This window comes from Panulirus ornatus, chromosome 68 (genome assembly GCF_036320965.1).
Source record: "Panulirus ornatus isolate Po-2019 chromosome 68, ASM3632096v1, whole genome shotgun sequence".
NCBI lineage: Eukaryota > Metazoa > Arthropoda > Malacostraca > Decapoda > Palinuridae > Panulirus > Panulirus ornatus.
Window position 1 is genome coordinate 6,340,350 of NC_092291.1, and position 144,179 is coordinate 6,484,528.

The 144,179-nt window shown below is 39.8% G+C and overlaps 3 protein-coding genes across 8 annotated transcripts; 1 reads left to right on the forward strand and 2 right to left on the reverse strand.

Moving 5' to 3' along the window:
• Positions 1-16,039: 16,039 nt before the first annotated feature.
• On the reverse strand, positions 16,040-78,178 carry l(1)G0020 (RNA cytidine acetyltransferase l(1)G0020). 4 transcript variants are annotated; one of them, XM_071659654.1, is made up of 19 exons: positions 78,110-78,178; positions 74,866-75,012; positions 72,206-72,466; positions 69,941-70,125; positions 68,670-68,892; positions 66,619-66,733; positions 64,217-64,428; positions 60,230-60,502; positions 59,050-59,220; positions 57,156-57,332; positions 53,044-53,220; positions 47,262-47,387; positions 45,303-45,472; positions 40,367-40,581; positions 35,475-35,647; positions 29,348-29,473; positions 23,811-23,924; positions 21,739-21,842; positions 16,040-16,143 (listed from the first exon to the last, which is right to left on the reverse strand). In XM_071659654.1, the coding sequence occupies exons 2-19, from the start codon at positions 74,971-74,973 to the stop codon at positions 16,092-16,094; spliced, it is 2,982 nt and encodes a 993-aa protein (XP_071515755.1). In that variant the 5' UTR covers positions 74,974-75,012; positions 78,110-78,178; the 3' UTR covers positions 16,040-16,091. The 4 variants fall into 4 exon arrangements, with proteins under 4 accessions (XP_071515755.1, XP_071515754.1, XP_071515757.1 ...); XM_071659653.1 differs by having other exon boundaries at positions 77,928-78,123; XM_071659656.1 differs by lacking the exon at positions 53,044-53,220 and having other exon boundaries at positions 77,928-78,123.
• Positions 78,179-78,371: 193 nt separating this feature from the next.
• Positions 78,372-118,893, forward strand: Tcs3 (Probable tRNA N6-adenosine threonylcarbamoyltransferase Tcs3). 2 transcript variants are annotated; one of them, XM_071659808.1, is made up of 3 exons: positions 78,372-78,472; positions 104,312-104,468; positions 107,353-118,893. In XM_071659808.1, exons 2-3 carry the CDS (start codon positions 104,319-104,321, stop codon positions 108,208-108,210), a joined length of 1,008 nt encoding a protein of 335 aa, XP_071515909.1. In that variant the 5' UTR covers positions 78,372-78,472; positions 104,312-104,318; the 3' UTR covers positions 108,211-118,893. The 2 variants fall into 2 exon arrangements, with proteins under 2 accessions (XP_071515909.1, XP_071515910.1); XM_071659809.1 differs by lacking the exon at positions 78,372-78,472 and adding an exon at positions 78,602-78,719.
• Positions 118,894-124,252: 5,359 nt separating this feature from the next.
• LOC139747436 (S-phase kinase-associated protein 1) lies at positions 124,253-140,508 on the reverse strand. Of its 2 annotated transcripts, none has more exons than XM_071659784.1 (4): positions 140,375-140,508; positions 137,550-137,652; positions 127,564-127,739; positions 124,253-125,344 (listed from the first exon to the last, which is right to left on the reverse strand). In XM_071659784.1, exons 2-4 carry the CDS (start codon positions 137,650-137,652, stop codon positions 125,135-125,137), a joined length of 489 nt encoding a protein of 162 aa, XP_071515885.1. In that variant the 5' UTR covers positions 140,375-140,508; the 3' UTR covers positions 124,253-125,134. The 2 variants fall into 2 exon arrangements, with proteins under 2 accessions (XP_071515885.1, XP_071515887.1); XM_071659786.1 differs by lacking the exon at positions 140,375-140,508 and adding an exon at positions 140,228-140,339.
• Between the last annotated feature and the right edge of the window lie 3,671 nt (positions 140,509-144,179).

Here is a 144,179-nt window from a genome sequence, read left to right on the forward strand (position 1 = left end):
GATACGTATAGTTACAGGTTGAGCTATCAAGTAAATCGCATCTGTAGATATACCTACAAGTAAGTTGAGACGCATATGCAGCAGGGAGAAATCACCCAGAAATGACAATGTCGATACAGACCACAGAACTATACCACAACAATCGGTACGCTTCAGGCCAATACATATCATCCAGTGTTGCCAGCTTATATCTGGAAAAGTCGCTAGATTCATGTCCCCAAAAAACTAAACGTCACTAAAAATATGAAATAGCATACATAGTGAGTCATAAGCTACATGGCATTTACATTTAAGTAATCAGTAAATACAAACACTATGAGTACAAGTATGAATCTTAATCTTAATAGATATTACTGAAGATCAAATGTCCGACTTCGAATGCGACGAAGTTAGCTTTGTAAGCGCTGAGTGGTCACAATGCGGGAGACTATGTCCCTTAGCGGGAGAACTCAGCTGACCGCTTGAGTCTCCGGTCCGATGCGTCTTCAATCTTGGCATGTCGGCGCTGTGGGTCAATCAGCATTTTACTGATTGATAATTTTCTATTTTCACTTTATTGCTAAAGTCATCGACTTTTCATACAGATAAAAAGTTTTAGCAAATATTCAGATTCATACAAATATCACTTCCGAGGGTGAGAGGGTTAGGGAAAATGATTTGGTAACAGAGAAGAGGTAGTAAAAGCTTTGCGGAAGATTAAAGCCGGCACGCCAGCAGGTTTGGGTGGTATTGCAGTGGAATTTATTAAAAAAGGGGGTGACTGTATTGTTGACTGGTTGGTGAGGTTATTTAATGTATGTATGATTCATGGTGAGGTGCCTGAGGATTGGCGGAATGCTTGCTTAGTGCAATTGTACAAAGGCAAAGGGGATAAGAGTGAGTGCTCAAATTACAGAGGTATAAGTTTGTTGAGTATTCCTGGTAAATTATATGGGAGGGTATTGATTGAGAGGGTGAAGGCATGTACAGAGCATCAGATTGGGGAAGAGCAGTGTGGTTTCAGAAGTGGTAGAGGATGTGTGGATCAGGTGTTTGCTTTGAGGAATGTATGTGAGAAATACTTAGAAAAGCAAATGGATTTGTATGTAGCATTTATGGATCTGGAGAAGGCATATGACAGAGTTGATTGAGATGCTCTGTGGAAGGTACTAAGAATATATGGTGTGGGAGGCAAGTTGTTAGAAGCAGTGAAAAGTTTTTATCGAGGATGTAAGGCATGTGTACGTGTAGGAAGAGAGGAAAGTGATTGGTTCTCAGTGAATGTAGGTTTGAGGCAGGGGTGCGTGATGTCTCCATGGTTGTTTAATTTGTTTATGGATGGGGTTGTTAGGGAGGTGAATGCAAGAGTTTTGGAAAGAGGGGCAAGTATGAAGTCCCAGGCAAACTTTAAGTCGTTGAGAGGACCGCCACTAACTTAGTCACGGGTTGGTTGATAATCTGATAGTGAGTGATATAACTTTTTTTTAATCAAACTTGTTTGTAGCAATCATGCCTTAAGATGGGGGAGAAGGAGCGATACACACGTAGCTCCTAAATGTTATAGAAAGAAACTTGTAGGGCGTGGGAGCTGAAAGGTCTGGAAATCCTCAACTACCCTATCATTGCTTTCCAAAAGAAATTCTAAAAGCTGCCAAGCAAGTATCATTCCCCAATGGCTCAGGTGAGAAATAACGAACTGATAGAAAAGAAGAGAAAGCAGGAAAAGAATACATATGGAAGAAATGAAAAAAGTTTATAGGAGCACAACTGTTGGGCGTCAACAGCAGAAAAAAACATTTCAAAAACGAAAATGATTACTGACAGTATTGAAAAAAAATATTTCATACAATTCATCCAGATAATCCTCTACATTCTGACAGTACTGCTGGCATGAAAACTAGTTTTTCAATAATTATCAGCGTAAACATGCAAGAATGGTATTCGAATGTCAACCAGATGATTATCTTTTTTTGGTCAACCATCACTTCAAATGATTTTGTGGAACTAAATATTGTGACAGCATTCTGGGAAGCCACTTGCAACGTAACCATTATATTCAAGAAGTATATCATACAGCAATTATGAATATAAAAATGTCACCCGTACCTGGTTGATTCCGGGAAAACGAGCTAGTTTGTAGATGCCCCAAATGACCAGCTACAAGCTTTGAATACCAACAGTCACCCATCCGGCCAGCCGACCGGCCCACCTCACCTGCTGATGCTGCTTCTCCACCATCACTCTATCAACGGAGTTTTTTTTACTTCAACCAAAACTGAATAAGATAAAAACGATAATCTAAAGAATTTCACGTAAAAAAAAATAATCGACGATAAGTAACTATTAATGGTTAATGGTAACAATCTACAAAACTGCTTAATAACAGTAGCAACACGGATATCAATACTGATACTACTGAGAAATACTAAAAAGGACCAAGAGAAAGAACAGGAAGTCTTAAAGAATAGCTTAACATGGCGGCCAGCGCAGCGGATGACGGGTGCGGAAGTTTTCATTTAGCTCGACCTCCAGACTTGCCACAGATGGAGATATAGATACCATGTGACAGCACCTTCAAATGAGGCTGACCATTGCGGCACTCGGGTGCGACGGATTCCACGCCTGCCCTCCAGCCTTGCATGGCACTTCATGCACAAATGAGTACTTTCATGTTTTTGCGCGTTAATATAAGCAGCGACGGTTCCAATTTCATTAATTTATGTAAACAGTTTTATGTTCCCGTATGTATGATTATATCATTAACAACAGAATATGTCACAGACGTTGAAATACTTTCATAGGGATGAAAATACATGTAAGAGAAATCCCTTACTTGAATTACGGAACTGGCAAAACTCGAATCAAACTATATCTCATCTTGAGATAGGACTGCATCACATGCTCGAGGAACTGTCTGAGAGAGAGAGAGAGAGAGAGAGAGAGAGAGAGAGAGAGAGAGAGAGAGAGAGAGAGAGAGAGAGAGAGCGTGTGTACCAATAGGTTAATCTCGGGCAGCGAGCGGTGACCAGACTAAACTGTTGGTGTTCCTGGAAGTGTGTTTGGGGGAGAGGTAGGAGGGTCCTCCGGAGGGGAGAGTTAAGTAATGAATCCTTGGAGTCTGCTGGCTCTCACTGCCCCAGCTGGTCCTCCAGGAACCCACCTAACATCAGGGTATCCAGTAGTTAAGGCAAGAAAAAGATAAACAAAGAAAATTTCGGAACTAACAAAAGCCACGACTATATTCCATATAAATGAAAAAAGAAATCAGTTTCTACTTATAGTTCGTGCCTGAACCCAACCCCGTCTGCCAGAATTATAGCTAACTGAAACTATCGCTCGCTCATTGGTTCATCTCTTCCTGTTTTATGGATATGAATAGAAACATTTGCATGAAACTGAAAGATTACTGATTCATCCGTCTAAAAAAAGGAATCACTCCCATGTGTCTTTGCTACTACAGGAAAATATAATGATAGGAAATATTTCTTGTAGTTTAGATTAAACATTTTTGTACGAGTGCTGGGCTGCAGTTTTCAGATTTTGACCAGACGGCCATACAACAGCCGGAAAATAAGGCAACTAACCTTTCCTAACGATAAGCGAACTTATCCAAATGTTCTTATGCCAAGCGGTCTTCACCAAACCTCCTTACCTCTCAATACAGGTATTACTCAAAAAAGGTGCAGATAAGGGGGATGCAACTCAATCCTCGGTCTTTCACACACCAGCTGTCATCAGCACGTAACACACTGGTCCTCCATATTTTTCCAACCATCATCTAGACCTCATCCAACTGTTCGCAAGAGGTTACTGCACAATCCTCGCCGTATACAAGACCCTTCGTCCTTGAGCTGCAGTTCGGCGCCATTATATCAAGCCTAATCGAGTTCGTACAGACGGAGCACTACTACAAGGACAACCTCTTTCAATCAGCTATCATCAGTAATCAGCAGGCTCTACCGCAGTATTTGTGTGAAGAGTTCTCTGTTTGACCCCAATTTTTTAATACTCACCGTATATATAGCGTGCATTTTCTTTCTGCATATTCAGCCTTTGGCTGACGTTAACTCAAGTTATCATTATTATTGTTGTTATTATCATTATCATTATCATAATTATTATTATTATCATTATTATTATCAAATCAATTTTTCTTTTTTTTTTACATCTACCCTAACCATATGCAACCCTGTTTATTTTAGGAGAAATAGTTAACGGTCATATATTAATATTATACGGGAAATAGTTCCATCACACGCAGAGCGAAGGGCCTCAGTATGAGTTTTAGCTGGAAACTTGAGCAGACTCTGCCTCTTCAGTCAAGGCAGTAACTTGTCGCTATTCTCCTCTTCTGAAAATAAAAAGGCAATATTTTTCGCTTATCATCACACTTTTCATTATCCAAAATGTCTGTCTGTTATCTTGGTAATGTTTCTTCCGTCATCGTGTGAATTTCTCTTACCATGGCAGTGTTCCATCAGTTACAATAGCACTTTCATCAGTTATTACATATTTCATGAGGTACCACGGTAAATTCCTCAGTTACCACGGAAGTTTCATATCATCAGTAGTTGTAACAGTTGCCGAGGCATCTCATCGCTTACCACAACAGTTTCATGTTAACGAGGCAGTTTCATAATTTACTTCGTACGTTCCATCAGTTACCTTAGTAAGCAACGTTTCATCAGTTACCATTGCAGTTTCGAAAGGTAACGCGGTAGGTTCATGTTTCCACAAGTTTTGTAACTTATCAGTTACCATTATCATGAGTCATCCCATTAGTTTTATCAGTTAACATGGGTTTCTTCATTTACGAGAAGTTTCATCAATCATTTTGGTAGTATCATCAGTTATCACGGAATTTCATCAGTTATCAAAGCAGTTTCATTACCTACTAAAACAATGCTTTACCCAAGATGTCAGAATTTCATTCTTTTTTCTTGGGAGTTTCACCAGTGATAATGTTTCGTTATAAAAATTTATCATATCTGTCATGCCACTCATATCATTTTTCATGCCTTTCAGGTCATTTGTCATACCTTTAACAAATTATATTTCGTTAACTTTTTTTCTCTTGTTAGTCATGAGACAAGTCTTTTCTCGACTATAATGTCAAATTCCATCCTCAAGACAGACATGGTCACCTTAAAGAGAATAATACCAACTACCGTACTATGATGACACACAGGGATGTATGTCGTAGGCTGTGACTAAGAGTGGTGGGAGTAGGGGGTTAGAAATCCTCCCTTTCTGTATTACTTTCCAAAAGAAGTAACAGAAAAGAGCCAAAAAAAAAAAGATTTTTCCCTATAAGGCTGTCATCTGCTCTTCACGCTACCTCGTGCACACAGGAAATGGCGAATATGTTAAAGTAAAAAAAAAAAAAAAAAAAAAAAAAGCTGCACACCATCTAAACTTGCCATTCACATCATTCACCGTTATTGATCTACTTCAAACATAAGTGAACAATCCTTTTTAATAACAATCATCCTTGTAATGCTACTTTTCTTAATGTTAAAAGAATTACCCACATTCTTCACTTCTTGCAACAGTTTGATGAACTTCAGGACATGATCTATATCCTTAATATGTCCTCCAGTACAAATCATCGAATGTAGAATTAAATATCCCTAACCTACAAATCAGAAACATTGTATATACATATTGCTTGCAGCAAATTGACGGACTTCAAAAAGTCGTATTTTCTTGATATATCAGCCACTGGCATTTACAAATTATTGAATGCGGGAAACTTGAATATCCCGTACCAGCTCCATAAATATCCGAAAAATCTAAGGACATATCCAAGCTTATTTCATTTGATCAGTATACCCGTCAGTCACCTTCCTATGGGGAGAAACAGTCTCCATGGGACCTACAACAACAGTATACAGTTTATCGCTTGGTATACACTGAAAACCTAAAAACTAGCACTAAAACTTTCTAATAAAAAGGTCATTAATACATATTTTCTTGTTATACAATAATTTGTGATCCCATGACCTCTTAATTTGTTTATGGATGGGGTGGTCATTAAATTATACATAATCGCCATTTTCCATGTTAGCAAGGTAACATTCAAAGAACAAATAACAAAGCCTTAAAGGGAACACTCCAAACCTGGCCATCTTCTCTGCTCCTGCTTTTCAAAAAGTAAAACTTGAGGGAAGGATTTCCAGCCCCTAGCTCCCAGTCCTTTTAGTCGCCCTCTATGACACAAAGGGAATACATGGTATTCTTTCTACCAATTCCTATTCTTTCTTCCCTATATATATATATATATCTTTTTTTTTTCTGCTTTGTCGCTGTCTCCCACATTTGCGAGGTAGCGCAAGGAAACAGACGAAAAGAAATGGCCCAACCCACCCCCATACACATGTATATACATACGTCCACACACGCAAATATACATACCTACACAGCTTTCCATGGTTTACCCCAGACGCTTCACATGCCCTGATTCAATCCACTGACAGCACGTCAACCCTGGTATACCACATCGATCCAATTCACTCTATTCCTTGCCCTCCTTTCACCCTCCTGCATGTTCAGGCCCCGATCACACAAAATCTTTTTCACTCCATCTTTCCACCTCCAATTTGGTCTCCCACTTCCTCTTGTTCCCTCCACCTCCAACACATATATCCTCTTGGTCAATCTTTCCTCACTCATTCTCTCAATGTGCCCAAACCATTTCAAAACACCCTCTTCTGCTCTCTCAACCACGCTCTTTTATTTCCACACATCTCTCTTACCCTTACGTTACTTACTCGATCAAACCACCTCACACCACACATTGTCCTCAAACATCTGATTTCCAGCACATCCACCCTCCTGCGCACAACTCTATCCATAGCCCACGCCTCGCAACCATACAACATTGTTGGAACCACTATTCCTTCAAACATACCCATTTTTGCTTTCCGAGATAATGTTCTCGACTTCCACACATTCTTCAAGGCTCCCAGGATTTTCGCCCCCTCCCCCACCCTATGATCCACTTCCGCTTCCATGGTTCCATCTGCTGCCAGATCCACTCCCAGATATCTAAAACACTTTACTTCCTCCAGTTTTGCTCCATTCAAACTTACCTCCCAATTGACTTGACCCTCAACCCTACTGTACCTAATAACCTTGCTCTTATTCACATTTACTCTTAACTTTCTTCTTTCACACATTTTACCAAACTCAGTCACCAGCTTCTGCAGTTTCTTACATGAATCAGCCACCAGCGCTGTATCATCAGCGAACAACAACTGACTAACTTCCCAAGCTCTCTCATCCACAACAGACTTCATACTTGCCCCTCTTTCCAAAACTCTTGCATTTACCTCCCTAACAACCCCATCCATTAACAAATTAAACAACCATGGAGACATCACACACCCCTGCCGCAAACCTACATTCACTGAGAACCAATCACTTTCCTCTCTTCCTACACGTACACATGCCTTACATCCTCGATAAAAACTTTTCACTACTTCTAACAACTTGCCTCCCACACCATATATTCTTAATACCTTCCACAGAGCATCTCTATCAACTCTATCATATGCCTTCTCCAGATCCATAAATGCTACATACAAATCCATTTGCTTTTCTAAGTATTTCTCACATACATTTTTCAAAGCAAACACCTGATCCACACATCCTCTACCACTTCTGAAACCACACTGCTCTCTCTCTCTCTCTCTCTATATATATATATACATATATATATATATATATATATATATATATATATATATATATATACATTATATATATAAAATTTATCTATTCTATCTTATTTTACTTTGTCGGTCTCCCGCGTTAGCGAGGTAGCGCAAGGAAACAGACGAAAGAATGGCCCAACCCACCCACATACACATGTATATACATACACGTCCACACACGCAAATATACATACCTATACATCTCAACGTATACACATATATACTCACACAGACATATACATATATACGCATGTACATAATTCATACTTGCTGCCTTTATTCATTCCCATCGCCACCCCGCCACACATGATATAACAACCCCCTCCCCCTAAATGTGTGCGAGATAGCGCTAGGAAAAGACAACAAAGGCCACATTCGTTCACTCATAGGAATATCTTGATCAAGTGCAAAATTGTGATCCTTTCCAGCATACAAATATATATATATATATATATATATATATATATATTATCCCTGGGGATAAGGGATTAAGAATACTTCCCACGTATTCCCTGCGTGTCGTAGAAGGCGACGAAAAGGGGAGGGAGCGGGGGGCTGGAAATCCTCCCCTCTCGTTTTTTTTTTTTTAATTTTCCAAAAGAAGGAACAGAGGGGGCCAGGTGAGGATATTCCAAAAAAAGGCCCAGTCCTCTGTTCGTAACGCTACCTCGCTAACGCGGGAAATGGCGAATAGTTTGAAAAAAAAAAAAAAATATATATATATATATATATATATATATATATATATATATATGTATATATATGTATGTGTGTGTGTGTGTGTATGTGCATGTGTGTGTGTGTGTGTGTGTGTGAGTATACGTATATATATATGTATATTATCCCTGGGGATAGGGGTGAAAGAATACTTCCCACGTATTCCTCGCGTGTCGTAGAAAGCGACTAGAGGGGACGGGAGCGGGGGGCCGGAAATCCTCCCCTCCTTGTATTAACTTTCTAAAATGGGAAACAGAAGAAGGAGTCACGCGGGGAGTGATCATCCTCCTCGAAGGCTCAGAGTGGGGTGCCTAAATGTGTGTGGATGCAACCAAGATGTGAAAAAAGGAGAGATAGGTAGTATGTTTGAGGAAAGGAACCTGGATGTTTTGGCTCTGAGTGAAACGAAGCTCAAGGGTAAAGGGGAAGAGTGGTTTGGAAATGTCTGGGGAGTGAAGTCAGGGGTTAGTGAGAGGACAAGAGCAAGGGAAGGAGTAGCAATACTCATGAAACAGGAGTTGTGGGAGTATGTGATAGAATGTAAGAAAGTAAATTCTCGATTAATATGGGTAAAATTGAAAGTTGATGGAGAGAGGTGGGTGATTATTGGTGCATATGCACCTGGGCATGAGAAGAAAGATCATGAGAGGCAAGTGTTTTGGGAGCAGCTAAATGGGTGTGTTAGCGGTTTTGATGCACGAGACCGGGTTATAGTGATGGGTGATTTGAATGCGAAGGTGAGTAATGTGGCAGTTGAGGGAATAATTGGTATGCATGGGGTGTTCAGTGTTGTAAATGGAAATGGTGAAGAGCTTGTAGATTTATGTGCTGAAAAAGGACTGATGATTGGGAATACCTGGTTTAAAAAGCGAGATATACATAAGTATACTTATGTAAGTAGGAGAGATGGCCAGAGAGCGTTATTGGATTACGTGTTAATTGACAGGCGTGCGAAAGAGAGACTTTTGGATGTTAATGTGCTGAGAGGTGCAACTGGAGGGATGTCTGATCATTATCTTGTGGAGGCTAAGGTGAAGATTAGTATGGGTTTTCAGAAAAGAGGAGTGAATGTTGGGGTGAAGAAGGTGGTGAGAGTAAGTGAGCTTGGGAAGGAGACCTGTGTGGGGAAGTACCAGGAGAGACTGTGTACAGAATGGAAAAAGGTGAGAACAATGGAAGTAAGGGGAGTGGGGGATGAATGGGATGTATTTAGGGAATCAGTGATGGATTGCGCAAAAGATGCTTGTGGCATGAGAAGAGTGGGAGGTGGGCTGTTTAGAAAGGGTAGTGAGTGGTGGGATGAAGAAGTAAGAGTATTAGTGAAAGAGAAGAGAGAGGCATTTGGACGATTTTTGCAGGGAAAAAATGCATTTGAGTGGGAGAAGTATAAAAGAAAGAGACAGGAGGTCAAGAGAAAGGTGCAAGAGGTGAAAAAAAGGGCAAATGAGAGTTGGGGTGAGAGACTATCAGTAAATTTTAGGGAGAATAAAAAGATGTTCTGGAAGGAGGTAAATAGGGTGCGTAAGACAAGGGAGCAAATGGGAACTTCAGTGAAGGGCGTAAATGGGGAGGTGATAACAAGTAGCGGTGATGTGAGAAGGAGATGGAATGAGTATTTTGAAGGTTTGTTGAATGTGTCTGATGACAGAGTGGCAGATATAGGGTGTTTTGGTCGAGGTGGTGTGCAAAGTGAGAGGGTTAGGGAAAATGATTTGGTAAACAGAGAAGAGGTAGTAAAAGCTTTGCGGAAGATGAAAGCCGGCAAGGCAGCAGGTTTGGATGGCATTGCAGTGGAATTTATTAAGAAAGGGGGTGACTGTATTGTTGACTGGTTGGTAAGGTTATTTAATGTATGTATGACTCATGGTGAGGTGCCTGAGGATTGGCGGAATGCGTGCATAGTGCCATTGTACAAAGGCAAAGGGGATAAGAGTGAGTGCTCAAATTACAGAGGTATAAGTTTGTTGAGTATTCCTGGTAAATTGTATGGGAGGGTATTGATTGAGAGGGTGAAGGCATGTACAGAGCATCAGATTGGGGAAGAGCAGTGCGGTTTCAGAAGTGGTAGAGGATGTGTGGATCAGGTGTTTGCTTTGAAGAATGTATGTGAGAAATACTTAGAAAAGCAAATGGATTTGTATGTAGCATTTATGGATCTGGAGAAGGCATATGATAGAGTTGATAGAGATGCTCTGTGGAAGGTATTAAGAATATATGGTGTGGGAGGCAAGTTGTTAGAAGCAGTGAAAAGTTTTTATCGAGGATGTAAGGCATGTGTACGTGTAGGAAGAGAGGAAAGTGATTGGTTCTCAGTGAATGTAGGTTTGCGGCAGGGGTGTGTGATGTCTCCATGGTTGTTTAATTTGTTTATGGATGGGGTTGTAAGGGAGGTAAATGCAAGAGTCCTGGAAAGAGGGGCAAGTATGAAGTCTGTTGGGGATGAGAGAGCTTGGGAAGTGAGTCAGTTGTTGTTCGCTGATGATACAGCGCTGGTGGCTGATTCATGTGAGAAACTGCAGAAGCTGGTGACTGAGTTTGGTAAAGTGTGTGGAAGAAGAAAGTTGAGAGTAAATGTGAATAAGAGCAAGGTTATTAGGTACAGTAGGGGTGAGGGTCAAGTCAATTGGGAGGTGAGTTTGAATGGAGAAAAACTGCAGGAAGTGAAGTGTTTTAGATATCTGGGAGTGGATCTGTCAGCGGATGGAACCATGGAAGCGGAAGTGGATCATAGGGTGGGGGAGGGGGCGAAAATTTTGGGAGCCTTGAAAAATGTGTGGAAGTCGAGAACATTATCTCGGAAAGCAAAAATGGGTATGTTTGAGGGAATAGTGGTTCCAACAATGTTGTATGGTTGCGAGGCGTGGGCTATGGATAGAGATGTGCGCAGGAGGATGGATGTGCTGGAAATGAGATGTTTGAGGACAATGTGTGGTGTGAGGTGGTTTGATCGAGTAAGTAACGTAAGGGTAAGAGAGAGGTGTGGAAATAAAAAGAGCGTGGTTGAGAGAGCAGAAGAGGGTGTTTTGAAATGGTTTGGGCACATGGAGAGAATGAGTGAGGAGAGATTGACCAAGAGGATATATGTGTCGGAGGTGGAGGGAACGAGGAGAAGAGGGAGACCAAATTGGAGGTGGAAAGATGGAGTGAAAAAGATTTTGTGTGATCGGGGCCTGAACATGCAGGAGGGTGAAAGGAGGGCAAGAAATAGAGTGAATTGGAGTCATGTGGTATACAGGGGTTGACGTGCTGTCAGTGGATTGAAGCAAGGCATGTGAAGCGTCTGGGGTAAACCATGGAAAGCTGTGTAGGTATGTATATTTGCGTGTGTGGACGTGTGTATGTACATGTGTATGGGGGGGGGGGGTTGGGCCATTTCTTTCGTCTGTTTCCTTGCGCTACCTCGCAAACGCGGGAGACAGCGACAAAGTATAAAAAAAAAAAAAAAAAAAAAAAAAAAAATATATATATATATATATATATATATATATATATATATGTATATATATATATATACGTTGTTTATGGATGGGGTGGTTAGGGAGGTGAATGCAAGAGTTTTGGAAAGAGGGGCAAGTATGAAGTCTGTTGGGGATGAGAGAGCTTGGGAAGTGAGTCAGTTGTTGTTCGCTGATGATACAGCGCTGGTGGCTGATTCATGTGAGAAACTGCAGAAGCTGGTGACTGAGTTTGGTAAAGTGTGTGAAAGAAGAAAGTTAAGAGTAAATGTGAATAAGAGCAAGGTTATTAGGTACAGTAGGGTTGAGGGTCAAGTCAATTGGGAGGTGAGTTTGAATGGAGAAAAACTGGAGGAAGTGAAGTGTTTTAGATATCTGGGAGTGGATCTGGCAGCGGATGGAACCATGGAAGCGGAAGTGGATCATAGGGTAGGGGAGGGGGCGAAAATTCTGGGAGCCTTGAAGAATGTGTGGAAGTCGAGAACATTATCTCGGAAAGCAAAAATGGGTATGTATGAAGGAATAGTGGTTCCAACAATGTTGTATGGTTGCGAGGCATGGGCTATGGATAGAGTTGTGCGCAGGAGGATGGATGTGCTGGAAATGAGATGTTTGAGGACAATGTGTGGTGTGAGGTGGTTTGATCGAGTAAGTAACGTAAGGGTAAAAGAGATGTGTGGAAATAAAAAGAGCGTGGTTGAGAGAGCAGAAGAGGGTGTTTTGAAATGGTTTGGGCACATGGAGAGAATGAGTGAGGAAAGATTGACCAAGAGGATATATGTGTCGGAGGTGGAGGGAACGAGGAGAAGAGGGAGACCAAATTGGAGGTGGAAAGATGGAGTGAAAAAGATTTTGTGTGATCGGGGCCTGAACATGCAGGAGGGTGAAAGGAGGGCAAGGAATAGAGTGAATTGGAGCGATGTGGTATACCGGGGTTGACATGCTGTCAGTGGATTGAATCAAGGCATGTGAAGCGTCTGGGGTAAACCATGGAAAGCTGTGTAGGTATGTATATTTGCGTGTGTGGACGTATGTATATACATGTGTATGGGGGTGGGTTGGGCCATTTCTTTCGTCTGTTTCCTTTCGCTACCTCGCAAACGCGGGAGACAGCGACAAAGCAAAAAAAAAAATATATATATATATATTTATCCCTGGGGATAGGGGAGAAAGAATACTTCCCACGTATTCCCTGCGTGTCGTAGAAGGCAACTAAAAGGGGAGGGAGTGGGTGGCTGGAAATCCTCCCCTCTCGTTTTTTTTTTAATTTTCCAAAAGAAGGAACAGAGAAGGGGGCCAGGTGAGGATATTCCCTCAAAGGCCCAGTCCTCTGTTCTTAATGCTATCTCGCTAACGCGGGAAATGGCGAATAGTATGAAAGAAAAGATATATATATATATATATTATACTTGATCACCATTTCCCGCGTTAGTGAGGTAGGGCCAGGAAACAAATGAAAAAAACTAGAAAAATTCATATACACATACATACATGCTCATATGGATACATATACATACATATATACAAGTACATATTCGTACTTGCTCACCTTTATCCATTCCTGGTCCCACCCAGCCCCACTAGAAACTTCATTGCAACCCCATGTCAGGGAGGTAGCACCAGGAAACATGAATAACGGCTACATCCACTCATGCTCTCTCTCAAGCTGTCATGAGTAATGCACCAAAACCACAGCTCAATAACCACATCCAGGCCCCACAGACCTTTCCATGGTTATACAGCAGTATTGAGAATAATGATTTTGGGCAATTCATCCAATACCTTGGTTTTCAAGACATAACTGAAATCAATCCCACAAGTGAAAGTATTACTAACACTTGCATGTACCATCTTAGAAAAAAAGTAGGTTCCGCAGGATAAAAATCCATTTCTCTTACCACAGTGTCTGCAAAAAGCCTTGTCCTCCCATAATTTTTTTCAAAGGCGATATTTTTTTATCTTATTTAGCTTTGTCGCTGTCTCCCGCGTTAGCGAGGTAGCGCAAGGAAACAGATGAAAGAATGGCCCAACCCACCCACATACACATGTATACACATACACGTCCACACCCACAAATATACATACCCATACATCTCAATGTATACATATATATATACACATATATACATATATACACATGTACATAATTCATAGTCTGCCTTTACTTATTCCCATCGCCACACATGGAATAACAACCCCCTTCCCCTTCATGTGTGCGAGGTAGCGCTAGGAAAAGACACCAAAGGCCCCATTCGTTCACACTCAGTCTCTAGTTGTCATGTAATAATGCACCGAAACCACTGCTCCCTTTCCACATCCAGGCCCCACAGAACTTTCCATGGTTTACCCTAGACGCTTCCCATGCCCTGGTTCAATCCATTGACAGCACGTCAACCCCGGTATACCACATCGTTCCAATTCACTCTATTCCTTGCCGCCTTTCACCCTCCTGCATGTTCAGGCCCCAATCACTCAAAATCTTTTTCACTCCATCTTTCCACCTCCAATTTGGTCTCCCACTTCTCGTTCCCTCCACCTCTGACACATATATCCTCTTGGTCAATCTTTCCTCACTCATTCTCTCCTTGTGCCCAAACCATTTCAAAACACCCTCTTCTGCTCTCTCAACCACACTCTTTTTATTTCCACACACCTCTCTTACCCTTACATTACTTACTCAATCAAACCACCTCACACCACATATTGTCCTCAAGCATCTCATTTCCAACACATCCACCCTCCTGCGCACAACTCTATCCATAGCCCACGCCTCGCAACCATACAACATTGTTGGAACCACTATCATTTCAAACATACCCATTTTTGCTTTCCAATATATGGCTAAGATTTATTGCGGGTAAAATTATATGACACTCTTGGTGTGAAATCGTACATCTGGTTGCTGAGACTAGTGTTTCTAAGTGTGAGCACCACCAACCTGCCTCAATTTCCCTTAGGCTATCTATACTCTTCTAGGATGCCATTTCATTCTGGTAATTTCTTTTCTGAGTGCTGTTTTTCTTCTCCCTGGGCTTTAAGATGGTTGGTCCTTGCCTAAAAATGAGAAAATATGGGTACACATGAGATTTATTAATGAACAAGACGCTCAGAATGCATGATCAGGCCGCTGTTTCCTAAAACACCTCATCAGTGCCTCACTTCATTCTTGATATCAAGACCCTATGGATCCAAAATATGGACCTAGAATACTTCAGGAATCTTGCCAATTTCATGCCTAAATGTCTGCAGATTGTAATCATGGCCAAAGGAGAGATGACATTACCTTAGAAAATGTATGGGGGAAGAAATCAAGGGCTTTAGTTAACACTGTAGGTAATGCCCTATGAGCATCTTTGAAACCACTTGTCTGGTGTTGGGATATGATTCACCTCCTTTAACCATCATAAAATATGAGACTGGCTGATGCTCTTTCACTGGACTCATCAACCCAACAGAAACCTAATGAGGTCTGCAGTATGCTCTTACAAAAGAGGTGAAATGGCACCAAGCCATTGTGCAGTTTCATTCACTGACTAACTGCTGGTGTTTGTGTCTTAAGTCTCTTGCTCTCAGGAATCAAGATATGTTTTTGAAAAAAAAATCAGTTAAGAAAACAATATGAAAATACATACTCTTTAAAAGGTTCTGTCTGCAGAAAGGAAAAGGGTTTTCCTTTGTCCATAATGAAATAAATTTTTCAGTTCCAGATATATAGCCTTATTAAGCTTGTGAGTATCCACAAGGAAGGACTTATAGAAAAAAAAAAAAAGGTAACTACCCTTGCTGACAGTCAACACCTAGTTTAGAATATAACCTTCTGATAATACAAGGAAAGTAAAAAATCTAAAATGGGATACTGGCAAACAAAAGGTGTCAGACAAATGCCAAAAAACATCTCCTAATCTCACTGACAGATTTGATAAAGCAGCGAAGTTAGAAACCACTAACAGGCACATAATTTTTGACAAGCTATGGAAGAAAAAGTGAAAGAAAAGTGAAGTTAAAGATGCTGATCTACTGACATAATAAAGCAATATTCATAAAATCGATAGAAAAATTACAAATGATGTGAGGATAATGGTGGCTATTGTATACAAAAACCATAAATGAAAAACAACAGGAAAATATGAAAACCTTTGTTCAAAAAAGCATGAGGATAATAAAACATACATAACATAAAGCATCAAATTTCTTATACAAATATAATCTTACAATTTTCCAGTCATTACTGAAGTTTAATTTTCTTCTTCTCCTTTACCAATATGTTCCTCTTGTTACTGTAAAGAAAAGAAAAACATAAGATGAAAATAATGAATGAACCAAAATAATTTCATTCACTTGCCACAATGAAAGTTTAGGCTGAGTTTCATATTAATGATTGTGTCTTCAGTTACAGATGTGGCATTTCTCACATTATGGTTAACTTATTATGTATGCAGCTGTAAAACTCTGATTCTTGTTATGAGCAGTTAGCAATTACTTAATACTCCTCCTATGGATATAAAAATTAACACTTTCAAGTCAGTAATTCCATCTGATAAATTCTTAAGTCAAACATACCATTCAGTTTAATATGAAAATAAGACCCGAAGCTCTTTAAAAAAAAATGATTTGCTGTCTTTACAATCTTCCCCTCAATCAATAATTGTAAAATCAATCCTTGCAAAACAAATGTACTACATATGTTACACTAAACATACCATTACCCAAAACACACAGGTAACTTTGCTTAGGCAATGCTGTGTTCTGGGTTTAGTATACTTATGCCTTACCATTACAACAGTACTATATATCTCTTTTTTCTGATCTTACTGGTAATTTTCTGTTATACATTATCTCATTTCATTATTCTGATTTTTTACTCCAAACACTCATGTGTAAAGAAATGATAAAACAGTGATTATAAAACTATATATCAGCTTAGAGAATAGGCAAAAATTTATATGAATTCAATAACCAACTGAAATTATATTTCATACAGCTGTCGACATGACACCTCCACCATATAGATTTTGCCAGATTAGTTCATCACTAAGTATCTAGCTCCTCATTTTTCCACTTTGCCTCACTTTTGGCTTTACTCTATATCGAACTTCACTCAAATACATCATTTTTAATCATTCTCTCTCTACCTGTATCTTTCAACATTTCCATCCAACTCTGACTCCTCTTCTCACTTCACACTTATCTCCATCTAGCTTCCCCACTCTTCACTCAATTCTTTATTTTTTCTAAATATACCTACACGAAAATCCATCTAAATCTTATCTTTCAACTGTTACAAGTTCTGCTGCAGAAGCATAAAGAAGTCTGTGGTGCACTACTCCAAACAACTTTGCTTTACTTGATAAATCATATTTCATTCACATTATGCCCCTTAAAGCTCTTGCAGTTTACTTACTTTTCAGAAATGTTTCTTATAATTCCACTCCATCATATTTACCTCCTCTTGCTCTTTACACTGTACATCATACATACTTTTCCAATTATCACAGCACGGTGAAACAGGCCAAATTTTCCTCAATCATACTGATTGCCGACCACTTCCATCAAGTGTCATCAAAGTCCCAGCCACAATGCTCATATAATAGGCCACAGGATTGTCCATTATATTTTGACCATCAGGTGAGTGAAGTAACATTTCTTTACTTGTAATCAAGTAAATGAATGTAAAATGAAGGAGTGTGCCTTAGCACAAACACATAAAGGAAGGAAAAAGCAGGGATACATAGAGAAAAAAAGCTAAGGTAAAGAGATGCAATAAGAAACACAAGAATGGAATAATACCACTGCTAAAAGAGCAGTGCTTCAGACCATAAGTGGTAATGCACTGAATGAATGCAAAGATAAGAACCAACACTAGGAGGGAAAGCAAGCCATTAACTTATCTCTAGTTTTGCTTCCATAAATGACTAAGCTAAACAGTCTTCCACAATGTTGCAACTTAACATTCTACTGTTACCATTAAATCATCATTTCATAACAAGAACTCCAATTCCCAATCCTTCTTAGTATCCCCAACTTCCAAATTAGTCTTAGTAATCTTGCAGCTCTATTAATATCATATCTATTATTTTATTTGCTTTGTCGCTGTCTCCTGCGTTAGCGAGATAGCGCAAGGAAACAGACGAAAGAATGGCCCAACCCACCCACATACACATGTATATACATACACGTCCACACACGCAAATATACATACCCATACATCTCAATGTATACATATATATACACACACAGACATGTACATATATACACATGTACATAATTCATACTGTCTGCCTTTATTCATTTCCATCACCACCATGCCACACATGAAATAACAACCCCCTCCCCAAGCATGTGCGCGAGATAGCGCTAGGAAATGACAACAAAGGCCACATTCGTTCACACTCAGTCTCTAGCTGTCATGTATAATATTTATCATACATAATCTCTGTTTCCCGCGAGAGTGAGGTAGTGCCAGGAAACAGACATAGAATGGCCCATCCACTCATATACACATATATATACATAAATGGTCTATGTATATATACTTTGCAACATCCATGTCTAATTTCTACACCAGTTTTTGAAGCCATTATCACTTCTACCAAATGAGCAACTTTTATAGGAAAAATTCCACATTACCATGGTAAAAATCTCCCAGTTAAATGTGGATGGTTGGATTCCCAAATTATGCACAGATGACAGGGTGTTATTTGCTATGGAATGCTTTGGTTTGGGTCAATGCCTCTGTCAAGCTATACAGGGATACAAACTTTCCTCTTTGCCTAGGTAACATATACATCACACAGACATATGTCCACAACATGTCTCCAGGGGAAGATTTCATAAACATAAATTGAAATTTTGTGTGATCGGGGCCTGAACATGCAGGAGGGTGAAAGGCGGGCAAGGAACAGAGTGAATTGGAGCGATGTGGTATACCGGGGCTGACGTGCTGTCAGTGGATTGAATCAAGGCATGTGAAGCGTCTGGGGTAAACCATGGAAAGCTGTGTAGGTATGTATATTTGCGTGTGTGGACGTATGTATATACATGTGTATGGGGGGGGTTGGGCCATTTCTTTCGTCTGTTTCCTTGCGCTACCTCGCAAACGCGGGAGACAGCGACAAAGTAAAAAAAAAAAAAAAAAAAAAAAAAAAAAAAAAAAATTGAAAGGGAATATAAAACTACCAAGCAAAATAAGTACTCCCTCCTCAATCTAGCTACAGAGAGCTTATCAATCATGCTTTGAGCCAACGAGCATCCTTCACTCTGGAGACACATTACCATACGTAGCTAATACTTACAGGTGGTAGCTTGTTTTGCTGAAGGTACCAGATCAGCTGGCTCATTAGTTAAATATATATATATATATATATATATATATATATATTGTAAAAAAAAAGCTAAGTAGTGGTGATGTGAGAAGGAGATGGAGTGAGTATTTTGAAGGTTTGTTGAATGTGTTTGATGATAGAGTGGCAGATATAGGGTGTTTTGGTCGAGGTGGTGTGCAGAGTGAGAGGGTTAGGGAAAATGATTTGGTAAACAGAGAAGAGGTAGTAAAAGCTTTGCGGAAGATGAAAGCCGACAAGGCAGCAGGTTTGGATGGTATTGCAGTGGAATTTATTAAAAAAGGGGGTGACTGTATTACTGACTGGTTGGTAAGGTTATTTAATGTATGTATGACTCATGGTGAGGTGCCTGAGGATTGGCAGAATGCGTGCATAGTGCCATTGTACAAAGGCAAAGGGGATAAGAGTGAGTGCTCAAATTACAGAGGTATAAGTTTGTTGAGTATTCCTGGTAAATTATACGGGAGGGTATTGATTGAGAGGGTGAAGGCATGTACAGAGCATCAGATTGGGGAAGAGCAGTGTGGTTTCAGAAGTGGTAGAGGATGTGTGGATCAGGTGTTTGCTTTGAAGAATGTATGTGAGAAATACTTAGAAAAGCAAATGGATTTGTATGTAGCATTTATGGATCTGGAGAAGGCATATGATAGAGTTGATAGAGATGCTCTGTGGAAGGTATTAAGAATATATGGTGTGGGAGGCAAGTTGTTAGAAGCAGTGAAAAGTTTTTATCGAGGATGTAAGGCATGTGTACGTGTAGGAAGAGAGGAAAGTGATTGGTTCTCAGTGAATGTAGGTTTGCGGCAAGGGTGTGTGATGTCTCCATGGTTGTTTAATTTGTTTACGGATGGGGTTGTTAGGGAGGTGAATGCAAGAGTTTTGGAAAGAGGGGCAAGTATGAAGTCTGTTGTGGATGAGAGAGCTTGGGAAGTGAGTCAGTTGTTGTTCGCTGATGATACAGCGCTGGTGGCTGATTCATGTGAGAAACTGCAGAAGCTGGTGACTGAGTTTGGTAAAGTGTGTGAAAGAAGAAAGTTAAGAGTAAATGTGAATAAGAGCAAGGTTATTAGGTACAGTAGGGTTAAGGGTTAAGTCAATTGGGAGGTAAGTTTGAATGGAGAAAAACTGGAGGAAGTAAAGTGTTTTAGATATCTGGGAGTGGATCTGGCAGCGGATGGAACCATGGAAGCGGAAGTGGATCATAGGGTGGGGGAGGAGGCGAAAATCCTGGGAGCCTTGAAGAATGTGTGGAAGTCGAGAACATTATCTCGGAAAGCAAAAATGGGTATGTTTGAAGGAATAGTGGTTCCTACAATGTTGTATGGTTGCGAGGCGTGGGCTATGGATAGCGTTGTGCGCAGGAGGATGGATGTGCTGGAAATGAGATGTTTGAGGACAATGTGTGGTGTGAGGTGGTTTGATCGAGTAAGTAACGTAAGGGTAAGAGAGATGTGTGGAAATAAAAAGAGCGTGGTTGAGAGAGCAGAAGAGGGTGTTTTGAAATGGTTTGGGCACATGGAGAGAATGAGTGAGGAAAGATTGACCAAGAGGATATATGTGTCGGAGGTGGAGGGAACGAGGAGAAGTGGGAGACCAAATTGGAGGTGGAAAGATGGAGTGAAAAAGATTTTGTGTGATCAGGGCCTGAACATGCAGGAGGGTGAAAGGAGGGCAAGGAATAGAGTGAACTGGATCGATGTGGTATACCGGGGTTGACATGCTGTCAGTGGATTGAATCAGGGCATGTGAAGCATCTGGGGTAAACCATGGAAAGCTGTGTAGGTATGTATATTTGCGTGTGTGGACGTATGTATATACATGTGTATGGGGGTGGGTTGGGCCATTTCTTTCGTCTGTTTCCTTGCGCTACCTCGCAAACGCGGGAGACAGCGGAAAAAAAAAAAAAACTGACAACAGGGGTGAGTGGGCTGGTATGTCTATTAAGATTTGTTTGTTGTGTGAGTTGAAGTACTCAGATGCATTCAAAAACATTTTCTTACTTGACAATGAACTGTAGAGGTGTGTGCCTTTTATTACAGAGTAAGCCTGTCTAAAAGGAGCGAAGCAATCAATAATTTGTTTTCTTGCCCATGCACTTAAGTCTCAAATTCACTAAAAGCTTATTTACACATTATACTGATGCCATCCAGTCACTGGTTATCAATCAGTCACATAAAATATATTAGGGCTTCTTAGAAGTATATACACAATCTACAAAAGAGGACCTAGCTTTTTTATTTCCATTACTGTAAATGATGCTGTACTGTTAAAACAAATGGACATTAAGCTGATTTGTGTGTGTGGCAGTTGATCTTGGGGGTTACAGATTAGATCTGGGAGAAAAATAAAACAATCAAAAAAGCTAAAATTCAACTGTGAGAAATAAAAGGATTATATCTCTTGATACTGATAACAAAGATGAGTACGCAATCTTGCACAGGATATGTATGTGATCCACCTCACTGAAACAGGAATGACGTAATGATATTTAGACACCCAAATTACTTGATACTTAAGTAATCTCTTTCTTACCTGTCTTTCACACTTTCCTGTTCTTTAGTCTTGATCCCAAACCGAGTAACATCAATAAGCTGAGTAACCTTTTCTCTGTCATATGCTTCCCTGGCTTTCATTTTCTAACACCAGAAAAGCAGTCAAGATAAAAAGCATCAGTATACACAATTCAGAACTTCAATTCTTTGTCCATATATTACATTTGCAAAGAAATATCTAACTTTAGTTATAAAGAATACTCTAATAATATAAAATCTGCAGCAAAATATATATAGTTTTGGTTACTATCTAAGATGAATCTAAAGAAATTGATACAAATTATGGGTTAGTTTGAAAATCATAAAATAAACTGAACATATTTAATCAAAAAGAAACAAAAACACGATAAAAATCACTACAAGAGGATAAGGTTAATAATTGAAAGCAAACAATTATCTAATGAGAAAAAAAAAAGACTGATGGATCTCTTACCCTACTATAGCTCTCCATTATTCTCAAGAATGAAGCAGGAAGACACTACCATGAATGTTGAAAAGGTGAAAAACAGAAAAATTATGTGATGCAAACAATCTTGAGTGGTAGTGGTAAAGCTGGCAAGGTGATAACAAGTGTGAAGGAATTCAAAGGACTATGTGAAGCAGACAGTTATGTCCTTCTCAGGAAACTGGGAGTCCTTGCCCTATGGACTTTGGGTTGGAATTTGTTCCACAAAATCAATACCTAAAGAAGCTGCATGCCTGTGTATGTTTGATCCACTCTATGCAATGATGTAATGGAAGAGGAGCTAATAATAAAAGATGGATAAAATGAAAAGAAAAAGACCTAAAATGCTGATATATAAGATAACCCTTTGGTCTTTTAGTGAAAAGTTAGCAAGACTGCAAAATGTAGTTTGAATATTGACATGGAGACAATAAAAAGGGTCATCTATCTATTCATTGTAGTAAGGATAATGAAATATGGATGAATCAAAAGAAAGACTTCTGATACGTAGAAGATCTGTAGGTGCTCCATGGGCAGTATTAGACAATCTGAAAATATGGCTAAATCAACAGAAAAACTTCTGAGGCAGATCTGTGGTGCTCCATACATAGTATCAGAAAATCTGAGTTTGTAAGTTTGAATAAGAATAGCCTTATCACATGTATGCAAATGAAACAAGAGATGTGGTTTTGAATATGAATTGTCATGAAGGCTACTAAAACTGGATCTGTGTGATTTAGACACAATAAGAAGGGGTTTCTAAAGTAAAACGAACTAGAAATAAAGAATTATAAGAAAAAAGATGGTGCCTAAATACAGACGTGTGTATGATAGTAATTCCCTTAAAACAGTGATCTACCTAAACTGGAAACGAATACACTATAAGCATGAAAATAATGATGATGTAGAATGGTGAAGTCATCCTGTTTGTATGAGTAAGAAAATGATGCCTCTAAACAGGATGAAACTTTGAAATCAGCTTTTGAGCAAACATGAATAAAATCTTATTAGGATGAAGAAAAATGCTTGGAAGATATATTTTTGTCAAATCTGGAAATAAAACAAACAACTCTTAAAAAGAAAAAATTATGGAAGTTTTTGTACAAAATGACAGTAAAATAGTGAGAGGGAAATGGCCAAAGTCTTGTAACTAACAAATAAGCAGAACAAACAGATTTGAAAAAATCTGAAAATGCACACAAACATTAAAAACAGGTCAGAGAAAAAAAAGACACTAATCAAAAAGAAAAATTCTTGTCCTTTCTAAAAATAAAGCAACATCAAACAAAACTAGAGGCAAAGAATGATAATAACATGTAAACTCTCATTAAGTCAATGCATTCAAAATAACATCAAAATGTATATTTTTTTGTGTATAATCTTTGTACTACTTATAAAACAAGTTTAATAAAAACACTTATGTGCAGGAAAATATGCAATGAAATAAATTCTGCTAATGAAGAACCTAAATGTGTTCCACTTCCTTGCAAAAAAAAAGAAACACATCATTTCACAGTTAAATCGTAAACTTTTTGTTAACATAAAAAATGACTTCAAGGGGATGATTCTACATCTTCTAAATCTATAATGGGTATTCATATACTTACCTCAGCACTCTCCTTCATACTCAGTGTAAGGTCTTCCATGACATTCTTATCCAAAGTATGGTCTTCCTTACTATTCACCATGTTTCTTGATTCAGCAATGTCCCACACTTTTCTCTGTTAAGTCATTCAATTTTAGTTTAAGCCACTATTTATTTATTTACTATATTTAGTCACTGTCTCCCACATAAGTGAGGTAGCGCAAGGAAACAAGCAAAAGAATGGCCCAACAAATCCACATACATATGTATAAACATAAATGCCCATACACGGACATATACATGCCTATATATTTCAAAATATACATGCACAGATATATATATATATATATATATATATATATATATATATATATATATATATATATATATACATTATTTTTTCTTGCTTTGTCGCTGTCTCCCGCGGTATATATATATATATTATATATATATATATATATATTTTTTTTTTTTTTTTTTTTTTTTTTATACTTTGTCGCTGTCTCCCGCGTTTGCGAGGTAGCGCAAGGAAACAGACGAAAGAAATGGCCCAACCCCCCCCCCATACACATGTACATACACACGTCCACACACGCAAATATACATACCTACACAGCTTTCCATGGTTTACCCCAGACGCTTCACATGCCTTGATTCACTCCACTGACAGCACGTCAACCCCTGTATACCACATCACTCCAATTCACTCTATTCCTTGCCCTCCTTTCACCCTCCTGCATGTTCAGGCCCCGATCACACAAAATCTTTTTCACTCCATCTTTCCACCTCCAATTTGGTCTCCCTCTTCTCCTCGTTCCCTCCACCTCCGACACATATATCCTCTTGGTCAATCTTTCCTCACTCATTCTCTCCATGTGCCCAAACCATTTCAAAACACCCTCTTCTGCTCTCTCAACCACGCTCTTTTTATTTCCACACATCTCTCCTACCCTTACGTTACTTACTCGATCAAACCACCTCACACCACACATTGTCCTCAAACATCTCATTTCCAGCACATCCATCCTCCTGCGCACAACTCTATCCATAGCCCACGCCTCGCAACCATACAACATTGTTGGAACCACTATTCCTTCAAACATACCCATTTTTGCTTTCCGAGATAATGTTCTCGACTTCCACACATTTTTCAAGGCTCCCAAAATTTTCGCCCCCTCCCCCACCCTATGATCCACTTCCGCTTCCATGGTTCCATCCACTGACAGATCCACTCCCAGATATCTATAAAACACTTCACTTCCTCCAGTTTTTCTCCATTCAAACTCACCTCCCAATTGACTTGACCCTCAACCCTACTGTACCTAATAACCTTGCTCTTATTCACATTTACTCTTAACTTTCTTCTTCCACACACTTTACCAAACTCAGTCACCAGCTTCTGCAGTTTCTCACATGAATCAGCCACCAGCGCTGTATCATCAGCGAACAACTGACTCACTTCCCAAGCTCTCTCATCCACAACAGACTTCATACTTGCCCCTCTTTCCAAAACTCTTGCATTCACCTCCCTAACAACCCCATCCATAAACAAATTAAACAACCATGGAGACATCACACACCCCTGCCGCAAACCTACATTCACTGAGAACCAATCACTTTCCTCTCTTCCTACACATACACATGCCTTACATCCTCGATAAAAACTTTTCACTGCTTCTAACAACTTGCCTCCCACACCATATATTCTTAGTACTTTCCACAGAGCATCTCTATCAACTCTATCATATGCCTTCTCCAGATCCATAAATGTTACATACAAATCCATTTGCTTTTCTAAGTATTTCTCACATACATTCCTCAAAGCAAACACCTGATCCACACTTCCTCTACCACTTCTGAAACTACACTGCTCTTCCCCAATCTGATGCGCTGTACATGCCTTCACCCTCACAATCAATACCCTCCCATATAATTTACCAGGAATACTCAACAAACTTATAACTCTGTAATTTGAGCACTCACTCTTATCCCCTTTGCCTTTGTACAATGGCACTATGCAACCATTCCACCAATCCTCAGGCACCTCACCATGAGTCATACATACATTAAATAACCTTACCAACCAGTCAACAATACAGTCATCCCCTTTTTTAATAAATTCCACTGCAATACCATCCAAACCTGCTGCCTTGCTGGCTTTCATCTTCCGCAAAGCTTTTACTACCTCCTCTCTGTTTACCAAATCATTTTCCCTAACCCTCTCACTTTGCACACCACCTCGACCAAAACACCCTATATCTGCCACTCTATCATCAAACACATTCAACAAACCTTCAAAATACTCACTCCATCTCCTTCTCACATCACCACTACTTGTTATCACCTCCCCATTTGCGCCCTTCACTGAAGTTCCCATTTGCTCCCTTGTCTTACGCACTTTATTTACCTCCTTCCAGAACATCTTTTTATTCTCCCTAAAATTTAATGATACTCTCTCACCCCAACTCTCATTTGCCCTCTTTTTCACCTCTTGCACCTTTCTCTTGACCTCCTGTCTCTTTCTGTTATACATCTCCCACTCAATTGCATTTTTTCCCTGCAAAAATCGTCCAAATGCCTCTCTCTTCTCTTTCACTAATAATCTTACTTCTTCATCTCACCACTCACTACCCTTTCTAATCAACCCACCTCCCACTCGTCTCATGCCACAAGCATCTTTTGCGCAATCCATCACTGATTCTCTAGATACATCCCATTCCTCCCCCACTCCCCTTACTTCCATTGTTCTCACCTTTTTCCATTCTGTACTCAATCTCTCCTGGTACTTCCTCACACAAGTCTCCTTCCCAAGCTCACTTACTCTCACCACCCTCTTCACCCCAACATTCACTCTTCTTTTCTGAAAACCCATACAAATCTTCACCTTAGCCTCCACAAGATAATGATCAGACATCCCTCCAGTTGCACCTCTCAGCACATTAACATCCAAAAGTCTCTCTTTCGCGCGCCTGTCAATTAACATGTAATCCAATAACGCTCTCTGGCCATCTCTCCTACTTACATACGTATACTTATGTATATATCGCTTTTTAAACCAGGTATTCCCAATCACCAGTCCTTTTTCAGCACATAAATCTACAAGCTCTTCACCATTTCCATTTACAACACTGAACACCCCATGTATACCAATTATTCCCTCAACTGCCACATTACTCACCTGACAACAAACATTAGTATAAGAGAATATTCTAAATCCAATTTTTGACATCTGAGATTAAATTCACATTGCTCTTATAGATGCAGACCTGAAAATTGCTAAAATGTCATAGTAATGTGTTAATATGATAATGTTAAGTTACTAAAATATTGGCAATAAGATTCTCTCAATTGTAGCTCTTCTGCTGCTCTTGACATCTTTAAAGGTTACATGTTTAATATTCCATCAAAAATACAATCATAAATCTGACTAAAGGTAAAGAAAATCACTGATGGCAAAATACTTACATACACAAATGATTATCATAAGTCTAACAATAATCAACCTTTATCTAAAAAATGAATATTCTTTAGGTTTGCACCTTGAATTACTGCATTTATGTTTGTTAGAATAGCATCATTATATCCCTTTGCTTACCAGTCCAGTCTATATATTCTATCTATATTTCTGATGCCAGTTCCAAACTGGAACTCCCTCAAGGGGGTGGCCATGGCAATAGTCTCCAAAACTAGTGAACTTCAGTGCTGCTTCTCAACCTTTAATGCCTCACCCTTAACAGGCCACATGTAGAGGGCAATTCTAGTGCAGTATTTGCAAAGGCTCCTAGCTAATGTTCCTAATGACTACTTCTACCTCATGCTCCTTTATAATGTTCCTACCCACTACTTGTACCTAATGCTCCTGCCTAAGTATTCCTACCTTCCACTACTATCTACTGTTCCTACCATTTTGCCAAAAGGCACATAATGCTCACTGCAGGAAAATCTAGTTATAAGTAATGAGTTGTGTGAGTTACGTGTTGTCAAGTGTTTTGTCTGACAAGGGAAGACTGTATGTCTGTGGACAGAATACCTGTAGTCCATGTGTGGGTGAGGGAAAAAGAAAAGACAGCTACCTGAATAAGAGGAGTGCAACGTGACAACCACTGATGCGATGGCTCACTATGCGGATGTCACTAACCCTCAGTACAATGGTGTCCCTCAGAATATTTGCTACACATCATGAAATGTAATTCATGTTGAGCTTCTTACAATAACTCCTTACCTTCAACTGGTGATTTAATGCTTTTGCCAGCACTTAACTTCTTTCCTCACCATGACCTTTTCTATTTGCCCAAATGAATAATCAATTACTTAGCATATACTTTTAAGAATACACACAGGCAATTACTTTTCCATTCATATTATTCAACTAGCTGAGTTTAGTTCAATTTTGTCGGATTGAAAAGCTAAATTACCATGATTATTTAAAAACATGAAGTGATCTCTAAACACTCTAGGAAGAATTACTAGGGTATAATGATACAACACTGGAGGCAGATTCGAGTGAGAATCTGCAGATGTCGGTGACTGAGTTTGGAGGCATGTGTGAAAGGAGGAAGCTAAGAGTAAATGCATATGAAAGCAAGGTTATTTGGTTTAGCAGAGTTGAGAGACAGGTTGGCTGGGATTGGAGGAAGCGAGATGTTTTAGATACCTGGGAGTGGACATGGCAGCAAATGGCACCATGGAAGTAAAAGTGAGTCATAGGGTGAGTAAGGAGAAGGTTCTGAGAGCACTTAATGTGGAAAAAGATCATTATCTGGTAAGGTAAATATGGGTATGCTTGAAGGTATAGTAGCCCCAACATTATTGTACGGATGCAGGGAAAGGGATATAGATAAGACTTTGCAGAGGAGGGTAGGTGTGTTGGAAATCAAATGCCTGAGGACAATGTGTTGAGTGAGGTGGTTTGATTAAGTAGTGAAAATGTAAGAGAGAGGTGTGGTAATAAAAGGAGTATTGTCGAGTAAGCTGAGGAGAAAAAACTGATATGGTTTGGACATATAAAGAAAATGAGTGAGGAAAGGTTGACAAAGAAGATATATGTGTCAGAAGTGGAGGGAACAAGGAGAATGAGGAAACCAAACTAGAGATGGAAGGATGGAGTGAACATGAGTTTAAGCAATTGGGGCTTGAACATGCAGGAAGGTGAAAGGCATGCAAGGGATAGAGTGGACTGGAATGATGTGGTATACAGAGGCTGACATGCTGTCAATGGACTGAACCAGGGCATGTGAAGAATCCGGAGCAAACCATGGAAAGGTCTGTGGGACCTAGTTGTGGATAGGGAGCAGTGAATTAAGTAAATTACAGATGATAGATGGAGAATGGATGTGAGAAGATGTTGCCTTTCTTCATCTGTTCCTGGCATTACGTTGCTAACTCAGGAAATAGCAATCAAGTATGAAAAAATAATGAAAAACATACTATCAATGTTTTCACAGATGGGATGAGGCTTAGGTAGGCTTTAAGCCAAGCTATTTGTCTACACACATGGAATGATATTTACTTGCTGTGATAATCTTCAATAGATAAAAAACCCATACTTTTCATGCTTACCATCTGCTTGGTGAGGTCAGCTAGAAGGCCATATATCTGACCCATAACTAAGCCATGTTCTACTTCAAGCTCAGACGCAAGTGTCAGAACAGCTTTCCTTTGGACACCAATACCACACAAAATAGCCTGTATGTGAGTATTCATGCATATCAGTATCATCAAAATTATAATTCATAGCTGTCTTCTAAAGTCTATCTTATTGCTTACTTATCACAGAGTCAAAAGTTAACAAGAAAATCAACTCTGAACCTTGTTGGGATTCTTTCTCTCTAGAGATTATGATGTCAGTATCTGTCTGATGCTAAAAGTAAGATTGGCAGGCTCAAGAAGGTTGACAAAGATTCACATGGGTATAACAATATGTATGAAGTAAAAATAAAATCCAGATGACCCGGTGTTCTGATGAGTGGGGCCCACGCAAGATATACCCTACATGACCAACTGACATAAGAGGCTCTTTATATAAAAGAAAACTCTATGCTTAATATCAATATTCCTTAAAAAAAAAAAAAAATCCCACCAATCATCTGGCTCATGTTACATACAAGATGGAAAGCTACAAAGGAATTGTAAAATTCTTAAAAAATTTCCTAAGTGCAGCGTTATTTACAGTTTTACTTCAGAACAAAAATGTAGAGAGACAGAGCACTATAAGCAGCTGAGAGACTACTTGTTTGGTGGGGGATTAAAACCACCATTGACCAATGTTCCCTACAAACTGAGGTGTATTCATGAGAAGTTACCCCCTTCAACTCTTAAAAATATGAGATTGGCAAATGCACCTTCACTGGGCTTGATGCACATGCAGTAACATGCCCAGGTCAACAGAAAAAATGTGAACATGAAGTAGTGCTAAGCCACAATGCAATCCTATTCATTTACTGACTACTGGTGTCTGTACATTGAACCAGTTACAGTCAAAAATCAAGATATAGTTTTTATAATAGGAAAGGGGAGAGAGAAGGTAAGGACACTGAATCAATGCTAAGAGGTTTCTGTCTAACATAAAGAAACACTTTTTCACTGCTCAAAATATACAATTCTCACATGCAGATTGAGCCCTAGGAGCATCTGAGTATACTATCAGAAAAAAGAAGGGATTTAAAGAAAAACCTATGGACTAGAAAGGAGCTACCCTAAGTGACAAGTAATCCTCATCTGGACCATCTTTTTTATGAAAGTATCATCCTCAAAGCTACAAAAGGAAGGTCAAACATATCTACATGAGGGTACTGCTAAACAAAGGTATCTGTCAAATGCCAGAGCCCCCATCTGTTGACCCATCCAATGAAAATGGTTCTCTACAAAAGCCAAGGGCTCCACAAAAAAAAATCTGATTGTGAAAGAACCACTTTCCTGATCAAACTCGAAATGGAACTTCCTGATAAATGCTTAGAGAGACCTGGAAGAACAAACAAATGTTCTTCTAAAATTCTTCTGCAAGAACAGGAAAATATTTGAGCTCAAAGGATAAGGTTCCACAGAATTTTTCCAAGATTGGATCAATAGTGAGATGTGTGATATCAAAAGTGTTTAGTCAAATATATAATCTCTGTTCTTTTGTAGGAATCTTACACCTTAACAAATAACTGCAGGCTGAGATGCAAACATCTTAAACAGGCCTCTCGATATTTTTGCATAAACTGATCAGTGTAAGAAAAAAATACATGCTGCAGTGTTGGGCAACAACGTCCGAGATGATACCACAAGCACTGATGTCTTTACATTTCACCTTGTGTAGGGGAAATTCAAGAATTCTGGCAGTGGCTGCAACAGCCACAACGAAGAAAGAAAAATCTTGTGCCATATATGCAACAGCTGAAGCAAATGAGCTTATTTCCATAACCTTATCAGACCCCATTATAACATACAAAATATGCTATTTGCAAATTTTCAAGAGTTCAAGGATTCTTGGAGGTGATTCCTGACTCACTGAACTACTCAGAAGAAATTCTCCTAAAACTGATGGCTCTAGATCGATTGAAAAATACTACTACTACAATGACTACTACCATTACTACTACTACTACTAATAATAATAAAGGGAAATACTTTCCTTTTTTCCCTTACAGGGCTTCTTTCTGAAGAAACAGAGTCCTTAGTCCTAAAAGAATTCCAAAGGGCCCTTGAGAAAAGAACTCAAAATCCTTCCTTAGAAATATTCAAAGATATTTTCTTAGCCTGTTCATAGACAACATTGCCTTTTCTTCCTGAACTTTTAAAACTTTTTTTATTCCAAAACTGTTAACCTGCACAGGCATTTATCTTCTTTAATCGAATGCCTTATAAATTACATCAACTGGGAAGAAAAAATACAGAAAAGCAAAAATTGCAAAAGTCCTAATTGTTCTACCTTTCTAAAAGAAGCTGTAGCTTCTACTCTGTATGTTTGTTTATTGTAAGCTAAGCATAAAAGTTTCCTTACAAGGTACTTGAGGAACAAGTGCAAGACTAAAATCTTTTCCTGTAAGAACAAACATAGCAGTGTTCATGGATGAAATTTGCTTAATTTTGAAAAAGATATCTATAGACACATTCCCACCCAAAAACTACTTAGCCAAGCTTCTCATATCCACTCTCTTGTTCGTTGAGACAGAAAGCCTAATTATAAAATACTCCAGCCCATAGGGCCTTTGACACAATCTTCCACAGGAAGCTGATAATGGAGTGGAATTTCAAAGCAGGTATCAAAAGACCACTACATACGTGGACTGATTGCTATTTAACCAGAGATCATGAATATTATCATGGAAGCCTTCTTAAAATGAGCGCAGGTGACAAGCAGGATCATTTAGGGGTTAATGATAGGAGCCTCATCTCACATATGGACTTTATTAACAGTTCAACCGTGAAATTTTTTAGTGCTGAACTAAAAGCCCTTCAAAAAAATGTTAAGACCTATGATCAGAACTGCATAGGAAACTAAAGCTACCTTCATCTACAAAGTTTTGAAATAAAAGTGGACTAGAAAGCCTCTTTCCCAGTAACAAGCAACCCACATCAGCAACTTGACACAACTCGATCCATTTCCCAGGCCTCAAAATCTTGCTATTAAACAAGAGGTTAAATAAGAAACTGAGCTACTGTGTAGCCATTTTCCAACATGCTCTAAAGCATTCTTAAACTGATCTTGATCAATCAGAGGAAGACTTTGTTGTTAGACTTAAAAGGACCCTCAACAAAGTTAAAAAAGAGAACATGAGGATAAACCACTGACTAAGAAAGAACAAAAGATACCAATACCATGGTGCCTATCTAATGGGGCAGTAATGGCTTCTCTTTTAAAAACATTATGGCTTTCCTCCACACATCTGAAAACCTAGCCAATAAAAGCTGTACTACCTATAACCTTAACAATCTAGTAAAAACAGCCTAAGAGGAAAAATTTAGAATATTTAACACATGATCAACAACATGAGTTAAAGTACTTGTACAGTTCTGAAAATAAGATATACCTTGTCTGCTGCAAGGTTATGCAAACTTGTTTGGGAGCACCAAATGACCCGAAGCCCATTAAAAATTACATCAAAGATGAAACCTGATTATTGGAAAAACATCTATAACAAAATGACTTAGCCTGACACATTGCTATTTCAAATCAGCTATAATTAGAATAACTCTGTGATGTTGGGATTATTATGGGGGGGGGGGTTGGGCCATTTCTTTCGTCTGTTTCCTTGCGCTACCTCGCAAACGCGGGAGACAGCGACAAAGTATGAAAAAAAAAAAAAAAAAAAAAGTCTGGTTGATAAGGCTGAGATTAACTGGATAATAATCTGTGGAGCTATGCTCAGCCTAAAAGGCATCACTCAATTTTCAAGTTTCCTTAAAAACCAAAGCAAAAATCACCAAAGATATTCTACGAGCTCTTTCAAAAATTTTTGAGAAACATTGTGAATGATACCATGACAGCTTTCTGTACTTATAAATGAGGGTAAACTAATGTGTTGCATTTATAGCAATACTTTTTATATTTCTACAACAACCAGGCCCTGTTGAAGCAAATTATATTACAGCTACTGCATTCACAGCTAAGCTGATGGAGTGATGCAGCACCTTTATGGTTCGGAAGATATTCCTTTCCTAAAGCTCATCTGATATTTAAGTGGTCATCTGGTAACTGCCTAGCCAATTTCTTGTTTTTTTTTTTTTAATTTTCCAAAAGAAGGGACAGAGAAGGGGACCAGGTGAGGATATTCCCTTAAAGGTCCAGTCCTCTGTTCTTAACGCTACCTCGCTAACATGGGAGACAGCGACAAAGCAAAATGAATATGATGAATGATATATTCATTTATTTAGCTTTGTCGCTGTCTCCCGTGTTAGCGAGGTAGCGCAAGAAAACAGGCGAAAGAATGGCCCAACCCACCCACATACACATGTATATACATACACATCCACATGCAAATATACATACCTATACATCTCAATGTATAAATATATATACACACACAGACATATACATATATACACATGTACATAAATTCATACTGTCTGCCTTTATTCATTCCCATCGCCACCTCGCCACACGAAATAACAACCCCCTCCCCCCCTCATGTGCGCGAGGTAGCGCTAGGAAAAGACAACAAAGGCCACATTCAGTCTCTAGCTGTTATGTAATTTCTTTTTTTTTTCAAACTATTCGCCATTTCCCGCATCAGCAAGGTAGCGTTAAGAACAGAGGACTGGGCCTCTGAGGGAACATCCTCACCTGGCCCCCTTCTCTGTTCCTTTTTTTGGAAAATTAAAAAAAAAAAAAACAAGAGGGGAGGATGTCCAGCCCCCCGCTCCCTCCCCTTTTAGTCGCCTTCTACGACACGCAAGGAATACGTGGGAAGTATTCTTTCTCCCCTATCCCCAGGGATTTCATGTAATATATAATATATATATATATATATATATATATTTTTTTCCCCTAAAAGAAAGAACAGAGATGGGGGCCAGGTGAGGATAATCCCTAAAAGGCCCAGTCCTCTGTTCTTAACGCTACCTTGCTAATGCGGGGAATGACGAATAGTATGAATATATATATATATATATATATATATATATATATATATATATTTTTTTTTTTTTTTTTTTTTTTTACCGGTCTCCCGCGTTTGCGAGGTAGCGCAAGGAAACAGACGAAAGAAATGGCCCAACCCCCCCCCATACACATGTATATACATACGTCCACACACGCAAATATACATACCTACACAGCTTTCCATGGTTTACCCCAGACGCTTCACATGCCTTGATTCAATCCACTGACAGCACGTCAACCCCGGTATACCACATTGCTCCAATTCACTCTATTCCTTGCCCTCCTTTCACCCTCCTGCATGTTCAGGCCCCGATCACACAAAATCTTTTTCACTCCATCTTTCCACCTCCAATTTGGTCTCCCTCTTCTCCTCGTTCCCTCCACCTCCGACACATATATCCTCTTGGTCAATCTTTCCTCACTCATTCTCTCCATGTGCCCAAACCACTTCAAAAGACCCTCATCTGCTCTCTCAACCACGCTCTTTTTATTTCCACACATCTCTCTTACCCTTACAATACTCACTCGATCAAAACCACCTCACACCACACATTGTCCTCAAACATCTCATTTCCAGCACATCCATCCTCCTGCGCACAACTCTATCCATAGCCCACGCCTCGCAACCATACAACATTATTGGAACCACTATTCCTTCAAACATACCCATTTTTGCTTTCCGAGATAATGTTCTCGACTTCCACACATTCTTCAAGGCCCCCAGAATTTTCGCCCCCTCCCCCACCCTATGAATATATATATGAATATATATATGAATATATGAATATATATATTCTGTCAACCAGCCTGAGCCTACCTAATTGAGGCATGGCATCAACCATTCAACTAAGTGGTAAGTTTCAACATAGAAATAAAAGTATTTTTATTTTTTGTTAAATATCAAATAAAAATGGTGGAGAGAAAAAGGGGGTAGTTATAAAGGCAATAAATGATGCTTGGAATTAATCATTGCAATATATAAAGCATCTGAATTTACTGTTCTTTCTGGAATCCACATGAAAGTAATATATTTCTTGTACAGTATTTATCATGTGATAAAACTGACCAAAAAAAAGATAACTACCCTTTCTGAGCACTTACAGCTTGCAAAGGTTTGAGCTTGAAATCAGGTATCTTCCTGAGGAAGTACAGATGAGAGAGGGCAGGCAGAATGTCAGCAATAAGTGGTAACTCACACTGATGCCGCACAAACTCCTCCAGGCGCTGTAAGTCTCCACGGGTCACATGTAGATTAAGCTCAGCTATGCTTGGTACTGATGGAAAATTAAAGTTACACTGCAAAAATATTACATATTGACCAGATTGACCAAGAGAATATAAGTGTCAGAGGTGGAGGGAACAAGGAGAAGTAGGAGACCAAATTGGAGGTGGAAAGATGGAGTGAAAAAGATTTTAAGTGATCGGGGCCTGAACATGCAGGAGGGTGAAAGGCATGCAAGGAATGGAGTGAATTGGAACGATTTGGTATACTGGGGTCAACGTGCTGTCAATGGATTGAACCAGGGCATGTGAAGCATCTGGGGTAAACCATGGAAGGTTCTGTGGGGCCTGGATGGGGAAAGGGAGCTGTGGTTTCGGTGCATTATCACATGACAACTAGAGACTGAGTGTGAACGAATGTGGCCTTTGTTGTCTTTTCCTAGCGCTACCTCGCACGCATGAGGGGGGAGGGGGTTGTTATTTTCATGTGTGGCGGGGTGGTGATGGGAATGAATAAAGGCAGACAGTATGAATTATGTACACATGTATATATGTATATGTCTGTGTGTGTATATATATGTATACGTTGAGATGTATAGGTACGTATATTTGTGTGTGTGGACGTGTATGTATATACATGTGTATGTGGTTGGGTTGGGCCAATCTTTCGTCTGTTTCCTTGCGCTACCTTGCTAACGTGGGAAACAGCGACAAAGCAAAATAATAAAAAAAACATGGAATAACCACATGAGATACAGATTAACTGAGAGAAGGAGCAGAATTGAAGAATGTAGAGAAATGTAGTGATGAGTCATCAGCATATGAGAACACTTGGTTATCAGTGGAAAAGAGGAGTCATTGATCAACAGAAGAAAAAGTGTAGGGGACAGGAAAAAGCCTTGAGGGAAACCACTGTTGATGGAGAAAAGTGGGGAGGCAGATCCATCCACAACTATGGAGATAGATATGCCAGAGAGGAAGCTGGATATGAGGGAGCAAAGTAAGGGTGGGAAGCCAAAAATGTGAGCTTAGTGATGAGAACCCAATGCCACACCCTGTCAAAAGCTTTGGACATGTTGAGGGGAACTAAACAGGATTCTCCAAAATCTTTCAGGATGATGACTAGACATTAGTAAGATAGGAAAGAATATCACCAGTGGATTTTGCCTCAAGGGAGCCAAACTAGTAATCAGAGAGAAAACTGTGATAGTCAAGATGTCTAAGGATATGAGAGATAAGGAGGGATTCAAAGACTTTGGAAATAGTAGAAGTCAAAGCAATAGGATGATAGTTAAAGGGTTTAAAACGGTCACCCTTCTTGAGGAAGGAGTTATTGATGCAAGCTTCCAAGGAGGTAAAGTTTTGATTTTTAAACAGAAATGCAACAGAGGAGCAAGCAAAGGAGCAAGTTCAGAGGTACACTCATTCAGTAAACAGGGATGGATGCCATAGGACTATAAGCCTTGGTCAAGTCAAGAGAGAGAAGCACTTTTTGAACAATTCAAAAAGAGATTACAGGGAGGGGTGTAGGATCAAGTGAAGGAGCATCAGTGGTGAAGGAATGTTAGAGTCATCCAAGGTGGAGTTAGAGAAGTAGGAACCAAAGAGAGTTGCTTTGTTTTCGAGAGACAGCTATAGTACCATCAGAACAGAAAGGCAAAGGAAAGGTAGAGCTACAGAAGTTGTTTTTGGTGCCTTTTGCTAAAGAGCAGAAAGACCAATCAGTGGATGACGAGGAGAGGTTTTTGCACTTCCTATGAACAAAAAAATGATTGCCTCATGGATAATTTACTTGCAATAATTACAGGCAGATAGATGCTAACTGGGAGTCAAAAGAAGGTGAGTTTTTCCAAGTCCAATATGCCTGATCCTTTATCTGGATGGCCTCAGAACAGCAGTCATAAATATGAGTAGGGTGGGAGACAATTTACTCTAGAGCCCCCAACTATCCATATGGGAGGAATTCAACCATTCCCTAAGATGAATTCTGAAATCCCCTAGATAGAGGATTTTGGTTTGTAGGTGGAAGGATGCCATAGTCTTATGGCATGAATTCTGACAGTCAAAGATAGGTAAAGAAAATTAGAATTAGGACATCAATAAGCAAAACAGAGGATAAGTGTGGTAGTTGGGAGATAGACATTGAAAGGGCAGTTTGCCTTCTTTTTCCCATTCCATCTTGAATTTGACAGTGGGGTGGATGTTATTTAATTCATTAAAGAAACCATCACAATCTTGGGAGGATGCCACAAGGACCACACATCATCCACGTATCTGAATCGGACTTTCGGATGATTACTGATTGAAAATATAATTTCAGTCTCAAAATATTCCATAAATAAGTTACTAAGAATCGGAATAAGAGGGTTTCCCATGGCAAGACCATATTTCTGTATACTAAAATTACCCTCATCATCTTGGAAAACACTATTAGAAACACAAAGCTCAAAAAGTCAATGAAAGTTTTACAGGCAAGGGAAAGTCAAGACTGAGATTGGGCAATTTCCTCCTTAGAAACGTGATGGTTTCACTAATGGGTACTTTAGTGAAATGGGAATTCACATAAAAAATAATGAGTTTATAATCATTAGCTTTATTTATTTATTTTGCTTTGTTGCTGTCTCCCACGTTAGCAAGGTAGCGCAAGGAAACAGACGAAAGAATGGCCCAACCCACCCACATACACATGTATATACATAATGTCCACACACGCAAATATACATACCTATACATCTCAACGTATACAAATACATACAAACACAGACATATGCATATATACACGTACATTATTCATACTGTCTGCCTTTATTCATTCCCATTGCCACCCCACCACACATGAAATAACAACCTCCTCCCCCCTCATGTGCGCGAGGTAGTGCCAGGAAAAGACAACAAAGGCTACATTCGTTCACACTCAGTCTCTAGCTGTCATGTAATAATGCACCAAAACCACAGCTCCCTTTCCACATCCAGGCCCCACAGAACTTTCCATGGTTTACCCCAGACGCTTCACATGTATACACATTTTTTTTTTTTTTTTTTTTTGCTTTGTCGCTGTCTCCCGCGTTTGCGAGGTAGCGCAAGGAAACAGACGAAAGAAAATGGCCCAACCCACCCCCACACACATGCACATACACACGTCCACACACGCAAATATACATACCTACACAGCTTTCCATGGTTTACCCCAGACGCTTCACATGCCCTGATTCAATCCACTGACAGCACGTCAACCCCAGTATACCACATCGCTCCAATTCACTCTATTCCTTGCCCTCCTCTCACCCTCCTGCATGTTCAGGCCCCGATCACACAAAATCTCTCTCACTCCATCTTTCCACCTCCAATTTGGTCTCCCTCTTCTCCTCGTTCCCTCCACCTCCGACACATATATCCTCTTGGTCAATCTTTCCTCACTCATTCTCTCCATGTCCCCAAACCATTTCAAAACACCCTCTTCTGCTCTCTCAACCACACTCTTTATTTCCACACATCTCTCTTACCCTTACGTTACTTACTCGATCAAACCACCTCACACCACACATTGTCCTCAAAACATCTCATTTCCAGCACATCCACCCTCCTGCGCACAACTCTATCCATAGCCCACGCCTCGCAACCATACAACATTGTTGGAACCACTATTCCTTCAAACATACCCATTTTTGCTTTCCGAGATAATGTTCTCGACTTCCACACATTCTTCAAGGCTCCCAGGATTTTCGCCCCCTCCCCCACCCTATGATCCACTTCCGCTTCCATGGTTCCATCCGCTGCCAGATCCACTCCCAGATATCTAAAACACTTTACTTCCTCCAGTTTTTCTCCATTCAAACTTACCTCCCAATTGACTTAACCCATGGTTTGGGCACATGGAGAGAATGAGTGAGGAAAGATTGACCAAGAGGATATATGTGTCGGAGGTGGAAGGAACGAGAAGTGGGAGACCAAATTGGAGGTGGAAAGATGGAGTGAAAAAGATTTTGTGTGATCGGGGCCTGAACATGCAGGAGGGTGAAAGGAGGGCAAGGAATAGAGTGAATTGGATCGATGTGGTATACCGGGGTTGACGTGCTGTCAGTGGATTGAATCAGGGCATGTGAAGCGTCTGGGGTAAACCATGGAAAGCTGTGTAGGTATGTATATTTGCGTGTGTGGACGTATGTATATACATGTGTATGGGGGTGGGTTGGGCCATTTCTTTCGTCTGTTTCCTTGCGCTACCTCACAAACGCGGGAGACAGCGGCAAAAAAAAAAAAAAAAAAAAAGAAAAAAAAAAAAAAAAGTTTATCAAATGGCATCCTAGCTATGCCTCTTCATTGTATATCAACTGACTGTTATGTTCCTCTCCTGTCTCCCCTGATGATGTGATTATTACACGAAAGTGCACTTGGGAACTTATCATGTTTCATTTTCCCTGTGGACTCAGAAATGTATGTATAAGTGCATACGTGGGAATTTATGTATATATATGTGTATTTGAGTGGATGGGCCATTCTTCATCTGTTTCCTGGTGCTACCTTGCGGACACGGGAAACAGCAACTATGTATAATAATAATAGAAAATAATTAATTAATCAACTAGTTACAATTATGACCCCCAGTTCTGTAATACCTCAACTGTATATTTTCAGCTGAATGACTACCTGAATTTAATAAACTATTCTTTATCTAATTGTCTATTCATTTATATTATACACACATAAACAGCACACAAACACACAAGACACACAGACAGATCAACAAAGATAGGCACTATAATTGTACATACCTTCCTTTATTTTCTTGTAGATGTTGTTGGTTAGAACATTAAGAGCAAATTTACAATCATAGCTCTTGAAACAACACCCTAAAAGAGTGATAAGTCTCTTTCTGTAGTCAAACCAGAGATCTGCCAGCCAGGATTCTGCTCGAGCCTCTTTCCCTTCTCCTAAAACTTTCAGCATGATCATTGTGTGTTCTCCAGTCACACTACTGGACACTTGGCTGGTGTAAGCAACAGAGAAAACACGTCATTATAAAATGCTGAAATGCTTTATTCATATCAAGAAGTTCCACAGAGCCACGCTACTGCAGAGACAGAGAAGTAAAGACTACAACAAGCATTCTATTTTTATTTTCACTTGTTTTCTCTATACTTATTTGCTTTATTTACTTTTATCATGGCCCTATACAAGGGTAAGGAGAGCATCTTGAAGTAAATTCAATGCACTCCAGAGTGCAACAAATTTTGGGTGCTTTTATGATATCCTTTTGAGCGCAGGGTCACAATGCGTATATCATACTGATTCCTATGCTTCATACGAAAAACTGATAAACAAGGAACTTGCATTAATTCATCTCACACAAGGCTTTCACCCTCTCTTCTCTTTTCACCTAACTACTCACCATGACTTACTTGCTTCACATACCTCCACAACTTAAACATCCTACATCTGCTTCTCACTCATCTAACATATTCGACAGCCCATTAAAATACTCTCTCCCTTACCCATCACCTCTTCTTTGCCTGTTATCACTTCCCCATCTGCTTCCATTTGTTCTCTTGTTCTCCTGACACTATTCACCTCCTTCTAAAGCATTTTCTTATCTTACCTGAAGTCTGCCAATATTCTCTCACCCCATCTCTCATTTGCCCTCTTTTTCAGTCCCCGAACCTTCCTCCTGACCTGCCACTTCCTTTTATTCAATTCCCACTCACTTGCATGCCATCCCTGAAGGTAACACCCACACAAATCTCTATTCTCTTTCACTAACTACTGAACTTCCTTATCCCACTAAACACTCCTCTCTCACATGCCCACATCCCCACTTCTGCATGTCGAACACTTCTCTTGCACATGAAGGCACTGCTTATCTAAATACCTCACATTCCTTGCCTACTCCCCTAATCACATTTATTTTAACCTTTTGCCATTCTTCACCCTATCTCGCCTGGTATCTCCTCACGCGATCCTCTTTTCTATGCCTACTCACTTTCATCACCCTCTTCCCAACAATTTCTTTTCACTATAGACTTAAAAATTTCAACATCACCTCCACTGGGATGTAACCAAACCTTCCACTACCAACTCCTCTTAGCTGATTTACATCCATAAGTCTCTCTTCTGAAGCATACTAGTTAATTCATAATCTGATAATGTCTGCTGATCATTAACACCCATCACCTTATATATTTTTTTTTTTACACTGGAGGCTCCACTCATGTACAAAACTCCACATCATGGAGGGCCTTAACTGAAATATAGAAAAGTTAATGAAAAGGGAAAAAGAAGAGACAACAGAATGTATTTACAGATTTTAGAGGAAGTGAGAAACCTGCCTTTTAAAATGTCCCAGATCATAGATACTGGAACAGACATGAGAGGATAGAGAGTTCCAAAGCTTCGAGGTGTAGGGAAAGCAACACATAAATAAGTCCTTTTTTTCAAACCTGGTACTCCCAATCACATGTCCTTTTTCAGCACACAACTCCACAAGCAGTTTGTCAATTTCAATCACACAGGGCACCCCATGTCCCCTAGCCATAACCTCAATAGCCACATCATACCAAACTTACATCCAAATATCTTTCACTATTTCTCAATCCCTTGCATCAAAATTGCTAAAGCACATACTAAACTCCCCAAAACACATGTCTCTCTTCCTTACTCCCCTCACTGATGGGTGGATAAGCACTAACAATTACTCCCTTCCATTATCCAAAATCATTTTCACCCACATCAATCTGGATTATCCACATCCATCTTTACACTGTCTCCCACATTCCAAAAGATCTCCTGCACTGGAAGTAACACCACTTCCTTTTGATCATCCCTCAAACTACCCACAAATTCAACCCCTAGGACATTCCCAAACTATTCTTTCCCTTTCCACATATGCTAAGTTTTGCTCAGAGCCAGATCATTCAGGTTCCTCTTCCAAAACATATTACCCATCTCTCTCTTCTTTTTGTCCTGGTTACATCCATGCACATGTGTTCAATTCAGCCTGAGCCTTTGAGAAGGATAAGCACTGCTCTTGCTTGGGTCCTTCAGTTCCATCTTTCAAAAACTGAAATACAAAAGGATGAGGATGGAATGAACTACATAAAATGATGAAAGAAATGAAAGTGGGTATAAGGCATGGAATGCAATGAGAATGAATTGTGGAGTGTTAGAGTGGGTGAAACTTAATACTCTGAAGTGGTTTGGGCACGTGGAAAGAATGCAAGATTGGGAGTTTACAAGGAGAGGTTACAAAGGGGTTCGTGTGAAACAAAGACCGCCTGAAACATGGGACAACAGAATGGAAGAGTACTGGAGGGGGGGAGAAGGGTGAAAGAATGCATGGAATGGTGCATGCAAGGGAGGCACATAAGGACAGGGATAAGTGAAGACTCTTTGCCAAAGCCATCTTCTTGATGGGAGTTCCTGGAGGGAAAAACATCAGAGATACAGATAGATGACAAATAAAACATGAGGATCTATGACCATATGTTTTCACCCCATTTAGTTGCCTTCTATAACATGCAGAATATACAAGGTTTGCACTCTTCCTCCTATGGTTTAATTTGTTTGTGGATGGGGTGGTTAAGGAGGTAAATGCAAGAGTTTTGAAGAGAGGGGCAAGTATGCAGTCTGTTGGGGATGAGAGGGCTTGGGAAGTGAGTCAGTTATTGTTCGCCGATGATACTGTTCTGACAGCTGATTCGAGTGAGAAACTGCAGAAGTTGGTGACTGAGTTTGGAAGAGTGTGTAAAAGGAGAAAGTTGAGAGTAAATGTAAATAAGAGCAAGGTTATTAGGTTCAGTAGGGTTGAGGGACAAATAAATTGGGATGTAAGTCTGAATGGGAAAAAATCAAAGGAAGTGAAGTATTTTAGATATCTGAGAGTGGACTTAGCAGTAATTGGAACCATGGAAGTGGAAGTGAGTCACAGGGTGGGGGAGGGGGCAAAGGTTCTAGGTGCGACGAAGAATGTGGAAGGAGAGGATGTTATCTTGGAGAGCAAAAATGGGTATGTTTGGAGGAATAATAGTTCCAATGATATCATACGGTTGAGAGGCATGGGCTATAAATAGGGTTGTACAGAGAAGGGTGGATGTGTTAGAAATGAAATGTTTGAGGACAATATGAGGTGTGAGGTGGTTTGATCAAGTAAGTAATGAAGGGGTAAGAGAGGTGTATGGAAATAAAAAGAGTATGGTTGAGAGAGCAGAAGAGGGTGTGCTGAAATGGTCTGGATATACAGAGAGAATGAGTGAGGAAAGATTGACAAAAGGGATATATGTGTCAGAGGTAGAAGGAACGAGGAAAAGCAGGAGACCAAACTGGAGGTAGAAAGATGGATTGAAAAAGATTTTGATCGATCAGGGCCTGAACATACAGGAGGGTGAAAGGAATGCAAGGAGTAGAGTGAATTGAAATGACGTAGTATACCAGGGACAACATGCTGTCAATGGATTGAACCAGGGCATGTGAAGTGTCTGGGGTAAACCATGGAAAGTTTTGTGGGGCCTGGATGTGGAAAGGGAGCTGTGGTTTCAGTGCATTACACATGACAGCTAGAGAGTGAGTGTGAACAAATGTGGCCTTTGTTGTCTTTTCCTAGCGCTACCTCGGGCACATGTGGGGGGAGGGAGGTGCCATTTCATGTGTGGCGGGGTGGCAACGGGAATGAATAAAGGCAGCAAGTATGAATTATGTACATGTGTATATAGTGTACATGTCTGTGTATGTATATATATGTATACATTGAAATATATAGGTATGTATATGTGCATGTGTGGACGTTTATGTATATAAATGTGTATGTGGGTGGGTTGGGCCATTCTTTTGTCTGTTTCCTTGTGCTACCTCGCTAATGCGGAAGACAGCGACAGAGTATAATAAAATAAAAATAAAAATAATATATATCTGTACACGTATCAATATATTTGCTTGCCTTTCTCTAATCCTGGTGCCACTGCACCTCACTGGAAACAGCATCACCACCCGCTGCATCAGTGAGGTAGCATCAGGAAACTGACGAAGAAAGGCCACATCTGCTAAATCCATAAAGGAGCTGTCATGTGTAATATCATCCCTAGGGGTAGGAGAGAACGAATACTGCCCACATACTCCCTGTGTGTCATAAAAGGCAATAAAAATGGGTGGGAAAGGTGGAGCTAGGTATCCTTCCCACCTGTTTTACTCTTCCAAAATAAGGAACAGAGAAGGGGGCCAAAAGAGGATTTTTCTTTCTAAGGGTCAGTCATCTGTTCTTGACGCTACCATGTTAACATGGGAAATGGCAGCAATGTACAAAAAAATTATATAGTCTTAATGAGATGACCATGATTAAGGCATTCAGTTGCTAATGCTGTCTCAGCTAATTTAAAACAAAGATGGATGACCATGGATCTTCAAAGCTAAATCATAGATGCAGAATTTTGAAAGAAGGTGCCCATATAGTAGATATCTGCCAGTAGTTAGGAAAGTACACCAAGGTAAGATGTATTTGAGAGAGAGTTTAAGAAAGAATGAGGGGATGCTACTGATACAGGAGAGTGCAGTTACACAAACATTTACAATAGACGTGAAGAAGAGAGCCAGAGAAATGTTTAATAAGTAAGCATTTCATACTGTTTCCCTGATGCATTCATAATTCCAAGGCAATAACATAATACAAAGATAACTCAAAGGTAAGCAACAATGTATGCACACACACAGAATAGCTGTACTCACCTGAGGTACACTGGAGAAAAGCCAGCACGTTTCCAGAATGTAAGAAGTTGTTGGGTTGCACCATAAGACACACCCATGTAGTGCAAAGCCTCAGGGGGTCGCTCTGACAATGATTGAAGCAGAGGCAAGGCATGTACATTTGGCCCTAATTTTTCTTCCAACAGACCAACCTGCATATACATGAAACTTGTCTTATGATTTATTCATCTGCCTACATATGTCATACTCTCTACTACATTACAAGAAATTGGATCTCATGGTTAAAGTTCTGAATAATTTTTTAAACTTGAAGTATAACTCTTAAGAAATTAGTAAACATTACATATCACTGTAACATCACTTAGGTTATAATGCTATTACACCACTATCTACCTACCTGCAAATATCTGACAAGATTTTGTCATGAGGCAGGGCAAGTGCAGAGCTCTCATCATACCTATGCACTGTTTTTGGAGGTCATCCAGCCATGCAGCACATTCTTAGTCCAGGCTACTGAGATAAGATGTCGGACAACTAAGCTGTTGGAGCCTGCAAACCCATGTAACCAACAAAACCAGGTTGGTCTTGTGGACTCTATATATACTTATGGTGCCTTCTTGAAATTCTGCACTGTACACCCCATAATGTTTTTGCTGTGACATACATTAAATAACTGTCAAACCTGGGTCTGTCTGAAACTGCTTTCAATCAAGTTTCTGTACTTGTCTTATGTATGTCTCTACTTGATAGTGCATCAAACAGTCTTTCAATCTTTTTATCTGAACTCTTGTACATTTCTGACATAATTTTGGCAAATTCCATGGTATTAATAGTCTCAGTCTTGCTCAAAGGCTGTTAGGACCTGTATATTGTTCTTTAAACCTCCAACTGCCATACAATGATTATAGTGCACCATCTCCTCTTCTTTCTAGGCTGCAAAATTTGAATTCCTTCAGCATTTCATGATATCTCAAATGTTCCATTCCCTCAAATTTCCTTGTAAAGTGTTTCTGGATCCCAATTTGCCTATTTTTGTTTGTCTAGCTGTTCATCATATGGCACAGCAGTATTCACTTTTGCTTATCTATACTCTGAACATCATTAAAAAAATTGTCTCATGTTGTGAAAGTTTTCAGTACTTAGGTGATTAAAACAATCCATCAGGCATTTCTTTTGACAAATTATAACTTGATTCCTCACAACAGAGGCTTTGCCATGAAGTTAACAGCAATATCAACAAAATCAACTATATTATGTTTGTATATCCAACTGCTTCTCTCATCTTTTTGAGAATGCATCAGGAAGAAATGAACATGGCCTAATTGGCACATATCCTTCTCTAGCTATCATAAGTAATGTAGTGAAACCAGAACATACCATCCCAGATAAGCCACACATGCTATTGCGTGGTTTACCCTCACCAATCCCTATGCCTTGGTTCAGCCCATTAACAGTATGCTGCCTCTCATATGCCAAATCAATCCAATTCATGCTATCCCATGCATGCTCCTCACTCTCCTGGATGTACAGACCCTGATACCCCAAAACCTCCTTTAAGTCATACTTCTATCTCCTTCAAAGTCTCCTTTTCCCCTTTCCTCACTCCACTTTTGACAAGGAAATCCTCTCAGTCAGTCTTTCTCTGCTATCCTTTCCATATGTCCTAACCATATCAGTACACTTTTGTTAGCTTTCTCAACCAGTCTTTGTTTACTACCACACCTTCCATTGTGATTCCTTCTGTGATCACCCTGCCAAACACCACACATCAGCCTTAGGCATTGCATTTCCAATAACTCTAACCTATTCCTTTGTTTTACATTCAAGGCCCAAGACATCTACACAAAACTGGTGCAGAAACTATACCTTCAGACATATACATTTTGCCCTAGTAGACACAGACCTCTCTTCTCAATGTGCCTTAATGCCCCTAGGATATCAACCCACCCTCCAATTCAGACAGCTAAATATATAACTCACCTGGTCATCCTGTACTAAGGAAGAAAGTTTTGCCTCTGGTGTAGGAGTATCTGTGAAGCCTGCATGGGATGCTGCCTGAGCATAGTAGTTGTTTAGCTGTGATAATGCTTGACTCCCATATCCCTTCTGATGAAAAGTAAAGATATAAATCATAAATATCAATTTTTTCCTGTTCTCATATACAGATTCTACCGCCATTTCAAGGTTCATCAATAATCATCAAACTGCATACTACTATTCACAAATGGGTATTGCTTTCATTCATAAAAAAGTGCTGAACATGCATGCTACAGCAAATACAAATCTTAGAAATAACTGTGACCTTTTACTGATTCCAAATACTTCTGATTTACATCTGTCTTTGCTCTACTACTTTGGCTTTAAGTGTTCATTTGCTTAATAACTCCTTAACCCTTCAAGGCAATCTTTTGTTTATAATACTGAATACAGTCCACATTTGCCTCACTTACTTAGATAACAGCCAAAATAAACCAGCAGAACATTCAATCAAAGTAACATTTCTGGAACTGCTTTTTTTTTTCCATCTTAAAGTGAAATCATTGGAGGTATCTATAACTTCTGAAAAATTCTGGATTTACAATCAGCTCTGCATGTGCAAAAACTAAACAAATAAAGAATCTGGGAAGTGATGTACACAAATCTGCATTTTTTTATGCCCTAAGACAATTAGTGGACAACATGACTTGCGATGAGAATATATTAAGACTCGGTTCTCGCTACAAATGAGGATCTTGTCAACAATGCTGAAGTTGGATAATTACTTATGAGTTAACTCTTAAAACTGCCTGTAACCAATAACCACCACAACAGAGCAAATTCTGTAAGTTTGCATGGAGAAACTAAGAGACGTATACGTCAAATGAAATGTCAGTATGAAGTGTATATTGCTGAAAATAACAAAAGAAACTCAAAGGATTTATATGGATATGTTAGAAGCAAGAGGGTCATTACCCAGTCAAATGGTCCACCAATAACTGAAACTGGTGATATGGTTCACAACAAAGAAGACATTGCAAAGCTTTTAAATGATTTTTTGCATCTGTATTTACATCTGTAAATACATCTGTATTAGCATTTATGGATTTGCAGAAGGCATATGATAGAGTTGATAGAGATGCTCTGTGGAAGGTACTAAGGATATATGGTGTGGGAGGCAAGTTGTTAGAAGCAGTGAAAAGTTTTTATCGAGGATGTAAGGCATGTGTACGTGTAGGAAGAGAGGAAAGTGATTGGTTCTCAGTGAATGTAGGTTTGCGGCAGGGGTGTGTGATGTCTCCATGGTTGTTTAATGTGTTTATGGATGGGGTTGTTAGGGAGGTGAATGCAAGAGTTTTTGAAAGAGGGGCAAGTATGAAGTCTGTTGGGGATGAGAGAGCTTGGGAAGTGAGTCAGTTGATGTTCGCTGATGATACAGTGCTGGTGGCTGATTCATGTGAGAAACTGCAGAAGCTGGTGACTGAGTTTGGTAAAGTGTGTGAAAGAAGAAAGTTAAGAGTAAATGTGAATAAGAGCAAGGTTATTAGGTACAGTAGGGTTGAGGGTCAAGTCAATTGGGAGGTAAGTTTGAATGGAGAAAAACTGCAGGAAGTAAAGTGTTTTAGATATCTGGGAGTGGATCTGGCAGCGGATGGAACCATGGAAGCGGTAGTGAATCATAGGGTGGGGGAGGGGGCGAAAATCCTGGGAGCCTTGAAGAATGTGTGGAAGTCGAGAACATTATCTTGGAAAGCAAAAATGGCTATGTTTGAAGGAATAGTGGTTCCAACAATGTTGTATGGTTGTGAGGCGTGGGCTATGGATAGAGTTGTGCGCAGGAGGGTGGATGTGCTGGAAATGAGATGTTTGACGACAATATGTGGTGTGAGGTGGTTTGATCGAGTAAGTAACGTAAGGGTACGAGAGATGTGTGGAAATAAAAAGAGCGTGGTTGAGAGAGCAGAAGAGGGTGTTTTGAAATGGTTTGGGCACATGGAGAGAATGAGTGAGGAAAGATTGACCAAGAGGATATATGTGTCAGAGGTGGAGGGAACGAGGAGAAGTGGGAGACCAAATTGGAGGTGGAAAGATGGAGTGAAAAAGATTTTGTGTGATCGGGGCCTGAACATGCAGGAGGGTGAAAGGCGGGCAAGGAATAGAGTGAATTGGATCGATGTGCTGTCAATGGATTGAATCAGGGCATGTGAAGTGTCTGGGGTAAACCATGGAAAGTTCTGTGGGGCCTGGATGCGGAAAGGGAGCTGTGGTTTCGGGCTTTATTGCATGACAGCTAGAGACTGAGTGTGAACGAATGGGGCCTTTGTTGCCTTTTCCTAGCGCTACCTCGCACACATGCGGGGGAGGGGGATGTATTCCATTTGTGGCGAGGTGGCGACAGGAATGAATAAAGGCAGACAGTGTGAATTGTGTGCATGTGTATATATGTATGTGTCTGTGTGTGTATATATATATGTACATTGAGATGTATAGGTATGCACATTTGCGTGTGTCGACGTGTATGTATATACATGTGTATGGGGGTGGGTTGGGCCATTTCTTTCGTCTGTTTCCTTGCGCTACCTCGCAGACGTGGGAGACAGCGACAAAGCAAAATAAAAATATAATAAATATTTACAACTGAATATACAGATCATATCCAGCATCCAGTTTCAACACTAAGAGAGGAAAAAAATGCTGTGACACTTTGACATAAGAGGTTAAGAAGTAGTACCAAAACTAAATGAAACAAAAATAAATAAAACAGCAGGCCCAGATAAGTTTTATCCGAGGGCAATGAAAGGTGAAAAATTAGATAGTTAAACCCTTGATTGCTATTTTCAATAAGTCACTTGCTATGGGGAAAGTTCCACAGGAATGGAGGCTTGCTAACATAACACCATTTTCAAATAGTCATAAATCACTTTCCCAAAATTATTGTCCAATCAGTTTAACATCTTGAGGGAGCTCCAGAAGGGAAAGGACTTCAGAAAAATAGATAGACAGATAGAATACAGTGTGGTAAATCATCTGGATATAAAAATACATAACTTGCTGAATATCTGTTAGATACCTTTTACTTTAAAAACTGGATATAAATACTAAATTCTTTTTCTATTCTTATGAGTTAGTATTACACTCACTCCTTGTAAATTAGGATGGGTTGCAATGCGAACAATGCGCACCCCAGATAACTGTGGGAAATCATAATTCTGAAACTGATTGCTGATGGTCCATGGGATGAGGTCTCCTGCAGGTTTTTCTCCTTGGGTCATGGCTGACATCACAGATGACTTTGAGATTTTACCCTCCAGTGCCACCTGAAGATACACACATAAAAATAATTCTGTTCTAACTGCTAATACACTAGTACCCCAATAAATGCTACCCCTAAAAATGCTGTTTTGTTTTGGAGCTCTAAGTTTTACTAAAAAAAACAATGAAAACCCATAAAAGAAGCCTAAAGTCATGAGTCCGAACAGTCACAACACATTGAGAGGAACTCTATTTGCTTATACTCACTTGGCCAATCAGGGCCATACACATATGCTCACATACAATCAATGCCGAGAAATCTCCTCTATTAGTATAGTAAAAATTTTACTATGCTCACAATGTGAATGCACCCTTGCTGACTCACCAAGTTTTTGATATTATTGTGCCTATTGTGGTAGAGGATGTGTGGATCAGGTGTTTGCTTTGGAGAATGTATGCGAGAAATACTTAGAAAAGCAAATGGATTTGTATGTAGCATTTATGGATCTGGAGAAGGCATATGATAGAGTTGATAGAGATGCTCTGTGGAGGGTATTAAGAATATATGGTGTGGGAGGCAAGTTGTTAAAAGCAGTGAAAAGTTTTTATCGAGGATGTAAGGCATGTGTACGTGTAGGAAGAGAGGAAAGTGATTGGTTCTCAGTGAATGTAGGTTTGCGGCAGGGGTGTGTGATGTCTCCATGGTTGTTTAATTTGTTTATGGATGGGGTTGTTAGGGAGGTGAATGCAAGAGTTTTGGAAAGAGGGGCAAGTATGAAGTCTGTTGGGGATGAGAGAGCTTGGGAAGTGAGTCAGTTGTTGTTCGCTGATGATACAGCGCTGGTGGCTGATTCATGTGAGAAACTGCAGAAGCTGGTGACTGAGTTTGGTAAAGTGTGTGAAAGAAGAAAGTTAAGAGTAAATGTGAATAAGAGCAAGGTTATTAGGTACAGAAGGGTTGAGGGTCAAGTCAATTGGGAGGTAAGTTTGAATGGAGCAAAACTGGAGGAAGTGTTTTAGATATCTGGGAGTGGATCTGGCAGCGGATGGAACCATGGAAGCGGAAGTGGATCATAGGGTGGGGGAGGGGGCGAAAATCCTGGGAGCCTTGAAGAATGTGTGGAAGTCGAGAACATTATCTCGGAAAGCAAAAATGGGTATGTTTGAAGGAATAGTGGTTCCAACAATGTTGTATGGTTGCGAGGCGTGGGCTATGGATAGAATTGTGCGCAGGAGGATGGATGTGCTGGAAATGAGATGTCCAAGGACAATGTGTGGTGTGAGGTGGTTTGATCGAGTAAGTAACGTAAGGGTAAGAGAGATGTGTGGAAATAAAGAGCGTGGTTGAGAGAGCAGAAGAGGGTGTTTTGAAATGGTTTGGGGACATGGAGAGAATGAGTGAGGAAAGATTGACCAAGAGGATATATGTGTCGGAGGTGGAGGGAACGAGGAGAAGTGGGAGACCAAATTGGAGGTGGAAAGATGGAGTGAAAAAGATTTTGTGTGATCGGGGCCTGAACATGTAGGAGGGTGAAAGGAGGGCAAGGAATAGAGTGAATTGGATCGATGTGCTGTCAATGGATTGAATCAGGGCATGTGAAGTGTCTGGGGTAAACCATGGAAAGTTCTGTGGGGCCTGGATGCAGAAAGGGAGCTGTGGTTTCGGGCTTTATTGCATGACAGCTAGAGACTGAGTGTGAACGAATGGGGCCTTTGTTGCCTTTTCCTAGCGCTACCTCGCACACATGCGGGGGAGGGGGATGTATTCCATTTGTGGCGAGGTGGCGACAGGAATGAATAAAGGCAGACAGTGTGAATTGTGTGCATGTGTATATATGTATGTGTCTGTGTGTGTATATATATATGTACATTGAGATGTATAGGTATGCACATTTGCGTGTGTCGACGTGTATGTATATACATGTGTATGGGGGTGGGTTGGGCCATTTCTTTCGTCTGTTTCCTTGCGCTACCTCGCAGACGTGGGAGACAGCGACAAAGCAAAATAAAAATATAATAAATATTTACAACTGAATATACAGATCATATCCAGCATCCAGTTTCAACACTAAGAGAGGAAAAAAATGCTGTGACACTTTGACATAAGAGGTTAAGAAGTAGTACCAAAACTAAATGAAACAAAAATAAATAAAACAGCAGGCCCAGATAAGTTTTATCCGAGGGCAATGAAAGGTGAAAAATTAGATAGTTAAACCCTTGATTGCTATTTTCAATAAGTCACTTGCTATGGGGAAAGTTCCACAGGAATGGAGGCTTGCTAACATAACACCATTTTCAAATAGTCATAAATCACTTTCCCAAAATTATTGTCCAATCAGTTTAACATCTTGAGGGAGCTCCAGAAGGGAAAGGACTTCAGAAAAATAGATAGACAGATAGAATACAGTGTGGTAAATCATCTGGATATAAAAATACATAACTTGCTGAATATCTGTTAGATACCTTTTACTTTAAAAACTGGATATAAATACTAAATTCTTTTTCTATTCTTATGAGTTAGTATTACACTCACTCCTTGTAAATTAGGATGGGTTGCAATGCGAACAATGCGCACCCCAGATAACTGTGGGAAATCATAATTCTGAAACTGATTGCTGATGGTCCATGGGATGAGGTCTCCTGCAGGTTTTTCTCCTTGGGTCATGGCTGACATCACAGATGACTTTGAGATTTTACCCTCCAGTGCCACCTGAAGATACACACATAAAAATAATTCTGTTCTAACTGCTAATACACTAGTACCCCAATAAATGCTACCCCTAAAAATGCTGTTTTGTTTTGGAGCTCTAAGTTTTACTAAAAAAAACAATGAAAACCCATAAAAGAAGCCTAAAGTCATGAGTCCGAACAGTCACAACACATTGAGAGGAACTCTATTTGCTTATACTCACTTGGCCAATCAGGGCCATACACATATGCTCACATACAATCAATGCCGAGAAATCTCCTCTATTAGTATAGTAAAAATTTTACTATGCTCACAATGTGAATGCACCCTTGCTGACTCACCAAGTTTTTGATATTATTGTGCCTATTGTGGTAGAGGATGTGTGGATCAGGTGTTTGCTTTGGAGAATGTATGCGAGAAATACTTAGAAAAGCAAATGGATTTGTATGTAGCATTTATGGATCTGGAGAAGGCATATGATAGAGTTGATAGAGATGCTCTGTGGAGGGTATTAAGAATATATGGTGTGGGAGGCAAGTTGTTAAAAGCAGTGAAAAGTTTTTATCGAGGATGTAAGGCATGTGTACGTGTAGGAAGAGAGGAAAGTGATTGGTTCTCAGTGAATGTAGGTTTGCGGCAGGGGTGTGTGATGTCTCCATGGTTGTTTAATTTGTTTATGGATGGGGTTGTTAGGGAGGTGAATGCAAGAGTTTTGGAAAGAGGGGCAAGTATGAAGTCTGTTGGGGATGAGAGAGCTTGGGAAGTGAGTCAGTTGTTGTTCGCTGATGATACAGCGCTGGTGGCTGATTCATGTGAGAAACTGCAGAAGCTGGTGACTGAGTTTGGTAAAGTGTGTGAAAGAAGAAAGTTAAGAGTAAATGTGAATAAGAGCAAGGTTATTAGGTACAGAAGGGTTGAGGGTCAAGTCAATTGGGAGGTAAGTTTGAATGGAGCAAAACTGGAGGAAGTGTTTTAGATATCTGGGAGTGGATCTGGCAGCGGATGGAACCATGGAAGCGGAAGTGGATCATAGGGTGGGGGAGGGGGCGAAAATCCTGGGAGCCTTGAAGAATGTGTGGAAGTCGAGAACATTATCTCGGAAAGCAAAAATGGGTATGTTTGAAGGAATAGTGGTTCCAACAATGTTGTATGGTTGCGAGGCGTGGGCTATGGATAGAATTGTGCGCAGGAGGATGGATGTGCTGGAAATGAGATGTCCAAGGACAATGTGTGGTGTGAGGTGGTTTGATCGAGTAAGTAACGTAAGGGTAAGAGAGATGTGTGGAAATAAAGAGCGTGGTTGAGAGAGCAGAAGAGGGTGTTTTGAAATGGTTTGGGGACATGGAGAGAATGAGTGAGGAAAGATTGACCAAGAGGATATATGTGTCGGAGGTGGAGGGAACGAGGAGAAGTGGGAGACCAAATTGGAGGTGGAAAGATGGAGTGAAAAAGATTTTGTGTGATCGGGGCCTGAACATGTAGGAGGGTGAAAGGAGGGCAAGGAATAGAGTGAATTGGATCGATGTGGTATACCGGGGTTGACGTGCTGTCAGTGGATTGAATTAGGGCATGTGAAGCGTCTGGGGTAAACCATGGAAAGCTGTGTAGGTATGTATATTTGCGTGTGTGGACGTATGTATATACATGTGTATGGGGGTGGGTTGGGCCATTTCTTTCGTCTGTTTCCTTGCGCTACCTCGCAAACGCGGGAGACAGCGACAAAGCAAAAAAAAAAAAAAAAAAAAAATCTTTTACCCACCATATCTGGAAAACACTGTGCAAGTTCTAGTGCTGCAAATGCATGTAAAGTACCAAGGTAAAGCTTCTCCAAAAGAATCTCAAGGCATATTTTCTTTAGCACCACAATCATACTCTGTGCTTTCTCTCTCAACTTCCACTTTTTAATACCTTCTATGATCCCTTACAGTGTCCTCCAGTTTTTTGGCTTAATCATTAATCAAGTACAATATTATGCATGCAAAATCACCATTTTCATATTCCTTTCTATCCCTGTACAATTTTTGCTCTACTTCTAACATGACCTCTCTCACAGCTCCATCAGTGAGAATGTCAAAAAGTAACATGGTTATAAGACAATACTGCTTCCACCTTCCTCCATCTGAACTACTTTTTTTTCCATATCTGATTGCCATTTCTCGCTTAGCAAGGTAGCGCCAAGGACAGACAAAGAAAGACTACATCCACACGCATCCATTCTCAAGCTGGCAAGTGCAATGAACCAAATCCACAGCACCCTATCCACAACCTTTCCGTGCTTTGCCCAAGACACTTCACATGCCCTGGTTCAGTCCATTGACAGCAAGTTGACCCCACCATACCACAGAGATCTAACTCACTCCATCCCAGGCAAGCCCTTCACCCTCCCGCATCCTCAGGCTCCAATCATTCAAAATCTCCTTCATCCTTCACTACATCCCCTACCCCTAACTTGGTCTTTCTGTTCTCCTTGCTTCCTTCACTTCCGACACACATATCCTCTTTGTCAGCCTCTCCCTATTCACTCCTTCCACATGTCCATACTACTTCAGCAACCAACCCCCAACCAACAACACAAAACTTATTACCACACATCTCTCTCATCCTTTCATTACTAACTCAATGAAACCATTTCGTGCTAAATACTGTCCTCAAACACTTCACTTCCAACAAATCCAACCTCCTTTGTACAGCCCCATTCACAGCCCATGCCTTACACCCATTTAATATTGTTGGGACCATCATTCCCTCAAACATACCCATTCTTACCCTCCCAGATAACATTCTCTCTTCTCACACATTCATCAGCACTCCCAGAACCCCCATCCCACGAACTGCTTCTGCTTCCATGGGTCCATTCACTCCCAGATATCTAAAACAACTTACTCCCTCTATCCTTTATCCACTTAAACTCACATACAAACCAACCCATCCTTCAACCCTACCAAACCTAATAATCCTGCTCCAACTCACATTCAATTTCAACTCTCTCTTTTACACACTCTTCCAAACTCAGCCAGCAACCTCTACAGCTTTTCACTCAAATCTGCCACTAGTGCTACATCATCAGCAAACAACAACTGACCTACTTATGCATTCCTTTATTGAATATAAAAATATTTTTATCTCAGACACCTTCCTTCTCAATCCATAAATAATGACACCTTCTTTATCAGTCTATAAATACTGAACATATTTCACAGCTTACATCTATAAATCAAAACACACGCCTTTTGCACCTCAAGGCTGTATTCCACCTGGGAGCACAGTAAGGTGGGCTTCTTTGAGTTGGAAAGGTCTTCACTAATGAAGTCCACCAGCAACACATTTACCAATGACTTGAAGTCTACTGATGAGGTTAGGACCACTGGACACAAACCTTCATCAAAAATGGTTTCTTGCCAATGTTTCTGCCACCAGCAGGTGAAATACAGGAACACCAGCTGCTGGATGTGCCTGACTTTTTTTTTCACCGCAGGAACCACATAAAAAGGGTCCTAGGGATGTAAGATTCAAGATCTGCTTTATACACATTTATGTACATTCCATATACAAGTACTGTACACTTTTCCCTTATGTATATTTTCTTTACAATCTCTCAAGTGATAAAAATGTGATCTAAACAAACATCTATCTCTTTCAGATTAACGATAATAGTCCTTTTAATTCCTCCAAACACTGCAGTAACGTGAGACACCTGGCCTTTATATAACGGCACTATCACTGCATCCATCAATACTTGGGTGCCTTATCAAGGTTCCAAGCCTTTAGACATACTGGGAAAAAAATATCCAAATGCAACTTAAGAAACCTATGTTCCATTCTTTTCACAGAAAGGAAAATGGCTTAACAAATACACTACTTCATAGCTTTCACAGTAACAATATAAAAAGAAATTTGCAACTAAGATAAATAATGAACATTTAACATGTACTTTCTGTAAGAAATATTCATCCTACCTGCACAACACTAATAACTGGGGGTAAGCAGTTCCCCTTTGTTTCTTCCTGTGGTGGTAACAAAACAAACAGATGGTGTGCTGGAGCATCAGACAGTGTCTGCATGTCATCTGGAGTATTGCGGTAATGGGATGATACTAGAAGACTCATTAATTGTGCCAAGAATTTTTCTGATACCTGAAATACACATCAAAAAAGCAGCAAAATCTATAGATTAATAATTCTGAATAAAAAACGAAATAATCATTCGATTTATGAATAAACGCTCTCTTTAGCTCTTTTTTTTCTTTCAAACTATCCGCCATTTCCCACGTTAGCGAGGTAGCGTTAAGAACAGAGGACTGGGCCTTTTTTGGAATATCCTCACCTGGCCCCCTCTGTTCCTTCTTTTGGAGAGGAAAAAAAAGAAAAAAAAAGAAAAAAAAAGAAAAAAAAAAGCTCTATGTTAGAGATATCCTTCCAAAATCAGAATCACCACAAGTATATATTACTGCAATTCATCACCCTTCTCATTTCCACTTGGATTTCCCTTGGAATCTGTGGCACTACCTTAACTCTAGTTCTTTCTTTCAGTCAATTTTTCAATACAGTCTTAGCACATGCCCATACCACCTCCATTTCAACATTTGTGTTACCAGTTACTCTAACAATATTGCTTATCTGTGTATACATCAATTCCACATGGGAGCAAAGTAGGGTGGACTCCTTAGAGATGGAAAGGTCTTCAACAATGAAGTCCACCAGCAATACAAATTTATCAGTTTCTATCCCTCTATAGCTATTACTTTGGTTTTTGCTCTTGAGAACTGGGTGCTTGTGCCCCATTACTAGCTAGACCATGCAACCCAGCAAGCTGCTGCATCATATGAATACTACATGGCCATTGGCAACTCAAGGGTGGGCTGTTTTGATAACTGCTTCTTCTCTACATGTTAAAGATTTTGGAACTCTACCTTCTCATGTCTTTCCCAAAAAATGACCTGGCACATTTTAAAAGACTGGTTTTTCACTTCCTCCAAAATTGTAAATATTTTCCCTTGCCTTTTCTTTTTCCCTTTCATAATTCTCTCAATATTTCAATTAGAGCCTGGCCTTGATGTGGACTTCTGTCTGTGCTGTCTGACTGGAGCCTTCAACATAAAAAAAAAAAAAAAAAAAAAAAGGCTACAGTGAGCTGCATCATATCTTCCTGTAAACTTCCCTGTACCTCCAAACTGTTTCCCAGCATCAACTTGTTCTTACAAACTTAGATACACCTACAATCTCACATCTTTGCTCTTCCAATGAGATCTAGAAATGTACCTTTCTTTCTACAATATCAGCCATCTCAAATGTAGTACTTAACTGTCAAGCTCCTGTGCATTCTCCATATCCAGTCCAAATACCCACATCTAAATCTTTTTTTGTGCCTAACTGCTTTTCCCAACTTTGTGAGGAAGCATCAGACACCCAAAGATGAACAATGACCTTACTTGTACATATCTAGCCTCTAGCTGTCATATACTATGTACAAAAACAGAGTCTAATAGCCAAAGCTAACCTCACAGACTACTCAACAGCTTCCCATTAACATTTCCTCCCTGGTTCAGCCCATTTCAGGAGCATTGCCCCCTGTATACCATATCACAGAAATTCTTTTTACTTACATACACATCTCATGCTCTGAATGTTAAGACCCCAATACCCCAGAGCCTCCTTTACTTTATACTTCCATCCTTTTCTTGGCCTTCCCCTTCCTGGAAACTTTGGTATATCCCAGTTCTGCAAGTCAACAAGGATATCAATGCCCAGTTTCCTCTAGGCAGACATGTTGTCCTGAAATATGTCATAACAGCATTGAAAATCCAATCTACTTACAATACAATGTGGACAGTGCGTTATATCCAGTACAAACCTTGTGGTAGCCAAAGAGAGTGTCTCTGTTGACATAAAACAACTGACAGTGACTAGCTGGAGGAAGGTTAGAGGGAGGGGTAAGTAGGTTTGCCTCCAAACATAGCAGCTGATGCAACCATGCTTCGACTGGATCACCATTTTTGTACCGAATGGATTCATCTAAGGTAATCTGTAAATACATGAAGATTGGAAACATACCAGGAAGGATAAAGACCATGTGTGTAATTGCTATTCATGTGTTACAAAGAGAGAGTTTTACACTTACGTTACCCCATCTCTTAACTTTGTATATATGTATGTACTGTCTTTACTCCTATACATATATGTGCCAGGAACAAACAAATAGATGCAATATTCACTCATCTATTCTCTATCATGTGCAATGCACCGAAATCACAGCCTCCTATCTGAAATCAGGCCCAACAGACCTTTCAAAAAAACTACATGTGAATATTAGAAAAATAGTCGAACATATTCATACAAAGAAAAAACTTATCATTCTAACTCGTAAAATGGTCATATTTTCAAACTATAATTGGAACGATGTGGTATACCGGGGTTGATGTGCTGTCAATGGACTAACCAGGGCACGTGAAATGTCTTAGGTAAACCATGGTAAGGTCTGTGGGGCTTGGATGTGGATAGGGAGCTGTGGTTTCGGTGCATTACACATGACACCTAAAGACTGAGTGTGAACGAATGTGGCCTTTTTTGTCTGTTTCCTAGTGCTACCTCGCTGAAGTAGGGGGTAGCGATACTGTTTCCTGTGGGGTGGGATAGCACCAGAAATGGATGAAGGCAAGTATGAACATGTGCATGTGTATATATTCCTATGAGTCTACGGGGAAAATGAAACACGAAAAGTTCCCAAGTGCACTTTCGTGTAATAATCACATCATCAGGGGAGACACAAGAGAGAAATATGTACATGTCTGTGATGTGTATGTATATGTATGTTTATGTGTATATGTATATGTATGTATATACGCGCATATGGAGATTTATGTATATGGATGTATATGCGCGCATATGGAGATTTATGTATATATATGTGTATATGAATGGATGGGACATTCTCCGTCTGCTTCCTGGCGCTACCTCGCTGACACAGGAAACAGCAATTAAGTATAACAAAATAATAATAATCATAAAAACATTAATTTCTAGTCATCAAATACCTCATGCAAAACTCTACCAAGTTCTTCTTTTTCTGACTTTCTATTTGTAGGATTAACTTCGGTGGATTTGCCTTTGGACTGGTTCCTGAGTTGATCAATCAACTTGAGAGAGAGTGATCTCCCTGTGCCTTCATAACCAGACACAGTAGATGACAGGAAGACTAGGTATGGACCCAACAGTTTATGCACAAGTGGAAGGGGAATGGCAGCAGCTTCATCAATTACCACAAGTTCAGCCAAGCTAAGACTGTTGCTCTCACCTGGTGCAATATACTGCAAAAATACCATTAAATCAGAACCATTTGTTATGACAGAATTCTAGCACAGTTTATGGATGACATAATGAAAACTAGAATTACAGTTAATTAATGTGATCCAAATCTCCCTTTACAATTACACTTACAAATATCAATGCAGTATTCTAACTTAAGACAGATGCATTCATCTACAAATGAGAGGCTTTACAAATAAAATATCAAACATGACATCGACTGTCTGATCATCACGGACAAGTAAACTAATAATTCTAACAAATGACTTCTCCATAGTACTTGAACTACTATACTAGTGGAAATGAATTGGTTAATTCCAAGTTATTAAATATGGGAGAAGATATTCACATCTTAAAATCACATTATACAACACATAAAAAGAATGTCATTTTCCATGAAAATCAACAGGTTTCTTTCTCTCGAATATCACAGACCAAGCACCCATCTGTTGAACACTATTCCCATTCAGGGCAACTGCACATAAAATGATTAACTAATCACTGCATGACAGGTTAAGTGCAGCACAGATCAATTTAAAGCTCATCTTGTAAGTGCCATACACCAACCTATCAATTGGATTGTGAATGCTTTTGCTTTTAAGTGTCTTATGAAGCGTCAGAACAAGAGTAGGTAAGACAAAGGGATGGCCCTCTGACAATTGACTGTCTCTTTTGTTAGCCATCTGACAGACTGTCTCTTCTGTGAAAGTTAATCATCCACAGTAGCTGTCTATTAACTGTAAAATTGATGACTCTTGAATAAAATGGGAGTTGGTACCTTTGTTCTAATCTCTTACCAAAGATGTCTCCCCTTAACCTTCAATTCTAACCATAAAACTGGGCTAAAATTATTCAAGAAGCTATAAAGATTCATGGAACATATGATAAAATCTATGACTTCTAAATAACCATCTAAGAAATGGTGCCAAACAGGTTTTGTACAAATACGTTTCCTATAATTTTCACCATAAATTTCAATACTGGACTTACTGATAAAGTAGTTGTTGAATTAAGGAACTATCAGTCTAAGCTACATATATTCATATATTTTTTTTCATACATATTCACCATTTCCTGCGTTAGCAAGGTAGCGTTAAGAACAAAGGACTGAGCCTTGGGGGGAATATCCTCACTTGGTCACCTTCTCTGTTCCTTCGTTTGGAAAATCAAAAAAACAGGGGGGATGGATTTCCAGCCCCCTGTTCCCATATATCTATATATCTAATGAATATTTTGGAAGAAAATTCAGAAACTGAAAAGGAATATAGTAATCAATCAAGCCCATAAAATGAAAATTGATAATTTCTTATCAGGGAAATAATAGTGTTGCAATCAGGATATAAATGTCAAACTAGGGAATTATTTACAGAAACAGAATCATAAGTGGTGCAATAACTCTTAGAATCATAACTGATGACTATTACAGAAAAATCTGCAATAAGAAAGGTGATGCCTAGCATACTATTTTCTTCCTGGCAAGTGGAAACTGTCCTGCATCTTTTAAAATTTGCTACCTAAATTCATCCATTGAAATATCAAGATACATTAAGGGAAAGAGATACAAAACTCTCAAAAAATAGAAGCTTCTTAAAACTGGAATAAATGGGAGGTCGGAGGTCATCTAATTCTACTCATATTCATGATTTTGTCCCAGTCAGTGATTTGAAAGATTTTTTTTTTTTTTTTTTTTTTTTTTTATACTTTGTTGCTGTCTCCCGCGTTTGAAAGATATTTCGTAATAATTCCAGTTCCCTACTGGTTCAAAATTTTGTGTCAGAGGGCAAGATAAATATCAAATCAAGGATCTTCATCAGCTGCCAAAGGTCTCAGTGTACTGCCCGTATAGCATTTTTCTTGCTTATGGTAAAAATGCTATAGTGCACATCTGTGTGTGTGTTAGTACATATCAGTTTGTATGGACATGCACTTTGAATAATGAAAAATCTATGCTCTCCAAAAATTCCATAAAATCATCTGAATTTTCTCCCTGCCAAGCAATATCCCTACTCTTGTTCTGATGCTTCACAAGAAACTTACAAACAAAAGCATTCACAATCCCTTTGGCAGGTTGGGGTACAGCACCTACAAGATAAGCTTTAAAGCAATCTATGCTTCACTTAACCTGTCATGCAGTGATTAGTTATTAATTCTGTGTATAACTGGCCTGAATAGGAATGGTGTTAAACAGATGGCTGCTGGGTTTATGACATGCTACTGAAAGAAAGCAGTTAATTTTCATGAAAAATTACATTCTTTTTCTGTATGTTGTATAATGTTATAATTCTTAAGATGTACATATCTTCTCCATTAAGTAACCTGGATTTGACCAATTAATATTGTACTGCTCTTTCCAGCATGTGGGTAAATATCCCACAGATGGGAAGTGTAGCTGATCTACTGTATGGCAACACAGATTGGTGGCAAGGACAACACCAACACTAATATCTATGTTCCACCACCATGTATGACAATTTTGAAATCAGGAATTCCTATTTGACTTGTCTGTAGTGTTTGGTATAAGAAAATAAGAGAGACAGACCATACATGCACCATCCACGGTTAAAGTGTTAAGGATTCCCCAACACCCCACCAAAAAAGAAGTAGATGGTATAAAAAAAAAAAGACCGTATATGCACCATCCACAGTTAAAGTGTTAAGGATTCCCCACCCCCCCAAAAAAAAAGAAATAGAATCTTCTAAACACATGTGTGCAACTGAGATTGTAATGTACCTCAGTGATCACAAGAAGTGCAATTGTGCAATTGTCACCTTAAACGACTTACTCTTTCTTATTCAGTTTTTATCATATCAACTGCATTACTTTAATATATATGTAAATGACATCTGTAATATACTATAAGCGCAATATGTGAAGAAAAAGGATTTCAGTAAATTATCACATCTTTCCATCCTGATTCTTACCAAAACCACCTATCCACATTTTCCTTTTTCTCTCACATTTTGAGGATAATGCACTCAAACATTAGTATAGATCTGAGAGGTCAGAGTGTATGTGACTAACAAAAAGCATCATATCTATATCTAATAAGCTTTACCATGCATTCATATTGAGGCTATATAATTAAATGTATCAGCTAATTCCTCTATAAACACTGTAGTTACTACAGATTTCTATTCTCATTTGTGCTGGCACCCATATTGCAATCATGCACACACAGTCCTCCAATATATCCCTGAACTGAATCTTTACTTTTTAATGTTCAAACCCAATAAAATAACTCTTTAAGTCCATTCACAGTCATTCTCTTCCTATCAACAATGACCTTAAGATTACAGTACATCTGTTACTCTAATCACTTTCCTCTTTGCAACAAAAAATATTCTACATTCCTGTCTAATCACTTCTACTTCCCATTCTTTCCTCCTCTCATGAAATCTATCAAACAATGCATGTAATGCAATTCATTCATCAATCCATCAGCCCAAAATCTTACTTGCATATGATAGAACCTGATCAAACAAGCTAACTTCTTCCTCATTCTTAGTTTTGAAAGGCTCATCTACATGCTTACCATCTATCCCCCCTCTTGGATATCACTTTCTCTGCCCCACTAGTTTACTGGATTTCTGATCTCTAATCATTCAATCTATCACTAAATAATTTAGTCTACTATTGCTCAAAAACAACCACAACTGTAATGGTACTTTTTCTTTCTCCAAACTTTTTGAGTCAATAAGCACAGGTAATTACCAACCTGGATAATTTGTTGCCTATCCCGTGTCACTACAACCCTCATCACGCACTTGCTGAATTGTGGGTCAGATGAACGCACAACCTGATAGTTCAAGTGCTCTTCATAACCCATCTTATTTAAGCTCTTGAGAACAAACTCAAACAGGGTGTTTAAGTTTTCAGGACTTGGAGAAGTGACAAAAATGTTGGAGTAGCCAAAGGCAATGGCACCAGCTGATTAGGAAAAAAAGAAAGTTTTAAGATATACTCTTAAATTCTATCTCTCCATTCATTTCATACTAAACTTTTCACAAATATGTTATTAGGTTCAGTTGGGTTGAGGGACAAGTAAATTGGGAGGTAAGTTTGAATGGAGAAAAACTGGAGGAAGTGTGTTTTAGATATCTGGGAGTGGATTCAGCAGTGGATGGAACCATGGGAAAAGAAGTGAGTCACAGGGTGGGGGAGGGGGCGAAAATTCTGGGAACACTGAAGAATGTGTAGAAGGCGGGAACATTATCTCGGGGAGCAAAAATGGGTATGTTTGAAGGAATAGTGGTTCCAACAATGTTATATGCTTGCGAGGCATGGGCTAATGGTAGGGTTGTGCGAAGGAGGGTGGATGTGTTGGAAATGAAATGTTTGAGGACAATATGTGGTGAGGGGTGGTTTGATCGAGTAAGTAATGAAAGGGTAAGAGAGATGTGTGGTAATAAAAAGAATGTGGTTGAGAGAGAAGAAGAGGGTGTATTGAAATGGTTCAGTCACATGGAGAGAATGAGTGAGGAAAGATTGACAAGAGGATATATGTGTCAGAGGTGGAGGGAATGAGGGGAAGCAGGAGACCAAATTAAAGGTGGAAGGATGGAGTGAAAAAGATTTTGAGCGATCAGAGCCTGAACATACAGCAGGGTGAAAGGCATGCAAGGAATAGAGTGAATTGGAATGATGTGGTATACTGGGGTTGATGTGCTGTCAATGGATTGAACCAGGGAATGTGAAGCATCTGGGGTAAACCATGGAAAGTTTTGTGGGATCTGGATATGGAAAGGGAGCTGTGGTTTCGGTGCATTACACATGACAGCTAGAGACTGAGTGTGAACAAATGTGGCCTTTGTTGTCTTTGCCTAGTGCTACCTCGTGTGTGTGTGTGGGGAGGAGGGTGTTATTTTCATGTGTAGTGGGGTGGCAATGGAAATGGATGAAGGCAGCAAGAATGAATTTTGTATATGTGTATACATGTATAAGTCTGTGTACGTATATGCATGTATACGTTGAAATGTATAGGTATGTACATATGCGTGTGTAGGCATTTATGTATATACATGTGTATGTCCTTTCATCTGCTTCTTTACACTACCTCGCTAACACGGAAGACAGCGACAAAGTATAATAAATAAATAAAAAATATATTAATGAAAAATCCTAGATTGTCTTTTCTGAACAGGAAGCTGATCTCAGAACTGTCTAGTTCTCCAGTGGATATCAAAGGCTATATGTCATTTGGCAGGGCAAAGATATTTTTGACCTTATTTTACAAGTCCACCTAATTAAAAAACAAACCTATACCAGTTCTAAAAAATCAAGATGTCTTTCAGTGCTTATACAACCTGTGAACAGCAGAGAGACCTGCACCTCTCAATCTGTGTTGATAAAAGTCAGCAAAGCCTTCACAAAGTAGGAATTCAAATTACCATAGTGGTCACTTCCTAAACCAGTTGCCAAGAGCCCAATTATCTTGAGCTATTCCTATTACTATTCTATTGTTTCTATCAATGCTGAGCATTTTGGAAGAATTAAGTTGAAAGAGAAACAGAAGTGTATTTCATTCATCAAACTAAGATAATGCCAATGAATTACCTAGATCACAGATGAGGAGTACAACGATAAATCAATTGTATGATATATGGAGGATATCCCAAGGATGGGGAGAAAGAATGCTTCCCACGTATTCCCTGCATATGACAGAAGATGACTAAAAGGGGTGGGAGTGGAAGGCTGGAAATCCTCCCCTCAAATTTTTGCTTTTCCAAAAGAAGGAACAGAGAATGGAGCCATGTGAGGATTTTCCATCTAAGGCTCAGTCTTCTGTTCTCTATGCTACCTTGCTAATGTGGGAAATGGCGAATAAGTATAAAAAAATGGAGGAGGAAGCATATGGAGGTAGATGCCTGAAACAAAACATTCATTTCTGTGAAATGGGCAATCTTAATGTTATATCTATAAATATAAAAGAATTAAAGATTATCAATGTATTTAAGTGGGGACTGAAGAGAAAAAAGTACTACCAACATCTCTCCTTTGTGTTAAAAGATTAATAAGAAGGGTAATGTGAACATAAAAATTTGCACTAAAATGGAAAAAAACCTAGCTGTAGTAAAGCAAGTGGAGTAACAAGCAACATATCACAACAGAGCCACAAACCTATTGATATTCCAAGTGCTGCAGATTTGCCTCGCCCTCTCCCAGCTGTAAGTGTGACTGTAGTGCACAGTGTCTTTTCTGTGATAGCAACTACAAACTGCAGCACAGATTTAGCCTAAAAAGGAAAATTAAATCATGTTTTTCAGTGAATTAACATATTTTACCAAAACCTCTAAATAATAAATTTGACAGAGATGAACTAGATATTAGATATTGTAAAAGGATATCTTACTAGACAGTATGAGCGACTGTTTAAAAGGAAAAAGTTGGAATTATATGTGAACAACAGTAATGAGGAACAATATGGGAATGAGATGATATAATCTGGGAGTATGTTTGAATGATGAAGACCTAAAGGAAAGGGAGTGCTACAGGTACCTGGGAGTGGATTTGGTAGTAGATGGAATTATGGGGTGCTGAAGTGAGTCACAGAGTGGTAAGGGAGACTAAGACCCCAGGCTCATTGCTTTAATTCATGTTTATCCTCAAATTCCTCCTTTCACACACCCTCCTAAACTCAGAAACTAGCTTTGCTTTGGCAGTTTCTCACTCAAACATGTTTTTCATGCCATGTCATCAGCAAAGAGTAAATGACTCACTTCCCTGGAGCCCCCATTCCTTAAAAGCCTGCAGACCTGCCCCTATCTCTAAGACTTCCACATTACCATCCTATCCATAAACTGATCAAACAGCCATTGTAACATCACACACTCCTGATGCAGACCCAATTTCTGGTACCACTCATCCTCTTCTCTTCCTACTCACACACATCCTTACTCTCCTAATGAAAACTTTCCTCCTATACCATGTATTGGTAACACCTTCCACGGAGCCTCTCTATCAACCCTATTATATGATTTCTCCAGATCCATATATTCCACATACAAATCCTTTTGTTTCTCTAAATGTGTCTCACACAAAGTCTTCAAAGTAAACAAACATCTGAGCCATACCTCCTCTTGAGCCATACATCCTCTGTCGCTCCTGAATCCATTCTACTTCTCCCCACTCTAATGCTCTGTGTATGCCACCACCCTCTCAACCACTACTCTAACATATAAAACCCAATAAATCTAGACATTTGTCCCCCTTCCCTTATAAAACATTACACAGGTATTCTGCCAATCCTCAGGTACCTCATCTTGAGCTATGCATACAATGAAAATCCTACCTAACTAAAAAATCATGCGCAATCCCATCCACTTAATGTGAGACAGCATCAGGAACAGAAGAAAGAGTGGCCTTATTCGCTCACATCTAGTCTCAAAATAACTGACTTTCTCACTTAAGTAACTGCAGCCTTCTTTGTACACATCCAATCTCTAGATGTCATGTATATATACCAAAACCAGAGCCAACTATTCACAGCTAAGCTCCACAGACTTCTTAATCTACATTGAATATTTCTTATGCCCTGTTTCAGCTCATAAACAGTACACCATACATACCATGATGTTTTGTTTCTTCCTATCCTATCAATGCTTTGCATCTTCATGATGGTTCAAGCCTTGATATCATAGAGCTTCATTTAGTCCATCTTTCCAAATTCTACCTCTCTCTCCTCCTTGTTCCCTCCACCTTTGACCCACAACTCATTATCAATCCCTTTTCATTCAACATTTCTAAATGCTCATATCACTTCTGTATACCATGATTGGGTTCCTCAATGCTCTCTACTAAATCCTTTTGACAATATCAGTTCTCAGAGATATTTACTAAATTGCTAGTTTATCTTTCTGTTCTCTTCTCATCAATTACTCTTCTTCAGACTACGTGGATAAATTGCAATACTGGTGACATCTTTAGAATTTAAGTGTTCACTCTCTATAATGCAAAGCAATTCTTAGGTTAATCTTTCCAGTGCTGCTGTTGAGCTGATTACACTATATCTGTTTGGTTAATGAAAAGTCTGAAGTCATTTATCAGAAAGGGTTCTAAAGGGACCATATCTTTATACATGCAGGAAACAACTATTGCATTAAATCATAAATGAAGAGTATATTTTCTTCCACAACATGAGAACAGCAGGATGAATAAGAAACCATAGTTACCTGATCTAGAGTCTTACAAAGATCTATTAACAGCCCTACTGGAGGATTATCCTTAAGTGACTCCTTCAGATCCTTAAGTTCCTGATCTTGAGGGGAAAGTGGAGACCTGATAGAAACTGAGGGTACTGGTTGTAGATCCCTTAAATGTGATGAGACTGGCAGGATGTGTAGCTGATCATCCATCACCACACAAGTAGAGCAGGATGCCAGTGACAATATGAATCTGAAGTAGACAATCAAAGAAATTCTGGAGGAAATATACAAAGACTGAACTATCTAATTACAAAATGTCATGCTCCACACACACACAGTAGCCTGTGTAAAATTTCCTCCATACATGTCATTATCTATGACCAGCGCTCACCAAGCCATACTTAGTTCATCACCATAAATCATTCATTTATAAACAATACACATCTCTGTTTCCCAATTCACTCTCTGTTCTCTCACCACTATTGTATTCTATATGAAAAAAATGCTCGTGTCTATCAGTCCTTCGTCTGTAGACAAAACAGGGAAGTTGCCAGACACACACCTGCCAATAACTAATCCATTTCCTTGGCAGGATAGAAATCATTTGACTGCTGAGGTGATGGTGGGGTAAGCAGTTATATCACTGAACAATGCCATGCACTCTTCAGGGTGCCGTGGCCAGAGAGTACCAACAAAAAACTACCATGAAGGCAGAGATAGTATGTGCCATGCACTGTACTGCATATTTGTTGAGCTATTCTGTTGCTCTCGATTGACACCCTTTTAAGAATTTTTCAAACCATTCCTCCCTTTTACCCTTCAGCTTTGTTTCACTAAAGAGCAAGAACATCCAAGTTTCTTTTCTCAATCATACTACCCATCTCTCCTCTCTTCTCATCTTGGTTACATCCACACACATATCTAGACACCCCAGCCTGAGTCTTTGAGGAGGATGAGCACTCCCTGCTTGGCTTCTTCTTCTGTTCCATCTTTAAAAACCGAAATACAATTGAGTGGAAGGTTGTTTCACTTCAAAACACTGAGCATGAACTGAGGATATGTATGAGTGACCTGATCAGCTGTAAGTATCCAATCACCTTATGGAATTAGGAGCAGCTTTAAAGATAATACATGTATAGACAGAAGGATATGTGTTGAAATTATTACAAAAATATGATGCTAAAATATGATAACATTTTCATAATGGAAAACCATCAAATGCAAAACTAAATGACTGTAAGTCATCAATGTAAAAGAAAAACAAAAGCTCTCTAAGTAAGTCTCAGAAAATCCCATACCTTTCATTGAATCTGGGAACAACAAACTGATGAGCCTCTGTGCGGTACCGAGCATGAACATCCATACTAAGAGTGTAAAGCTGCCGAAGTGAGGTCACAGTCTGAAGGAGTATCACAATAATCCCACCACCTTCCACAGTTTCCATGGTGCGGCACAAGATGTTGGGAGTTAAAGCTTCAAAGTCCTGTGACAAGTTTATAAAGTAATAAACCTTAGTTAAGAACACAGAAAAAAGTTCCAGTGGTCTATATCCACCTCTTTAAACCTCTTTTGTTATTTCCTAAATCAGTAGTTAGAAGGTTCAAGCAGATTCTAGTCTAAATACTAATCACTGTACTTCTGTGGCCGATCTTCCATATATGTACTTCAAATTCAATATGAAATCTTGTTTATTCTCTTCTCACTATAAACCTAAACAATCTCAACACTGACCTACAATGCACATCCCATACCTCCCCAAAACATCCTCATTCCATATTGTAAGTAATTACTGTACTTGCCCAATCTCTTTTACTGGAAAAACTACACTTACTCCTCCCTCAAGACCCCCTTCTATGGGCTCCTGCAATGCCTAGAAAGCCTGCCACACTCACTGAGTGTGACCATAGGTTAATTACTGTTGTGATTTTATGTGACTGTTTAGTTGGGGGCGAGTGCAGGACAGTTAAGAAGTGTATGGTGTCTTCATTGTGGAAGTTGCTTACTGGGTATGAGAGAGCTTGTGATATATTGAACCCACATTTGTAGTGATGAAACTATGGATGGTGTCCCAGGCCTAGATGAAAGTGTGACTCATAAATGTCCAGGGAGTGCAGTTTCAGATGGAAGTATGTCTGCTGAATTAGGGTTCAAGACTGGATTGGAGGTTGGTTGCTTGTTTAGCATTTGCCAAGTCACTGAAGCGCAAATATATCAGACAATGTGGTGTATGCTGAGAAAGGGAGGACTCAATAGTATCAAGTTGAATGTGAGGAAGAGCTGAGCTTTTTAGTTCTGAATGGAAGCTGGTGAATGGTTATGAGGCAAATTGAGTGGGATGGAGATGGTGAGGTTGCAGAGAATTGGGTGCTGAGCATGTTGAGGTGGAAATGTGTTGTTAGTATTTTTGTATCACTGAGCAGGTGGTGCTAGGCATATCATGCACTTCACAAGCATTTTCAGGCATATTTTGAGAATCTTATTTGTGTAAGTTCTTGTCACAAAGACAGATGATTACTTATGGTTTTATATAAGGAACTTCTCTTATCTTGTAAGAGTGACACAGCAACAAAATCTATTATGTATCATAAGGGCAGAGATCTTTTACAGACATCCTTGATGTCTCCACATATGCTTTCCATTATAAGTTTAAGCTGTAGTGTTTGGAAACAATGCATCTAATGCCAATGGCCATTAATTTTTGCAATAGAGGCACAAGTGGCAGTCCCCAAATAAGTCAACTGCCTCCTAAGGGTTAAAGGTTAACCAGTGCCAATACTCCATCAAAATAAGATTCTGGACATTCACTCATCAAAATAATTTATGTATAGTATTCAACATGATTTTAGTATATGTTTGAATGGGGATGACCAGGAGAAAGTTGAGTGCTTAAGGTACCTGAGAGGGAACATGGCAGCATATGGAATGATAAGGGTTAAAGTGAGTCAAAGGGTGGGAGAGGAAGGTTAGGGTTCTGGCAGGGAAAAGGTTATGGAAATGAAATGTCTGAGGACAATGTATGGTGTGAGGCAGACTGATCAAGTAATGAGAGACAGTTCACGAAAAAATGTTGTAGTTAACACATTATGATGGAGAGAGCTCGTTAGCATGCATTCAAATGGTTCAGACATATAGATACAATAACAAAAAAAAATAAAAATGCTATGAGAGACTAAGTGTTAGAAGGGAAAGGAGCAAAAGGCATAGGAAGACCAAAATGTGGATGGAAACATAAAATTTAAGGTACCAAGGGTACCAGGGCCAGAACATTCAGGAGGATGAGAGGCTTGCATTGGACAGAATAAGTAGAGTGATAGGGGAGATCAATATGCTCTTAACAGGTTGAATTAAGGTATATGAATGGTTAAAATAAATGATGAAATAGTCTGTGGGGCCTGCCTGTGGATGGTGAGTTCTAGTTTCAGGACATCAAACATGCCATCTAGAGAATGGATTTTGCAAATGAGGAACAGTTCATTTGTTCCTAATGCTATCTCACTAAGTCAAGAGAAACAATTAGGTACAAAGAAACTATATGTCAAATACATAAAACATTTCAGGATTACCTGTAGTACACACATCTTGTAAGTATTCCCAAGGATTCTGTGGGTCTCCTTGTAGTAACAGTACCTAATATCTGTCATGGACACAAACATTTCAAAGGGATCATCCTCACTGATTTCTGCCTGCCCAGACCTCATTCTGGCTTTTATCTGCTTCATTCTTTTCTTCCGATGTGATGAGAAAGTTAACTCCTTCTTGTAGCACCATAGGACATTGGCCTGCTTCAGGGATGACTTGGACAACATATGGTGCAAAAACACAACCTAGTTTCATGAAGAAAATTCCAATACATCAATAAAATATCAGAAGGACAAAGTGTACAGACCCTGTTGTAAATAATCCCGTTACAGATAATGAAAGTCATATGAAAAATGGAATAAAGTTATTAAACAAACTTTATAATTCTGCTTCCATTTACATGGAGTAGATCAAGGATATAGAAACTTTAAGCTCAAACATATCCTTGACTTGTGTCTTTTGTGCTGAAGCTCAGGTCACCCAGATAATCATGGTGCTTCTTGAATATTTGCTCTGCACAGCTCTTTCCTTCACACCTTTAACCATACTATGTCATATGTGTTTCATCAACTTCTTACATACACCCTACATAGTCAAGCTATCTTGGCAAGTGTTCATTGATGCATCACCTTAATGATTTCTTCACACCATATCTTTATATCCTTAATCTATCTATTTGTTTAATTCCTACATTACCATATAAGTATTTCATAACACTACTATATCTTTGCCAAACAAAAAGTACCTCAGACATGTTGATGTAGACACTATTTCCTTCTGACTTATTACTGATAAAAAATGACATAAATAGTAGTAACAGAAATGAAACCCTGCTTTCATGGACTAACTGGGGGAAAATGCAGGCCATCTGAGCCAATTGCTGTCACATCCTATTAGAAATTTAAAGCTTTAACATGTGCACTGTAAACTGACCTTGGTCCAATGGAAATATAGTGTAGGTTCTCCTCCACAACCCCATAGCTGGAGGTGTTCAGGGAGTAGCAAAGACTAATCTAAATCAGAAGGAAACAGCTCCAAGGGTGGATTTGGAGTCATTTCAATCATCTGGTCAGAACTAAGAACACATGAGATGCTAGCTACTCTCCCCAATTCATGATGTTCAATTATTTTCAGCTCCTTGGCAATGAAGATGTGTTTTCAAGGCTTCTTAGCTTGTGTATCACTGATAGCACTCTTATCTACCATAATGTAATGAAAAACGACAAACATCTGTACAAAAAACAAAGCAATTGCATGAGAACACAGCCTCCAAGTTTATGTCTTGATCAAGCATGTGCTGATCTCAAGCTAGTGATGAAGCTAAGTAAGTCTTGTTTCATACTGAAATTTCTATCTAAATTATCTTTGTAGGAGCAAGGGTACAAAAATCAGCATTGGACCATTAAACAACTATAAATCAATGTAACACTACATGTATGTAAGCAAACAGAGCACCATATGCAAATGAAATAAAGATAAATGAGAACCGAGGTTACACAGAACAGTTCGTCACAAATTCTGATGCCCAGCATCCAAGACAAATACTGGGAGCTAGAGGACTGTTCCTTTACATTCAAAACTCAAACCAATGGGTCTTTACCATACCAGACTTAATGTGTGATATGTGAATTCCACAGAAGTTTCCATTAGATCCCCAAATTACCCTAATGGGGTATAAAAGATATGTCAGAAGCCAAACTCCAGCAAATTTAGAATGGAGCTTCACTACAGATGAGAATAATTCTCTTGGTATATAAGTCTTCTCCTCTTCTATTCAGATTATTCATCTGAAATTCTTAAGTACTCATTTTGATGGGAAAAAAATTTGCCTTGACTATCTTTTAAGAGATTAAGACTTTAATCAAGAATACATTCATGGAAACCAGACTTTTCAAGAAACCCATACAAGTTTCCCCTAAAGAATAATTTTTTTTTATGGTCTGCTGTAACACAAAACTAATTTGGACTTTTCAGGGTATCTAAAGTTATATCTTTACTTCAAATTTACTATGCAATGACAGAAAAACAAGAACTCATTGTGGAAACTATGAGATGACAAAATATGCCATTAAGAACCTAAATAAAGGCTACGAAAGCTTACTCAACTTTTTCTGTCACATAACCATTACCACAAGATTCCCATGCTGTTGCAAGAAACATTTCATCCACACAATACACAAAAATATTACTATCTAAAAATAGGACAGTCTCTTTCAAACCTAAAAGACAGACACAATTGTTTGAAGGGCAGTTTCATATGTGTGTCTATAAGAAAAAGCTAGAGTAAAAATCTGGCTTAAGGTACCTTATTTTCAGGAGAAAGAGAATAACCAGGGTCACAATGAAAAGCATTTTATTATTCCAAAATTTTCATTTCATCATTATGTCATTATCAGAGGTTTAAACAAAGAAACAGTATAAAACATTACAAACAATATAATGATAATTATTCAATAAAGTTTTGCTGAATAATCTTTATCATATCTTGTATTCTAATACTTCCCTGATTAGCTACTAAAGATGACTAAGATATGTCAAAACATTTTTAGAATAAAAAAAGCAGTTCATCATGATCCTGGTAATTCTCGTCTCTCCTGATAAGAAACAAATTTCACACAATCATTACATGTGTACATCACCATACCTGGTCACGACTTTTGTCTCCCACCACCACCACAAGAGTTCGGTGACCCAGAGCAGCTCCATTTTCAATAAGAATACGAATGCGATTGTCTACTTTCCGCTTCACCATCTTAACAGGTTTAAATCAAGCCTGGGACCATAGTGCACTCTGAAGAAAGAATATTCAGGGTATATATATCACCTTCAGCAGTTTTTGAATCACAAGCTTTTTAAAAAAAATAAAGATTATAACACTGTACAACAGAGTAAAGTGGTATGTCTTGGCTAAGATGATTACTTTAACACTGAGTACAAAAAGGAACAACAGTAAAACATTTCCTTAACCCTAAGGCTTTCAAAATACCATGAATCTACATGATTACATTCAATATTTGTAAATATGTACTGAGAGAGGTGAGGATGCAGTCTGAAGGGGACAAGGTGGCCTGGGAAGTGAGTCAGTTATTGTTTGCTCACAGATTTGAGAGAGAAACTGCAAAAGCTGGTGACTGAGTTCAGTAGAGTGTGTGAGAGGAAGAAGTTGAGAGTAAATGTGAATAAAAGCAAGGTTATTAGGCTTAACATGGTAGATGGACAGATTGAGTTTGAATGGGGAAAATTTGGAGGAAGTGAAGTGTTTTAGGTTCCTGGGAGTAAACATGGTTGCAAATGGAACCATGGAAGTAGAAGTGGAGGCGAGTCATATGGCAAGTGAGGGGGCATAGGTTTTAAGGGCATTGAAGAATGTTTGGAAAGTGAGGTCACTATCTGGAAGGGCAAAAATGGGTATGTTTGAAGGTATAGTAGTCCTAATGATGTATGGATGGAAGGCATGGGCCACAGATAAAGATGTACAGATGTGATGGAAATTAAACGCCTAAGGACAATGTGTGGCATGAAGTGGTTTGATTAAGTAATAAAAGGGCAAGATAGAGGTGTGGCAATAAAAGAGTATGGTTGATAGAGCTCAAAAGGGTGTGTTAAATTGGTTTAGAAATAATACATCTTTCAATATTACATACTCTGACAGCAAGGACTGTTATGGAGAAAACAGAAAATGTGGAGTTGTAAAAAAGTACAAGGCAAGCAAAAACCTTGTCTGCCTCTCCATAGATTTTCAAAGGCAATGTCACACTTACACTTTTAAACTTTTTCATCTCTCCTTTGGCCTTGATTACCATTTGTAGATGCCTAGCATTGGAATTGACATGGTTCCTTAAGTACTGTAGGTCCACAGAGTCTTGATCTCCTGAATGAGGAGAGGCACTGATGAGGAGTTGCAAGAAGCAGCTGCCTGATTGTGCATTCTGAGTGCCCAGTGCCCCTAGAAATCTCATGTGTACCCACACTTTCTCTCTTCCAAGCGGATGAAATACAGTGCCCAGAAGCAAAATTCTCAAAATGAAGTGGCAGACTAAGAGAGTAAAGAAAGAACATATTTTCCTCTAGATAGCTTGAGGCATGCTGAGACAGGTTGCTTGTGCTCATCCCGTTAGAAACACAAGTTTCAACTCTGAGTGCATCATTTACTTTGAACCTATGATTTACAGCAAATCATCTCCCATCCTACTCATATTCCGGACCGTTATGACCACTCTCCTTATATTCTGGATCTAGTTTTCTCCTCTAGTCTATCCCATTGTGAGTAAACAATATCAATCCCAACTGGTTCATCTGATCACACTCTTATAAATGTAGCTATTCAAAAGCACCTCCCCCTCCAGCAACTTCTAAGTGTAAATACTAGCACCTCAACAAAGCTGACTGGAATAAATGACATAACTTCTTTTCTGGCTTTTTTTAGGTTGCTTTTGGGATGCTTCTGTCTTCACCAAACGCATAGCAGAGGTTATTCTTGCAGGAATGGAAGCATTTATCCCCTCTTCCTCCCATACCACCGCATCAAATCCTTGGTACAACCATTCCTGTTCTGAGGCCATTCAGGCTCCCATTCTATCAGTAACACTTTGGTGTTTGCTCTTGAGAACTGGCTGCTTGTGTGCCCCTACCACTAAGTGGACCACACAATATTTGGCAAGCTGCTGTATCACATGATTACCGTGTGGCCATTGGCAACTCAAGGGTGGGCAGTTTTGATTACTGCTTCTTTTCCTACACTTCAGAGCTTTCGAACTCTCAACTTTCTCATGTTTTTCCAAATATCTATGACTTGGTTCATTTCAAAAGACAGGTTTTTCACTTCCTCCAAAACTTGTAAACACTTTTCCTTTTTTTTTTCGTTCTCCCTTTCATTACTCTTTCTATAATTCCAATTAGGACTAGCCTTGATGTTGACTTTTGTCCATGACTGGAGCCTTCAACATAAAAAAGAAAAAAAAAAAGAAAAATTAGTTTCTGACATCAACCTGTTTGATAGCTGAAATCATGTTTTTCTGATGGTTTTCAAAATGTTTTATATAATTCTGACCTTCACTTCTATTGCAAATCTGTACATTTTAAGATAGTTCCCCCCTTATCCAATAAAGGAGGATCCCTAGAGGGAAGTAGGTTGAGGGAAATCACAGAAAGTAGTTATTTGCAATACAAATGAAGGTCAGAATCGTTCGAACGACAACAAAAACCATCGGATACACAATTTCACCAAAACCAACAAACTACAACAACTTTAACCTATCCAGGGCCTAAAGTAACCTGTGCACTGGCGTGCTTACCTTAATCAATCTCAGGGGACTCAAGAGATGGAGTCGTTGTGGTCTTTAGTCTCAAAATTGCATAAACCACTGATTCCAAGACTTAAGATCCCAAAATTCGCTGAATATCCGAAACATATATTACTAATAAACCTTTGCAGCGTGTTGTCTATGATAATATATGGGAGGCGGACAACGTATCATACAGCATGAAATAATAACAAGCAACTTAACTTCCATATTGCACAGGTAAACAGAATGTGATCATACAGGAACTAAAATCCCTCGCGTTAAGCATTAGAATTGCCGCCAATCGGCACATTCCCATTAGCTAGTTGGCAAAATAAATTTTAACTTACTAATACCAATCTGTCGTTTGATATATTGGATGTCGACTAGCCTACAACATACGTAAAATAAATGTTTCACTCACCGATGCAGACTAGTCGTTAAAATAACCACTGCCTTACTGGATTATTTACCTACGTTACTACAACAACCCATTTCCTAATAAGTTCACACTAAGATAATCTACTTTGAACTAAGCCGCTGCTTTGTCCTTTTTTTCCGATCTAAACTAATAGTAAAGTTGCTATATAAACACCACGTGCTTACACAAATCCACCCCTGCAGATCAGGAAATCCGGATTTGAATATATTTGTTTATATCATATATTCACGGGGCGGAGGGTCGGGATTCCTCGTCGGCTTTTTACGTATGGAAGGTATAAATGAAAATTGATTTCAGAGATATACTGACTTATATAAAGTGTTAAGATTGTATATTTAATACTAAAATGTACATATATATATTTTCATAGGCTTAATCATATATTCTATTTCACATTATATTAGATTTACATTATGTATAGAACCTAAAGGTAGTTTACTGTGGCAACTCATTCCCGAACATATGTAAACATATTTAAGGTGGTTCCTTAGCTTTGCTTTATAAGAAGTATATACCTAAGTTACAGGGTAAGTACATTTAAAGAAATAAGCATATTGAGTATTACTGGATCATATTCAGTGTGGGACCAAACCCAAAGGCGCTTAAGACAACCTAATTGAGCTACAAGGACAGGAGTTTGTTCAAGCTAGGTCGCCTCAGTACAACTGTTGCCGCCACAGTGTGGAATATTCATTTACGAACGGATGAGGTTGTAGCATTAGATTTTACAGTGTGGCAGAGAAGTCTAGTATAAGGCATTAGTGTGCGGCTCTGGTAAGCTAATACATCTAATTTTGTTATTGGTAAAGTTGTTAAGAGGCACCGAAAATATTGCAGATAGATATAATACAATTTCTTTTTCATTTGTTGAATGGAAAATACATTCCCTGTTATAGGACTGTTAGCAATAAAACTTCTAGCATATTATTGCAACTTTATCTTGCGTTAGTAAGACCTCATTTGCATTATGCGGTAGTTTGGGCTCCATACTAGGCAGTTGATATAGGTTGTTTAGATAGAGTACAAAGGCAAATGACAAAAATGATCCCTGGAATCAGAAACCTCATTTATGAAGAAAGGTTAGAAAGACTGAATTTATATTCACTTAAGAGGAGGAGGGCTAGAGGGGATATGATTGATGTCTTTAAATAGGTTAAGGGTATCAATAAAGGTAACATGAATAAAGTTCTTAGAATGGCGCCTCCGGATAGGACTAGAAATAGTGGATTTAAATTAGAAATTAATAGATTCATGTCAGATGTGGGTAAATATTGGTTCAGGAATACGGTAGTAGATGTGTGGAACAAGCTGCCGAGCACAGTGGTGGAAGCTAGGTCTGTAGGTAGCTTTAAACGAAAGTTAGATGTATTTATTGGTTCAGGTGGTTGGTTATAGGGTGGACTGACTCAGGAACTGTCTAGCATGGGCCAATTGGCCTCTTGCAGTGTCCTCGCTTATGTTCTTATGTAACATGTTTGGAGTAAGATTTTTTTTTTGTAAAATTATACATTTTATTAGAGAGAGCTATGAGGATATGGGGAATTGTTAGGTTGAAAAATGGTGAAACATGTTAAGAAGTTAGCAGAGTTTGTGAAAACCTTTCTTTGCTTCTAGCAGTTGAGAACGTTTTTTTATATAAATCATACATACTACATAGAGATGCTCTGTGCAAGGTATTAAGAGTATATGGTGCGGGAGGCAAGTTGTTAGAAGCAGTGAAAAGTTTTTATCAAGGCTGTAAGGCATGTGTACAAGTAGGAAGAGAGGAAAGTGATTGGTTCCCAGTGAATGTCGGTTTGTGGCAAGGATACGTGATGTCTCCATGGTTGTTTAATTTGTTCATGGATGGGGTTGTTAGGGAGGTGAATGCAAGATTTTTGGAGTGGGGGGGCAAGTATGCAGTCTTTTGTAGATGAGAGGGCTTGGGAAGTGAGTCAGTTGTTTGCTGATGATTCAGGTGAGAAACTGCAGAAGCTGGTGACTGAGTTTGGTAAAGTGTGTGAAAGAAGAAAGTTGAGAGTAAATTGAATAAGAGCAAGGTTATTAGGTTCATTCAGATTGAGGAATAAGTAAATTGGGAGGTGAGTTTGAATGGAGAAAAACTTGAGAAAGTGAAGTGTTTTAGATATCTGGGAGTGGATTTGGCAGTGGATGGAACCATGGAAGCAGAAGTGAATCACAGGGGGGAGGGGCGAAGGTTTTTGGAGCATTGAAGACTGTGTGGAAGGCGAGACTGTTATTTTTAAGAGCAAAAGTGGGTGTTTGAAGGAATAGTGGTTCCAACTATGTTATATGGTTGTGAGGCATGGGCTATAGATAGGGTTGTGCGGAGGAGGGTGCATGTGTTGGAAATGAGGTGTTTGAGGACAATATGTGGTGTGGGGTGGTTTGATCGAGTAAGTAATGAAAGGGTGAGAGAGATGTGTGGTAATGAAAAGAGTGTGGTTGAGAGAGCAGAAGAGGTTGCATTGAAATGGTTTGGTCACATGGAGAGAATGAGTGAGGAAAGATTGACAGAGAGGATAAATGTGTCAGAGGTGGAGGGAACGAGGAGAAGTGGGAGACCAAATTGGAGGTGGAGGGATGTAGTGAAAAAGATTTTGAGCGATTGGGGCCTGAACATGCAGGAGGGTGAAGGCATGCAAGGAATAGAGTTAATTGGAATGATGTGGTATACCGGGGTTGACGTGCTGTCAATGGAGTGAACCAGGGCATGTGAAGCATCTGGAGTAAACCATGGAAAGTTTTGTGGGGCCTGGATGTGGAAAGGGAGGTGTGCTTTTGGTGCATTACACATGACAGCTAGAGACTGAGTGTGAACGAATTTTGTCTTTGTTTTCCTTTCCTAGTGCTACCTCATGGGGGGGCAGGGGGATGATATTTCATGTGTGGCAGGGTGGCGATGGGAATGAATAAAGGCAGCAAGTGTGAATTATATACATGGGTATATATGTATATGTCTGGAAATCCTCCCCTCTCATTTTTTTTTTTAATTTTCCCAAAGAAGGAACAGAGAAGGGGGCCAGGTGAGGATATTCCCTCAAAGGCCCAGTCCTCTGTTCTTAACGCTACCTCGCTAATGCGGGAAATGGCGAATAGTTTGAAAGAAAAAAGAAAGAAAATATATATATATATATATATATATATATATATATATATATATATATATATATATATATATATATCTTTCTTTCTTTTAAACTATTCGCCATTTCCCGCGTTAGCGAGGTAGCGTTAAGAACAGAGGACTGGGCCTTTTTTGGAATATCCTCACCTGGCCCCACTCTGTTCCTTCATTTGGAAAATTAAAAAAAACGAGAGGGGAGGATTTCCAGCCCCCCACTCCCTCCCCTTTTAGTCGCCTTCTACGACACACAGGGAATACGTGGGAAGTATGTGTTTTGGAAGGAGGTAAATAAAGTACGCAAGACAAGGGAACAAATGGGAACTTCAGTGAAGGGGGCTGATGGGGAGGTGATAACAAGTAGTGGTGATGTGAGAAGATGGAGTGAGTATTTTGAAGGTTTGTTGAATGTGTTTGTTGATAGAGTGACAGATATAGGGTGTTTTGGTTGAGGTGGTGTGCAAAGTGAGAGGGTTAGGGAAATGATTTGGTAAACAGAGAAGAGGTAGTAAAAGCTTTGCGGAAGATGAAAGCCGGCAAGGCAGCGGGTTAGGATGGTATTGCAGTGGAATTTATTGAAAAAGGGGGTGACTGTATTGTTGACTGGTTGGTAAGGTTATTCATTGTATGTATGACTTATGGTGAGGTGCCTGAGGATTGGCCGAATGCTTGCATAGTGCCATTGTACAAAGGCAAAGGGGATAAAAGTGAGTGCTCAAATTACAGAGGTATACGTTTGTTGAGTATTCCTGGGAAATTATATGGGAGGGTATTGATTGAGAGGGTGAAAGCATGTACAGAGCATCAGATTGGGAAAGAGCAGTGTGGTTTCAGAAGTGGTAGAGGATGTGTGCATCAGGTGTTTGCTTTGAAGAATGTATGTGAGAAATACTTAGAAAAGCAAATGGATTTGTATGTAGCATTTATGGATCTGGAGAAGGCATATGGTAGAGTTGATAGAGTAGAGTTGATAGAGATGCTCTGTGGAAGGTATTATGAATATATGGTGTGTGAGGCAAGTTGTTTGAAGCAGTTAAAAGTTTTTATCAAGGATATAAGGCATGTGCACATGCAGGAAGAGAGGAAAGTGATTGGTTCTCAGTGAATGATGGTTTGCGGCAGGGCTTTGTGATGTCTCCATGGTTGTTTAATTTGTTTATGAATGGGGTTGTTAGGGAGGTGAATGCAAGAGTTTTGGAAAGAGGGGCAAGTATGCAGTCTATTGTGGATGAGAGAGCTTGGGAAGTGAGTCAGTTGTTGTTCGCTGATGATACAGCACTGGTGGCTGATTCATGTGAGAAACTGCAGAAGGTGGTGACTGAGTTTGGTAAAGTGTGTGAAAGAAGAAAGCTGAGAGTAGATGTGAATAATAGCAAGGTTTTTAGGTACAATAGAGTAGAGGGACAAGTCAATTGGGAGGTAAGTTTGAATGGAGAAAAACTGGAGGAAGTGAATTGTTTTAGATATCTGGGAGTGGATTTGGCAGCGGATGGAACCATGGAAGCAGTGAATCATAGGATGGGGGAGGGGGCAAAAGTTTTGGGAGCGATGAAGAATGTGTGGAAGTCGAGAACATTATCGTTGAAAGCAAAAATGGGTATGTTTGAAGGAATAGTGGTTCCAACAATGTTATATGGTTGCAAGGCGTGGCCTATAGATAGAGTTGTGCAGAGGAGGGTGGATGTGCTGGAAATGAGATGTTTGAGGAAAATATGTGGTGTGAGGTGGTTTGATCGAGTAAGTAATGATAGGGTAAGAGAGATGTGCGGTAATAAAAAAGGTGTGGTTGAGAAAGCAGAAGAGGGTGTTTTGAAATGGTTTGGTCACATGGAGAGAATGAGTGAGGAAAGATTGACCAAGAGGATATATGTGTTAGAGGTGAAGGGAACGAGGAGAGTGGGAGACCAAATTGGAGGTGGAAAGATGGAATGAAAAAGATTTTGAGTGATCGGAGCCTGAACATGCAGGAGGGTGAAAGGCGTGCAAGGAATAGAGTGAATTGGAACGACATGGTATACCGGGGTCGACGTGCTGTCAATGGATTGAACCAGGGCATGTGAAGTGTCTGGGGTAAACGATGGAAAGTTCTGTGGGGCCTGGATGTGGAAAGGAAGCTGTTGTTTCGGTGCATTATACATGACAGCTAGAGACTGAGTGTGAAAGAATGTAGCCTTTGTTGTCTTTTCCTAGTGCTACCTCGCGTACATGCGGGGGAGGGGATTGTTATTTCATGTGTGGCTGGGAGACGATGGGAATGAATAAAGGCTGACAGTATGACTTATGTACATGTGTATATATGTATATGTCTGTGTGCATATATATGTATGCATTGAGATGTATAGGTACGTATATTTGCGTGTGTGGATGTGTATGTATGTACATGTGTATGTGGGTTGGTTGGGCCATTCTTTAGTCTGCTTCCTTGCGCTAGCTCGCTAACGCGGGAGACAGCAAGAGTAAAATAAATAAATAATAAATATAATTATATATATATATATATATATATATATATATATATATATATATATATATATAGAGAGAGAGAGAGAGAGAGAGAGAGAGAGAGAGAGAGAGAGAGAGAGAGAAAACAAATGTGGCTTTTGTTGTCTTTTCCAAGCGCTACCTCGCGCACATGCGGGGGGGAGGGGTAGGGGGTTGTTATTTTGTGTGGTGGGATGGGGTGGCGATGGGAATGATTAAAGGCAGACTATGAATTATGTACGTGTGTATACATGTATATGTGTGTATATATATATATATATATATATATATATATATATATATATATATATATATATATATATATATGTATATGTTGAGATGTATAGGTATGTATGTTTGCATGTGTGAACGTGTATGTACATACGTGTGTATGTGATGGGCTGGGCCATTCTTTCGTCTGTTTCCTTGCGCTTCCTCGCTAACGCGGGAGACCGACAAGGTAAAATGAAAAAAAATATGTATACGTTAAAATTTATAGGTATGTATATGTGCGTGTGTGGACGTGTGCGGAAGTGAATCATAGGGTGGGGGAGGGGGCGAAAATCCTGGGAGCCTTGAAGAATGCGTGGAAGTCGAGAACATTATCTCGGAAAGCAAAAATGGGTATGTTTGAAGGAATAGTGGTTCCAACAATGTTGTATGGTTGCGAGGCGTGGGCTATGGATAGAGTTGTGCGCAGGAGGGTGGATGTGCTGGAAATGAGATGTTTGAGAACAATGTGTGGTGTGAGGTGGTTTGATCGAGTAAGTAACGTAAGGGTAAGAGAGATGTGTGGAAATAAAAAGAGCGTCTTTGAGAGAGCAGAAGAGGGTTTTGAAATGGTTTGGGCACATGGAGAGAATGAGTGAGGAAAGATTGACCAAGAGGATATATGTGTCGGAGGTGGAGGGAACGAGGAGAAGTGGGAGACCAAATTGGAGGTGGAAAGATGGAGTGAAAAAGATTTTGTGTGATCGTGGCCTGAACATGCAGGAGGGTGAAAGGAGGGCAAGGAATAGAGTGAATTGGATCGATGTGGTATACCGGAGTTGACGTGCTGTCAGTGGATTGAATCAGGGCATGTGAAGCGTCTGGGGTAAACCATGGAAAGCTGTGTAGGTATGTATATTTGCGTGTGTGGACGTATGTATATACATGTGTATGGGGGTGGGTTGGGCCATTTCTTTCGCCTGTTTCCTTGCGCTACCTCGCAAACGCGGGACACAGCGTTATATATATATATATATATATATATATATATATATATATATATATATATATATATATATATATATATATATATATATATATATGTCTGTGTGTATATATATGTATATGTTGAGATGTATAGGTATGTATATCTGCGTGTGTGGACATGTATGTATATACATGTGTATGTGGGTGGGTTGGGCCATTCTTTCGTCTGTTTGCTTGCGCTTCCTCGCTAACGCGGGAGACCGACAAAGTAAAATAAAAAATAATATGTATACGTTAAAATGTATAGGTATGTATATGTGCGTGTGAGGACGTATATATATATATATATATATATATATATATATATATATATATATATATATATATTATTTTTTTATTATACTTTGTCGCTGTCTCCCGCGTTTGCGAGGTAGCGCAAGGAAACAGACGAAAGAAATGGCCCAACCCCCCCCATACACATGTATATACATACGTCCACACACGCAAATATACATACCTACACAGCTTTCCATGGCTTACCCCAGACGCCCCACACGCCCCGATTCAATCCACCGACAGCACGTCAACCCCGGTATACCACATCGCTCCAATTCACTCTATTCCTTGCCCTCCTTTCACCCTCCTGCATGTTCAGGCCCCGATCACACAAAATCTTTTTCACTCCATCTTTCCACCTCCAATTTGGTCTCCCTCTTCTCCTCGTTCCCTCCACCTCCGACACATATATCCTCTTGGTCAATCTTTCCTCACTCATTCTCTCCATGTGGCCAAACCACTTCAAAACACCCTCTTCTGCTCTCTCAACCACGCTCTTTTTATTTCCACACATCTCTCTTACCCTTACGTTACTCACTCGATCAAACCACCTCACACCACACATTGTCCTCAAACATCTCATTTCCAGCACATCCATCCTCCTGCGCACAACTCTATCCATAGCCCACGCCTCGCAACCATACAACATTGTTGGAACCACTATTCCTTCAAACATACCCATTTTTGCTTTCCGAGATAATGTTCTCGACTTCCACACATTCTTCAAGGCCCCCAGAATTTTCGCCCCCTCCCCCACCCTATGATCCACTTCCGCTTCCATGGTTCCATCCGCTGCCAGATCCACTCCCAGATATCTAAAACACTTCACTTCCTCCAGTTTTTCTCCATTCAAACTCACCTCCCAATTGACTTGACCCTCAACCCTACTGTACCTAATAACCTTGCTCTTATTCACATTTACTCTTAACTTTCTTCTTCCACACACTTTACCAAACTCAGTCACCAGCTTCTGCAGTTTCTCACATGAATCAGCCACCAGCGCTGTATCATCAGCGAACAACAACTGACTCACTTCCCAAGCTCTCTCACCCCCAACAGACTTCATACTTGCCCCTCTTTCCAAAACTCTTGCATTTACCTCCCTAACAACCCCATCCATAAACAAATTAAACAACCACGGAGACATCACACACCCCTGCCGCAAACCCACATTCACCGAGAACCAATCACTTTCCTCTCCTCCTACACGTACACATGCCCCACATCCTCGATAAAAACTTTTCACTGCTTCCAACAACTCTCCTCCCACACCACACATTCTTAACACCTTCCACAGAGCATCCCCATCAACTCCATCACATGCCCTCCCCAGATCCACAAATGCTACATACAAATCCATTTGCCCCTCTAAGCATTTCTCACATACATTCTTCAAAGCAAACACCTGATCCACACATCCTCCACCACTTCTGAAACCACACTGCCCCTCCCCGATCCGACGCTCTGCACATGCCCCCACCCCCCCAATCAATACCCTCCCATATAATTCACCAGGAATACTCAACAAACTTACACCTCTGTAATTTGAGCACTCACTCCCATCCCCCCTGCCTTTCTACAATGGAACTACGCACGCACTCCGCCAATCCTCAGGCACCTCACCATGAGTCACACATACACTAAATAACCTTACCATCCAGTCCACAATACAGTCACCCCCTTTTTTAATAAATTCCACTGCAATACCATCCAAACCTGCTGCCTTGCCGGCTTTCATCTTCCGCAAAGCTTTCACTACCTCTTCTCTGTTTACCAAATCATTTTCCCTAACCCTCTCACTTTGCACACCACCTCGACCAAAACACCCTATATCTGCCACTCTATCATCATATATATATATATATATATATATATATATATATATATATATATATATATATATATATATATATGCATATATATATATATATATGCATATATATATATGCATATATATATATATATATATATATATATATATATATATATATATATATATATATATATATATATTTTGTTTTGCTTTGTCGCTGTCTCCCGCGTTTGCGAGGTAGCGCAAGGAAACAGACGAAAGAAATGGCCCAACCCATCCCCATACACATGTATATACATACACGTCCACACACGCAGATATACATACATATACATCTCTACATATACATATATATACACACAGACACATACATATATATATATATATATATATATATATATATATATATATATATATATACCCATGCACACAATTCACACTGTCTGCCTTTATCCATTCCCATCGCCACCTCGCCACACATGGAATACCATCCCCCTCCCCCCTCATGTGTGCGAGGTAGCGCTTGGAAAAGGCAACAAAGTCTCTAGCTGTCGTGCAATAAAGCCCGAAACCACAGCTCCCCCCCCCTCCACATCCAGGCCCCACACAACTTTCCATGGTTTACCCCAGACGCCTCACATGCCTCATATGTCTGTGTGTATATATATGTATACGTTGAGATGTATAGGTATGTATATCTGCGTGTGTTGACGTGTATGTATATACATGTGTATGTGGGTGGGTTGGGCCATTCTTTCGTCTGTTTCCTTGCGCTACCTCGCTAACGCGGGAGACAGCGACAAAGCAAAATAAAAAATGAATATATATATGCATATGTATGTGGGTAGGTTGGGCCATTCTTTCGTCTGTTTCCTTGCGCTACCTCGCGGGAGACAGCGACAAAGTATAATGGATAGAAATAGATATTTTATAGAAAGTTGGTTTGTTTTTTCATCCACTAGGTATTGCCAAAGTTATAAGGCTTAGAACAAATCTACCTATAGTGAAAGGCGAAACTATACTTTCAACATTTGCATTTATTTCAAAATATATTTGATATTCTTACGGTGGACTTGCATTCTTCATTTGAAATCGTCTTTTCCTTTTCATTTGGATAACATGTCACTGTGATTCCATATGTGTAAAACTGTGTGTAAAGTTTCACTTTATGAGCACCACAAACATAACTTTGGAATATTGGTGACTGTTTTGAAGCGATGGGACTGGTTGGAGAAGGAGTAAGAATAGTGGAGCATGATTAGGACAGTTTTTAGGAATTCATCAGTTTAGCCTTGCATAGCTCTATCTGTCTGAAATTACTTAAAATGGGTATAGGCAAATTGGCATATTTCATTTAAGGAACTGAGATGATGAGAAAAATCCAACCGCAAGAATCTTCGTTACCATATATATCTCTGATGCCCATTCCCTTTGGGAGTTCCCACTAAGGAGTAGCCACGACAAAAGAATCTTTTAAACTGTGAACTCCAGCGCTGCTTCTTAGCCCTTAATGACTCACCTTTAACAGGCTACTGACTGGGCGATATGCCCAATTGTAGGGGGCTTGTAATAAGTGTCATAGGCCTGAGATGTTAGGTCAGCCTCTTTCATCCCTGGCGGGGATGGATAGTGTTCCGACTTCACTTGGTCAGCCTTAGCATAGTTACTGCCTGTGAAGAGTCGGGTCCCACTAGGGACCCATCTGATGACATGTGGTGCAGCAGCAGTTGGCCGCCAATGAATTTGTTAAAATGTAGATTACTACATCATCAAGCAGTTTAAGTTGTTGCATGTAGGAAACTGGTCAAGGTGTTTTACACTAAGTATTGTGGTTGTGACAATTTGTTTATGCATTTTGCAGTCCAGCAAAGCAATACAAAGACATGCAAAGCAAACAGTAGCAGACTGTTTAGTTAAGCTATATGAGAGTAGAATTAATCAGAAACGCAATTTAGTGAAGAGAGAAAGTAAAGTAACCAGATAACCATGAGAAGTAATACAATTAAAACCTATAATCTTGGAGGTGCAAATTATGTGAATTGAGGAATTTAGGCAAAGAATTGGTTATACATTTGGTTAGATATGATGTTGCTTTAAAGTAGTCTTACTATTTCATCATTGCGTACAGTAATAATCCTGATGCTGAAAAAGTATTTTGCCTCTTCCAAAGTAAAATTCTTCCAGTGAATTTGCATACAATTCTGTATGTGAAAGCAAATTAATGTAGTTTTAAATAGGTACACATATTTTTTAGTTCAAGAATATTGCAGCCTTTGATTCTTGTGAATCAACTGCGTTAGTTCACCTTGTGACCATTTTTTTTTTTAGGCAAAATAGGGTTATGTAGATGGTTCTCGAAGGATTTTTCTTTTCATTTTAGGAATCATCTTGGCAGCCTACTAATGTACTACCTATCTATTTTTTTCTAGTCATGGGAAACAAAAATGATCACAACATTTAAGAAAGAGATGCACCAGTGAGTTGTACATGTACGAGTGAGGATTAATTTCTCAGTAGATAGATTCGTATACCTTTTTCTTTGAACCATTAAAAGTTAGTTTGTCATTTTTACTGCTTCTGAGCACTGCCTATTTGACTTTAGGTCATCAGAGAATGTTACTTTTGCCTTTTTAACTTTTTTATATTATGTAAATTCCTACTGGTGTTATGCTAATGGACATTGCAAATTTCCTGATTTTGGTCTGAGTGCAGTTGGCTCGGCCAAACTTAAAGTTGCTCAAATATAAATGAATGGTTAAGTAAACGTTGTAAGGTTAAAAAAATTAGCATAACTTTCAAAATGTAATTCTTGATCCAAGCATGTTCTGGCAAATAAGAAATTATCCAGTTTTCAGCGGATGTTAACTTTCTGGAGACGATTCTTTCATGATTTTATCATTGTATGTGTACAGTACCTGGATTCTACTGAGCTGCTGTTGCTTGAATCATGATTTATGTATTCATACATCATTACTCCTCTACAATATATGCAGATTACATATTTCCAAAATATATACACACACACACATGAGGAATGGCCCAGCCCAGCCACATACACATGTACATACATAAACGCCGACACACACATATACATTTCAACATATACACAGACTTATACATATATACACATGTACATATCCGTACTTGCTGCTTTGATCCATTTCTGTCGCCACCCTGCCACACATGAAGTAGCATTCCCCCCACTCCCCAAGCGAGGCAGCGCCAGGAACAGACAAAAAGGGCCCACATTCGTTCACGCTCAGGCTCTAGCTGTCATTTGTAATGCACCGAAACCACAGCTCCCTCTCCACATCCAGGCCCCACAGATCTTTCCATGGTTTACCCCAGACGCTTCACATGCCCTGGTTCAATCTATTGACAGAACATCGACCCCGTTATACCACATTGTTCCAATTCACTATATTCCTTGCACGCCTTTCATCCTTCTGTATGTTCAAGCCCCGATCACTCAAAATCTTTTTCACTCCATCCTACGTCAGTAACGTGGGAGACAACAGTTGAGTAGAATAATAATAATAATAATGATAATAATAATGATAATAGTAATATATATATATATATATATATATATATATATATATATATATATATATATATTTTTTTTTTTTTTTTTTTTTTTTTTTTTGCCGCTGTCTCCCGCGTTTGCGAGGTAGCGCAAGGAAACAGACGAAAGAAATGGGCCAACCCACCCCCATACACATGTATATACATACGTCCACACACGCAAATATACATACCTACACAGCTTTCCATGGTTTACCCCAGATGCTTCACATGCCTTGATTCAATCCACTGACAGCACGTCAACCCCGGTATACCACATCGCTCCAATTCACTCTATTCCTTGCCCTCCTTTCACCCTCCTGCATGTTCAGGCCCCGATCACACAAAATCTTTTTCACTCCATCTTTCCACCTCCAATTTGGTCTCCCTCTTCTCCTCGTTCCCTCCACCTCCGACACATATATTCTCTTGGTCAATCTTTCCTCACTCATTCTCTCCATGGGCCCGAACCATTTCAAAACACCCTCTTCTGCTCTCTCAACCACGCTCTTTTTATTTCCACACATCTCTCTTACCCTTACGTTACTTACTCGATCAAACCACCTCACACCACACATTGTCCTCAAACATCTCATTTCCAGCACATCCATCCTCCTGCGCACAACTCTATCCATAGCCCACGCCTCGCAACCATACAACATTGTTGGAACCACTATTCCTTCAAACATACCCATTTTTGCTTTCCGAGATAATGTTCTCGACTTCCACACATTCTTCAAGGCCCCCAGAATTTTCGCCCCCTCCCCCACCCTATGATCCACTTCTGCTTCCATGGTTCCATCTGCTGCCAGATCCACTCCCAGATATCTAAAACACTTCACTTCCTCCAGTTTTTCTCCATTCAAACTCACCTCCAATTGACTTGACCCTCAACCCTACTGTACCTAATAACCTTGCTCTTATTCACATTTACTCTTAACTTTCTTCTTCACACACTTTACCAAACTCAGTCACCAGCTTCTGCAGTTTCTCACATGAATCAGCCACCAGCGCTGTATCATCAGCGAACAACAACTGACTCACTTCCCAAGCTCTCTCATCCCCAACAGACTTCATACTTGCCCCTCTTTCCAAAACTCTTGCATTACCTCCCTAACAACCCCATCCATAAACAAATTAAACAACCATGGAGACATCACACACCCCTGCCGCAAACCTACATTCACTGAGAACCAATCACTTTCCTCTCTTCCTACACGTACACATGCCTTACATCCTCGATAAAAACTTTTCACTGCTTCTAACAACTTGCCTCCCACACCATATATTCTTGATACCTTCCACAGAGCATCTCTATCAACTCTATCATATGCCTTCTCCAGATCCATAAATGCTACATACAAATCCATTTGCTTTTCTAAGTATTTCTCACATACATTCCTCAAAGCAAACACCTGATCCACACATCCTCTACCACTTCTGAAACCACACTGCTCTTCCCCAATCTGATGCTCTGTACATGCCTTCACCCTCTCAATCAATACCCTCCCATATAATTTACCAGGAATACTCAACAAACTTATACCTCTGTAATTTGAGCACTCACTCTTATCCCCTTTGCATTTGTACAATGGCACTATGCACGCATTCCGCCAATCCTCAGGCACCTCACCATGAGTCATACATACATTATATAACCTTACCAACCAGTCAACAATACAGTCACCCCCTTTTTTAATAAATTCCACTGCAATACCATTCAAACCTGCTGCCTTGCCGGCTTTCATCTTCCGCAAAGCTTTCACTACCTCTTCTCTGTTTACCAAATCATTTTCCCTAACCCTCTCACTTTGCACACCACCTCGACCAAAACACCCTATATCTGCCACTCTATCACATAAATATATATATATATATAATATATATATATATATATATAATATAATATATATATATATATGCGATATATATATTATATGCATATATATATATGCATATAAATATATATATAATATATATATATATATATATATATATATATATATATATTATATATATTTTGTTTTGCTTTGTCGCTGTCTCCCGCGTTTGCGAGGTAGCGCAAGGAAACAGACGAAAGAAATGGCCCAACCCATCCCCATACACATGTATATACATACACGTCCACACACGCAGATATACATACATATACATCTCTACATATACATATATATACACACAGACACATACATATATATATATATATATATATATATATATATATATATATATATATACCCATGCACACAATTCACACTGTCTGCCTTTATCCATTCCCATCGCCACCTCGCCACACATGGAATACCATCCCCCCTCCCCCTCATGTGTGCGAGGTAGCGCTTGGAAAAGGCAACAAAGTCTCTAGCTGTCGTGCAATAAAGCCCGAAACCACAGCTCCCCCCCCCTCCACATCCAGGCCCCACACAACTTTCCATGGTTTACCCCAGACGCCTCACATGCCTCATATGTCTGTGTGTAATATATAGTATAACGTTGAGATGTATAGGTATGTATATCTGCGTGTGTTGACGTGTATGTATATACATGTGTATGTGGGTGGGTTGGGCCATTCTTTCGTCTGTTTCCTTGCGCCTACCTCGCTAACGCGGGAGACAGCGACAAAGCAAAATAAAAAATGAATATATATATGCATATGTATGTGGGTAGGTGGGCCATTCTTTCGTCTGTTTCCTTGCGCTACTCGCGGAGACAGCGACAAAGTATAATGGATGAAATAGATATTTTATAGAAAGTTGGTTTGTTTTTTCATCCACTAGGTATTGCCAAAGTTATAAGGCTTAGAACAAATCTACCTATAGTGAAAGCGAAACTATACTTTCAACATTTGCATTTATTTCAAAATATATTTGATATTCTACGGTGGACTTGCATTCTTCATTTGAAATCGTCTTTCCTTTCATTTGGATAACATGTCACTGTGATTCCATATGTGTAAAACTGTGTGTAAAGTTTCACTTATGAGCACCACAAACATAACTTTGGAATATTGGTGACTGTTTTGAAGCGATGGGACTGTTGGAGAAGGAGTAAGAATAGTGGAGCATGATTAGGACAGTTTTTAGGAATTCATCAGTTTAGCCTTGCATAGCTCTATCTGTCTGAAATTACTTAAAATGGGTATAGGCAAATTGGCATATTTCATTTAAGGAACTGAGATGATGAGAAAAATCCAACCGCAAGAATCTTCGTTACCATATATATCTCTGATGCCCATTCCCTTGGGAGTTCCCACTAAGGAGTAGCCACGACAAAAGAATCTTTTAAAACTGTGAACTCCAGCGCTGCTTCTTAGCCCTTAATGACTCACCTTTAACAGGCTACTGACTGGGCGATAGCCCAATTGTAGGGGGCTTGTAATAAGTGTCATAGGCCTGAGATGTTAGGTCAGCCTCTTTCATCCCTGGCGGGGATGGATAGTGTTCCGACTTCACTTGGTCAGCCTTAGCATAGTTACTGCCTGTGAAGAGTCGGGTCCCACTAGGGACCCATCTGATGACATGTGGTGCAGCAGCAGTTGGCCGCCAATGAATTTGTTAAAATGTAGATTACTACATCATCAAGCAGTTTAAGTTGTTGCATGTAGGAAACTGGTCAAGGTGTTTTACACTAAGTATTGTGGTTGTGACAATTTGTTTATGCATTTTGCAGTCCAGCAAAGCAATACAAAGACATGCAAAGCAAACAGTAGCAGACTGTTTAGTTAAGCTATATGAGAGTAGAATTAATCAAAACGCAATTTAGTGAAGAGAGAAAGTAAAGTAACCAGATAACCATGAGAAGTAATAACAATTAAAACCTATAATCTTGGAGGTGCAAATTATGTGAATTGAGGAATTTAGGCAAAGAATTGGTTATACATTTGGTTAGATATGATGTTGCTTTAAAGTAGTCTTACTATTTCATCATTGCGTACAGTAATAATCCTGATGCTGAAAAAGTATTTTGCCTCTTCCAAAGTAAAATTCTTCCAGTGAATTTGCATACAATTCTGTATGTGAAAGCAAATTAATGTAGTTTTTAAATAGGTACACATATTTTTTTAGTTCAAGAATATTGCAGCTTTGATTCTTGTGAATCAACTGCGTTAGTTCACCTTGTGACCATTTTTTTTTTTAGCAAAATAGGGTTATGTAGATGGTTCTCGAAGGATTTTTCTTTCATTTTAGGAATCATCTGGCAGCCTACTAATGTACTACCTATCTATTTTTTTCTAGTCATGGGAAACAAAAATGATCACAACATTTAAGAAAGAGATGCACCAGTGAGTTTGTACATGTACGAGTGAGGATTAATTTCTCAGTAGATAGATTCGTATACCTTTTTCTTGAACCATTAAAAGTTAGTTTGTCATTTTTACTGCTTCTGAGCACTGCCTATTTGACTTTAGGTCATCAGAGAAATGTTACTTTTGCCTTTTAACTTTTTTATATTATGTAAATTCCTACTGGTGTTATGCTAATGGACATTGCAAAATTTCCTGATTTTGGTCTGAGTGCAGTTGGCTCGGCCAAACTTAAAGTTGCTCAAATATAAATGAATGGTTAAGTAAACGTTGTAAGGTTAAAAAAATTAGCATAACTTTCAAAATGTAATTCTTGATCCAAGCATGTTCTGGCAAATAAGAAATTATCCAGTTTTCAGCGGATGTTAACTTTCTGGAGACGATTCTTTCATGATTTTATCATTGTATGTTACAGTACCTGGATTCTACTGAGCTGCTGTTGCTTGAATCATGATTTATGTATTCATACATCATTACTCCTCTACAATATATGCAGATTACATATTTCCAAAATATATACACACACACACATGAGAATGGCCCAGCCCAGCCACATACACATGTACATACATAAACGCCGACACACACATATACATTTCAACATATACACAGACTTATACATATATACACATGTACATATCCGTACTTGCTGCTTTGATCCATTTCTGTCGCCACCCTGCACACATGAAGTAGCATTCCCCCCACTCCCCAAGCGAGGCAGCGCCAGGAACAGACAAAAAGGGCCCACATTCGTTCACGCTCAGGCTCTAGCTGTCATTGTAATGCACCGAAACCACAGCTCCCTCTCCACATCCAGGCCCCACAGATCTTTCCATGGTTTACCCCAGACGCTTCACATGCCCTGGTTCAATCTATTGACAGAACATCGACCCCGTTATACCACATTGTTCCAATTCACTCTATTCCTTGCCGTCCTTTCACCCTCCTGCATGTTCAGGCCCCGATCACACAAAATCTTTTTCACTCCATCTTTCCACCTCCAATTTGGTCTCCCTCTTCTCCTTGCTCCCTCCACCTCCGACACATATATCCTCTTGGTCAATCTTTCCTCACTCATCCTCTCCATGTGCCCAAACCACTTCAGAACACCCTCTTCTGCTCTCTCAACCACGCTCTTTTTATTTCCACACATCTCTCTTATCCTTACGTTACTCACTCGATCAAACCACCTCACACCATACATTGTCCTCAAACATCTCATTTCCAGCACATCCATCCTCCTGCACACAACTCTATCCATAGCCCACGCCTCGCAACCATACAACATTGTTGGAACCACTATTCCTTCAAACATACCCATTTTTGCTTTCCGAGATAATGTTCTCGACTTCCACACATTCTTCAAGGCCCCCAGAATTTTCGCCCCCTCCCCCACCCTATGATCCACTTCTGCTTCCATGGTTCCATCCGCTGCCAGATCCACTCCCAGATATCTAAAACACTTCACTTCCTCCAGTTTTTCTCCATTCAAACTCACCTCCCAATTGACTTGACCCTCAACCCTACTGTACCTAATAACCTTGCTCTTATTCACATTTACTCTTAACTTTCTTCTTCCACACACTTTACCAAACTCAGTCACCAGCTTCTGCAGTTTCTCACATGAATCAGCCACCAGCGCTGTATCATCAGCGAACAACAACTGACTCACTTCCCAAGCTCTCTCATCCCCAACAGACTTCATACTTGCCCCTCTTTCCAAAACTCTTGCATTTACCTCCCTAACAACCCCATCCATAAACAAATTAAACAACCATGGAGACATCACACACCCCTGCCGCAAACCTACATTCACTGAGAACCAATCACTTTCCTCTCTTCCTACACGTACACATGCCTTACATCCTCGATAAAAACTTTTCACTGCTTCTAACAACTTTCCTCCCACACCATATATTCTTGATACCTTCCACAGAGCATCTCTATCAACTCTATCATATGCCTTCTCCAGATCCATAAATGCTACATACAAATCCATTTGCTTTTCTAAGTATTTCTCACATACATTCCTCAAAGCAAACACCTGATCCACACATCCTCTACCACTTCTGAAACCACACTGCTCTTCCCCAATCTGATGCTCTGTACATGCCTTCACCCTCTCAATCAATACCCTCCCATATGATTTACCAGGAATACTCAACAAACTTATACCTCTGTAATTTGAGCACTCACTCTTATCCCCTTTGCATTTGTACAATGGCACTATGCACGCATTCTGCCAATCCTCAGGCACCTCACCATGAGTCATACATACATTATATAACCTTACCAACCAGTCAACAATACAGTCACCCCCTTTTTTAATAAATTCCACTGCAATACCATTCAAACCTGCTGCCTTGCCGGCTTTCATCTTCCGCAAAGCTTTCACTACCTCTTCTCTGTTTACCAAATCATTTTCCCTAACCCTCTCACTTTGCACACCACCTCGACCAAAACACCCTATATCTGCCACTCTATCATCAAACACATTCAACAAACCTTCAAAATACTCACTCCATCTCCTTCTCACATCACCACTACTTGTTATCACCTCCCCATTTGCGCCCTTCACTGAAGTTCCCATTTGCTCCCTTGTCTTACGCACTTTATTTACCTCCTTCCAGAACATCTTTTTATTCTCCCTAAAATTTAATGATACTCTCTCACCCCAACTCTCATTTGCCCTTTTTTTCACCTCTTGCACCTTTCTCTTGACCTCCTGTCTCTTTCTTTTATACATCTCCCACTCAATTGCATTTTTTTCCTGCAAAAATCGTCCAAATGCCTCTCTCTTCTCTTTCACTAATACTCTTACTTCTTCATCCCACCACTCACTACCCTTTCTAATCAACCCACCTCCCACTCTTCTCATGCCACAAGCATCTTTTGTGCAATCCATCACTGATTCCCTAAATACATCCCATTCCTCCCCCACTCGCCTTGCTTCCATTGTTCTCACCTTTTTCCATTCTGTACTCAGTCTCTCCTGGTACTTCCTCACACAGGTCTCCTTCTCAAGCTCACTTACTCTCACCACCCTCTTCACCCCAACATTCACTCTTCTTTTCTGAAAACCCATACAAATCTTCACGTTAGCCTCCACAAGATAATGATCAGACATCCCTCCAGTTGCACCTCTCAGCACATTAACATCCAAAAGTCTCTCTTTCGCATGCCTGTCAATTAACACGTAATCCAATAACGCTCTTTGGCCATCTCTCCTACTTACATAAGTATACTTATGTATATCTCGCTTTTTAAACCAGGTATTCCCAATCATCAGTCCTTTTTCAGCACATAAATCTACAAGCTCTTCACCATTTCCATTTACAACACTGAACACCCCATGTATACCAATTATTCCCTCAACTGCCACATTACTCACCTTTGCATTCAAATCACCCATCACTATATATATATATATATATATATATATATATATATATATATATAAATGGGAAGACTGGTGACTGATTCGGGTGAGATACTGCAGAGGCTGGTGACTGAGTTTGGTAGTGTTGTGTGAGGGAAGGGAGTTAAGAGTGAATGTGAATAGGAGCAGGGTCGTTGGATACGGTGGGGTTGAGGGACAGGTCAATTGGGAAGTGGGTTTGAATGGAGAAAGGCTGGAGGAAGTGAAGTGTTTTAGGTATCTGGGAGTGGATTTGGTAGCGGATGGAACCATGGAAGCGGAAGTGAGTCACGAGTTGGGTGAGGGGGCCAAGGTTCTGGGAGTGTGTGTGTAGGGCGGAAACATTATCTCGGGGAGCAGATGTGGGTATATTTGAAGGAATCGTAGTTCCAACAATGGTGTGTGGTTGCGGGGTGTGGGCTATAGATAGGGTTGTGCAGAGGTGGGTGGATGTGTTGGAAGTGAGATGTTTGAGGACAGTATGTGGTGTGAGGTGGTTTGATCGAGAGTTAGTGGTGAAAGGGTGGGAGATATGTGTGGTAATAGGGAGAGTGTGGTTGAGAGAGCAGAAGAGGCTGTGTTGAGGTGGTTTGGTCACATTGAGAGAATGAGTGGAGAAAGATTGGCAAAGAGGATATATGTGTCAGAGATGGAGGGGACGAGAAGTGGGAGACCGGATTGGAGGTGGAGGGACTGAGTGAAAGAGATTTTGAGCGATGGGGGCCTGGAGATGCAGGAGGGTGGGGGGCGTGCAGGAAATGGAGTGAATTGGAATGTTGTGGTGTACTGGGGTCGACGTGCTGTCAATGGATAGAACCAGGGCATATGAGGCGTCTGGGGTAAACCATGGAAAGTTTTGTGGGGCCTGTATGTGGAAAGGGAGCTGTGGTTTTGGTGCATTATACATGACAGCAGAGACTGAGTGTGAACGAATGTGGCCTTTGTTGTCTTTTCCTAGTGCTACCTTGTGCACATGCGGGGGGAGGGGGTGTCATTTCATGTATGGCGGGGTGGCGACGGTTATTAATAAAGGCGGAAAGTATGAATTATGTACTTATGTATGTATATGTATGTATACGTTGAAATGTATAAGTATGTATATGTGTATGTGTGGACATGTATTTGTATACATGTGTATGTGGGTGGGTTGGGGTAACATGGGAGACAAGAGACAAGTATGATATAATAGTATATGATATAACGGGGAAGAGTGGTTTAGGAATGTTTGGGGAGTAAAGTTAGGGGTTGGTGAGAGGACAAGAGCAAAGGAAGGAGTAGCACTACTCCAGAAACAGGAGTTGTGGGAGTATGTGATAGAGTGTAAGAAAGTAAACTCTAGATTGATATGGGTAAAACTGAAAGTGGGTGGAGAGAGATGGGTGATTATTGGTGCCTATGCACCTGGGCATGAGAAGAAAGATCATGAGAGGTTAGAGTTTGGGGAACAGCTGAATGAGTGTGCTAGCAGTTTTGATGTACGAGACCAGGTTATAGTGATGGGTGATTTGAATGCAAAGGGGAGTAATGTGGCAGTTGAGGGAGTAATTGGTGTACATGGGGTGTTCAGTGTTGTAAATGTAAATGGTGGAGAGCTTGTAGATTTGTCTGCTGAAAAGGGACAGATGATTGGGAATACCATGTTGATTTATAGGTGCATGAAAGAGAGACTTTGGGATATTAATGTGCTGAGAGGTGCAACTGGAGGGATGTCTGATCATATCTTGTGGAGGCGTAGGTGAAGATTTGTTGAGGTTTTCAGAAAAGAAGATAGGATGTTGGGGTGAAGAGAGTGGTGAGAGTAAGTGAGCTTGGGAAATAGACTTGTGTGAGGAAGTACCAGGAGAGAGTGAGTGCAGAATAGAAAAAAGTGAGAGCAAATGACGTAAGGGGAGTGGGGAGGAATGGGATGTATTTAGGGAAGCAATGATGGCTTTCACAAAAGATGCTTGTGGCATGAGAGGCGTGGGAGGTAGGCAGATTAGAAAGGGTAGTGAGTGGTGGGATGAAGAAGTAAGATTATTAGTGAAAGAGAAGAGAGAGAGACATTTGGACGATTTTTGCAGGGAAATAAAGCAAATGACTGGGAGATGTATAAAAGAAAGAGGCAGGAGGTCAAGAGAAAGGTGCAAGAGGTGAAAAAGAGGGCAAATGAGAGTTGGGGTGAGAGAGTATCATTAAATCTTAGGGAGAATAAAAAGATGTTTTGGAAGGAGGTAAATAGAGTGCGTATGACAAGAGAACGAATGGAACATCAGTGAACGGGGCTAATGGTTAGGTAATAACAAGTAGTGGTGATGTAAGGAGATGGAGTGAGTATGTTGAAGGTTTGTTGAACGTATTAGATGATAGAGTGGCAGATATAGGGTGTTTTAGTTGAGGTGGTGTGCAAAGAGAGAGGGTCATGGAGAATGATTTGGTGAACAGTGAAGAGGCAGTGGAAGCTTTGCGGAAGATGAAAGCCGGCAAGGCAGCGGGTTTGGATGGCATTGCAGTGGAATTTATCAAAAAAGGGGGTGGCTGTGTTGTTGACTTATTGGTGAGGATATTCAGTGTATGTATGACTCATGATGAAGTGCCCGAGGATTGGCGGAATGCTTGCATAGTGCCATTGTACAAAGGCAAAGGGGATAAAGGCAAGTGCTCAAATTACAGAGGTATAAGTTTGTTGAGTATTCCTGGGAAATTATATGGGAGGGTATTGATTGAGAGGGTGAAGGCATGTACAGAATATCAGATTGGGGAAGAGCAATGTGGTTTCAGAAGTGGTAGAGGATGTGTGGATCAGGTGTTTGCTTTGAAGAATGTATGTGAGAAATACTTAGAAAAACAAATGGATTTGTTTATAGCATTTATGGATCTGGAGAAGGCATATGATAGAGTTGATAGAGATGCTCTGTGGAAGGTATTAAGAGTATATGGTGTGGGAGGCAAGCTGTTAGAAGCAGTGAAAAGTTTTTATCAAGGATATAAGGCATGTGTATGTGTAGGAAGAGAGGAAAGTGATTGGTTCTCAGTGAATGGCAGTTAGGGAGGTGAATGCAAGAGTTTTGGAGAGAGGGGCAAGTATGCAGTCTGTTGTGGATGAGAGGGCTTGGGAAGTGAGTCAGTTGTTGTTCGCTGATGATACAGTGCAGGTGGCTGATTCGGGTGAGAAACTGCAGAAGCTGGTGACTGAGTTTGGTAAAGTGTGTGAAAGAAGAAAGCTGAGAGCAAATGTGAATAAGAGCAAGGTTATTAGATACAGTATGGTTGAGGGACAAGTCAATGGCATGTAAGTTTGAATAGAGAAAAACAGGAGGAAGAAGTGTTTTAGATATCTGGGTGTGTATTTGGCTGCGGATGGAACCATGGAAGCGGGAATGAGTCACAGGGTGGCGTAGGGGGCGAAAGTTCTGGGAGCGTTGAAAAGTGTGTGGAAGGCGAGAACATTGTCTCAGAAAGCAAAAAATGGGTATGTTTGAAGGAATGGTGATTCCAACAACGTTATATAGTTGCGAGGCTTGGCCTATAGATAGGGTTGTGCAGAGGAGGGTGGATGTTTTGGAAATGAGATGTTTGAGGACATTTGTTCACACTCATTCTCTAGCTGTTATGTAATAATGCACCAAAACCACAGCTCCCTTTCCACATCCAAGCCAAACAGAACTTTCCATGGTTTACCCCAGACGCTGCACATGCCCTGGTTCAATCCATTGACAGCACATCGACCTTGGTATGCCACATCATTCCAATTTCCTCTATTCCTTTCACGCCTTTCACCCTCCTGCATGTTCAGGCCCCGATCACTCAAAATCTTTTTCACTCCATCTTTCCACATCCAATTTGGTCTCCCACTTCACCTCATTCCCTCCACCTCTGACACATATATCCTCTTGGTCAATCTTTCCTCACTCATTCTCTCCATGTGACCAAACCATTTAAAACACTCTCTTCTGCTCTCTCAACCACACTCTTTTTATTACCACATATCTCTCTTACCCTATTGTTACTTACTTGATCAAACCACCTCACACCACATATTGTCCTCAAGCACCTCATTTCCAGCACAACTACCACCCTCCGCACAACTCTATCTATAGCCCACGCCTCACAACCATATAACATTGTTGGAACCACTATTCCTTCGAACATACCCATTTTTGCATTCCACGATAATGTTCCTGACTTCCACACATTCTTCAATGCTCCCAGAACTTTCACCCCCTCCTCCACCCCATGATTCACTTCCTCTTCCACGGTTCCATCCGCTGCCAAATCCACTCCTAGATATCTAAAACACTTCTTCCTCCAGTTTTTCTCCATTCAAACTTACCTCCCAATTGACTTGTCCCTCAACCCTGCTGTACCTAATAACCTTGCTCTTATTCACATTTACTCTCAGCTTTCTTCTTTCACACACTTTACCAAACTCAGTCACCAGCTTCTGCAGTTTCTCACATGAATCAGCCACCAGTGCTGTATCATCAGCGAACAACAACTGACTCACTTCCCAAGCTCTCTCATGCACAACAGACTGCATACTTGCCCCTCTTTCCAAAACTCTTGCATTCACCACCCTAAGAACCCCTTCCATAAACAAATTAAACAACCATGGAGACATCACACACCCCTGCCACAAACCTACATTCGCTGAGAACCAATCACTTTCCTCTCTTCCCACTCGTACACATGCCTTACATCCTTGATAAAAACTTTTCACTGCTTCTAACAACTTTCCTCCCACACCATATATTCTTAATACCTTCCACAGAGCATCTCTATCAACTCTATCATATGCCTTCTCCAGATTCATAAAAACTACATACAAATCCATTTGCTTTTCTAAGTATTTCTCACATACGTTCTTCAAAGCAAACACCTGATCCACACATCCTCTGCCACTTCTGAAACCACACTGTTCTTCCCCAATCTGATGCTCTGTACATGCCTTCACCCTCTCAATCAATACCCTCCCATATGATTTCCCAGGAGTACTCAACAGACTTGTACCTCTGTAATTTGAGCACTCGCTTTTATCTCCTTTGCCTTTGTACAATGGCACTATGCAAGCAATCCTCCAATCCTCAGGCACCTCACCATGAGTCATACATACATTAAATAACCTTACCAACCAGTCAACAATACAGTCATCCCCTTTTTTAATAAATTTCACTGCAATACCATCCAAACCCGCTGCCTTGCCAGCTTTCATCTTCCACAAAGCTTTTACTACCTCTTCTCTCTTTACCAATCATTCTCCCTAACCCTCTCACTCTGCACACCACCTCGACCAAAACACCCTGTATCTGCCATTCTATCATCAAACACATTCAACAAACCTTCAAAATACTCACTCCATCTCCTTCTCACATTACCTCTACTTGTTATCAGCTCCCCATTAGCACCCTTCACTGAAGTTTCCATTTGTTCCCTTGTCTTATGCACTTTATTTACTTCCTTCCAAAACATCTTTTTATATATATATATTTTTATATCATACTTAGTTGCTGTCTCCCGCGTTAGCGAGGTAGCGCAAAGAAACAGACGAAAGAATGGCCCAACCCACTCACATACACATGTATATGAATAAATGCCACACACGCACATGTACATACCTATACATTTCAACATATACATACATATACATACACAGACATATACATATATACACATGTACATATCCATACTTGCTGCCTTCATCCATTCCCGTCGCCACCCTGCCACACATGAAATGGCACCCCCTTCCCCCGCGCGCATGTGAGGTAGCACTAGGAAAAGACAACAAGGTCACATTAGTTCACACTCAGTCTCTATCTGTCATGTTTAATGCACCGAAACCACAGCTCCCTTTCCACATCCAGGCCCCACAAAGCTTTCCATGGTTTATCCCAGATGCTTCACATGGTTAATCCACTTACAGCACTTCGACCTTGGTATGCCACATCGTTCCAATCCACTATATTCCTTGCATGCCTTTCACCCTCCTGTATGTTTGGGCCCTGATTGCTCAAAATTTTTTTTACTCCATCCTTCCACCTCCAATTTGGTCTCCCACTTCTCGTTCCCTCCACCTCTGACACATATATCCTCTTTGTTAATCTTTCCTCACTCATTCTCTCCTTTTGGAATCATCTCATATTTTTGTTTGCAGGTTAAAGATGGTAATGGTAATTGGCCTGGAGGGAAGTGCTAATAAGATTGGTATAGGAATAGTGGAAGATGGAAAGGTATTATCCAACCCTCGTCGCACATATGTTACACCACCTGGACAAGGGTTCATCCCTCATGACACTGCAAGACATCACCAGGTGAGATTTTAAGTGAAAAATAGTCTTTGAATACTACATTTATTTGATTTATCATTTGTACACACTGTGGGAGATGATTCCCATATTTAGAGTAGAATTAAAGAAACCTTACCCTGTAGAGGTAAGAGTGGCATATACTAAAGCTTTTGTGATTTTTTAGTCATTGACAATCTCCACATTATCGAAACTCTAGAGACCAATAATAATGCTAAAAGAATGCTTGTTGAAGAATATAACCTATATGTGAAGGATTTATGATTGACTGCAGTAAGATACATAGATACTGTGCATGACAAAGATTGCCTTCATGAGCATGTGCAAGTGAGAATTAATGCATTAAGGCTAAAGGGCTTTCAGTCCCACTCTTCTTTTGAAAAATTATGTAATTATATTATATTCTGGTCATCTCAGAAGTCACAGAACTTTAGAACATTAATGTTTGTCATAAGAAATGTCTCAGTGCCTTAAAACATTTATGTGGTTCATCTGAGTACCAGGTATTACCAACCTCCACTATTTGTGGTTATGCTGCTAGTGAAAAGTTATCTTTAGCAAGGCTGTGTTAACAAAAAGGATTTTGGGTTTATATGATAATATAAGGCAGTGGGTTTGGATGGTATTGCAGTGGAATTCATTAAAAAAGGAGGTGACTGTATTGTTGACTGGTTGGTAAGGTTATTCACTGTATGTATGACTCATGGTGAGGTGCCTAAAGATTGGTGGAATGCTTGCATATTGCCATTGTACAAAGGCAGAGGGGATAAAAGTGAGTGCTCAAATTACAGGGGCATAAGTTTGTTGAGTATTCCTGGGAAATTATATGGGAGGGTATTGATTGAGAGGGTGAAGGCATGTACAGAGCATCAGATTGGGGAAAAGCAGTGTGGTTTCAGAAGTGGTAGAGGATGTGTGGATCAGGTGTTTGCTTTGAAGAATGTATGTGAGAAATACTTTGAAAAGCAAATGAATTTGTATGTAGCATTTATGTATCTGGAGATGCATATGATAGAGTTGATAGAGATGCTCTGTGGTAGGTATAAAGAATATATGGTGTAGGAGGCAAGTTAGAAGCAGTGAAAAGTTTTTATCGAGGATGTAAGGCATGTGTACGAGTGGGAAGAGAGGAAAGTAATTGGTTCTCAGTGAATGTTGGTTTGCGGCAGGGATGTGTGATGTCTCCATGGTTGTGTAATTTATTTATGGATGGGGTTGTTAGGGAGGTGAATGCAAGAGTTTTGGAAAGAGGGGCAAGTATGCAGTCAGTTGTGGATGAGAGAGCTTGGGAAGGGAGTGAGTTGTTCGCTGATGATACAGCACTGGTGGCTGATTCGTGTGAGAAACTGCAGAAGCTGGTGACTGAGTTTGGTAAAGTGTGTGAAAGAAGAAAGCTGAGAGTGAATGTGAATGAGAGCAAGGTTATTAGGTACAGTAGGGTTGAGGGACATGTCAATTGGGTGGTAAGTTTGAATGGAGAAAAACTAGAGGAAGTGAAGTACTTTAGATATCTGGGAGTGGATTTGGCAGCGAATGGAACCATGGAAGAGGAAGTGAATCATAGGGTGGAGGAGGGGGCGAAAGTTCTAGGAGTGATGAAAAATGTGTGGAAGTCGAGAATGTTATCTTGGAAAGCAAAAATGGGTATGTTTGAAGGAATAGTGGTTCCAACAATGTTATATGGTTGCGAGGCATGGGCTATAGATAGAGTTGTGCGGAGGAGGGTGGATGTGCTGGAAATGAGATGTTTGAGGACAGTATGTGGTGTTAGGTGGTTTGATCGAGTGGGTAATGAAAGGGTAAGAGAGATGTGTGGTAATAAAAAGAGTGTGGTTGAGAAAGCAGAAGAGGGTGTTTTGATATGGTTTGGACACATAGAGAGAATGAATGAGGAAAGATTGACAAAGAGGATATATGTGTCAGAGGTGGAGGGAACGAGGAGAAGTGGGAGACCAAATTGGAAGTGGAAAGGTGGAGTGAAAAAGATTTTGTGTGATTGGGGCCTGAACATGCAGGAGGGTGAAAGGCATGCAAGGAATAGAGTGAGTTGGAACAATGTGGTATACCGGGGTTGACGTGCTGTCAATGGATTGAACCAGGGCATGTGAAGCGTCTGGGGTAAACGATGGAAAGTTTTGTGGGAACTGGATGTGGAAAGGGAGCTGTGGTTTCGGTGCATTATACATGACAGCTAGAGACTGAGAATGAACGCATGTGGCCTTTGTTGTCGTTTCCTAGCACTACCTCGCGCACATGCGGGGGAAGGGGGTTGTCATTTCATGTGTGGCGGGGTGGCGATGGGAATGAATAAGGGCAGAAAGTGTGAATTATGTACATGTGTATATATGTGTATGTCTGTGTGTGTATATATATATGTATATGTTGAGATGTATAGGTATGTATATGTGTGTGTGGACGTGTATGTATATACATGTGTATGTGGGTGGGTTGGGCCATTCTTTCGTCCGTTTCTTTGCGCTACCTCACTAATGTGAGAGACAGCGACAAAGTATAGTAAAATGAAAAAAAAATGATAATGGTAATTATGATAATGATAAGTATAGTAATGATAAAAGTGTTGTAATAATGATAATGATTATAATTATAATAGTAATGATGAAGGTGATATTGATAATAATGATTATAATAATTATAATAATAATAATAATAATATTAATAATAATGATAATGATAGTAATAATAATAATGATGATGATAATAGATTACCATCTGATTAAAGGTAGTGACCTGATTTGTTAGAGCTTTTTGTTTTGATGTAGCTTTGATTTTTTAAAGACCTGGCTGTTGCTTCTCATATAGCTACTGTAATAATCAAGCCCTCTTCAATAGCTGTTGTGGTACTGAAAATTCACTTGTTTATTTATGACAGGCCCATGTGCTGACTGTTCTTCAACAAGCACTGGCAGAAGCAAATGTTACCCCAGAACAAATTGATGCAGTTGCTTATACCAAGGGCCCAGGGATGGCTGCACCCCTCATAAGTGTTGCTGTGGTGGCTAGAACCATTGCACAACTGTGGAACAAACCTCTTGTTGCCGTCAACCATTGTATAGGACATATTGAAATGGGAAGGCTTGTTACTGGAGCAGAAAACCCTACTGTTCTGTATGTGAGTGGGGGTAACACACAGATAATTGCTTACCTGGAAAGGAAATACAGAATTTTTGGTGAAACTATTGACATTGCTGTTGGAAATTGTTTGGATAGGTTTGCAAGGATTCTGATGCTTTCCAATGACCCAAGTCCAGGGTTTAATATTGAGCAGATGGCTCAGAAAGGAAAACAGTACCTCCCTCTCCCATATTGTGTTAAAGGTATGGATGTTTCATTTTCTGGTATACTTTCTTACCTTGAGGAACGTGCAGATAAGCTGCTGAAAACTGGAAAATACACCAAAGCAGATCTTTGTTTTTCATTACAGGAAACTGTCTTTGCTATGTTAGTAGAAACAACAGAACGGGCAATGGCTCATTGTGGATCTCAAGAGGTTCTTATCTGTGGAGGTGTTGGGTGTAACAAAAGACTACAGGAGATGATGGGTAAAATGTGTGAGGAACGGGGAGCAAAGCTGTATGCAACAGATGAAAGCTTTTGTATAGATAATGGGGCCATGATAGCTCAAGCTGGGCTACTAATGTATGAATCAGGTATTACAACCCCAATGAGTGATACATGGGTTACTCAAAGATACAGGACAGATGATGTTCCTGTAACTTGGAGAGATTAAAAATATCAACCACTGTTGCAATACTTTCTGATTAATAGCTGTCATCCCACTGTAGAGGTAGGACACACATCATTACTTCCTTCTTCACAACCTTGAGTTTTTCTTTGCACTTATGTTTGTGTGACTGGCTGCAAATCGTTTCAGTAACTGGAGTATTTCTCGTTCATCTTGGAAACACCCATTAATACAACCTGCCCCAAAAAGGACTGACCATTCTAATATTTCCATATATAATCCTGTTTCTCTGACTGATATCCCCAGAGCCTTTAGATCTCTTTTTAGCTTCTATTTACTAAAGCATTTTGGATTAAATGGTCTTCCTCAAATCATCAGTGTGTCATTCACAATGCAAAATCCAATGGTGATATCCTTTCTCATGTTTCTTATGTCTTGTTATCATCTCAGGGAGACTTGGGGCATACCATGTTGTGGCCCATAAATAATATGTCAGTAACTTTTGATGGCTTGGCATTGAGGTCTGATCATCAAGCTCCCACGTGTGCCTTTTCTCTCTCATTATGCTCTTTCACATCTAGCCTCCTCTCTGGCTGGTCTTCTCAGTAATTGTTGATGGATATACCTTTGTATCAGAGATAGCCTTCTTTCAACAAATATGTAAATGTGCTCGATTGCTGTCAACTTTGCATTGCATTCCTACACTTCTTTCAAGTCTGTTTCATCTTCAGTTGCTTAGTCTACATCTCTCAACTACCTCTGTGAAAACAGAATTGGACATTCCCCTTAGGGTACTCTTAACCTAAGTTCAATGCCGCTAAAACACAGTATTCCTTTTACAGTCCTTCACAGCATACCCATCTTCTTTGGTGGCCCTGTAATTCAACAACTCAGCACCATATCTGCCTTAGGAACCCCACAGTACAAAATCAGTCAAGTCTGCCCCAAAAAATAGCAGTTCCATTTGAATGCCAAAAATACTTTCCTGAGTTACTCTGAACATACTGATCATCCTTGTGTAAAGCACTGCTCTTATATCTGGGCAGATCTATGCTGCATACTTGACAGAGTCAAGTCCAATGCAGTACAACTCAAGCTCTCCTAATTTTTTATTTTTATTTTTTGCTTTGTCGCTGTCTCCCGTGTTTGCGAGGTAGCGCAAGGAAACAGACGAAAGAAATGGCCCAACCCACCCCCATACACAATGTATATACATACACGTCCACACACGCAAATATACATACCTATACATCTCAATATACACATATATATACACACACAGACACATACATATATACCCGTGCACACAATTCACACTGTCTGCCTTTATTCATTCCCATCGCCACCCCGCCACACATGGAATACCATCCCCCTCCCCCCTCATGTGTACGAGGTAGCACTAGGAAAAGACAACAAAGGCCCCATTCATTCACACTCAGTCTCTAGCTGTCATGCAATAATGCCCAAAACCACAGCTCCCTTTCCACATCCAGGCCCCACACAACTTTCCATGGTTTACCCCAGACGCTTCACATGCCCTGATTCAATCCACTGACAGCACGTCAAACCTGGTATACCACATCGATCCAATTCACTCTATTCCTTGTCCTCCTTTCACCCTCCTGCATGTTCAGGCTCCGATCACACAAAATCTTTTTCACTCCATCTTTCCACCTCCAATTTGGTCTCCCACTTCTCCTCGTTCCCTCCACCTCCGACACATATATCCTCTTGGTCAATCTTTCCTCACTCATTCTCTCCATGTGCCCAAACCATTTCAAAACACCCTCTTCTGCTCTCTCAACCACGCTCTTTTTACTTCCACACATCTCTCTTACCCTTACGTTACTTACTCGATCAAACCACCCCACACCACACATTGTCCTCAAACATCTTATTTCCAGCACATCCATCCTCCTGCGCACAACTCTATCCATAGCCCACACCTCGCAACCATACAACATTGTTGAAACCACTATTCCTTCAACCATACCCATTTTTGCTTTCCGAGATAATGTTCTTGACTTCCACACATTCTTCAAGGCTCCCAGGATTTTCGCCCCCTCCCCTACCCTGTGATTCACTTCCACTTCCATGGTTCCATCCGCTGCCAGATCCACTCCCAGATATCTAAAACACTTTACTTCCTCCAGTTTTTCTCCATTCAAACTTACCTCCCAATTGACTTGACCCTCAACCCTACTGTACCTAATAACCTTGCTCCCCTAATGTGACCTTAAAATTTGACCTGCTTGCTAGTATGCTGGAGTGTTGCTTCTTTTTCCCCCTTCAATATGATTCTGCTATAACAAATTTTTCACTGTGTATGTATGATCATGGCATGGAATCGGATTGAATAATAGCTTTTGGTAGCTGTAATGCAATCCCTTTTCAATAGGTAATACTTCAGTTTCTGCTTTTGAGATCTGGTTTGTGTTGCACCCCCAACAATAGCTTGACCATTTGGTACTTGGAAAACCATCGTAGCACATGATTACTGAAGCAGTAGTAATGCCACTGTCTGTCCCAACACTAGTTATATTTGAAACTCTTTATTTTGTCATGTGTTTCCTAACAGGTATGACCTGCCCCTTCTGATAAGGCATGTTTTCCACTTTTTCCAAGTCTTAAAGGTTACTTTGTCCCTTTTTCTTTAGACTTATCTTCTTAGCCTTATTTTATTTTGTTTCATTTAAGGCTTGGCCTCGATGAGGACTTGTCTGTGAGTAGAGAAAAAAACGTTGAAATGCATTGTAGTATAGATACTGATTTCCCAACTTTGTAAGTGATAAATCTGTAACTCTCTGACTAAATGATATAACAGATATGACATAAAAAGGTTACCTTACAACCTATTAGCAGATTTCTAATGTAAGTTCATCTCATCTTTTTCCTTATAGATATGTATTTTCTCTTTATATCTTAAAAAAATTTGTTTATGGATGGGGTTGTTAGGGAGGTAAATGCAAGAGTTTTGGAAAGAAGGGCAAGTATGAAGTCTATTGGGGATGAGAGAGCTTGGGAAGTGAGTCAGTTGTTGTTCGCTGATGATACAGCGCTGGTGGCTGATTCATGTGAGAAACTGCAGAAGCTGGTGACTGAGTTTGGTAAAGTGTGTGGAAGAAGAAAGTTAAGAGTAAATGTGAATAAGAGCAAGGTTATTAGGTACAGTAGGGTTGAGGGTCAAGTCAATTGGGAGATGAGTTTGAATGGAGAAAAACTGGAGGAAGTGAAGTGTTTTAGATATCTGGGAGTGGATCTGGCAGCGGATGGAACCATGGAAGTGGAAGTGGATCATAGGGTGGGGAAGGGGGCGAAAATTCTGGGGGCCTTGAAGAATGTGTGGAAGTCGAGAACATTATCTCGGAAAGCAAAAATGGGTATGTTTGAAGGAATAGTGGTTCCAACAATGTTGTATGGTTGCAAGGCGTGGGCTATGGATAGAGTTGTGCGCAGGAGGATGGATGTGCTGGAAATGAGATGTTTGAGGACAATGTGTGGTGTGAGGTGGTTTGATCGAGTGAATAACGTAAGGGTAAGAGAGATGTGTGGAAATAAAAAGAGCGTGGTTGAGAGAGCAGAAGAGGGTGTTTTGAAATGGTTTGGGCACATGGAGAGAATGAGTGAGGAAAGATTGACCAAGAGGATATATGTGTCGGAGGTGGAGGGAACGAGGAGAAGAGGGAGACCAAATTGGAGGTGGAAAGATGGAGTGAAAAAGATTTTGTGTGATCGGGGCCTGAACATGCAGGAGGGTGAAAGGAGGGCAAGGAATAGAGTGAATTGGAGTGATGTGGTATACCGGGGTTGACGTGCTGTCAGTGGATTGAATCAAGGCATGTGAAGCATCTGGGGCAAACCAGGGAAAGCTGTGTAGGTATGTATATTTGCGTGTGTGGACGTATGTATATACATGTGTATGGGGGGGGGGGGTTGGGCCATTTCTTCTTTCATCTGTTTCCTTGCGCTACCTCGCAAACGCGGGAGACAGCGACAAAGTATAAAAAAAATAAAAAAATAAATCTTAAAAAAAAAAAATAAGGTTTTTGTTTTGTGCAGTATCCCTTGAAATTATGCCATTGCATTTTCTCTTATAAATTTAGGGAATGATATAATCTGGAGTGTATTGTACTCCTTTATCATGTCATTGGCAATAAGTTATGTAGATTATTATGAAAGTATTATAAAAATAATAATTATTACTTTTTGTATAAAGAAGTGCCTATTATGATAGTATAATAATTTTAGGAGCTGGAGCTAAATTGCTGGAACATAGATCTGCCCTCTCTTCTTCCTTACAAGCTAGGAATTAAATGTTCATAGCCATTGTCTCTGTATAAATCTGGTTGTATTTGCTGTATTATTTGTCATCTGTCCTTGATTAATGCTTATATCGAAGGACAAAAGTAGTGATATTGTTTGCAGAAGAAAAGACAGTGTCCATCTTGTATTTGGAATATAATGTGTATTGTCATTATTTTCAGTAGATTGTTTGTTGATTTTTTGATGTGCAATTTCAGTGATCTTGACCTAGTCACTTCATGATATGTGATAAGTCTTATATGTGTTTGATGTTAGAAATGTTGTTCTCGACCTTTACTTAGAAGTAGTGGTGTCTACATGGCCTAGTGCATTAACCAAAACAATTTCTCTGGGAAATAAGCTTGGGTCGAGACCTGCCATAGTGAAGGTGGTTGGGATCATAACATATTGGGGCCCATCTTGGAGTCTTGTACCATTGTAACACAGTGAAGTGTGCCAGTGTGAACCAAGTTGAATACTCTTTTGTAACTACAAGTAAATGGTAAAAATATTTGTTAAGTTTAAACCTTTGTAGTAGTTGTGTTGTTGGGTCAGGTGATTTATTTTTATTGCGTGCAAAATCAAATTGTCAGTTATGGTAGGAAATTATGTGAAAAAGGTTGTTGAGTCCTCAAACTTGCATGATTTGTACCGGTGCACTAAAGATGAGTTGTTCGAAATAGCAGACGTGTATGAAATTTGTTTAAAGTTAGGTACTAGAATGAAATGCAGGTAGACTTGGTGGAAGGGCTAAAATCTCTAAAGGTATTAGGAGGTGAGGAAGAAGGGTGAAGAGTGTGAAACCTGATGCAGAGATGGGTATGAGCAAGTGTGTTATGTTAAAGAGTTTGAGATTAGAGTTTGAGTTAGTTTGAGAAAATGCAGATTGAAGCAGATGAAGAGATTAGGTTGAAAAAGATAGAGGCTGATGCACAGATGAGTCCCAGGCAAGCTAGTAATGATTTGGGTCCCAGAGTGAATCGTTTACCAGAGTCTATAGAGGATGGGGCAGAGGATTTCTTTGAGTAATTGAAAAGTAGGCACTTTGAGAGGTTGGAATAAAAGTGATTGGGTAGTTCTTGTTCAGACAAAATTCAGGGGTAAAGCAAGGGAGGCATATACTTGTTTAAACATAATTGAATGTGTTGATTATGAAGTAGTCAAAGAGGCTATGTTGCTTGGAGGAAGCCTCAGAATATCTACAGGGAGGTAAGAGGTACCATGGGTAGTGAACTTAAAAAGTGTGTGGTTAGTTGTGAACCGTTTATGACGGATGGGAAGATATCACTGGAGGAGTGTTCCAAGAGGAAAATTATGATCCTTAGGAAAACTGGAGCTAACCAGAGCCTAGTTTAGAGTAGACCACAGAGTTGTACACTGGTGAGGAGGCCTCTTATCCATGGAATGAACGTGTTGTTAGGAAGTGATTTGCGTGGAGACAGAGTAGTTCCAGATCCAAAAATGATTGATAACCCCCTTGACCTTGAACATAATCCTGTTGATTTGTCTGGTCTTAGAACAAATTGTGTCTCAGTTCTTAACATAAATAGGTCAGAAAGTTCTGAAGATGTAAAGGGAGTTCCTGATGGTGATATCAATATGTACCTGTCAGACTTACATTCTGTATGTGTTGATTATTGCAATGTACCACATTCGTATGTTGAAAATGCTAATGTATATCTTACTGGTGTTGTTACTAGAGCTATGGCTCAAGTTGAAGATGTAGATGATATAGGATTGGGGGAATTATTTGAGGAGGGGTGTTGGTGTGAGTAATGAACTTCCTTTCCATGGAATGGACATGATGTTAGGAAATGATCTGGTTAGAGACAGAGTAGTTCCTGAACCAAAAATTATTTTTAATCCCCTTGACCTTGTTCAGCATAATTCTGTTGATTTGCTTTGTCCTAAAACAAATGTTGATGACTCTGTTCCTTGAAACGAATAGAACAGAAAGTTCTGAAGATGTAAAGGGAGTTTCTAATGGGGATACTAACATGTACCTGTTAGACGTACATTAATTTTGTAATGATTATTGCAATGTAACAAATTTGTACGTTGAAGACACTAACGTATATCCTGCTTGTGTTGTTACTCGAGCTACGACTCACGTTGAAGATGTAGATGATATAGGATTGGTAGAATTATTTGTGGAGGGTTGTTGGTGTCAGTGATGAATTTCCTATCCATGGAATGGATATGTTGTTATGAAACGATTTGACTGGAGACAGAGTAGTTCCAGAACCAGAAATGATTAATAATTCCCTTGGCCTTGTTAAACATACTTTTGCTGACTTGTATGGTTCCAGAACAACTGTTGATGAATATGTTTCTGAAATGAATAGAACAGAAAATTCTAAAAATGTAAATGGAGTTCTTGATGGGGATAATAATATGTACCCGTCAGACTTATATTCTATATGTGATGATAATTGTAATTTAACAAATTTGAATGTTGAAAATACAAATGTATATCCTGCTGGTGTTGTTACTCAGGTTGAAGATGTAATGAATATAGGACTGGTTGAATTATTTGAGGAGGGACGTGATTTCAGGGTAGGTAACAAAATGGAACTAAAAGTGGCAGTATCATAACCAATAAGGTCAGGAGGTGCTGCTACTGTGAAAAGTGAAAAAGCTCAAAATTGGGGAAAGTTGTTCGAGAGTCAGTACCTCAAGGGGATACTCTAGTTTTTCTAGAGTATATAAATCTCACCTTGCTGGTTTTTCTAGAGTATATAAATCTCATCATGCTGTCTTAAGGTGACCTCATTAATGCACCCCTTAGCAGTGGAACTGAAGGGCGAGGCATTGCTCAACTTCATCAGGGCAATCCTTTTAAATTTAGACAAACACCTGAGGTGTGCTGTGAATTTTAGTTTTTGGACCAATTTGGAGCCTTGCTGCCTTGTGAAATACTGTGCTTGAGTGGATGAAAGGAATGAATGGGACTGTGAAGTAGGCATGTGTATGTGTAAATGCGCCTGTGAATATGAAAACTGTACGAGGTAAGGATGAAATGAAACTTCTGTGGAGGAATTTGAATGACTGTGTAAATGGCTTTTAGAGTGCAAGAAATGTGGTCATATTGGATGATATGAATATAAAAGTGGGATATGATGAAATAGGTGAGATAGTTGGTAAATGGGGAGTGCCTAGAGTAAATGAGAATGAACGTTATCTTGTGGACATTTGTGCTGAGAGGAGTTTATTCCTTGCAAACACCTTTTTTCAGCACAAGATGATCCACAGATATACATGGATGAGGAATGATGGAGGAGAAGAGCAAAAGGCTTTGTTCGACTATGTGGCAATGAATGAAAGATCAAGAAAGCCTTTCTAGACTCTTTAAGTTGTGATAGGATTCTCTAGAGACTTGGACCATTTTGCAGTCTTGTGGGGATGGGGATCAGGGAGGAGTGGAGGTATATGGTGTAAGGGAGAATGGAGAGGTAAAATGTTGGCAAGCAAATAGATGAATCAGAAAAAAATGCAGGGAGGAGTATGAAAGGAAGGTAATTGAAAGCTTAGATGGAAGTGCAATGAATGTAGGGATGCAGTCATGAGTGAATGAGTAGTTTAAAAGGTTTAGAGAAATACGTTTTAAGGTTGTAAAATTAGTAGTTGGATACAAGGTTGTGAGATACAGGAATAAAAAGGACAATGCATGATGGACAGAAGATAATAGAGATGCTGTGGAACAGAAGAGAATGGCATGTGGTAGATTGCTTGATAGGAATGCACCAGTGGAAGTTCAGCAAAGAAGGATAGAATATAAAATATGTAAGCAAAATATTAAGAAGCTGATAGAGGAGAGCAAAGAGAGAGTAGTTGAAGATTTGAAAGAGTTTTTTTTTTTTTTTTTTTTTTTTTTTGCCGCTGTCTCCCGCATTTGCGAGGTAGCGCAAGGAAACAGATGAAAGAAATGGCCCAACCCACCCCCATACACATGTATATACATACGTCCACACACGCAAATATACATACCTACACAGCTTTCCATGGTTTACCCCAGACGCTTCACATGCCTTGATTCAATCCACTGACAGCACGTCAACCCCGGTATACCACATCGCTCCAATTCACTCTATTCCTTGCCCTCCTTTCACCCTCCTGCATGTTCAGGCCCCGATCACACAAAATCTTTTTCACTCCATCTTTCCACCTCCAAGTTAAGTCCATATTAAGGCTGGGCCTTAATGGAAATAGAGAGGTGGAAAAAGAAAAGACAAAGGGAAAGTATATATGAATTTTTTCAGACGTGATAGACCTGTCTTTGGAAATGTGCCACGTTTATATAGGTATAGGGAGAGACATGAGAAGGTAGAGAGCTACATAGCTTTGACATGTAGGGAAAGAAGCAGGCATCAAAACAGCCCACCCTCAAATTGCTGATGGCTACACAGTAATCATGTGATGCAGCAGCTTCCTGAGCATTGCATGGTCTAGCTAGTGGTGGGGGCACACGAGCATCCAGCTCTCAGGAGCAAAAACCAAAGTAACACCTATAGAAAAGGGAAATGAACCAACATTGCGGCATAGGGCCTTTGTTGTCTTTTCCTAGCGCTACCTCGCACACATGAGGAGGAGGGTGTTGTTATTCCATGTGTGGTGGGGTGGCGATGGGAATGACTAAAGGCAGACTATGAATTATGTACATGGGTATATATGTATATGTCTGTTTGTATATATATGTATACATTGAGATGTATAGGTATGTATATGCATGTGTATGTGGGTGGGTTGGGCCTTTCTTTTGTTTGTTTCCTTGCGCTACCTCACTAACATGGGAGACAGCGACAAAGCAAAATAAATGAATAAATAAATATATTGATCTATATCGAGAGACTTTTGGATGTTAATGTGTTGAGAGGTGCAACTGGAGGGATGTCTTATCATTATTTTGTGGAGGCGAAGGTGAAGATTTGTATGGGTTTTCAGAAATGAAGAGAGAGTGTTGGGGTGAAGAGAGTGGTGAGAGTAAGTGAGCTTGGGAAGGAGACTTGTGTGAGGAAGTACCAGGAGAGACTGAGTACAGAATGGAAAAAGGTGAGAACAAAGGAGGTAAGGGGAGTGGGGGTTGGAATGGGATGTATTTAGGGAAGCAGTGATGGCTTGCACAAAAGATGCTTGTGTCATGAGAAGCGTGGGAGGTGGGTTGATTAGAAAGGGTAGTAAGTGGTGGGATGAAGAAATAAGATTATTAGTGAAAGAGAAGAGAGAGGCATTTGGACGATTTTTGCAGGGAAAAAATGCAAATGAGTGGGAGATGTATAAAAGAAAGGTGCAAGAGGTGAAAAAGAGGGCAAATGAGAGTTGGGGTGAGAGAGTATCATTAAATTTTAGGGAGAATAAAAAGATGTTCTGGAAGGAGGTAAATAAAGTGCGTAAGACAAGGGAGCAAATGGGAACTTCAGTGAAGGGGGCTAATGGGGAGGTGATAACAAGTAGTGGTGATGTGAGAAGGAGATGGAGTGAGTATTTTGAAGGTTTGTTGAATGTGTTTGATGATAGAGTGGCAGATATAGGGTGTTTTGGTCGAGGTGGTGTGCAAAGTGAGAGGGTTAGGGAAAATGATTTGGTAAACAGAGAAGAGGTAGTAAAAGCTTTGCGGAAGATGAAAGCCAGCAAGGCAGCAGGTTTGGATGGTATTGCAGTGGAATTTATTAAAAAAGGGGGTGACTGTATTGTTGACTGGTTGGTAAGGTTATTTAATGCATGTATGATTCATGGTGAGGTGCCTGAGGATTGGCGGAATGCTTGCATAGTGCCATTGTACAAAGGCAAAGGGGATAAGAGTGAGTGCTCAAATTACAGAGTTATAAGTTTGTTGAGTATTCCTGGTAAATTATATGGGAGGGTATTGATTGAGAGGGTGAAGGCATGTACAGAGCATCAGATTGGGGAAGAGCAGTGTGGTTTCAGAAGTGGTAGAGGATGTGTGGATCAGGTGTTTGCTGTGAAGAATGTATGTGAGAAATACTTAGAAAAGCAAATGGATTTGTATGTAGCATTTATGGATCTGGAGAAGGCATATGATAGAGTTGATAGAGATGCTCTGTGAAAGGTACTAAGGATATATGGTGTGGGAGGCAAGTTGTTAGAAGCAGTGAAAAGTTTTTATCGAGGATGTAAGGCATGTGTACGTGTAGGAAGAGAGGAAAGTGATTGGTTCTCAGTGAATGTAGGTTTGCGGCAGGGGTGTGTGATGTCTCCATGGTTGTTTAATTTGTTTATGGATGGGGTTGTTAGGGAGGTGAATGCAAGAGTTTTGGAAAGAGGGGCAAGTGTGCAGTCTGTTGGGGATGAGAGAGCTTAGGAAGTGAGTCAGTTCTTGTTCGCTGATGATACAGCGCTGGTGGCTGATTCATGTGAGAAACTGCAGAAGCTGGTGACTGAGTTTGGTAAAGTGTGTGAAAGAAGAAAGTTAAGAGTAAATGTGAATAAGAGCAAGGTTATTAGGTACAGTAGGGTTGAGGGTCAAGTCAGTTGGGAGGTAAGTTTGAATGGAGAAAAACTGGAGGAAGTAAAGTGTTTTAGATATCTGGGAGTGGATCTGGCAGCGGATGGAACCATGGAAGCGAAAGTGAATCATAGGGTGGGGGAGGGGGCAAAAATCCTGGGAGCCTTGAAGAATGTGTGGAAGTCGAGAACATTATCTCGGAAAGCAAAAATGGGTATGTTTGAAGAAATAGTGGTTCCAACAATGTTGTATGGTTGCGAGGTGTGGGCTATGGATAGAGTTGTGCGCAGGAGGGTGGATGTGCTAGAAATGAGATGTTTGAGGACAATATGTGGTGTGAGGTGGTTTGATTGAGTAAGTAATGTAAGGGTAAGAGAGATGTGTGGAAATAAAAAGAGCGTGGTTGAGAGAGCAGAAGAGGGTGTTTTGAAATGGTTTGGGCACATGGAGAGAATGAGTGAGGAAAGAGTGACCAAGAGGATATATGTGTCGGAGGTGGAGGGAACGAGAAGAAGTGGGAGACCAAATTGGAAGTGGAAAGATGGAGTGAAAAAGATTTTGAGTGATCGGGGCCTGAATATGCAGGAGGGTGAAAGGAGGGCAAGGAATAGAGTGAATTGGATCGATGTGGTATACCGGGGTTGACGTGCTGTCAATGGATTGAATTAGGGCATGTAAAGGGTCTGGGGTAAACGATGGAAAGTTCTGTGGGGCCTGGATGTGGAAAGGGAGCTGTGGTTTTGGGCATTATTACATGACAGCTAGATACTAAGTGTGAACGAATGGGGCCTTTGTTGTCTTTTCCTAGCGCTACCTCACACATATGAGGGGGAGGGGGATGTTATTCCATGTGTGGCGAGGTGGTGATGGGAATAAATAAAGGCAGACGTGTATATATGTATATGTCTGTGTGTGTATATATATGTATACATTGAGATGTATAGGTATGTATATTTGAGTGTGTGGACGTGTTTGTATATACATGTGTATGGGGGTGGGTTGGGCCATTTCTTTCGTCTGTTTCCTTGCGCTACCTCACTAACATGGGAGACAGCGACAAAGCAAAATAAATGAATAAATAAATATATTGATCTATATCGAGAGACTTTTGGATGTTAATGTGTTGAGAGGTGCAACTGGAGGATGTCTTATCATTATTTTGTGGAGGCGAAGGTGAAGATTTGTATGGGTTTTCAGAAATGAAGAGAGAGTGTTGGGGTGAAGAGAGTGGTGAGAGTAAGTGAGCTTGGGAAGGAGACTTGTGTGAGGAAGTACCAGGAGAGACTGAGTACAGAATGGAAAAAGGTGAGAACAAAGGAGGTAAGGGGAGTGGGGGTTGGAATGGGATGTATTTAGGGAAGCAGTGATGGCTTGCACAAAAGATGCTTGTGTCATGAGAAGCGTGGGAGGTGGGTTGATTAGAAAGGGTAGTAAGTGGTGGGATGAAGAAATAAGATTATTAGTGAAAGAGAAGAGAGAGGCATTTGGACGATTTTTGCAGGGAAAAAATGCAAATGAGTGGGAGATGTATAAAAGAAAGGTGCAAGAGGTGAAAAAGAGGGCAAATGAGAGTTGGGGTGAGAGAGTATCATTAAATTTTAGGGAGAATAAAAAGATGTTCTGGAAGGAGGTAAATAAAGTGCGTAAGACAAGGGAGCAAATGGGAACTTCAGTGAAGGGGGCTAATGGGGAGGTGATAACAAGTAGTGGTGATGTGAGAAGGAGATGGAGTGAGTATTTTGAAGGTTTGTTGAATGTGTTTGATGATAGAGTGGCAGATATAGGGTGTTTTGGTCGAGGTGGTGTGCAAAGTGAGAGGGTTAGGGAAAATGATTTGGTAAACAGAGAAGAGGTAGTAAAAGCTTTGCGGAAGATGAAAGCCAGCAAGGCAGCAGGTTTGGATGGTATTGCAGTGGAATTTATTAAAAAAGGGGGTGACTGTATTGTTGACTGGTTGGTAAGGTTATTTAATGCATGTATGATTCATGGTGAGGTGCCTGAGGATTGGCGGAATGCTTGCATAGTGCCATTGTACAAAGGCAAAGGGGATAAGAGTGAGTGCTCAAATTACAGAGTTATAAGTTTGTTGAGTATTCCTGGTAAATTATATGGGAGGGTATTGATTGAGAGGGTGAAGGCATGTACAGAGCATCAGATTGGGGAAGAGCAGTGTGGTTTCAGAAGTGGTAGAGGATGTGTGGATCAGGTGTTTGCTGTGAAGAATGTATGTGAGAAATACTTAGAAAAGCAAATGGATTTGTATGTAGCATTTATGGATCTGGAGAAGGCATATGATAGAGTTGATAGAGATGCTCTGTGAAAGGTACTAAGGATATATGGTGTGGGAGGCAAGTTGTTAGAAGCAGTGAAAAGTTTTTATCGAGGATGTAAGGCATGTGTACGTGTAGGAAGAGAGGAAAGTGATTGGTTCTCAGTGAATGTAGGTTTGCGGCAGGGGTGTGTGATGTCTCCATGGTTGTTTAATTTGTTTATGGATGGGGTTGTTAGGGAGGTGAATGCAAGAGTTTTGGAAAGAGGGGCAAGTGTGCAGTCTGTTGGGGATGAGAGAGCTTAGGAAGTGAGTCAGTTCTTGTTCGCTGATGATACAGCGCTGGTGGCTGATTCATGTGAGAAACTGCAGAAGCTGGTGACTGAGTTTGGTAAAGTGTGTGAAAGAAGAAAGTTAAGAGTAAATGTGAATAAGAGCAAGGTTATTAGGTACAGTAGGGTTGAGGGTCAAGTCAGTTGGGAGGTAAGTTTGAATGGAGAAAAACTGGAGGAAGTAAAGTGTTTTAGATATCTGGGAGTGGATCTGGCAGCGGATGGAACCATGGAAGCGAAAGTGAATCATAGGGTGGGGGAGGGGGCAAAAATCCTGGGAGCCTTGAAGAATGTGTGGAAGTCGAGAACATTATCTCGGAAAGCAAAAATGGGTATGTTTGAAGAAATAGTGGTTCCAACAATGTTGTATGGTTGCGAGGTGTGGGCTATGGATAGAGTTGTGCGCAGGAGGGTGGATGTGCTAGAAATGAGATGTTTGAGGACAATATGTGGTGTGAGGTGGTTTGATTGAGTAAGTAATGTAAGGGTAAGAGAGATGTGTGGAAATAAAAAGAGCGTGGTTGAGAGAGCAGAAGAGGGTGTTTTGAAATGGTTTGGGCACATGGAGAGAATGAGTGAGGAAAGAGTGACCAAGAGGATATATGTGTCGGAGGTGGAGGGAACGAGAAGAAGTGGGAGACCAAATTGGAAGTGGAAAGATGGAGTGAAAAAGATTTTGAGTGATCGGGGCCTGAATATGCAGGAGGGTGAAAGGAGGGCAAGGAATAGAGTGAATTGGATCGATGTGGTATACCGGGGTTGACGTGCTGTCAATGGATTGAATTAGGGCATGTAAAGGGTCTGGGGTAAACGATGGAAAGTTCTGTGGGGCCTGGATGTGGAAAGGGAGCTGTGGTTTTGGGCATTATTACATGACAGCTAGATACTAAGTGTGAACGAATGGGGCCTTTGTTGTCTTTTCCTAGCGCTACCTCACACATATGAGGGGGAGGGGGATGTTATTCCATGTGTGGCGAGGTGGTGATGGGAATAAATAAAGGCAGACGTGTATATATGTATATGTCTGTGTGTGTATATATATGTATACATTGAGATGTATAGGTATGTATATTTGAGTGTGTGGACGTGTTTGTATATACATGTGTATGGGGGTGGGTTGGGCCATTTCTTTCGTCTGTTTCCTTGCGCTACCTCGCAAACGCGGGAGACAGCGACAAAGCAAAATAATAAAAAAAAATATCGATCTTGTACTCTAGAGTGGGATAAACACAAACAAGGTTATCAAATAAAGTAGAATATATATATATGGTTTGACAACTGTAATGATGCTTTTGCTAAAACAAATAATTAGTGTTCCAATTCTATGTGCTCCAGATTAGGAAAAATCATTTAAGTTGTATGTGGTTGACAGGTTGGCATAGTGTTAATGTGGGAAAATCAAAGCATTGATCTTTCCATATGGTATTTTTTAAAAAGTTTTTATAGTAGAAATTATAGTACTTTTGGGAAAGAAATTTTAGCTCTGATTTTGAGTATAAAGAAGTTTGATGTTTATTTAAGGTTAGGAAACCTCATTGTAGTTTTTTATGGATTATGATACTTGTGTTCTTGTACAATGTGAAGAATGTTTACTGATACAGCATTTGTGGCTGATCGGAGTGAGAAACTGCATTAGTTGGTGAATTAATTTGGAAGTGTGTGGAAGGAGAAAGTTGAGAGTGAATGTGAATAAAAGTGAGGTTATTAGGTTTAGCAGAGTTCAAGGACAAATTAGTTGTGATGCATGTTTGAGTGGTGAAAAATTGGTGGGAAGTGAAGCGCTTAAGATATCTAAGAGTGGACATGGTAGTGAATGGAACCATGGAAGAAGCAAGTCATAGGATGGGGGAAGGTGTGAAGGTTCTGGGAGTGCAGAATGTGTGGGAAGAGAACATTATTTGGGAGGGCAAAATTGGTCATGTTTCTTGGAATAGTAGTCCCAATATTATATGGTTGCAGGGCATGGGTTATTGATAAGGTTGTGCAGAGGAGGGTGGATGTGTTGGAAATGAAATGTTTGAGGACAATATGGGGTGCGAGGTGGTTTGATCGAGTAAGCAATGAAAGGGGAAGAGAGATGTTTGGTAATGAAAAGGGTGTGGTTGAGAGAGCAGATGAGGGTGTGTTGAAATGGTTTGGATGTATGGAGAGAATGAGTGAGGAAAGGTTGACAAAGGATAAATGTGTCAGAAGTCGAGTGAACAAGGAGAGTGGCAAAACTAATTTGGAGATGGAAGGATGAAGTGAAAAAGATTTTGTGATAAGGGCCTGTAAATGCAGTAGTGCATGAATTGGAATGATGTGGTATTCTTGAGTCAACATTGTTAGTGGATTGAACCAGGGCATGTTACTCATCTGGGGTAAACCACAGAAAAGTGTGTGGATCCTGGATGCAGATGGGGAGCTGTGGTTTAGTTGCATTACACATCACAACTTGTGTATGGATGTGCACATATGTGGCCTTTTTTCACGTTTCCTGGCGGTACCTTGTTGAAGCAGGGTGGCGATCGGGTGTAAGGGAGACCATTTTTGTTCTTTTATGCATGTTTTTTTTTTTTTTTTTTTTTATTTGTGGGGCAGGGATGGTACTAGGAATGGATGATGGTGGGCAAGAGTGAATAAAAATAATTTTAATCAGTGGCTAACCCCATTGACAAGTTATAAGATTATGATTTAGTTATCCAGCATATACAACAGACAAGGACATAAGTAAATACTGAATGGGACCAATATATCTTTATTTAAACAGCACACAAAACACAGTACACTTAAATCACTGAAGAAGAATTTGGAATAAAAATTTCCCATGAAATGTGGAAGCATGTGATAAAAAAAAATGAAGCATACTCCAGTCCTCTACGGTGATGTACTTGGAACTAACATATCAAAAGCTATATTGCAATAAAAAAAAATCAATGCTTTTCAACATGAAAAGGCTACAAATTTCCAAATGTTATGATATACAGGCAGGTCTATATAATGTACAGTGGAAGAACAAACGAAATTATTTGCCATGTAGAAATTCTACCTCCAGGGAACTGTGTCCTGCCCTTAGCCAGCCAGTGGGGTTGGGACATGAGACATCAGGTATGCAAGTGTGCCTCAACATATGCATGTATGCATATTCTCATTTGTTTGAATACAGTTCAAAATATCAATGAATATGGATAGACTCATGTATGTATAGCATGTACAATTCATAACAGGAAATTCTGCAGCTGTAATTACCCCCATTCATTTACAGACCATTAATCAAAACTGACCTTTCATACAATACCCTATTTTAAACAGGATCTTTCATTCCTACTTATGATCAATAACTATTTGAAAACACATCCAGCACATGATCTAGCAATTTCTAATGTAATGTCATTTATACCTCAAGTACCACAATTATGCATAGATGAAGTACTTTCACTAAGTTCTAAATGACAGAGTACATTACTTTGTGTCATCTAAAGCATACATGCATTCCAAAGCAAGTAGCACTTCTCAGATCTTAAAAGTTTCCACAAATATCCACAGCCTACACCATCCAATTTCAGCGCGATCTTCCTGCAACATATGAGGGTAACTCCAATAAAATGTCCAGAAATCTAAGCTTTACTTTTCCTCACACCATTCATTCTCCTTGCGAACTTGTTCTTCCTCTGAGGGTGTGAAATCATTCTTAATATTGAAGGTCTTTCGGATTTCATCAGGAGTCTTGCCTTTTATCATGTTGGCTACAGTTTTACAGGTAACATCCAGAAGGCCCTTGATATCCAAGTAATTAGCTGCCAATATTAGTTCAAACAATGTGCCCTGGTCAACCTGTAATGAAATATCACACAAAATCAAACTAAAAGATATGTTTGAGGGCAATTAATGGGGTAAGGATGATGACAGTAAATAATGTTTCGGTAAGAAAAAGATATGGTATTAAAAACATGAATGAGAGAGCCGAAGACTGTGCGCCAGAATATTTTGATATCAAGAAAATGAGAGGAGAGATCGCCAAAGAGTATATGTCCTTCAGAAGTGGAGGGGACAAAGAGAAGGGGAAGACCACAAAGGAGATGGAAGTATGATGGAGTGAATAAAATTTTATGTGCTCAGGGCCTGAAAGCACAGGAGAAAGAAACAGATGAAACAGAGTAAATAGGAATGATGTATATACAGGGCAACATGCTGTCAACATTGAACCAGGGAATATGAAGCAACCTGTCTATGTGACCTAGTTGTAGATGGGGGCATTAAAGGTGACAACTTGATATGCAGTTTACCAACCACCTCCAAAGGGGAAGATTAACAGTTAGGTTAACTGCAGGCCAAATACCATAAGATTCAGTCCAAAGATTATTTATTTTCAACATTTCATCATTTCTGAATATCTTCATTTTACTTTGTCCTTTTATGCAGCTTTATCCAGAATCCAATTATGTTAACTTATGAAGGCTATTTCACTCTCAACATAACCCAATAATGCAAGAAAGTACCCAACATTGCCATAATTAACCCAGTGTCAAATTTAAGGGAGTTTCCAAGACTGGAATCCATCAAAAAATTCAAAAATAAATTCTCGTGTTACCAATGAATAACATAAATCAAGAAGGGTTTAAAAAAAAGAAAAAATCTAGTAAACCATCCATGCACTGACATTAAAATTCAGCATTCTGCACAAACTCAGCTTATTTGTTTGTAGAATCTAAGTAACTAGAATATATCAACTCTGCCATCACCAATGGATTATTGACATGCATAAAATTTTCCCCAGTGCTTACAGTTCAACATTTGCTGAATGATTGTCACCATAATTAGAGCCCCATTTACTGCTGTCAACTAGCTACCAATAGGAGTAAGGCATACACCACAGCCATCCCCTTCCCCATTATGTTATATGGGTAAATGTGCACCAGGGCCATTCTCTCCTCCATAATGTTATATGGGTAAATGAGTTGCAGGGACTTTTTCCAGTTCTAACTCACTGTATGTGACATAATTTATCTCTACGCACCAATAAAGTATGCCATCCAAATTAATTGACCACAGATAAAAGCAATACGTAAAAGTACAAGTAAAGACGGGTCCCCACAGGGTTAAATATTATATTACCCTAATGTGTTATATGGGCAACTAATAACAGTCGCTCCTGATAAAAGGCAACTCTACATATCAATAAGGCACACCTGCCAATTTAAATATACGCTGGAAGAGGTAGCCCTCGCATATACAGGTTTGGCCCCCAACCCAAAAATGTATACAAGTACTGATCTGGTCCTTTTAGGACTGAGCAGCTAAACCAAGACATTATTCTTGAGAACACATGGCAAATGTTCAACAATAAGCGAGGATCATCAAAATATGAAACTGGCATTAGACAGTACAGCACCAACCTGATAAAAAGCCCTTCCTTCACACACACCTCCATGCCACCCTCCATACACAATTACATCAGGTGGACCAAGCGCACTCGCACAACCAACTTGAATCGCAGTTTCAAAAATATGCTTCCAAACTACTTGAAATGCTTATGAAATATAATTTTTGCTATCTAAGCTGATTCAAGACACTACCATCTCTATTCACACCTCAAATGAAAATATTTTCATGACCCCACAGAAAAGTCTAAAAGTATTAAAATGTTCAGAAAGATGCAAGTATAACAACTCTAGTAAAAGAAAGTTTTATGCAGAGATTAATTACCAATTCAGCACCCACATCTAGAATAAGAATAAAAAAAATGGAGAAGGTAATTCCTCCTGAAGTTGTCAGGAAGAGATAATGACAAAATAGAATAAGAAATGACGATATGGAAAGGGTAACAAAGAATGAGAGCACTCATGTCAGGATTACTTTGGTAAGTATGCATAAATATACAACTGTGAATTTGAAGCAGATTACCTTGTACAGCTGGAAAGATACAGAAAGATTTATCAAATGTTAAGGGTCACGTTTCTTTCCATGTTCATTTAACATCAACAGTCTTGTCCATTCAATGCTGAGTACTTAAGGCATCAATATTATCAATTACAGCAATGAATAAACTTTACCTTCAGAAAATCAGCATCCCAGGAGGAGATATCATCAGTACGCTTTTCCTTATTGTCGTCATCATCAGGAAGGGGAGGGTCATCTTTGTGATAAGTGCACCACTGAATCACCTTCTTCAGGATGGCAGCATTTACATTTGGAAGAGGCACCACTTCCTCTTCATCTTCATCCATTCCTGAAGCAACAAAACACAGATTTACAGAACATAATTGTATTATGGTAACCAGCTCATATTCTACATAAATGATGACTCACTGGAATTATGTTTGAACATGAGATTAACAAGAGAAACATCTCAACATCTGATTCTAATTCAGTATGATTTAACAAAACCAGCCACTGAAAACTAATACTTGAGATGTACGTATAGTTTTACGTAAGAACACACAATCTCCACGACAACTGCATTGGACTGATAAGCAATTTTACCAATCTAATCAAAACACAGCAATTTTTTTTAGAATCACAGTAAAGGAAATAGTCATGTAGCTATGGGGGTAATTATAGAAACATCTATGTGGCTTGGGTGTTGATCAAGGGCCATGGTTTCGGCACAATATAAATGAGAGCTAAAGAATGGATGTGAACAAATGAACCTACTTTTCATCTGCTCCTAGTATTATCTGGTTACCTGGGAAAAGCCACACGAAAAAAAGGTAGGAATGGGCACTAATTTCTCAAATATTCAAATTTCAAGATCACCTACAAAAAGCTCTGAAATTTGATCATTTTTGAAAGACTATGATGTGTGATACAGTGGGATATTTTAATATAAAGAAAATAATATGCAAGATGTACTTTGGTGCCATGACTATTTGCACATTCTTAATTTGATTTTTTTTTATTTATTTAATATACCCCCAATATTTTAAGATTACACGCAAAGCTCATATCTTGAGTGGTCAGCCTCCATTTATTTCACCCATTTTTTCCTAAATATGTAGATAATTCTGAATTCATGTATAGGGTAAGAACCTATGGAAGAGATTTTTGTATCCTTTATCGATTATATGCTGAATGTTTTGAAATGGAGGACCAAGAGTGCTCAGTACAACTTTCATTTATTGACCTCTTCTCCAAAGCTTTTGGAATACATTGAAAATTATCAATTCATGCATTAAGAAAGAACAAACAGAAGAGAATGGTGATATGGAAAGTATACCTTACAGGGTGGGGGTGGGGCCGAAAGTTCTGGGAGCGTTGAAAAATGTTTGGAAGGCAAGAACATTATCTTAGAAAGCAAAAATGGGTATGTTTGAAGGAATAGTGGTTCCAACAATGTTATATGGCTGCGAGGCATGGGCTACAGATAGGGTTGTGCGGAGGAGGGTGGATGTGTTGGAAATGAGATGTTTGAGGACAATATGTGGTGTGAGGTGGGTTGATTGAGTAAGTAATGAAAGGGTAAGAGAGATGTGTGGTATTAAGAAGAGTGTGGTTGAGACAGCAGAAGAGGGTGTATTGAAATGGTTTGGCCACATGGAGAGAATGAGTGAGGAAAGACTGACAAAGAGGATATATGTGTCAGAGGTGGAGGGAATGAGAAGTGGGAGACCACATTGGAGGTGGAAGGATGGAGTGAAAAAGATTTTGAGCTATCAGGGCCTGAACATGCAGGAGGGTGAAAGGAGCGTAAGGAATAGAGTGAATTGGAACAATGAGGTATACCGGGGTCGACGTGCTGTCAATGGATTGAAACAAGGCATGAGAAGAGTTTGGGGTAAACCATAGAAAGTTTTGTGGGGCCTGGATGTGGAAAGGGAGCTGTGGTTTTGGTGCATTATACATGACAGATAGAGAGTGAGTGTGAACGAATGTGGCCTTTGTTGTCTTTTCCAAGCGCTACCTCAAGTGCGTGCGGGGGGGAGGGAGTTGTTATTTCATGTGTGGCGGGGTGGCGAAGGGAATGAATAAAGGCAGACAGTATGAATTATGTACATGTGTATATATGTATATGTCTGTGTAGGTATATATATGTATACGTTGAAATGTCTAGGTGTGTGTGTGTGTGTGGATGTGTATGTAGGTGGGTTGGGCCATTCTTTCGTCTGTTTCCTTGTGCTACCTCGCTAGCGCGGGAGACAGCGACAAAGTATAATAAATATATAAATATCTTACCATATCAATTTCTCAATTAAATGTTGAATGTTTCTGAGCAAAGGTGGGCAAGAGCTATGTAAGAATTCCATCTCCTTTGCTATTTTTTCATGACATAAATATGTAGATGATTATTAATTCTTTTTTCATATCTGATTGGCATTTCCTGTGTTAGTAATGTAATGCCACAAACAGGAAGAAAGGCTGTATCTGCTCGCATCCATCCTCTAGTCATCATGTGTAGTGTATCGAAACCATAGTTCCCTATCCACAACCAGGCCCCATGGTCTACCCTGGACACTTTACATGCCCTACCTCAGCCCAGTGACATAATGTCACATCATTCCAATTCACTCCATCCGATGCATGACCTTAACCCCCAACATGTTCAGGCCCTGATTCCTCAAAATCTTTTTCACTCTCATTTCATCTCCAATTTGGTCTCCCCATTCACCTTGTTACCTCCACTCCTGACACATATATCCTTTGTCAACCTTTCTTCACTCATTCTCTCCAACATTTCAGGCCCTGATTCCTCAAAATCTTTTTCACTCATTTCATCTCCAATTTGGTCTCCCCATTCACCTTGTTACCTCCACTCCTGACACATATATCCTTTGTCAACCTTTCTTCACTCATTCTCTCCCTATGTCCAGATCATTTTAGTATACCCTCTTCAGCTACCTCAACCACACTCTTTTTATTACCATACTTCTCTCTTACTCTCATTACCTGATCAAACCACCTCACACCACATATTGTCCACAAACATTTCCATTCCAACACAACCACCCTCTTCTGCATAGTCTTATCTATAGCCCATACCTCACCCATTTTAGTCCTACCAGATGATCTCTCCCCATAAATTATTCAGTGCTCCCAGAATCTTCACCTCTCACCCCTCTTATGACTCACTTTTGCTTCCATCGTTCCATTCCCTGCTATGTCCACTCCCAGGTGTCTAAAACACTTCACTTCATGTTTTTTTGCCATTCAGACTTACACCCAAACTAACCTGTCCCTCAACTCTGCTAAACCTAATAACCTTCACATTTACTCTTGGCTTCCTCCTTTCACACACCCTTCCAAACTCAGTCAACAACTACAGTTTTACACTTGAATTTGCCACTAGAGCTGTGTCATCAGCAACCAAAAACTGACTCACTTCCCAAGCTCTCTCATTCCCCAACAGACTACATACACAAGATAATACATCTTTATTGTCAAATTGTATACATAATAAAAAATAAAATTCTTTAAGACTAGAATTCAATTAAGGTTAAAAAGTATAAGAATTATAAAATAAAAATGATAAAATATCACATAAAAGCACCACATAAAATATCACAAACAATCATCTATTGCACTAAGAAGCTATATCACTGAAGAGTTACAGCATCATTAGATGGTTAAATATTAGAATGCTCTTTGGTACAAATGATTTCCTGAATCTATCAGTGTGCGGCATACGAAAAGACAGTCTTCTTCCTGACCTCAAAAATACATGGTATTGGTGTAGAGGATGAGTTGCATCTTGCATTATCTCCACCTGCTTCACTGAATATTCCTGATGCAGAATATGTAAAGTTTTAGTGTTTGCACCCAATTTCCTAGCCTTCTTAATTTCCTTAAGTTTATTCTTATCTTTCCTGTTTAGTTTGCCATACCAGGAAGTAACAAAAACATAAAACTGATTCTATAGTTGACCTATAAAAAAGATTAATTAATGCATTGTCTACATGTAGACTATCTAAGATATGTACAAAATGCAATCTTTGATTACATTTCTTATACACCACATCAGTATTTGCACCATCTTTTAACTGATCATCTATGATAAAGCCTAGATACTTGTACTGACTCACTCACTCTACATTTTCACCTTCAATTGTAATTAAGTTTGGTATATGTTTTTTTTTGTCCTAAAATATATCATCATATCTAGTTTTCTTTACATTCAAGGGTAGATCATTTGTTTCACACCACTCAACAAAGCAACTAACCTGTGCGATATAATCCTTACAATTATCATTTACAATTTTCCCTATGATTACTGTATCAGCTTCTTTTAAAACTGGGAACTTCAGTGAAGGGCGCAAATGGGGAGGTGATAACAAGTAGTGGTGATGCGAGAAGGAGATGGAGTGAGTATTTTGAAGGTTTGTTGAATGTGTTTGATGATAGAGTGGCAGATATAGGGTGTTTTGGTCGAGGTGGTGTGCAAAGTGCGAGGGTTAGGGAAAATGATTTGGTAAACAGAGAAGAGGTAGTAAAAGCTTGCGGAAGATGAAAGCCGGCAAGGCAGCAGGTTTGGATGGTATTGCAGTGGAATTTATTAAAAAAGGGGGTGACTGTATTGTTGACTGGTTGGTAAGGTTATTTAATGTATGTATGACTCATGGCGAGGTGCCTGAGGATTGGCGGAATGCGTGCATAGTGCCATTGTACAAAGGCAAAGGGGATAAGAGTGAGTGCTCAAATTACAGAGGTATAAGTTTGTTGAGTATTCCTGGCAAATTATATGGGAGGGTATTGATTGAGAGGGTGAAGGCATGTACAGAGCATCAGATTGGGAAAGAGCAGTGTGGTTTCAGAAGTGGTAGAGGATGTGTGGATCAGGTGTTTGCTTTGAAGAATGTATGTGAGAAATACTTAGAAAAGCAAATGGATTTGTATGTAGCATTTATGGATCTGGAGAAGGCATATGATAGAGTTGATAGAGATGCTCTGTGGAAGGTATTAAGAATATATGGTGTGGGAGGCAAGTTGTTAGAAGCAGTGAAAAGTTTTTATCGAGGATGTAAGGCATGTGTACGTGTAGGAAGAGAGGAAAGTGATTGGTTCTCAGTGAATGTAGGTTTGCGGCAGGGGTGTGTGATGTCTCCATGGTTGTTTAATTTGTTCATGGATGGGGTTGTTAGGGAGGTGAATGCAAGAGTTTTGGAAAGAGGGGCAAGTATGAAGTCTGTTGGGGATGAGAGAGCTTGGGAAGTGAGTCAGTTGTTGTTCGCTGATGATACAGCGCTGGTGGCTGATTCAGGTGAGAAACTGCAGAAGCTGGTGACTGAGTTTGGTAAAGTGTGTGAAAGAAGAAAGTTAAGTGTAAATGTGAATAAGAGCAAGGTTATTAGGTACAGTAGGGTTGAGGGTCAAGTCAATTGGGAGGTGAGTTTGAATGGAGAAAAACTGGAGGAAGTGAAGTGTTTTAGATATCTGGGAGTGGATCTGGCGGCGGATGGAAACATGGAAGCGGAAGTGGATCATAGGGTGGGGGAGGAGGCGAAAATTCTGGGAGCCTTGAAGAATGTGTGGAAGTCGAGAACATTATCTCGGAAAGCAAAAATGGGTATGTTTGAAGGAATAGTGGTTCCAACAATGTTGTATGGTTGCGAGGCGTGGACTATGGATAGAGTTGTGCGCAGGAGGATGGATGTGCTGGAAATGAGATGTTTGAGGACAATGTGTGGTGTGAGGTGGTTTGATCGAGTAAGTAACGTAAGGGTAAGAGAGATGTGTGGAAATAAAAAGAGCATGGTTGAGAGAGCAGAAGAGGGTGTTTTGAAATGGTTTGGTCACATGGAGAGAATGAGTGAGGAAAGATTGACCAAGAGAATATATGTGTCGGAGGTGGAGGGAACGAGGAGAAGAGGGAGACCAAATTGGAGGTGGAAAGATGGAGTGAAAAAGATTTTGTGTGATCGGGGCCTGAACATGCAGGAGGGTGAAAGGACGGCAAGGAATAGAGTGAATTGGAGCGATTTGGTATACCGGGGTTGACGTGCTGTCAGTAGATTGAATCAAGGCATGTGAAGCGTCTGGGGTAAACCATGGAAAGCTGTGTAGGTATGTATATTTGCGTGTGTGGACGTATGTATATACATGTGTATGGGGGTGGGTTGGGCCATTTCTTTTGTCTGTTTCCTTGCGCTACCTCGCAAACACGGGAAAAAAAAAAAAAAAAAAAAAAAAAAAAAATCTAGTTTTTTTATATTCAAGGGTAGATCATTTGTTTCACACCACTCAACAAAGCAACTAACCTGTGCGATATAATCCTTACAATTATCATTTACAATTTTCCCTATGATTACTGTATCAACTTCTTTTAAAACAGTGCAGTTGCTAAAAATACTTCTTCAGTCATCAGTATTTAAAATTAATAAACTAGGGCCATAATGCATCCCTAGGGTGCACCTGTTTTGGTAAACATTAAGTTGGACTTAGCGTTATCTATCTTGGTATCCTGCGGCCAGGGTTATAATATTTGACATTAAAACAGTAGGTCTAAAATGATTGAACACTTTAGAAAATGAGATATTGGCAATTGGCTTTATTTCTAACAATTTCTATATGTCAGGCACTACCCCTTGATCTAATGAGTCCTGAAATAGCAGCTGAGGTATGGGTGCCAGTTTTTCAGCACAACACTTAAGTGCCTTGGCTGGCACACCATCTGGTCCTGTGGCCTTTCCAGGGACTGCAATACATGTTTGTATGATATCACAATTCTTTCATCATTTCTTTCTTGCATAACCAATATAATATTACTGCAATCTTCGCTAAAATCACTTCTTTCAAATGTAAAAAATGAATTTATATCATTCACATATGTATCAATGTTTTTGACTCACCACGTTCAGTTTTTTATAATAACCAAATAATGTTTTTAATTCTTTCCACACATCTTTCACCCGATACGTTCTAAATAATCCCTCAACTTTCCCTTGTAAGCTCCTTTTTGAATCCAATATTTTCTTGTATAATTGTTTTTGTATTACTTTCAACTGAGCACAATCTCCATTTTGTATGATTCTACACTTTTCATTGAGCACAGTCTTCTGTCCTTTCTTTACCCAAGACTTGTTAAAATAGACAGTTATTTCTTTACTTGGCACCATCATATCAAAACAAAAATGAAAATAAGAATTAAAGATGTCCAAGTATGCATTAAGATTTGCTCCATCTCACAGAACTGGCCAGTAAGTGTACTTAATGTATCCCTGTAGTCATAGGCCACTCTCAGCATCCAATTTTCTAATTGTTGCCTTTTTAAAATTTTCTCCTATTAACACTTGTATAAAGGTTGGTAACAAAACAGTATGTTGTGATCTCCATTTCCGAGAGGGGTCCTTTTCAAAACACGATTGCTGTTTTATACATTTCATGTTATCGAGAATATTACTTTCCCTGATAGTGCATTTTACTGTTTGATCATATGATGGAACACTGTCTTGAAAGTTACAATGGTTAAAATCACCTAGATTATATCCTTATGCTTTCTGGGCACTCAATTTCATTTTTCATCATAGAGTTTTCCAATAATCTAACTGCTTCCGATTCATCCACATCTGTGGGATGTACACAGTGAAAAAGATAACCTTGCCAAATTCCCGGGGAAGGTAAAAAGCCAACAAGCAATCACGAGGAATTCAATGTCTTTATCACCTGCCCCTCTCTCCAAGAATCTGTCATTTACCTCCCTCACCATCCCATCTATAAACAAGTTAAACAACCATGGTGACAACACACTCCCCTGGCAAAGACCAACCAGCACATGGAACCATTCAATCTCATCTCTTCCTACTCATACACATGCATTACACCCTTAATAAAAACTTCTCACTGCCTCTAGCAGCTTTTCTCCCACACCATATATTCATAAGACCTTCCACTAATCATTTTTATCAAACCTATCGTATGCTTTCTCCACATTCATAAATGCTACAGACAAATCCATCAACTTCTGAACGTATTTCTCTCACACATTCTTCAAAGCAAACATCTGGTCCACACATCCCCTACCACTTCTAAAACCACTTGTTCCTCTGCAATCTAATGCCTTGTACATGCCTTTACTCTTTTAATCACTACCCTACCTCAGAACTAACCAGGTACACTCAACAAACTTATACCTTTGTAGTTTGAACACTCAACTTTATCCCCTTGCCTTTATACAATGGCACTATACATGCATTAAGGTAATCCTCAGGCACCTCAACATGATCCATACATAAAGTGAAAACCCTAACTAATCAATAAACAACACAGTCATTCCCTTTCTTAATACATTCAACAGCAATATCATCCTCTCCAGTTGCCTTTCCACATTTCATCCTAAGTAAGGCTTTTAAAAACTCTTCCCTCTTCACCAAACCATTCTTCATGACTTTCACTTTGCATACATATCACCCCAACCCAAACAACCTACATTTGCAACCCCTTTCATCAAATAAATTCAACATCAACAGCTCTTCAAAATACTCCATTGCCTCCTCAGTTAATCACTACTTATTATTTCATGCATTAGGTAAAACCATACTGAAGACAAATGTGAAGAAAAAATACAGGAAAAATACAATTTACCAGTCAATTTTATCAATCATGTGCAGGGCATTTCAAACAAAGGCAGGAGGCAGCTAGCTTCGTATAGGTTCTTAGGTTCTAGGTTCTTAGCGTACTAAAAAAATTTTTAACAGCTCATCTGAACACAACTTAGGCAACCCGACCAGCATTTCATGTTTTATTCAGGTATATCTTGAATACTTTGGCATATTCTGGGGTTTGCCACACCCTTCTTTAGCGATTTTCTATTTTTCCTAAACATGGAGATGATAATTCAATAATGCATCAGGGAAACCCTTCTGAAGAAAACTGTATGCAAAAAACAAAAATAAAATTTACCTTATAATTTCATCAATTATGAGCTGAATGTTTTCAACAAGTCCAGAAGGAGCAAGGCAAAAATTCCATCTTTAGTTATTTACTCATACATTTCTACATGTGTAAATAATTATCAAATCATGCATTTGGAAAAAACCTGAAGTGAAATAAGTAGCAAAAATACATTTACCACATAATCTTATAAGTTTTCTCTTGAACGTCTCAAAATGGCAAGAATTAATCTTTCAAAATGCCAAGGATCAATAACATTCATAGAGAGATTGGGCTTCTATCTATTTTCTATATATTTCTGAATATTTAGATAATATTTCATTCATACATTACAACACAAACTGTAGAGAAAAATACATGAAAATGAACTTATCCTATCATTCACCAATTGCAAGTTGACCGTTTTGAACCAAAATGATATACAGCAATTTCAATTTTAATTTTTTTTTCATCATTTTTCTGAATATGTAAACAATAACTTTCCTGAATGTACGTATATATCAAAAATTTTCTCTGCAACTGTCATAATAGTGATTAAAGATAAATCTAGGGCAATATCTGGTGAATTATCAAGGGTATGTGGTCCCTAACCCTGTATCTACATTGAAAACCACCGGTGTTACCCAGGACCTCTTTCCAAAGGCTCTTGCAGCCCAAGGCTGACTTGGAAACGTGGATTATGGAGCGAGAAGTTTTCCAATAACACTGTACTCTCAATGATGCAATCTAAACATCGGAACATGCCATGGTCACGATGCATCCAAACCATTAATGTCTTACTCGGCACGCTAATGCATCACATGATCACCACATGACCGTTGGCTACTCAAGGGTGGGCCGTTTTGAAAACTTTTTTCTCTGCACCTCATGATCTAGGAAGTCTCTACCCTCTTATGTCTTTCCAAATAACTATGAACAATCACTTTTTAAAAGACATGATTTTCACTTCTTGTAAAGTTTGTAAATACTTTTCCAAGTCTATTTCTGTTTTGGCCCATCCTTGATGTGGATTCTTGTCTGTGATAAGCCTCCAATAACAAAAATAAAGCATTGGTTACAATGCATCCAACTTTATTTTCAAATACCAACAAAAAGTGTACTAAATCCCTGGCCTAAAGGAAATTACATACAAATACTGGAACTCTGGAATGGATTGCTGAAACTTCACAAAAATCAATCTTTTAAATTGATCTGGTACAGAAACTTTTAATGTAGTTACCTAGGTCCTCTAACATTGTTTTTATGGTGACACTCTGTTTGGCAATTTCTACATCCACCTCAAAGGTGTCGCCATCACTGCTCTGTAGCTTTATGCTGGGCATCTGAAACGAAGAAAACAATTGATCATAATTAATCATTCATATATCAGAATAATAACTTCCACAAATCTCTGGGTAAAAGGAAGATTGCAAAATACATGCACTTTATACTAACACATAATACTATCAAAGATGGCTCACTAAGAGAAAATACTTCATCAAAGGTGATTTTTCTGTCAATTTCCATAAGATTTTTGCTGCTAAAATCAACAAATGCCTCAGAATCCTATAAAGAAATACACAGATTTGATTTTCAGCAAACATGGTACCCCAAAAATGTCATGTCCATAAAGTATGACCATCATTCTGACAATTCAAGGTAGTGAGGCTTTACTTAAATGGTACTACAGACCTGATGCATGGAAGTAGAAGAGAAGCACAACAATTAATTGCTAATAATCAGAAAGAGTGATGAGGATGACCACTAAAGAAATATAATGATCAAAGTATCCTACAAAAATTACTGCTGTAAGATGACAATAAGGAGGGTTCTGAAGATCAAGGAAAATGGAGGGTTAATGGAAATAAAATCAGGTGAAACAATTCTAGAAATTAACAAAACATAAATGCCTCAACTTCCCTCCCTTAGCACCTAAGATTTACCCTAGCTTTCAATGCCACAGCCAAAATATCCCAATATCAATAAGGTCTACTGTATCCTACTACAGGGTGAAGAATTCTCCCTGGAAGTGATTTATGCTCACTAGATATGTTCGTCTGGATGACATCACAGCACAAAAACCTCTCAGCAACTCAGTAAAACTGATGTTGTGTAACATTTAGCGGTAATGACTGTGACGTATTTGCTGGCCACCCAAGGTCGAGCACACAGCTCTAAATCCTGGTTGTGATGGTTGGTCCATTGTCAACCTAGCTAGTCTTCCAGCCCTAGGGGATGGTTGATAAAATGGGTACCTGGTTCTAGCTAGGATTTACATATATATATATATATATATATATATATATATATATATATATATATATATATATATATATATATATCCCTGGGGATAGGGGGGAAAGAATACTTCCCACGCATTTCCTGTATGTTGTAGAAGGTGACTAGAAGGGGAGGGAGTGGGGGGCTGGAAAACCTCCCCTCTCATTTTTAATTTTCCAAAAGAAGGAACAGAGAAGGGGGTGCAAGTGAGGATTTCCTTTAAAGGCTCTGTGCTCTGTTCATAATGCTACCTCGCTAACGCTGGAGATGGCAAACAGTATAAGAAAAAAAAAAAAAAATATATATATATATATATATGTTTTTTTTCATACTATTCGCCATTTCCCGCAATAGCGAGGTAGCGTTAAGAACAGAGGACTGGGCCTTTGAGGGAATATCCTCACCTGGCCCCCTTCTCTGTTCCTTCTTTAGGAAAATCAAAAAAAAAAAATGAGAGGGGAGGATTTCCAGCCCCCCGCTCCCTTCCCTTTTAGTCGCCTTCTACGACACACAGGGAATACTTGGGAAGTATTCTTTCTCCCCTATCCCCAGGGATATATATATATATATATATATATATATATATACATATATATATATATATATATGGCATTAATGAGATGGCGTTGATTCAGGCCTCAGTTGCCCAAGCCTTCTCAGCTAATGTAAACAAAAAAGAGCAAAAACATACCCATTATAAACACATGCCTCTCATTTAAAAGTCAGAATCTGTAAGTAGCTATATCAACATTAATGTAGTGCACTGACCACAAAGAATGGTTGCATTTGGGATCAGCTGCTGGCAGCTTACACGATGTTTATCAATAAGTGTTAGTAGCACATTCAGATCAGACATCTGAAAGCACTATAAAGATAAATTTCGAATACTATGGAAGTTACAAGAAGCTGTCATTAGTTCCACTATTTTTTTACGTTTCTGTTACTTTTTCATCAAACTCGCATTTTCCTTATTCATAATTCACCACAATTGCCTAATCATACATCAAAATAATATCTTCTGCTCTAAATCATGCAAAACTTATTTCATTCTCTAAACACAGCAACAGAACTGTAAAACAAAATATTCACAATAACCAAAGCTAGTTATGATGCGTGGTTCAACTAGTACGATAAATGAAATTACCCTAATCATGCTCTCCTGCCCTTTTTAAATATGTACGAAACACAACTATTTTAAATGATAAATATAAGATTCCCCAGCTCGACCTAAAATGGAACATCACCTCATCTATTACCACTGGATTACTCAACGTAAATATGTCATCAGCGCCTTCCTAAATCGCCTCTTAGTGCCGAGAGTCCACTGATAGGCTTTTAATCCTTTTTCAAGAGTTTTTCTACGGCATCCTTAGAGTAAAACATTACAGAAATTACAAGCCCAGAAAAGTGCACAACTGACTGTACGGGATAAGAACCTCTATCATCCACGGTGATAATCAGGTGAAACTGAAATATTTTCAGACAGGAAGACATGCTTGCAACCCCAGCACATCAAATCTCTTCGTGACACCAAACAAACATATATACTGCCATCCACACACCAACGAAAAAATTCGAATAGGGTTAAATTCCCGCAACCACCTGAAATTCCAGAATAAAAATAGCCTGGCAACATACCTGCCTTCTCGAGAAACAACAACCCTTATATTTCCTCCACTACAGACTTTCTTTATGTCTCATACACACATCACCAATACTGCCTAAAGGTTCAGGTCTACTGCCACTCGAAAAGATGTCTAATCGACATAACTCTGCGTTACTTACCCTGTGAAATAATTAGAAAATTTCCTCTTCTTTACACGCTGCTTCACTGCCCTCTAACGGCCGTCCACACAACCAACCCAGGGATAACCAACCCAAACATGACTAATTTTATTTTGTTTAAAATTCTATCTCCTCTAGGAGAGAGGGAAAAGAAAAAAAAAGCTTTAAAAGGTAATTTTTAAGAATTTGATCTTTTTCAAGCTATAGAATGTTAACATGAGCGGTCTTCATTGCTTTCTCATTTCGGTAATCCATTCAATCATTTTCTTGTTTAGCCTTTTCCTTGACCTTGACCCCGGGTGGAGTGCTGCCTGACCAGGGCAGCTTTGTAGTTGACTAAGGTCACCGATTATTTCTCATGCGGCCTCATCAGGTGTCTTAGTATTGAATGTTTGCATTGTTCCTGAGAAATCTATACAATTGTAATGGTGATGGAAGGTAAGCAAGAAGACACAAGAAAACAGCTTGTGTATAACTGATTTAGGCAGTTGGTCGTACGGTGAATAGACTCAGGATCTGCCTAGAATAGGCCAATAGGCCTCTTGCAATGCCCTCACTTCTTATGTTGTAAACTACAAAACTCTAATTGAGTTGTCATTTGATCCATGTTAATCCATGTTATCACATTCACGATTACTTATTTGTACGGTAGAAGGAGGCGGTTCTTACACCCGGGGAGCCCCATCTCTTATTTTCTAAAGGCCAGTGAAATTCAACGCTGTTCAGATACTTTTGGGATACCATCTACATCAGCGGATAGAGCCTCAGGTCCCACAGGAAACTTGTGTTATACCTTTATTATACTTACACAAATAAATCTTTTTTTTCCTAAAGTTTCTAAGATCACCCACCCCTCATAATAACCATATCCTCCAGTTTAGGAAGAAAAATGACTTAAATAATTCTGGTGTCAGCGGGTCGCTTTATGTTCGTCACTGTGTTGCATAATGCCTGCTGCACAAATTTGTCTGATAATTATTGATATTTACCATCGATCCTACGCTTGTAGCACCACCAGCAGTATCGTCTCTAGCAACATCAAATGTAGTATTAAGGAATGCAGACAGCTGCTTTACCAAGTATTTCGAGGCTGTTTGCCGCCACAAACACAGATCCCGTGGTTCACGAATAGAAAAGGAAACAAACGACTTAGGCGAAAAATTGAACTTGGAAGATGTTTTTTCCTTGCGGTAGCTGGGACGGCACAGGTAACTGAATGCCTTGATTATGATCATCTCATGTACGACACACACACACACACACACACACACACAAGCGTCTCTCTTTCTCGCTCTCTCTTGTAAGTAATACCCCCCCCCCCCCTCTTTCCTGCTTTGACCTGATGGAAGGGAGGGGGTCGACCTCAGTCCCCGGGTTCGAATTCTGGTGGCAGGAGCCGGTGTGGTCAGAGGTCAGACATTGTTCTGTGTTTCGCATGATTATGGACGATAAAATCCGACACGTTAAACTGAGCGATACTGATTTGTGCTTTGTTTGTTTTGTGACATTAAAGATGGGAAATATAAGAGATGTGGTATTCCATTATCCTCAGGAAGAATAATAAGATATTGAGGATAATAAGAAAGTTGGAAAAAATCACTAAAGAAAATAATAGACAACAAATATGTTGTGTTATTCGCTGCCAATGTTTGAGGACAAACCGATCTTCAAGTTTACGTATGTAACTTTATGTAGATTTGCAGGAATTCTCACTCTCACTGGTGGAGATCCATGACAAGTTTAGAGGGTTGACAACATCACGCCAATATGAAAGGCTGACTGTGAGGTGGCCAGCAGTATACTGAGACTGTGAGGTGGCCAGCAGTATACTGAGACTGTGAGGTGGCCGGCAGTATAGTGAGACTGTGAGGTGGCCAGCAGTATACTGAGAGTGTGAGGTGGTCAGCAGTATACTGAGAGTGTGAGGTGGTCAGCAGTATACTGAGAGTGTGAGGTGGCCGGCAGTATAGTGAGACTGTGAGGTGGCCAGCAGTATACTGAGAGTGTGAGGTGGTCAGCAGTATACTGAGACTGTGAGGTGGCCAGCAGTATAGTGAGAGTGTGAGGTGGTCAGCAGTATACTGAGAGTGTGAGGTGGCCAGCAGTATACTGAGAGTGTGAGGTGGTCAGCAGTATAGTGAGAGTGTGAGGTGGTCAGCAGTATACTGAGACTGTGAGGTGGCCAGCAGTATAGTGAGAGTGTGAGGTGGCCAGCAGTATACTGAGAGTGTGAGGTGGTCAGCAGTATACTGAGAGTGTGAGGTGGCCAGCAGTATACTGAGAGTGTGAGGTGGTCAGCAGTATACTGAGAGTGTGAGGTGGTCAGCAGTATACTGAGACTGTGAGGTGGCCAGCAGTATACTGAGACTGTGAGGTGGCCGGCAGTATAGTGAGAGTGTGAGGTGGCCAGCAGTATACTGAGAGTGTGAGGTGGTCAGCAGTATACTGAGAGTGTGAGGTGGTCAGCAGTATACTGAGACTGTGAGGTGGCCAGCAGTATACTGAGAGTGTGAGGTGGCCAGCAGTATACTGAGAGTGTGAGGTGGCCAGCAGTATACTGAGAGTGTGAGGTGGCCAGCAGTATACTGAGAGTGTGAGGTGGCCAGCAGTATACTGAGAGTGTGAGGTGGTCAGCAGTATACTGAGAGTGTGAGGTGGTCAGCAGTATACTGAGAGTGTGAGGTGGTCAGCAGTATACTGAGAGTGTGAGGTGGTCAGCAGTATACTGAGAGTGTGAGGTGGCCAGCTACATGTTATGACTGACTGTGACGTATAGTTAGAGGGCGTCACGTCAACATAACTTGGCCCTTCTCTCCGATAGTTTAGAAAATTTTCCTACAATTCACCTTATCAAAAACCTTTGCTTTTAAAGAACAGATACATAATAGAGAATAGTTGTGAGAGAATGCGGCATTTCATCGTCTGTTCACGGCGCTGCCTAAGTAGCGCAGGAAACGCCGATCAAATGTATGTAGAAAGCGAAACTTCGATAATGAAAAGAGTTAATCTACAGAAGAGTTAGTCTACAGGTAAATTGTCTACTGGATTAAATGTTTAACGTGACTCGTAGGACAGCCAACAGATGCAAAACTCAACGCATGCTGAGTGGCTCAGCAAAAAAGTATTGATACTCACTGAGTAGCCATGTATAGCACACAGTGGTGACTTGTGGTGCGAAGTCTGGAATAATTCACGGGAATGACGTTCGCTGAATAGTCGAGAACGATATGTATAGATGGTGCTCAGTGAGCGGCCAGAGAAAGACATATAATAACTCGGTGAGTGGGACGATATAGTACAATGAACACTCGCTGAGTGGCAGAAGATTACACAGTGAACACTCGCTGAGTGGTCTTCATATTCTGAGAAGTGTAATAACCAGACTAGAGCTGATGATTGTCCTTGACCGCCATGTGACCGGTATGATGTGGAGGAACCCGAGCTGACACTCCCCACGCCCTACAAGGACCACACAAACGATCGTCAATATTCCTTCACTCAAAGTTTGATGTTAGTGTCAACATCAAATTTCCTTGGGGCTGTTTATTATACTCTAAAATATTTTACTTGTATCAACAGATTATGAAAAATCCCGGAAACATGCTAATGTACGTCTAAGCAAAATACTAAGAAGAGCTGAGTCTGCTGGAGGATGCAGTAAAAGCCGTGAAAAAGTGTAGTCCAACATAAGTGAGGTGGTTCCGGGAAAGGTCGTGTTCACCTGGTCCGCCTCGGTCGGTCAGGTTTTTGTGAAACATTTCAGGAGCGAGCCTGAAGGGCGTCGTCACTCCCGCTGCACTGGTCA

Coding starts and splice junctions, on each gene's coding strand:
- Tcs3 (XM_071659808.1), top strand. CDS start 104,319: ATGGTAATGGTAATTGGCCTGGAGGGAAGTGCTAATAAGATTGGTATA. Junction 104,469..107,352: donor ACACTGCAAGACATCACCAG/GTGAGATTTTAA, acceptor TATTTATGACAG/GCCCATGTGCTGACTGTTCT.
- LOC139747436 (XM_071659784.1), bottom strand. CDS start 137,652: ATGCCCAGCATAAAGCTACAGAGCAGTGATGGCGACACCTTTGAGGTG. Junction 127,740..137,549: donor AACAATGTTAGAGGACCTAG/GTAACTACATTA, acceptor TTGTTGCTTCAG/GAATGGATGAAGATGAAGAG. Junction 125,345..127,563: donor GGGATGCTGATTTTCTGAAG/GTAAAGTTTATT, acceptor ATTTCATTACAG/GTTGACCAGGGCACATTGTT.